The sequence below is a fragment of the Malaclemys terrapin genome, chromosome 13 (assembly GCF_027887155.1).
Source record: "Malaclemys terrapin pileata isolate rMalTer1 chromosome 13, rMalTer1.hap1, whole genome shotgun sequence".
Taxonomy (NCBI): Eukaryota; Metazoa; Chordata; order Testudines; family Emydidae; genus Malaclemys; species Malaclemys terrapin.
The window spans coordinates 43,778,446-43,908,398 of NC_071517.1; the positions used below are offsets into that span (position 1 = coordinate 43,778,446).

At 52.7% G+C, this 129,953-nt stretch overlaps 5 protein-coding genes and 1 long non-coding RNA gene across 11 annotated transcripts; 3 read left to right on the forward strand and 3 right to left on the reverse strand.

Moving 5' to 3' along the window:
- Positions 1 to 6,220: 6,220 nt before the first annotated feature.
- Positions 6,221 to 18,591, forward strand: LOC128848456 (killer cell lectin-like receptor subfamily F member 1). Of its 2 annotated transcripts, XM_054048465.1 has the most exons (6): positions 6,221 to 6,316; positions 9,385 to 9,483; positions 11,283 to 11,375; positions 12,838 to 12,992; positions 14,590 to 14,702; positions 17,603 to 18,591. In XM_054048465.1, exons 1-6 carry the CDS (start codon positions 6,232 to 6,234, stop codon positions 17,724 to 17,726), a joined length of 669 nt encoding a protein of 222 aa, XP_053904440.1. In that variant the 5' UTR covers positions 6,221 to 6,231; the 3' UTR covers positions 17,727 to 18,591. The 2 variants fall into 2 exon arrangements, with proteins under 2 accessions (XP_053904440.1, XP_053904441.1); XM_054048466.1 differs by lacking the exon at positions 9,385 to 9,483.
- A 1,950-nt stretch (positions 18,592 to 20,541) lies between these two features.
- On the reverse strand, positions 20,542 to 42,379 carry LOC128848458 (C-type lectin domain family 2 member B-like). 5 transcript variants are annotated; one of them, XM_054048473.1, is made up of 7 exons: positions 42,292 to 42,377; positions 29,980 to 30,709; positions 28,632 to 28,841; positions 26,282 to 26,392; positions 23,814 to 24,025; positions 22,270 to 22,373; positions 20,542 to 21,446 (listed from the first exon to the last, which is right to left on the reverse strand). In XM_054048473.1, exons 3-7 carry the CDS (start codon positions 28,684 to 28,686, stop codon positions 21,308 to 21,310), a joined length of 621 nt encoding a protein of 206 aa, XP_053904448.1. In that variant the 5' UTR covers positions 28,687 to 28,841; positions 29,980 to 30,709; positions 42,292 to 42,377; the 3' UTR covers positions 20,542 to 21,307. The 5 variants fall into 5 exon arrangements, with proteins under 5 accessions (XP_053904448.1, XP_053904446.1, XP_053904450.1 ...); XM_054048471.1 differs by lacking the exon at positions 29,980 to 30,709 and having other exon boundaries at positions 42,292 to 42,379; XM_054048475.1 differs by lacking the exons at positions 29,980 to 30,709; positions 42,292 to 42,377 and adding an exon at positions 37,545 to 37,869.
- Positions 42,380 to 51,324: 8,945 nt separating this feature from the next.
- Positions 51,325 to 55,812, forward strand: LOC128848473 (uncharacterized). Its single transcript, XR_008447038.1, has 3 exons — positions 51,325 to 52,092; positions 53,526 to 53,639; positions 54,962 to 55,812. It is a non-coding gene; the product is annotated as an uncharacterized LOC128848473 (long non-coding RNA).
- A 4,515-nt stretch (positions 55,813 to 60,327) lies between these two features.
- Positions 60,328 to 67,924, reverse strand: LOC128848466 (C-type lectin domain family 2 member B-like). Its single transcript, XM_054048484.1, has 5 exons — positions 67,786 to 67,924; positions 66,168 to 66,284; positions 65,073 to 65,284; positions 63,893 to 63,996; positions 60,328 to 62,347 (listed from the first exon to the last, which is right to left on the reverse strand). Exons 1-5 carry the CDS (start codon positions 67,817 to 67,819, stop codon positions 62,209 to 62,211), a joined length of 606 nt encoding a protein of 201 aa, XP_053904459.1. The 5' UTR covers positions 67,820 to 67,924; the 3' UTR covers positions 60,328 to 62,208.
- Positions 67,925 to 86,127: 18,203 nt separating this feature from the next.
- LOC128848462 (killer cell lectin-like receptor subfamily F member 1) lies at positions 86,128 to 94,183 on the forward strand. The gene is made up of 6 exons (XM_054048479.1): positions 86,128 to 86,209; positions 87,824 to 87,922; positions 88,880 to 88,990; positions 90,205 to 90,359; positions 90,979 to 91,091; positions 94,033 to 94,183. The coding sequence occupies exons 1-6, from the start codon at positions 86,128 to 86,130 to the stop codon at positions 94,154 to 94,156; spliced, it is 684 nt and encodes a 227-aa protein (XP_053904454.1). The 3' UTR covers positions 94,157 to 94,183.
- A 1,883-nt stretch (positions 94,184 to 96,066) lies between these two features.
- LOC128848465 (early activation antigen CD69-like) lies at positions 96,067 to 102,984 on the reverse strand. Its single transcript, XM_054048483.1, has 4 exons — positions 102,972 to 102,984; positions 98,622 to 98,806; positions 97,726 to 97,835; positions 96,067 to 96,312 (listed from the first exon to the last, which is right to left on the reverse strand). Exons 1-4 carry the CDS (start codon positions 102,982 to 102,984, stop codon positions 96,162 to 96,164), a joined length of 459 nt encoding a protein of 152 aa, XP_053904458.1. The 3' UTR covers positions 96,067 to 96,161.
- Between the last annotated feature and the right edge of the window lie 26,969 nt (positions 102,985 to 129,953).

The window sequence follows — 129,953 nt, forward strand, 5'->3', positions numbered from 1 at the left end:
CATTAGAAGCGGTCCTGGAGCCAGCGGAGAGGGACTTGGAGCCCAGATCTGCATGCGGGGCAGAGCTGGCACAAGGGCAGATGGGGTGGGACTGTGTCCACTGGAAGAGCCGGGGGAGGAGGCTTGAAGGGAGCTGGTCCCCCTGGGGCACATAAGCACTCAGTGGCTAATGTCCCGGGCTCAGCCAGTTGCCAGAGGCTGGGGGCGGTTACAGAATCCAGGAGACTTTCAAGCTGGTTAATTGCAGGAGTTCCAGGGTGAGGCCCATCTCTGCAGGTAACAGGCCTGTCAATTAATAGGGCACATGCTCCCCACCCGTGAGCGCCTGCCCTGGTACCATGCCTTTCGTTTAAGGGACACATACATGTGCCCTTTCTCCCCTTCCTATACTGGGGCCTGTTCGCCTTGGGAGAGCGGAGCAACAGATTGGACCCCGGGAGCTGCTCAGCGCTGTGAAATGTGAGGTAAAGGTGATGGGGTCACTGGCCAGGCAGGGGTTAACGTCGCCTTTCCAGGGGGAAACACAGGCTGGGAAACCCCTGATGCACCAAGAGCCCTGGTGGGAGCAGGACCCTGGCCAGATCAAGTGCATGGGGATTTCCCCAGCGCGTAAAAGAAACAGAAACTCTACAGCGTTGCTGCCTCCAGTATCAGCAGCTGGCTGGGCCCTGCAACAGGCCGAATTCTGCTTTCCATTAGACTGGGGTAAATCCAGAGTAATCGCCTCATCGCCTTCAATGAGCCGAATGCTGGTCTCACAATGGGGTGTATTCAGAATCCAGCCCCACTGACTTCACTGGAGTCACTCTGGGTTTACACTGGAGTCGCTGAGATCAGAATCCAGCCCCACTGACATCATTGGAGTCACTCTGGGTTTACACTGGGGTCGCTGAGATCAGAATCCAGCCCCACTGACGTCACTGGAGTCACTCTGGGTTTACACTGGGGTCGCTGAGATCAGAATCCAGCCCCACTGACGTTACTGGAGTGACTCTGGGTTTACACTGGGGTCACTGAGATCAGAATCCAGCCCCACTGACTTCACTGGAGTCACTCTGGGTTTACGCTGGGGTCGCTGAGATCAGAATCCAGCCCCACTGACGTTACTGGAGTGACTCTGGGTTTACACTGGGGTCACTGAGATCAGAATCCAGCCCCACTGACTTCACTGGAGTCACTCTGGGTTTACACTGGGGTCGTTGAGATCAGAATCCAGCCCCACTGACGTCACTGGAGTGACTCTGGGTTTATACTGGGGTCGCTGAGATCAGAATCCAGCCCCACTGACGTCACTGGCATCACTCTGGGTTTACACTGGGGTCGTTGAGATCAGACTCCAGCCCCACTGACTTCACTGGCATCACTCTGGGTTTACAGTGGGGTCACTGAGATCAGAATCCAGATCGGACTCCACTGATTGCAGTGGGACCACTCCGAATTTATACCCAGATCACTGAGATCAGAGTGGGTGTCCCCTCTCCTGCACGATGTGAGCTGTCTGCTGGTAACCAACCCGTAATTCGCATGAGATCAGGTCTCCCCCGTCCCTCCCAACAACACCACAAAGGTTTTAATCGACCAGAAGGACAGTAGGAATTCCCAGACTGGATCAGACCTGAGATCCCTCTAGTCCAGCATGTTCTCTCCAACCAGGGGCGCCGGAACGGGGGGGTGGAGGGAGAGGAGGCCATGGCCCCATCACTTTTAAAAGTGGAAGGGTTATGCCCTCTCACTTCTTACTGGCCATAGGGGCGAGCGATGGGAGTGAGAGGGGGCAGAGAGGAGCGAGCAGGGGCGGGGCCTTGGGGAAAGGGGTGGGGCAGGGGCGGGGCTTTAGGGCAAAGGGCCAGTGTGGGGGCGGGGCCTCAGGGAGAAGGGGTGGCATGGGGGCGGGGCCAAGGTTTGGGTGCTGGCAAGGGACCTTCTGTTGCTCCTGTCTCCAACAGTGGCTAGTGCCACCTGCTTCAGAAACTGCAAATATTGGCAAACTGCTTGGCCCAAAAGAAGCAACGTTATATTGCGTGGTCTGAAAAGAAAGTTAAATCATAGATGATTGCGATCGTGTAAGGAAACCAGCCCCCCTCCCCCACCACCCCGCCCAGCCTTACCTCTCTCTTGGATGGGCATATCCTAGGATTCCTTCGGCCTTAGCTGCTTCCTGCAGGTTGTGTTTAAATGCGGTTTTATTCAGATATGCAGCGGGTGTGGGTCACTTTCCGGGATTATCTGGGTGTGTCTCACTTCATTGTTTCCCTGCCACTGGGGCCTTGGGCACCGGGACACCTGGGTCCCTCCTGTTCTCTGCCTGTGGCACACAACAGTCTAGTCTCCTGGCGGGGCTGGAATGCGTTGGTCTCATTTCGGTTGCTGGGTTCGGTGTGCAGGGTGATGGGTGCTGTCGGTGGCCTGTGATACACAGGCGGTCAGAGCACACGGGCTGGTGGTCCCTTCTGGCTTTAAAGTCTATGACTGTGATCACTGCCACTGCCCCGTATATCCTAGCGCTCTCCTAGCGGCTACTGCTTCCCAAGCGGCATCGGAAAGCAGCGCCCATTTCGAAAGCAGCAAACACACCGTTGGGTTTGCACTGCACAGGAAAAGAGGCATAAAGTCAGGCCTGGCGTGAGGCGGGATTTGATCACCGTGTTGAAGCTTTTGAGGGTGCGATTTCCTGTTGAGCTGCCCAATAAACACCAGCACAGAAACAGGCCAAGTAGCAGAGTCCGGGCGGCCACTCTAATAATAATCTCTCTGGCCTCAGCGCTGCTAGCTAAGGAAATCGCCGTCACTGCGGCAGGCCACGGGCTCATTTTTGGCTGAGGGTCAGAAGCCAGGGACTGGGGCCCAGCTCTTCAAAGTCTAAGTTCCATGGGTCTGGCCCGGAGGGTCCTACCCACCCCTGAAATACTTGGGAAAACAAACCGTTTTGCCAGCGAGGGGAAATGAACCGGAGGAAGACATGAAGGAGTTTAGGGCAGGCTTCTGAATGCCAGTGAGATTTGGGTGGCTTAAGGCAGGGATGAGCAAACTTTTTGGCCCGAGGGCCACATCAGGGATGCGAAACTGTATGGAGGGCTGGGTAGGGAAGGCTGTGCCTCCCCAAACAGCCTGGCCCCCGCCTCTTATCCGCCCCCTTCCACTTCCTGCCCCCGACTGCCCCCCCGGGATCCCACCCCCTATCCAACCCCCGCCCCTCCCGCTCCTTGTCCCCAGACTGCCCCGACCCCTATCCACAATCCCGCCCCCTGACAGGCCCCCTGAGACTCCCACACCTATCCAACCGCCCCCTGCTCCCTGTCCCCTGACTGCCCCCTGGTTCCCCCAGCCCCTTATCCAACCCCCCTGCACCCCGCCCCCTTACCATGCTGCTCAGAACAGCAGGACTGGCTTATTGGAAAGCCTGGGAGATGGGTAGGCATAAGCTGCCTGCATGGCGGCGTGGCTGTGGGGGAGGGAGGACAGCAGGGGAGGGGCCGGGGGCTAACCTCTCCAGCCGGGAGCTCAAGGGCCGGGCAGGATGGTCCCGTGGGCCGGACGTGGCCCACGGGCCATAATTTGCCCACCTCTGGCTTAAGGGCTTGTCTATGCACAAAACGCTTCAGCAGCACTGCTGCAGAGCTTCAGTGAAGACACTGCCTACGCTGACAGGAGGGGGTCAGGTCGCTTTAACTGTGTGGCTCATGGGTGTGGATTTTTCACTCTCCTGAGCGAGGTCATTACACCGATCTAATTTCCTGGTGTAGACCAGGCCTCATTTTTCTAGATGTCCTTTAAAAAACGCAGGCTCAATGCCCAAGGGAATGGAACGCTGTTTAGGCTTGCCCAGTACATACAGATTAGCTGCTGCACGTCAGCCCTGACCCACAGCCCTTTGCTATCCCAACCCTGGACTTCCCCCTTCTCCCCCCAGCTCTGTGGAGGCCCCTCTATCCCAAACCACAGCCCTCTCCTATCCCAGCTCTGGCCAACCCTCTCACAGCTCTGCTGGTGCTCTCAATCCTGGCTTTCAGCCCCCACCACGGGCACCGGAACAGGATGAGAGGGGCAGGGAGCCATGGGCCTCCCCACACACACTTTTTACTGGCTGAAAGGGCAAGTGATGGGGGGGGGTGGAGAGGAGCGAGCAGGGGGAGGGGTCATGGGGGAAGAGGTGGCGCCTTGGAGAAAGGGGCAGTGTGAGGGTGTGACCTAGGGAGGAATGGGTGGTGTGAGGGCAGGGGTTTGGGGAGACAGGGCGGTGCAGGGGCAGGGCCTTGACAGGGGTGGGGCTTGGGGGCTGGGCCACAGTTTGGAGGCCTGTGGCCCTCCTACCCCTTTTTAGGCGCTTCCGCCACTCCTGGCCCCCACTGCTGTTCCAACTCTCTCTAGGTATGTCTACACTACAGCCGCTACAAAGCCACATCTACAGTGCTGCCGTTGTGCCACTGCAGTGTAGACGCTTCCCACACCAATAGAAGGTTACACACCATAGAGACAGTAGCTAGGTTGATGGAAGAATTTTTCTATCCACTTAGCTACATCCACACCGGCAGTTAGGTCAACCTAACTATGGTGCCCAAGGCCTTCAGTTTTTCACATCCATGAACAACGTCGCTAGGTCGCTCTAGTTTTGGAGCCTAGACCAGGCCTCAGTCGTCGTGTTGCTGACCAAGAGTCCCACCTCGTTTTGGAAGGCAGCCGGTTCTGGCCAGTGGGAGGACAAAGGGCTGAGGTGAGAAGACCCTGGGTGACCTGACCAGCCAGTTCCAGACAGTGGGGAACAGAGGATGGAAGAGATAGGGCCCCGGAAGAGAGAGGACCCAGGTGACCTGTTTGCCTGGGACCAAAGACAAAGGATGGAGGAGGCGCTGTTGGGGAAGGTGATATAGGATGATCGGCTGGAAAGAGGGGGCTTCTGGACTGGGCTTCCCTTAGCAGTTTAAGGGCTCCCAAGGAGTTTGGGGGTAATTGTCTCCTTGCAGCTTCTTAAAGGTTTGAAAGAAACTGGATTTTTCTTCAGCCCCATTTTCAGCTTCCCCCAAACTTTCACGGCCTTTGAAGGTGCTCATTGACCGAGGCAGGGCTCGGGAGGAACGCCTTCCTCATTGAAGGCATGCTGTGCTGCCCAGAGGGGCTTTCCTCCCTGGAAACTCCCCCAGTCTGCTCACCTAGCAGCCTGCTTAAAGGAGACGAACCCACATCTCCACAGCCTCCTGCCGAGTAGCCTTTGCTAGAGACCACAAAGGGGAACTCAGCCATGATCACCGCAGACATCAATCCAAGCGTATGTCGCTCTTACCGCTGTGGCGAACAGGGCTGGAGGTGCCTAGATTCAAGATGGCTGCAGCCAACTGACACCTTGTGAATGCCAGGCACAGCATGATTGTCAAACCGTTTCCCAGCTTTGCCCGCTGTGTGGCTCATCCCTTGAGTGCTCACAGCTGCTGCTTCCCACACAAAAGGCAGCAGCTTCTTTCTAGTGCAGGAAAAGCCACAATATGTGCAGTATCAAAAACTGCAAAAAATTATATGCTGTTGTAACACTGACATACCCCGGTGGTCGGCGGGCGGGATCGAACCTGGGACCTTTGGAGCTTAGTGCTTGAGCTAAAAGTCAACTGGCTGTTAAGCAGACTTATTTTAACTCTCTGTTTAAGTGGTCTCAGTGCCACTAGATGGGACAGAATACCACACACAGAAGGTGTGTGGGTTACACTATTACTTAAAATTTTCAGGGGGGGTTCCTAGTCCTGCTGGCAGGCTAAGGTGCTGTGTAGGGAAGCCTGCAATATGGGTCTCAGCAGTCAGTCTGCAAAGCGCTGACCTTGAACAAGGTAGGGTTGAGTTGTGCCTCTCTGCCTTAGGGAGCAGCCTGTTTTGTCTCTCACTGTTTGGGGGTTCTTATGTGTCATCATTTTAAATTTTAAGCATTAAAGTCCTGCTACGTTGCAGTCTTCCCTCAAGAATATTTTATGTTTTTCATCTAATTTGTCTCTGGATAGGCCATGAACATAATACGCTTTCACCCCAAAAATTCTGGCTCTGCAACATAATCACCCTAGAGCAGAATATGGAGTCGGTGTCTTCATTAGCCTTCAGTAAGGGGAAAAAAAACCCACTGAGCAGCCTCTGCCTGATACCACTTCCTGATGTTGGCTGAGTCACCTGCCTCAGTTCACATATAAAGAAGCAGCTGCCCCTTTCTCAGATCCCCAGCCCCGGGGCGTGCGTTCGCCTCCAGTTGAACCAGCCATGGCTGGGGAAATAGTCTATGCTGATTTAAACATCCGTGGAGATTCGTCCCTCACCAGCCGACCCCAACCTCCTCACCACCTCAGTAAGTGGATTTTACCACCTATGTTCTCACGATGTATTTCTAATGCATGCTGCAGCATGGGGAGTTTTAAGGGAGATTGGACGGCATCTTGCGGCTCCTCAGTGTCATGTGAAGCACTGGCCCATGGGTCTGTATTGGGATCTGTAATCCTTTAACACAACAGAGCACGCTCTGAGAACCCCCTGACTAGTGATGTGGCTCAGAACCCTTCATGGCCGCTTCTGGTCTTACACGCTGATCTGAATAGAGGCGAGTTGTGTGATAGGACCTCTACGGATTCTTGGTTAAAGAAGGGAATTGTACAGGTTTCGCTCTGGGATTTGTGGAACAGATGGGGGCAAATCAAGGAGCAGAGAGAGAGCTGCAATGGGCACGTCTGGGGAAGGATGAGCGGTAATTAGCAGGAAGAATCTGGGAGGACCAGGATCTCGGTGTTTTATTGATTCAGCTCTCGGTTACTCTAGCGGGAGCCTTGAGTGGTCTTGTTGATTCATTCCCCTGTAACATCTTCTCTTAAACTAGATTGCAAAATCTTAGGTGCTCTGCTTTTACTGTGTGCATACAGCGGCGCTCAGTGCAAGGGGGCCCCTGGGAACGACTATAACACAAATACTGAATAATTAACAGAAGTAGAATTAAGGCCAGGTTCTGACCTCAGATCGGTGCAAATCCGGAGTGAGCTCTCAGTGCCGGATTCTGACCTCGGTGACACTTGTGTAAATCTGGAGCGACCCCACTGACATCAATAGATTCAGGGCTGGAGTCTGGTCTTCATTGACCTGGAGCGATCCCCACTGCAGGCAGTGGAGTGAGTCAGGGATGGATTTTGGTCTCAGTGACTCCACTGTAAATGTGGAGTGACTCTCCTCAGTTAACTGCTTTACTCTGTATTTGCCCGAGGGTAGCTGGGATCAGATTCCGTCAGGAAGCCACAGAAGATCTGCTGAGGGTTGGGGGCAAGAGGAGATGAGGGGTAATAAGTCCAGTGGCTCCTGCTGGAGGAGTTCAATTCTGCATAGGATAGAGAGAAATCACTCTCCTGCTCTCTTGTGTGTGACCAACGCTCAAAGTGCATCGTCACATAAACACTGGGTCAACCCCACAAACCTCCTGCAGTGCAGTGCAGTGCATTATGACACAGCTCTGCCTGTAGCAGCTAAACCCCCTGCTGTAAGGGGGGGGGGAATTCCCATCCCCCTCTGGGGTGGCAAAATCGACCCCACCTTATTGCCTTTTCTCCCCACCTGAAGGCTGCAAGGGGGCAAACTGATTTCACACCAGGGCTCTACCAGAGGTGACATTGAATCATCCGCTCCTGTTCAGCCACTGTCCCTCACTTTGGGGGCACATGGCTCTTTAAAGCTCTCATTCTCCCCCTCTCCCCCGCCCCCAGGTGCAGTAGCGTTCACTTTGCACGGCCTTAACTCTGCCCTACGGCCGACGGTGTCATCCTGGCCCCACTGAAGTCAATAGCAGAACTCCCACTGACTTCAGACTTTCATAGAACTGTAGGCCAGGAAGGGGCCGCGAGAGGTCGTCTAGTCCAGCCCCTTGCACTGAGGCAGAACTAAGTATTTTCTAGACCATCCCTGACAGGTGTTTGTCTGACCTGTCCTCAAAAACCTCCAATGATGGAGATTCCACAAGCTCACCTCCCTAGGTTCTTGGTGCTTAACCACCCTGACAGCTAGGAAGTTTTTCCTGATGTCTAACCTGAACCTCCCTTGCTGCAGTTTAAGGCCATTGCTTCTTGTCCTATCCTCAGTGGTTAAAGAGGACAATTTATCACCCTCCTCTTTACAACAACCTTTTATGTACGTGAAATCTGTCATGTCCCCACTTAGTCTTCTCTTCTCCAGACTGAAAAAAAATTGGGCTTGTTTAATCTTTCCTCGTAGGTCATGTTTTCTTTACTCATTTTTGTTGCTCTCCATTGGACCTTTCTCCAAGTTGTCCACATCTTTCCCGAAGCGTGACGCCCCAAACTGGACACGATACTCCTGCTGAGGTCTTATCAGTGCTGAGTAGAGCAGAACCATCACTTCTCGCATCTTGCTTACAATGCTCCAGCTAATACAGCCGAGAGTAACGGTTGCTTTTTTTTTGGTAACAGTATTCACCCAGCGTTCCCATCAGGGCTGACACCAAACTAAACTGACACAATAAACCAGCAACAAATTGAGCTCAGTGACGGCTGGCCATTCATCTCCGTAACCTTTCCCCACAGAGATCTCACTTCACGCCCCAGGCATTGTGATGAGCCTCATGTAGGTCACAGGCTGAGATAGCACAAAGAGGATGAAGACCACAATGAGGCCAACCGGTGCCTGTGTGTTTCTTCCTTTCTTCCACCTGCGACTGGACTGCTACCAGTCCGGGCTGCAAGCTGGGGCCTGCGTCACAAGCTTTAGCACATTCTTGTATATATGATAAGAAAATACACTGGCCTAGTAATGCAGGGAAAAATGTGGGTGGTAGATACTGAGGCATGAATCATAGCAGGAGTACAAACAAATCCATTATTTAGATGGATGGTGAGACCATCCACAGTCATATTAGACAATGAAGGCGTAAGAGGCATAAGCCCGTGTGCTACTAATTCACAGGGAGGACTGCTTGACATTTTTCTGTGGAATCAATTTGCAATGGAAAATTGGGCTTTCGGCTAGACAATTCGTTGTTTGCTAACAGCATTTGCTGTCTGCAGAAAATGTGTGTCGGTTCGTTGGTTAAAAAACCAGAATGGCTGAAAATAAAACTCTTTGCAACTCCCATGTGGCACCAGGGCAGTTTAGTTTCTCCGTGTCCCCAGTCTCTTCGATGGGCTGGGCTCGCCAGCTGGGCTACATCTCCTATGATGCACCAGGGGGCTCCTAAGAATGGTATATTTCTGTCTAACAAACTGGTCTCTGTTATCACAATACGGAGAGACCTGCCCCAATTGGGAGGGTTTTTTAAGACCGACTGAACCAGCAGGCGCTAACTAAGCCCCAGCCCCTTTTATAATTATTATTAGCTCACGTAACCGTAGCAGAGAGTGCTTCGTCAGCATGCCATCACTCTTACAGAATGCCATCTCTTTCCCCGCTGGCATCAGATGGCTCTGAGGGTCAGCTGGGCTGCAAACGTCGTCCTGCTGGGAGCTATGATGGCCCTGAGCATCTGGGGTGAGTAGCTCAAGGCCACCCAGCCATGTGTTTGGGGGTACAGCGAGGTATCCACCATTCTCGTGTCCCTCCACAGTGCCGCTCTACCTCAGGCCCGCATTACCCGAATACCTGAGCACCACGCAATCTTTGGCAAATTAATCCTCTGTGAGGCAGAGCTATTGTCCCCTTCTACAGATGGGGAAACTGAGGCCTATGGAGACAAAATGACTTGACCAAGGTCACATAGGAATCCTGTGGCAGAGCAGGGAAGTCTCCCAGATCCCAGGCTAATCCTCTAACCATGGGGCAGGAACTCGACTTAGGATTTTGTTCCAGTTGCTAAGAAATGACTTGATACTTCACCCAGGCTGGACATGTCACATGAACAAGATAACATTGACGTATGCCACTCAAGTGACCCATTCAGAATAACTTTCCCTTTGCTAATGTGGAATGGATCTGAATGTTTGTAATGAATGATCTAGCCATCTATTAATCCCCACACAGACTGCCTTATCTGTCCCCCCCCACCTTATCTGACTATCTATCCCCCCCACTGCCTTCTCTATCTATCCAATGCCCTAGATGCTGCCTTATCTAACAATCTATCCCCCCCACACCACCTTGTCTATCTGTCCCTCCACCATTATCTATCAATCTATCACCACCCTATCACCCCACACGCTGCCTTACCTTATCTATCCATCCACCCCCCACCACCACCTTACCTATCTATCCATCCTCCCCCCGCACCTTATCTATCTATCCATCCCCATACACAGCCATCAATTTATCCAACCCCACTGCCTTACCTATCTATCCATCCCCATACACAGCCATCTATCTATTCATCCACCCTCCCACACCTCCTTATCTATCCATCCCCCTACACAGCCATCTATCTATCCATCCACCCCTCCACGCCTCCTTATCTATCCATCCCCCTACACAGCCATCTATCTATCCATCCACCCCTCCCACACCTCCTTATCTATCTATCCATCCCCGTACACAGCCATCTATCTACCCCCTATCTGCCCCCTCACTCCCTACCAGTCAATAGACCCTCGCAAATAGTCTATTACAGGGGTCTCAAATACGCAGCCCATGGAGTTATTTCCAGCAGCCCGCCATAGGTACCGACTCCACCGGCAGCCAATCTCCCCTCCGCCCCTGAGCAAGCCGCGTCCCCGCTGCTCCTCCTACCTCCCAGCGCTTCCCACCGCCAAACAGTTGTTTGGTGGTGCTTAGGACTTTCCAGGCGGGAAAGGGGACGAGCAGGGACATGGCGCGCTCAGGGGAGGAGCCGGAGAAGAGGCGGGGTCAGGGCCGGGGCCGGGATTTGGGGAAGGGGTTGGAATAGGGACAGGGAGGGGGCGAAGTTCGGGCAGGGACTTTGGGGAAGGGGTCGGAATGGGGGCGGGGAAGGGGTGGGAAGAGGCAGGGCCTCATGGACTAGACGAGCAGTCTGAAGTATGAAGTTCAGCATGTCTGATTCTTTGCCGTGAGTAGTTGGGAAGAATGTTTGTTAAAAGTGGCAACGTATTTTGTATGAATAATTACTTTAAAAAGTTCCTTCACTGCCGCTATGTTGATAGACTGTTAGTGTAGATCATCATCAGTGTTACTGACCACAGCAGGAATAGTTACAGGTGTTTTTTTATTAAAATCCCTCTTCGCTTGATGCGGCCCTCGGGCCAATATACTAGTCCTCATGTGGCCCGCCTGGTAATTTGCGTTTGAGATCCCTGGTCTGTTACAACCCCGCGTTCTCACCATTCCAACCCTAAGTCATTCACACCGATGCTGCTCTGAAGTTTTTCAGGGCCCCTGCAGTAAAGCAGAGACCGGCACATTGGCATCGCACCTAAGACGGCGTCTGTGCGACTCCCCCCAGAACAGCTCAGCAGGTAAATGCAACTCCCCTCCGCCTGTCCGGTTCCGTCCGTGGAAGAGCTCCCTGCGACCCAAATCACGGGTCCTGCTCGCAGATCTGGGGGTTGGGTCAAGCCGAGAGCAGCCTCGCGTGGTCCCACAACATCAAGGTTTCTGCGGGAGAGCTCCCCTTAATGCTGGTGCGACTGATCTGGGCCATTCTGAGCTCCTTCGCTGCAGACCTGCACACCTGAACCTCGTCTGAAAAATGAGCAGCCCCACCCCGTGCTGCAGCTCAAGCAGATGTTATGGGTCTGGGGAAGGTCTCCAACCTGCCTTGCACAGGAGATCAGGCTACCTGACCACAATCATCTCTAAGGCCAGCAGAACCTCCCACGCAGGCTGCTGGCTTCCCCTTATCTCTGCCTGCGATGGAGGAGGAAAGGGAACTGGTTAGAGAAGCAGGGTAGGTCAGGGTGGGTGTGGTTCCCCTTCCCCAATTCCTGTAGCGGTTGAGATGTCCAGGCAGCTGAGGATGGGGGAGGGAAGGCTGAGAGACTGTTTCCCCTCCCCCAACTCCAGGAGAAGGCCGTTTGGGGGCATTTGACCCACTGTTCTGAGCAGGGTTTACTGAGCGAAGGATTCTGGTGGGGGGAGTTCACACAGCTGGGAGGTGTCGGGGTGGGGCAGGGCCCTGCAGTGGTGGATTACCGCACAGGCCCAGGGGACCCATGCCTAGGGGCTCCAGCCAATTTGGGGGCCACAGAAAAATCTCCCCCACCCCTCCCGCCGTGGCCCTAGGGCTGGAGGAATTGGGGTACAGAGCTTCTCTGGTCACAGCCCCGCAGTGGGGGGGAAGGGGCAAAAGGGAGCAACAGGGGCAGGACAGAATGGGGTGGGGCCACAGGGAACGGGAGGAACAAGTCGGGGCCAGGCATGGAATGGGGGCAGGGGCGTGGAGGAAGGGGTGAGGCTGTGGGTGGAGCTGCAGGCAGAAGGGGCGGGATGAGGGCAGGACAGGGGTGGGACTGCAAACGGAAGGGGTGGGACAGGGCCACAGTTCTGGCGCCAGGGCCTCCCCACTTGCTCTGGCCAAGGGCCCCAGGAGATCTTAATTCGCATCTGGGTCCCTGTCACCCTTTCCCCCCCCCCCCCCAAGATCTGCCGGTGCCCCTCAGTCCCGACCCATAGCCTCCTGCTGTCCCAGCCCTGGGCTCTCCTCACCCCACGGCTCAGCCAGCGCCCTTCACTCCTGACTCACAGCCTCTGCGAGCCCAACCCTGGGGTTCCCCCATCCCACAGCTCCGCTGGTGCCCCTCTATCTGGACCCGCAACCCCCCAGCTCTTCCAATTCTGGCTTTTCTCTCAGCAGATGAAATTCTACGTGAGAGAAAAGTCCCTGGTTACCATATTTAGCCAGGAGGCTTCAAAACCATTTGCACAGTTTCCTGAGGCTTTAGTCTCAGTAAATTTCTCTCTTTCCATTTCCCCTTCCAGGGCCCCCCGGCTGCAGACTCTGTCCCTTGAACTGGCTGCTGCATGGGGACAAGTGCTACTGGCTTTCCAAAGAGAGCAAAACCTGGAACGAGAGTCGCGAGGACTGCTCAGCGAAGAGCTCTCGAATGCTCGTGATCCAGGACCAGCGTGCGATGGTAAAGTCACTAGCAGGGCATGGGAACTTCAGCTGGAGAGATGTCGAGCCTGACCTATCAAAACGCAGTGCTCTTCTAACCCCCACCCCTCCCACTGCTGTAGTGTCTGACCACCTCCCACTCTTTAATCTCAACACCCCGTGAGATGGGGCAGTATCAGCCCTGATAGACAGAAGGGCAATTCCCTTTGTGCCTCGCTTTCCCCATTGTACATCTAGGGAAACTGAGGCACCAAGGGACTTGCCCCCAAATCACTCAGTGAGTCTGTGGGAGAACAGGGAATAGAACCCAGGTGTCCTGAGTCATAGTGAGTGTCCTAACCCCTGGACTGGATAGGCGATCACCTCACTTGAGTCACTCACGTTATGGTCATCGGTTATTCTGGAGTCACGTTGGCAGCTCCATCAGCCCAAGGCCTGGGCTGTAACGTTAGACTCGCTGGTTCCCCCCAGTGGGAGAAGAGTTCTCTGGAGGATGGAAACACCCACAGGAGACCCTAGAATCATTCCATTGCAGAAGATAAGGGCGGAGGAGGGACTGTAAAAACAATCGCCACGGGAAACCAGCGGTGGGCTTAAGATACCGTACGGCGCACTTGAAAACAGTGAAATCCCACTGCCCGTTTTCTGATAATCCTGAGCGTAAACGAAGGCCCACATCCACAAAGGTGCATGCAGAGATGTAAATCCCTTTGTTCATGTACTGTTTACAAAAGTCCCACTCCAAATGTCACAGGGGTGTAGTTGGAAGAGTTTAACAGCTAAAATTCAGTGCCCCAACTGTGTCTATTCACTCATTACAAAATATATCTACATAGCTCCAGAATCTAGGGTCCTGCACGTCACATACTCTGCTTTCTTTTGGGCACAGAACTTCAAAACTTCAGGTTTGACTCTGTATATCGGGGTGGGCAAACTAAGGCCCAAGGGCCGCATTCGGTCTTCCAGCTGTTTTAATCCGGCCCTCGAGCTCCTGCCAGGGAGCAGGGTCGGGGGGCTTGCCTTGCTCCATGTGGCTCCTGGAAGCAGCGTGTCCCCTCTCTGGCTCCTAGGCATAGGGGCAGCCAGGGGGCTCTGCACACTGCCCCCACCCCAAGCGCAGTCCCCGCAGCTCCCATTGGCCAGGAACCAGAGAGCTGCCTGGCCGCGCCTCAGCATAGGAGCCGGAGGAGGGGACATGCCGCTGCTTCTGGGTGCTGCTTGAGGTAAGCGCCGCCCGGAGCCTGAACCCCTGACCCCCTCTCGCGCCCCAACGCCCCTGCCCCAGCCCTGATCCCCCTCCCGTCCTCCGAACCCCTCGGTCCCAGCCCGGAGCATCCTCCTGCACCCCAAACTCCTCATCCTCAACCCCACCCCAGAGCCCGCACCCCCAGCCAGAGTCCCCACACACACCCCAACCCCCAATTTTGTGAGCATTCATGCCCCACCATATAATTTCCATACCTAGATGTGGCCCTCGGGCCAAAAAGTTTGCCCACCCCTGCCCCATATCCATTTATTTCAAATCAACTGAAGGAGCCTAAATTCTTTCAAGGCTCTGGACCATAGTGAATTACGGGCAGTTACATTTATTGGTATGCCTGGCCTACACTTTACAGGAATTCATAAAAACCATCACAGAGGGGAAATACCCAGTTTGGATTGGACTGCACCTGACAACCTCCAAGGGAAACTGGACGTGGGTGGATGGTTCCCTGTTAAATCAAACAGGGTGAGTATTTCCTGTTTTGAATTTAAGTCTGCAATCACCTTGTAACTTGATCATTCTGGCTGATTGTGGGGCCAAATGCAAAGCTCTGCTGGGCTGGCACTCGAAGGTCACTTTCACCCCAGGCTTCACATATTAAGGGCCGTATTTTCAAGGTGAGCCACGAACAGAGTGATCGCAGCATCTCCAGCTATAACCGTGGTCTTACTCCATGCACCCTGCAATGTCATCCAATGACCCTCATCTCATTGTTCACTTGTACTCCCCAGTCTGTCTCCATCTGTTCTTATACTTAGCCCTTCCCCAAAGAGCTTCCAACCTATCTTTTTATTCTGTGTTTGTACAGCTCCTAGCACATCAAGGTCTTGCTCCCAGACTGGAGCTCATAGATATAGGCGCCAACTCCATGGGTGCTCCAGAACTGGGAGCATCCACAGGGAAAAATTGGTGGGTGCTCTGCACCTACCAGCAGCTAGGCTCCCCCACCCCCGGCCCCAGCTCACTTCCGCCTCCGCCCCTGAGTGCCGTCCCCACTTCTCCTCCCAGCGCTTGCCGCTGCGAAACAGCTGTTTCGTGGTGTAACAAGCTGTGGGAGGGAAGAGTGGGAACACAGCTCGCTCAGGGGAAGAAGCGGGACCGGGGCGGGGATTTGGGGAAGGAGTCCAATAGGGGCAGTGAGGGGGCAGAGTTGGGGTGGGGACTTTGGAGAAGGGGTTGGAATGGGGGCGGAGCAGTGCAGGAGGGTGAGTGGCAGGGATGGAGTCAGGGCAGGGCTCGGGAGGGCGCGAGCACCCACTGGCGCCAGGAGAAGTTGGCGCCAATGCTCATAGGTGCTCCTGTAATACACCTAGTAACTAACATATAGCGCTCGTACAATGGGATCCTGGCTCCCAGGCACTACAGTGATAGTAAATTCTCCCTCACGCTCCCTGCTTAAAGAGCGAAAAACTCTTGCAATCTACCAAAAAAAAAAAAAAAAAAAAAAAGGACAGAGAAAGTTTGAGGCTCTGTTAAGCGAGGCACAGTTTGGCTGATGGGAGACACTATACAGAAGCCAAGTACACAGTTTATAATTCATCTGGTGGACTCAGGGAGCCGATGACAGCTAGAGGGAACAAAGCTGTGGAGGAGAGATTAACTCTGGGTGTGTGTGTTTCACCTGAGCCCAGCAGAGTGGGGGGTGGGGCGGGGTAAGTAATTCAGTAGCCATGGCCGCCTTCTCCCACCCTCCTGGCAGTTTTGCAGAGATCCCCGTCCACCGAGATTCTAGTCTGATGAGGCTCCTGCGTAACGGTGACAGAGCCTGGTCATTGGCGGGCGGGATCGAACCTGGGATCGCTGAAGCTTAGGGCGTGAGAATCTACTGCAGGGCGAGGCTATGGGCGGACTGCGGGCCAAAGCTAGACCTCCAGGTGCTTTTGAATAGACCGCAAAATCTTTTTATTTACTCATTGTTGTTATTGGGGTGTGAAAAATTTGGACCTTGGCAAAAAATAACTGACTAGCCCCCTGCTCTGCTGCATGAGCTAAAAGCGAGGCTGTAGCAGACCCATTAACCTCTAGGCCACTAGAGGGGGACAGAACACAACCCCCAGCAGGCCTGGGTTACGCTTGCAGCCACCCTTTTCCCCACAGTGTCTCTGCACGTTCCTGCCGTGCATGAAGCAACACTAGGGTTACCATATTTTAATTTTTAAAAAGGAGGACACTCCATGCAGCCCTGGCCCCGCCCCCAGCCCCGCCCCAACTCTGCCCCCTCCCCTGAACGCTCCGCCCCCTGATCCTCCCCCTCCCCTGCTTCCTGCGAATCAAATGTTCGCGGGAAGCCTGAAACAGGGAGGCAGCAGGTAAGCTGGGGCTGGGGCGGGGTGCAGCGCGGCCCAGTCCGGCCCCCCCGGCCGAGCGGCTCCCTCCGGCGGCCGGCCAGCCCAGGCCAAGAGGCTCTGGCCCCAGCGTCTCCCGCTCGGCTCGGGCCCTGGGGCGCTGGCCCCCGCCCAAGTGCCCGCACCAAGTGCGAGCACCGCGCCGGCCCCCAGCCAAGTGCCCGCGCCCCCGGCCGAGCACCGCGACCCCGGCCCTGGCCAAGTGCCTGCGCCGCCGGCCCCAGCCGAGCACCGCAACCCTGGCCAAGTGCGCGCACCGCCGGCCCCGGCTCCGGCCAAGCACCGCGCCGGCCCCCGGCCCTGCACCGCCAGGCCCTCCCTCCCTATTTTCCAGGACATGTCCGGCTTTTTGGGATTTCCCCCCGGACGGGGATTTGAGGCCCCAAAATCCAGACATGTCCGGGAAAATCCGGACGTATGGTACCCTAAGCAACACGACTAATCCCCATCACAGGTGGTTTGTTTCTCTCTCATTCTCCTACCAGCTCCTTTCACGCTCAGTGAGGTATCTGAACCCTGCAGGGGGAAAAAACATCAAGTGCTAATAAACAACAAACAAGTGCTGCTCTAGGAGCTAGGTCAGGGGTGGCCAACCTGTGGCTCTGGAGCTACATACGGCTCTTCAGAAGTTAATATGTGGCTCCTTGTATAGGCACCGACTCACTGCTCAACCCCTGGCTCTGCCACAGGCCCTGCCCCCACTCCATCCCTTCCCACCCCCTCCCCTGAGCCTGCCATGCTCTCACTTCTCCCCCCCCTCCCCGAGCCTCCTGCACACCACGAAACAGCTGATCGGGAGGTGCAGGGGAGGGAGGGGGAGATGCTGATTGGTGGGGCTGCCGGTGGGTGGGAGGCGCTGGGAGAGAGGCAGGGGAGCTGATGGGGGGCTGCTGACGTATTACTGTGGCTCTTTGGCAATGTACATTGGTAAATTTTGGCTGTTTCTCAGGCTCAGGTTGGCCCCCCCGAGCTAGGTGATAGATCTAGACTCCACTGGTGACTTTCTTTGTTTTTCTGCAGGGTCTCACTATCGGCCCCTGACACTGGAAACAGCTGTGGGGTGTGGAAGGAGAATCAGATTCGTGGTGAAATCTGCAGTGGTACCTTTAAATGGATTTGCCAGAGAGAAGCTGTCCTGATATAAATGGCATTAACGGATCCCCTATTTGATTAAGGGACACACAGGACTAAGGTTCAGGCCTCAAAGGTGGAGGGCCGTTGCTGGGCCTGGGAAAACGCCACCCTCCACTCTGTCAGTGCTGGGACGCTTTCGAAATACACAAGAGAAAGAGCGCCCCCCAGGGGCACGTTTAAGCACAGAATGAACTTGTCTGCATGCAAACGCACATAGGAAGGGAACACACACAGAGCTGCACTTCGCAGGCCACGGCTGTAAGAGGACAGAGCTTCACGAACACAGCCTCAGAGTATTGATTAATACTTTTAATTACAAGTGCAAGTAATCAGAGTTAGATACATTAAATCTATACAATAATCCCTGTATTGAGTTTGTACCACTGATTAGTATATTAGCTCCTCCCCCTTTTAATCTTTGCAGTGGCTGTTTCCCACTGGGATAGTGTGGAGGAGTCACCCAGCTAGTCTCAAATACAATTTGCTTCTGACTCACCTTTCTCCCAGCGCTGGTCTCCGCTCTAACTACACAGCATAAGATTAGGATGCTCTGCAGCAAACCTAGACATTGCAATGTCTACTCTGGCCCATCAGATGGCGCTGGGCCAGGGAAAAAAATAAAAATAAACCAATACATAAAAGGAAAATCAACAACAACACCACAGACTAGAACTAGCTGGAAAAGCAGCATTTTGTCCTGCAAAAGTTTCAACAGGAAAAAAAAATCCCAAACATTTTTAAACATTCTAATGAAACAATTTAAGGGCAAAACTTCTTTCCCCGCTCACATGTTTTTACTTGTTCCCAATTTCTTCCACTTTGGAGACAGTGAGTGAGAAAGGATTTGTAGGAGGGTCGGGTTTTTTTAAAGAACACTTACCTTGTGTTAAATGAACATTTAAAAGTGAATTACTTTCAGAAATGCTCTTACTGTTTTCCACCTGGCAAAAATTGGAAGGCAGCCAGAAAGTGGAGAGATGAAACAAAAAACCAGCACAATTTCAAAAGATTTACAAAATTCTGAAAACCGCTGGGGTTTCCCCCCTGAAATTATATTGGAAAAAAAACCTTCAGAAAACTAAAATATGAAGTAATTGAAAATGAAATTTCTGGAAAAAAAAAAGTTAATGTTCAACTAAATCCTGTTTTCTGACAAACTTTTCATTAGAAAATTTCCAGTTGTCTCCAAGTTAGAATGAGGGAAGAAACTGATAAAACAAGAGGTTCCTTCTAGCCTTAAACTCTATGATTATGAGCAAATTAAAACAGAAGGAAAAAAATACAAGGTTGTGGTTTTTTTACTGTTAGCTTATAGGACTGACAAAGTCATAGCAAACTTTATAAAACAAAAGAAGTAAACAACAAATAATTAAATAGGTGAACAGTGAACACTCCTTGGCATCACACGATTAATTTTTTGTTAGTTGTGAGACTTTATACATTTCAATTATTTAGATTCAGCCGCCATGGTTTGGACAGATGATTCAGCTAGAAAATACCCAGCCATATCAAACAAGGGGAAAATACGTATCTTGTCCTCCACAAAAGTACTTGTAAACTTAGCTGGCAAGTGAGTCCCAGGGGAATTAAACCCTTAACCAAATTTGCAAATGAACCTTAAAGCATCTAAAGACTCTTAAGTCTTAGAGAGTTTTACACACACATTGATCTTTGTCCTTATCTAAGCTTCTATAGCAAAGTCAGGAAACCAACTCGCTTACCCTGAATCAGATTTTGCGGTTTGTTTTGCTCACTGATTAAAAACTTGATCACGGGGAAAGTCAAGTGCAATTGAAAGGGTTCTACGTACCTCAGCTTCTCTGCCTCGAACTCGCCTTGAAAGATAACTCAGTGAGATTAAAAGGCATCCGCTCTGCCTAGGAGTTTGTAAGCAAATTCTTGTGGGTGGGATGTAATGGTGACAGCAACTCACAATTCCCCATTGCTAGTACAGAGTACACAACCCGATGCCGTCTCACAAAGTAAACCCCTCTCCTGGGCAGCTCCACAGCTTCTTCACAGGGCGCCAGCGCCTCTGTAACTTTTCTGCTAGCACACCTAGCTAGTTATCAACTTCTGGCTTTCACGCATGCTTGGCCTTCCCTTTCCAGTCTCAATAAGCCCAGCAAGGCCTTAACACTCTCAAACATGCAGACATTTCGATTTCCATTTGAACCTGCGCCTCATTTCTGGCCATCCTTAATTACCTTCTTGGCTCCACAACGGAGACTCTCCGTCAAAGATGCAGCTACCACATTTTGATCTGGGAGACAACACAACACAGTCCATGCAGGAGGCATCGCTAGAAGCCTCAACAAAGGGCCCATTGGGGAGTTCGGATCCCAGTCCCATTTAGCCTTAACTCACAACTTTGTTGCTCAGGGTTGGGAGACAGCATGAGCGAACACAGCCTGGTTCTGCAACAGTTGAAGAAAACCCACAGCCTGGCTGCTTGTCTCTTGCCGCAGCTTCCTTCCTTCGGGAGGATGTTGTGTGAGGCTGCCTCTGTGGATTTTCTTAGCCTATTGCTGTTTAAGATTGTCTGAATCATAGGTGCCGACTTCCCCTCTGCCCGGTGGGTGCTCGACCCTCCCTGTCCCCGCCCCTGCCCCGCCCTCGCCCCACCCCCATTCCACTCCTCCCCCAAAGTTCCCGCCCCTGCCTCTTCGCCTCCTCCCCTGAGTGCGCCGCGTCCCCGCTCCTCCCCCTCCCTCCCGGAAAGCACTAAGTGCCACCAAACAGCTGTTAGGCGGCGGGTGGGAAGTGCTGGGAGAGAGGGGGAGGAGGGGGGACGCAGCACGCTTGGGGGGGGGGGGGGGGGAACTTGGCTGCCGGTGGGTGCGGAGCACCCGCTAATTTTTCCCCGTGGGTGCTCCAGCCCCCGAGCACCCACAGAGTCGGCGCCTGTGGTCTCAATCCGTCTTCAAGCCGTGCTGCCTTCCTGCTCAGCCGGCATAGCAGAGCTGAGGGTATGTCCACATTGCAATCACAGGGTTTGGTGGCCATTCATGCAGATATACAACATACACATGCTAATTTTAATCTAGCTAGTACTGGAGCAATGATGCTGCAGCAGCACAGGCTGGAACCTGGGCGACTAGCCCAGTGCTACTGCACCTTCATTGCTGTAATCACGTACCCCCATTGCAGTGTAGACGCACCCTGACAGACAACAGCAGGGGAAGCTGGGAAGGGGTTTTAATCCATGTCTATAGTAAGGGGACATGGCAGCAGACTACGTTGGCATAACCCCAGAGCAGACACATCCTACAGTGGGGGGAAGGGGGTTTCCCCCATCACTGTAGGAACACCGCCTTCCCAGTGACGGTAGCTAGGTCAACTTAGCTGCGTCTACACTGGGGGTTACATCGGTCTAACTACAGCATTCAGGAATGAGTTTAACTAAGACCTGGTCTATACTTAAAACAACCAGGACAAAGAGGGCTATCCAGGGCCCACAATAAAGAGCAGGTTAGAAAAGAGACTTATTTACAACAACAAAAATCTGTCAAACTCTAGTGAGGATCTTATCGAGCGATGTTTGGAGCGTCAGGCAGCTGGGCCCTGAGGCGTTTCCGCAGCCTTCCCCCTTCAGTCCCCCGGCATCGCGTCCTCCCGCCGCATCCCGTCGGGTGTGCTGCAGAGCCAGTAGCGCTTCGTGGAGCACCACGACGAAGTGGCAAAGTCATCGCTCAGGTACGCACAGTCGCCTTCTCCCCGTACCGTAAACCTGCGACAGAGACACCCTGGCGATAAGAGTCGGGCCGGGGCCGGGCATGTGCCCCGTCACACGGGCCCATCCAGTGAAACCCCTCGGGGTCGCCTGCTTCCTGCACCAATAATTCCACTCAAACTCTTCCTGGCAAGAGGGGTGGGGAAGAAGAGACTAAAAGGTTGATCTCCTGTAGGATTAAGGAACGGTCTTCTGTCCACACTGGCAATGCAAGACACCTAACTCTCTTAACATAGCTGGGTTACAAGCATGGTTATTTCTGCAGCACCACTGCAACCTCAGTGATTGTCCTGCCAGATTCTTCACCAGCAGCCATTCTGCACTTGGCATTGACTCAGCACGGGCACTGGAGCCTCTCTTCCTACCTTTTTTTCTCTAGAGAGGAGGAGAAAGGGCTAAGGTCCAGATTGTGAAAGGTATTTAGGCACTGCTCCTCTGCTCAGCAGTGCAAGGCCTAAGTGACTTAGGTGTCTAAGGCACTTTTGAAACGGAGACTTCTCTTCTTAAGTTATTTCGGCTTTGAAAGGCTGAGTAACGCTTAAGTACCTTTAAAATCTGGGCTTAAATCCTTACTGAACTTTTCAGGAAGTACCATGAGTCTTTAAAGCGTTTTCACCTAAGCTGCCCATTAGAGGGTTGGAGGGGAAGGCAGCAGCCCACTGATCTGCTAGGTCAGCAATGGGGAGGAACCCCAAAGACTGGGGGGGAAATGTCACAAAGGAGAAAAGTCATCAACGTTATTTTGAGAATAACACATTTTTTTTAATCTGCCTGAATTCAGCCCTTTTCCCATTTGGAACCTAGCTAGAAACGGACTCACAGGTTGTTGAAGTGTTCGCCATTCACCCATTGCCAGGTCTGCGCCGATACTCGCTTCAGGCCAATCCAGAACTCAGAGAGGCCTTTATATCGCAATATGAACATCTTTAAAAACAAAACAAACCCAACACATTATAGTCTGTAATGCTGTTGAAGCAGTTAAGCTATTTTCAGTCACTGCTTCAAGGGGACCTGCTGCCTAAAACAAATCTCTTTCCTAGTGTCGATGGTCCCTGAATTTGCAGAGAGCCTCACATATTAGCTATGAACTGCACAGTTCAGTTCCACTTGTGTTAACTCTGAAACCTAATGGTGTCCAACTCTATGTTAACTATTTTGCTGTTAATTGTTTTAATAGCAACATTCAGCTAACACACTTACTCACTGCTGTTGGGCACAGTGGCCGGTATTTGGTGGGGGACTGGTGAGGATATCTGATGGGGGAGTGGGGCAGATATCACTTGTCTGCAAGACTCAGTCTTTAAGGCCAGAAGGGACCATCATGATCTTCTAGACCTCCAGCACATCACAGAACCTCACCCACCCACTCCTGTAAGAGACCCCTAACCGCTGGCTGAGTCACTGAAGTCCTCAAATCATGAGTTAAAGACTTCAAGTTATTGAGAATCCACAATTTTCTCTAGTTTAAAGCTGCAAGTGACCCATGCTCCATGCTGCAGAGCAAGGTGAACTCCCCAGGTCTCTGCCAATCAGACCAGGGGGGAATTCCTTCCTGATCCCAAATATGGCAACTAGTTAGACCCGGAGCGTGTGGGCAAGACCCATCAGCCAGACACTGGGAAAGAATTCTCTGTAGTAACTCAGAGCCCTCCCCATCCAGTGTCCGCTCCAAACGTTGGAGACATTTGCTGCTGGCCGTCGCAGATGGGCCACACACCATTGTAGGCAGCCCCATCATCCCATCCATCAACTTATCAAGCTCAGTCTTGAAGCCAGTTAGGTTTTTTGCCTCCACTGCTCCCCTTGGAAAGCTGTTCCAGAACTTCACTCCTCTGATGGTTAGAAACCTTCATCCAGTTTCAAGCCTAAACTTGTTGATGGCCAGTTTATATCCATTTGTTCTTGTGTCTATATTGACGCTTCACTTAACTCCTCTCCCTCCCTGGTATTTATCCCTCTGATGTATTTATAGAGGGAAATCCTATCTCCCCTCAGCCTTTGTTTGGTTAGGCTAAACAGGCCAAGGTCGTTGATTCTCCTCTGGTAAGGCAGACAAACGGCTGTGCCACCGTACCATGGACTGTGGAAACGACTGCTTAAAAAAGAAACTTTAAAGTCTCTTTCCTCCCATCCTTTTCTGCACCTGTTCTGTTTCCAAAGTTCCTTCCCACCCTCTGAAGTGCTGGGTGAGATCTGGGCACAGATCTTCCCGTCATTAACTTATGGGACTGTGAGGCCATGGGCAGCGCCTGATTCCTGCATTTGGGGAGCCCTGCCCCGTCCTCCGCCCAGAGGGCCTGGGACAAGATCATGCCAACACGCTGCTTGGTGCCTATACCTGTTTTATTTTTTGTTTTTCCTTACCAGGTCTTTCTCGGTGTCGATCCAAGCCAGGGAGGCATTGAGTGAAGAGCAGAAGCTCTGACTGGAGTCCCAGGTCCCCTCGGCCTCAGAGAAATAGTAGCACTTCCCTCTGTACCCGACCCAGCCATCCAGGCAGCAGGGCACATGGAATTTTGCATTTAGATGGACTGGGGTGGAGACAGGAGGCAACTTGGATTCCAGAGGAGACTTCACTGAAGTTAAGAGAATAGCAGCGATAAGAGACGTGTCCCTTTGCTTTCTCTAAATTCAAGGGAGGAATCTATAGAAAGCTGATAAACGTGTATCGTGGGTAGCACCTTTCTGTGCCAATGAATCAACTGACCCTGAGATCGGTCACGTACCAGGTGCAAGCCCAGATCTGCCTGTTTAAAGGGGTTTTTGTTGTTTGCTTGGGGCTGATTTGTCCTCTGGTCTAACGCACCGTTTCCAGCCTTCCTCATTGCGCAGCCCCGTCTGCCCAGCTGCCAGATTTCCGAAAGCTCTCAGCTTCCCACTGAGACAGCAAAATAAGCCGCTGGATTTTCAAAAAGGGCTCGGCACGCGCTGGCCCTGAGCATTTTAAAATCTCATCCCATGAGTCTCCTCAGCCATTCCATGGAGGGACTGTCCCCACTAACTGGGAAAACACTTTCAGCCAGACAGGCTGTGTCATAAATATAGGGGGATGGGTAGCAACCTTTATGTATGCCAGCCCATTCGGTAGCATAAAATCCCTCCTTGGCAGCTGTACTGGATTGTCTTACCCGTAAAGGGTTAAACAGTTCAAATAACCTAGTTGGCACCTGACCAGAAGGACCATTGAGGAAAGAAAATCAGGGGGTGGTGTGGGGAAGGAAAGGATTTGTTTTGTTGTTGTCTCTCACGGACGGAGAGAGAGAAGCCAAGCAGGTACAATATCTCCTGAAAAATATACCTGAAATAATCCACCTAAACCCACAAAAATGGTGAGTAGGGCAAGGAAATGCGTTAGGTTCTCTCTTGTTTTGGCTTGTGAATTTCCCTGTGCTACAGAGGTTGTTTCATTCCTGTTTTTGTAACTGTGAAGCTGAGCCCAGAGAGGAATTCTCTGGGTTTTAAATCTTTTTATTACCCTGTAAAAGTTACCTTCCATCCTGATTTTGCAGGGGTGATGCTTTGACTTTTTTCTTTATAATAAAAGTTCTTCTTTTAAGAACCTGATTGGTTTCAGTGTCCTGAAGACAAAGGGTCTGGTCTGTGCTCACATTGCTAACGCAACTGGATGGTATGTTATTCTCAAGCCTCCCCAGGAAAGGGGGTGAAGAGGTTTGGGGGGATATTTTGGGGGAATAGGGATTCCAAGTGACCCTTCCCTGAATTTTTGTGTAGATCACTTGGTGGTGGCAGCAATACCGTCCAAGGACAAGGGAAGGAATCTGTACCTTGGGGAAGTTTTTAACCTAAGCTGGTAGAATATAAGCGTGGGGGTCTTTCATGCGGGTCCCCACATCTGTACCCCAGAGTTCAGAGTGTGGGGGGGAGGGAAGAGACCCTGACAGGCTGTTTTAAGCTAGCTTCTCTGTTAAAGGGCCAGTGCTGTCATAATATTAGAGGGGGCAACAAAAGGGACCAGCACAGGCAGTGGGTGGAAGCATCCCACGTGTGTAATTTGTGACCCTGACTATTGAAGCCAAACAGAGGCAACTGGTAATTACCACAATGGCAGGTCCCCCCTTTGCCACCAGTGCCACGGTCACCTTCCTGATGACTGCCCCAGGCACCCTCCAGCAACACCCTCTTGACCAAGGCACCCCCTGACCTCAGCAACCTGGGCAGTCACCCATGTCGCCCAGCGTTTAGGCCAGCCCTGCCAGGGTTGGCCTTAGGGAAAATGGCACACTGGATGAACTTGTATTTTGATGCCCTGGCCCCCACTGCCTCCCCCAACCCCCCACCCAATGCTCCTGGCCTGATGCCTCCCCCACATCCCTTCCGGTCGCCCCGGCCCCCACTGATCCCCCAATCGGCCTTGGCCCCCACTGCCTCCCCTGATCCCCCAATTGCCCCTGACTCCCCCCCCACTATCAACCCCAGCCCCCCATCCATCGCCCTGCCCCCCTGGGCTCCCCACTGCACCCCCAGGCTCCACTACCTTCCCCCCATTACCCCAACGGATTCCCTTAGCGCTAGGCAGGCCAGGCCAGACATGTGCTCTAACAGCAGCTGCTGGCTGGCGAGGAAGGGATGCGAGTCCCCACGCAGCGCCCCCTCTGGCAGAGAGCTGGGCTACCGGCCCCGTTTAGCTTCCCTGCTCTGGGGCGCCAACTAGTGGGACTCAGGCAGGAGCACTTGCTGCTGGTGCCTTCCCAGGCATGTCACCCTCAGCTACGCTCATCCCAACTCCCACCCCAGCAGAAATCTTGGGGGGGGGGGGGCATGTGACCCACATGCCTCCCCCCAACGCGGGGCAGCGAAGGCCGATAACTCACCGTGCAGAAGTATCACAGCAACAGCAACAATCACGACTATGACTACCAGGCCGACGGCTAGCGGGGCTTTCCACCCAACAGCTCTCTGGAGTTTGTTGTTAGGCAGTTCAACTGAAAGAGAACAAACCCTGTTCACGTCCCGTGGGTCGTCCCAGGCGGTGGCACCAGAGGGATTCAGCACCACCAGCATTATGTCGCCCTTAGCCAGCCCATCACCATGACAACTAGCTTCCCCGGTGGAGAACAGATGGTAAAGTATCAATGCTGCCGGGGAGCTGAGGACGTGTTCCCGGTACGTAGCCCCTCGCAGTCTGACGCACAAAGGTCTGTACATCTGCATTTAATACAAGGAACCAGGTTTACATACGGCAGCAGGAAAACTCTGGCGAATCCCTAGGTATCACTGACTTTGCGCTTCCACAGCCCCTTCCCCTCCAATGCTCGCGGCCCTCCGCCATCACAGACGTTATCTGCACAGCCGCTAGGCGGTATCGTCGTCACCATTTCACAGATGGGGAAACTGAGGCAGAGAGCGAGGCGCCTTGCCCTGGATCACAGTGAGGCAGAGGCATGAATACATAACCACGAACTCATGACTCTGAGTCCAGTGCGTTAGCCACAAGACTTTCCTTCTACCGCGTTTCCTTTTAGCTTCCCTAAGGCTCCTCATCTGACTATTTCTCAAGTTAGTTCCATCCAGCCAAAATAACAAAGGCACCAAAAGGTCAGCAAAATAAAGATCATTTTCCTTCCCTTCTCCTACACCCATAGGACCCTCAGTGTGGGTGGTTGGGATTATTTCTGGCTGTTTGGAAGGGGTGTGCAGACCCCTGGATGGTGGGTGCCGTTGTACTGTTTGAATAAACGACTGTGTCCGTTCAGTGAAAACTGTTTTGGGCAGAAGTTAACGGTTTCTTTGAAATCCCTTCAGTCATGGAACGGAATGCTCGACCAACGTCAAAATATTCCAGACAGAAGGATTTCCGAGGGCCCACTGATGAAGCCACAGGAGCAGGTGTGCATTTACTGTATGTCTGCAGAAACCTGTGTTTGCATAAACAAGCTATCCAGTTCCCCTCCCCCCGTGCACAGCTGGTCTCGGCAATGCCCACTGTGGGATTCTGGGTGAAACAGGTGCAGCGATGGCAAACTTGACTCACTTGTCCTTAGCATAAAGCAGAGAGAGAAAGAACAAACCCAGTCAGTCACTTGGTCTGTCGGCTGGTGGGATAGAACCTGGGACCACTGACCATGAGCGTCTACTGCATGAGCTAAAAGCCACCTGCCTCTTAGCTAAGGCTGAAGCAGACTCATTAATCTCTAGGTCAGGGGTCGGCAACCTTTCAGAAGTAGTGTGCCGAGTCTTCATTTATTCACTCTAATTTAAGGTTTTGCGTGCCAGTAATACATTTTAATGTTTTTAGAAGGTCTCTTTGTCTAAGTCTATAATATATAACTAAACTATTGTTGTATGTAAAGTAAATAAGTTTTTTAAAATGTTTAAGAAGCTTCATTTAAAATTCAATTAAAATGCAGAGCCCCCCCGGAGTGGTGGCCAGGACCCGGGCAGTGTGAGTGCCACTGAAAATGAGCTCGCGTGCTGCCTTCGGCACGCGTGCCATAGGTTGCCTACCCCTGCTCTAGGTGGTCTAGGTGCCTCTAGAGGGCGACAGAGCGCCACACCCAGCAGGCCTGGGTTACACCAGCCCACAGAATGCGAGCGCTCCCGCCACACAACCATCATCTCATGTCTGTGCTTGGAAAACAGCAGCTGCACACACGAACTGCGGGGCCTGCATGTAGGAGCTTGTGACCTGGGACTCCTGATGCCACCCAGCAGACAGCAGTATAGGTAGGGTTGCCAACTTTGTAATACTTAAAAAATGGACACTCCAGCAGGAGTGCCGGAACCTCCCCCGCCCCATCTCTTCCCCCTGAGGCCCCCTCCTCCACCCCGCCCTGCCTCTTCTCCCAAAGCCCCACCCCTGCCCCGCCTCTTCCCCCTGAGGCCCCACCCCCCATTTGCTCTTCTTTCCCCCCTCTCGCCATTGTTCACTGCTATTCCCCTATCTCCCCTGCCTGGGTTGGGAGGAACTCGCCTGCAGAGCCGGGGCTGGAAGCTGCAGCTGCCCGATGCAGATAGGAGGCGACCCCAGCTGAGTAGGAGCTGGCGCGGGTGACGACCCAGCACCTCCTCCACCAGCAGTAACCGGACTTTGCGTGGCCAGTCAGTAGATCTGACTGGACACTGTTAGGTCCCCTTTTTGACTGGACTTTCCGGTCAAAAACCAGGCACCTGGACACCCTAAGTAGCCTCCAGACTGTTCCTACTCAGTAAAGCGTCAGTTACCTTCTCTTTCATTGGGTGACTGCTCTGAATCCATGGGACCCTCGCCTTTTGTCATCTCTCCTCTCTCACCGAGACAGATGAAGGCTGGGGTGCGGGCACTGGCCTCTGATCAGTTCCTCTCTAGCTGCAATTGGGTCCAATTTGGAGGCAGCAATCAACTTCAGAGATCCCAGCACTGGATCCTCTCCCCTTGGCAGCTACTGGACTAAACTGAAATCAAGAGACAGAAACAGTCCTAATTTTCAAGGGTTGGCTGGGTTTCTCTGCACCCCTAGTTCCTTCCCCAGCCCTGCCCGCACATCCAGAGGCGTTAGCAGTGTAACGAACAACCGCACATTGCCTCAGAATCCTGGATCTCCTCCCCGCCACCGAACTCCAAAGGGATTTAGAAACTAAAATGGATAGGCAGAGATTACACACGGGGATTTATTCACACATCACAAGAGAACTAAAGGGGGATTTCAAGGAAGCCAGTTGCCATGCGTGGAACCAGGGTAGACGGAATACCCTCTCCTCTTCAGGAAGGTGACACAGAAAAGGAAACCACACGCAGCCAGAGATTCCAGTTACAGTAGATGCTGCTTAATAACAACCCTCACTGCAACTTCCAGTTAATAGAAACATTTTACCTGGAACCAAAACCGCCCAGTTGACTATAAAGATAACTGGTCTGGCTATTGGCAAGAGGCTTGCATTATTGAGAACTTAAAACCAACCCTGCGCCCCACAGACTCCCAGCACCGCCATTTGTGGGGCTGGAGGCAGGGAAATCACGACCTACCGATTCCTTTCCTGGCTACAGCACCGCAACCCTGACTTCTGCTTCTCAGCCAGCATCAGATAATGGCAACTCTCAATCGTCAACCAGGGGCTTCCTAATAAGCAGAATGTGCTGTATTGCTAATCTATGGGCTTGTCAATATTTGAAAAGTCGTAGCAGCGTAACTAAATCCATTTTAACATTGATCTTCTAATTATACTAGTGGAAATCCCTAATGTAAATGCTCTTCAACCGGTTTAATCTGGAATTCAAACTAAACCCATTGAAGGGAAACAAACCATTTTAGGGCCTCTACCAGGAGCAACAGAAGCACCTTAAAAATGCCCTCCCCCCCCCGCCCCCGGCACCTGAACAGTGGCCCTGCCCCCTGTGCGAGGCTCCACCCCCACATCACCCCATCTCCCTGAGCCCCTGTCCTCACACTGTCCATTACCCCAAGACCCCACCCCTTCCCTCAAGGCCCCACCCTTGCACCACCCCTTCCCCCAAGACCCCATCCTCACACCACCCCTTCCCCTGAGACCCCACCCCCACTCGCTCCTCTCTGCCCCTCCCCCTGTCACTCACCCTTACAGCCGGTAAAAAGTGTGGGGGGGGGAAATGGCCCTCTGGCTCCCCCGTCACCTATATTAGATATTTGTCTCAGCGTAACTAGATCAAGTTTTAAAGTCAATTTAATGCAGCTGTGGTGTCTTTGTGGCCAAGATGGAGTCTGCTCTGCAGGCAGCTCTGGCCAAGAAAAGGCGCACACCGGAACGCAGCAAGGAAAGTCCCTTCCACCCCACGGGCACCTGTTCCACACCCACGGTAGTAAACACATCACACACCCTAGCACCGCACTGGAGCGCTGCGTCACGGGGAGAGCGCCCACTAGTGCTGCATTGGGGCCAGCACTGCCAGGGCAGAGCACCCCCTGCAGAGCCCTCCACCCCGCTCCCTGCAGCGCAGCGCCCCCTAGCGCCGCACTAGGGAATTGGGGCCAGCACTGACTGTCAGAGGAGAGCGCCCCCTGCTGAACCTCCCGCCCTGCTCCCTGCAGCACAGTGCCCCCTAGCACCATGCTGACCCTGACTGCAAGGGGAGAGCGCCCCCTCCCCAGCTGCCAGTAGAGGGGAGAGGCAAGGGAGAAAGCAGTGAAGTGAGCCCAGGAGTTACTTGCTTGGGAGTGGGGTGGGGGGAGAAAGGGCTTGCCTTCCCTTGAAAGTTGATTCTTGAATGTGAAGGCCAAGCGTTCACACACGGAGCCGCTAATCCGAAGCCGTCGTTCCAGAGTAGATATTCCACGTGGAGATAATTCCTAGAGGGAAACAATCTTCTGGGCAGTGACAAGCAGTTTTCCACCATAACAAGTGTAGTAGGATCATATAACGCTTATATGGACCTGAGAGGGGCCTTAGAAGTGACAGTGGTGGGGGTGAGTGTGCTGCCGGGGTGGGGGGGAGAGGGGGACCCCTCCCCCAGAGCTCACTGCTGCCGGCAGGGAGAGGGCTGGGGGGAGTCCTCCTCTCTGGCCCCAGCCCTGCCTGTACCCCAAACTCATCCCCAGCCCTGCCCCACCCCAGAGCCCGCACCCCCAACCCAACCCTCTGCTCTAGCCCTGAGCTCCCTCCTGCATCATGAACCGCTCATCACCAGCCACACCCCAAACCCCTTCCAGAGCCTGTACCCCTCACCCCCTCCTACACCCCCACCCCAGAGCCTGCACCCAAACTCCATCCCAGAGTCTGCACCCCTCATCCCCTTCTGCACTCCCACCCCCTGCCCCAGCCTGGAGCCTGCACCCAAACTCCATCCCAGAGCCTGCACACCCAGCCCCTGCCCCGAGCCTTCCTCCCCACCCACCCTCTCCTGCCCCCAAACACCCTCCCAGAGCCTGCACCCTTCACCCTCTCGTGCACTCCAACTCCCTGCCCCAGCCCGGAGCCTGCACCCCAGACCTCCCTCCCCCACCCAAACTCCCTCCAAGAGCCCAACCTCTCACCCCTTCTGCACCCAAACTCCCTCCCAGACTCTGCACCCCTCCTGCACCCCAATCCCCTGCACCCCAGACCTCCTTCCCCCACCCAAACTACAAACCTGCCACCCCTGTTAATGGATTGTAAGAAACTGCTATTGTAAAAAAACCCTGCTACCGGATGTAGCAAATTCCTACAGGTAGCAGTTTGTCCCCTGTACTCTTTTGTTGTCCCCTGAACTCATGGCAGGACAAAGTATTATCTGGACCCTATGGTGTGAGAAACTGCTCTCTGTAGGAATTTGCTACCTTTACCAGGGACAGGTCCTACTTTGCTAGAAACTGCTATCCGATGTAGCTAATTGCTACAGATAGCAGTTTCTTACACCACAGGAGGTGTGAAACTTATCTGTAGGAATGTGCTACCTGTAGCAGGGAGAGGTAGTGGTGGAGCGCAGGTCCGCTGCTCTATCTCAGCTTTTACCTTTCTGCCACGCATCCGTCTCCGCCGGAGAACTGGCACGGTTTAGAGGGCAGGGTGACAGAGCGGCTCCGGAAATGGACAGGACTACTCGGGTGCCTCTCCCTCCGAGGGAGGGCACTGGCACTCAATCAACTAGTCCTGTCCATGCTCTGGTACCGGCTCAACACCCTGGTCCCAGCCCCGGGTTTCCTGGCTCACCTCCGGACAGCGATTCTGGAGTTCTTTTGGCCAGGACTGCACTGGGTCTCTGCAGGGGTTCTCCACCTGCCCCTGGAGGAGGGAGGGCAGGGCCTGACGTGCCTGCGCACTCAGGTCCACGTCTTCTGCCTCCAGGCCCTGCAGAGGCTCCTTTATGGTGCAGGTAGTCCGGCATGGAGAGTACTGGCACACGCCTTCCTGCGCCGGTTCCGAGGGCTCCGATATGACTGGCAGCTCCTTTATCTCGATCCGAGAGGTCTTCCGCGAGACCTCTTCGGGCTGCCGGTCTTCTACCAGGACCTCCTCTGGACCTGGAAACTGTTCTCAGTGACCAGGTCTGTGGCGGCCACTGTGGGGGCAGATCTCCTCGCGGAGCCCCTGCTACACAACCCCCAGCTCCATGTGCAGGTGGCGGAGTCCCCCTCGGTGCGCCAGAGGTTGGTCCTGGCAGAAGTCACCAGAGTCGGACACCTCCTGGACTACGACCGGGGAGACTGGCTGGATCCCCTGATGCTCGCTCTGCGCATGGGGCTCTCCAGGCCTCGCACTCCCCAGTGCATACTTCAGGAGGTGAGGGCCGCTTTACCGCCCGCTGCTCGGGCCTACCTCGACTGGGTCCTGCGAGAGGGCACGCCCCGCCCATCCTCCACCCTGGACCCTCCGGACCTTTTCATCAGGCCCCTGCCCCGTGGACCCAACCGGCCTCCCCCTCGCCCCTTCACCGTGAGCCAGCTGCACGATTTGCAGCCGTTTCGGTTCCAGACTGCGCCGAGGAAACATCTATACATGCTCGTGCTCCACACCCTTCACTTCCTCACCCTTGCGTCCCGCCCCGACACACAGTGGCGGGACCTCCTGCCACCTCTAGAGGGTGAGGAGCCCCGGTGGGCCGGCCTATATTCCACCCTGCTCCCGAGGCCTGCCGGGGATATCAGTTGACGGCTCCTTCACGGGGCCGTGAGCATGGGCATGTACTTGGCACGGTTCACCCCCGTCCCGGACACCTGCCCCTTCCGTGGCGTGAGGAAGACCTTGGCGCACGTTTGCCTGGAGTGTGCTAGGTTGCAGCCCCGATTCCGGCTCCTCCTGGATATCCGGTTACATTTTTAGTTGCACTTTTCCCCTCACCTTCTTCTCTACGCACTCCCTACCCATGGCCCCACAAAGTCACGGGACCTCCTGGTCAACCTCCTCCTAGCCCTGGCTAAAACGGCCATCTATAAAACCAGGGAGAGGAGGTTGGCTGATGGGGTCTCCTGGGACCATGGGGCCTGTTTCCAATCCTCCATCCGCTCACGCATCCGGGCAGAGTTCCTCTGGACGGCGTCTGCTGGCTCCCTTGACGCCTTTGAGGAGCAGTGGGTGCTGTCCAGGGTTCTCTGCTTGGTGTCCCCGTCAGGTTCCCTTAGTTTGACCCTTTGACCGCACTCCCGTGCCTGTTATTTTATTAGTTGTCCTCCAGAATTATTTGGCTTCCAGGTCTTGTGGATCCTCCCTTTAGGCTGGGGGGAGATCCTTTAGTAGTGGGCGGGCTAAATAGGACCATTAGCAGTTGCTGATACATACGGTTGTTCTTATGTGCTGACTTGTCCTAATTTGCTCAAACTTGACAGTGGTGTGGGCTGGAAACGTAAAGTGTTCGGCTTCCAAACGACCCTGCCTGGACTCATGTTGGTGGGATGCAGGACACTCTTAATTTCATTAGGGTTCGCCTTCAATATACTTCTATGCTGGTGTGATCTCTGACAGCTCATCCACTCAGCAGGCAGGTACAGGCAGCAATGCGCTTGTCCTGTTGCCTTGACTGAGAAAGGAAGTGTAGATTCCAGCCAGTTCCCAGGGTAATATCTCACTGAAGAGGAAAGGGCTTGTTCAGAAAGATTCTGAAATCTGTAGGGTAAAGGTGAGCCAGATGGGTTTGTCTCCATGCAGCTATACTTTATTCTCTGGGGGCTGGGTAGAAAGGAGAGAGAAGTATTTTGGATTTCCTATTGCCCTTACTGCGGGCCATCTATGCTCACCTGACATTTGTCCTGGCAGAAGCAGTTTCTCTCTATTTATTACAGGGTCCAAATATGGCTGCCATCACACAGAGGCATTAGTGGTGGTAGAGGTGAGAAGAAGGCCAAGAATTCCTTTCCCTCCCCCAAACGCTCCTATGCACGTGGAAGCCGTAATGTTGCTGCTGCCTAAATACCCCGATGGAAAATGGGTAGGGGCAGAAGGCCCTGCCAGCTGTCCTGAGCACCCCCGAGCAGCCAGGCACTGTGTGGAGCGTTTGCTGCTACACCTGTTCTGTACCGGTGAGGGCAACCCTCACTCCCCAGTGCTCCTGGTGGCCCCAGGGCTTCCCCGGCTTCCACCAGCACAAACACCGCTCCTACCACCACTGCTTGAAGATGTACCATCTTCTCGTCCTTCACACTATTGCTTAAGCTTTAGAGACATAACTAAGCCTGCACATGATCTCTACAAAACATGACACAGGTTGATTATAACTGTTGCTACCGAGGATCTCGAACTCAGACAAACCTTAGTGGGGAGGCAAAGAGTTCTATTGAAAAGCTGACGTAGTGGTTTTGGTGAGGTGAATGGCTCTTTAGAGATTCAGGCTTCTGCCACGAACAAATGAGCCAGTGAAGAAGCCTAGCAAAATAAACAAACCTACCCTGCTATTTACATTGGGAGGATAATTGATGCTGAATCCTGCAGCTGACAGAATGGGATATAAACAAGTATTGCACAGAACAAATATATTTCACTGCAGTGGAGAGAGAAAGAGAGAGAGAGAGAGAGAGAGAGTGAGTGTGTGTGCGCAAAAATACAGGGGGAGGACCAATGAGGGGTGAGACTGTCAGGGCGAAAATGGGCTGTATGGCACCATAGAAAAACACTGAAAAATGTTTCACGACTATTTTATTAGATTTAACTCATGTTTTTAAAATCATCACACAAATTAAAGTTGGCTATACAAGCCTACTGTGAAGCACTATGTCCACATCCTTCTTGGTGTCTTGTTGTAATTTTGCACAACTCGGTTAATGAACTTCTCAAATGCAGTGCATTGATTTTTGGTGGCTTCTCATGTGTCAGATACTTCCAGTCCTTCATGACTTCTTTCAGAACACAAAATTCTATTCAATGAAGGAAACGAACACTCAACTGGAGCTGTTGTGACTGGCGGTAGAAAGATGAATTCCTACTTCTTTCATCCCAGGAAACAGAGCACAAAAATTGGGTCGAACCATTAGTGTTGATAAAGAAGAAGTTGAAATCAAATCTACATTCGTTCAGCGTATGACATTCCACTCTGTGTTAAAATTTTCTATTCTGTCCTGATCACATGGCAGCCCCATTGTTGGTAGTGCCTCGCTCCACTCAACTGTTTGTGTTTTATAAAAGACTGGCATCTGTAAAAGCTACGTAGAGGTTGATGGAATCCAAAAGCTGTTGTAGAGATGTAAGAATCAAGTCCATGTACTTCACTTTTTCAGCTGTCTTAACAAACACTTCTTGTCTTCTTCATTTAAGGAGTTAATATAAGTGCCCTAATTAGTCAACTTCTGAACTGAAGTCTTTGCTTCTTCCAGAATGTTTTCAATGGCTAGCTCTCGGATTGATCCAAGTGTAGCTTCCATTGCTGGACAAAGATCTACTACTGTTATAGCAGATGCCTGGATGACATTGTTTAATGATCCAAGTGGTTTCAACAGTAGACTTACAAGAGAGAGAATGGCAATAGTCTTCTCTGAACTTAGTAGCAAAAGTAGTTCACCAGCCTCACTACTTAGATCTGTCCCATCTCCGTAGATACTTTCCAAAGTCAATAATAATGGTTGCAATAATTTGAAGACAACAGCCAAGGATTGCTCATGAGAAAGCCAGAGGGTTTTCCCAGGTTGGACTAATTTGAATGTCTGTCCCAATGTATCTATGTTTTCCGAGACGTTCAGTCCTTTTGGACTCTTGCTGAAAAAGAGTATAAATGAAGACATTACATTTATAGCTTTTTAAATGCCTTTTGAAGATTCTGCAGCTTTTACTAGTTGGAGTAGATGGCCTCTGCAGTGTGTATAGGAGAGATTAGGGTTACACTCTTCTCTGAGCAAAGCTTGTACTCCACCATGTCTTCCAGAGAAGTTTGCAGCTCCATCAAATGCACAAGCAGCCATCTGTTTGGGGTTCAACTGAAAAACATTTAACTCTTCTAAGATGTGGATTTTAGCGATGCAGCCGACGTGTCTTCTATACCCTGAACATCTAGAAATTCATCTACTGGCCTACCACTGATATCAAGATAACATAGGCAGTGACTTAATAACTTGACACCCATTAGCATCAGTGCATTCATCAGCCGCATATGCACATTTTCTGAATGCGGTGAGCGTTCTTCACTTTTTCAACTACGGAGTCTTTCACTGTTGCACCGCATGCTTCTAATCAGTCAGTTGAGTTTCTTGCAGAAAGACAGTGAACACTTGCTGGTCTTGGTCAGAACAAGTGTCCAGCTTCCAGATTAACAAATGACAGTGCACTTAACATTGGCTTCCAGTTTGTAGTGTAAGGTATCTCTTGCTTAAAGAGAAAGTATGATGTGACAGCCATGTTTGTTCACACAAACTATGTTGTGTCTCCAGCATTCTGAACAGCCTTATTAAGTACTTCTAAAATTAGCTTTGACAATGACTGGCTTATAAGGCTTTCTGCATGTTGATGCAGTCCAGAGGATTGATGTTTTGCAGCCTTTTCAAATAGTTTGTCAGCATTGGCTTTGCTGATCAGTCTGGCAAACCAAGCTCCTGCACTTTTACAAGATAAATCCATGGTATGCGCACATCTTGAATACTGCATGCAGTTCTGGTCACCCCATCTCAAAAAAGATATATTGGAGTTGGAAAAGGTACAGAGAAGGGCAACTAAAATGATTAGGCTATCAAGGCCGATTCCCCACTCTGGCACTTCGAGTGCAGAAGGTGGGGGCCCGCAAGGATTCTAAAAATTAATACTGGCCACTCCAGGCTTGTATTAAACTCCCAAGGTTACAGCTTCTCTCTGACCTTGGATGAGTAGATGCTGCCACCACCCAAGTGCAAAACTTGGAACCCAGGAAGGCGCACTTGGGAATTCCTTCCTGTGGGGTACCCTCAAGCCCTTTCACCCCCTTCCGGGGAAGAGCTGAGAAAGAAAACAAAGGAAATCAGCTGTTGCCCCCATCTAATTAAACAACATGCACAAACAACCCCAATCCTGTTCTTAAAAAAGGCAATTTTATTAAAAACAAAAAGAAAGAAAATACATCTGGACCTTAGGCTCTTGCTAGATTTAAAAACCCACTTACGAAAATCAAACATCAAGAATAACCTTCTTGAGGTCCAGCTTAAAGGTTACAAGCAAAACAAAAGCACCTGGGGTTAGCAGAGAGGAGTTCACAAGCCTTACAGAAATAAAGGAAATAACCCGAATCGCGTCTTTCTAGACATCCCCTGATCTACTTACCCAAAAGAGGGTTCAAATAAGTAGTTCTAGGTATGATCTGATGATTTCCATACCTGGCAAAAAGCTTCTCGTAGCATTGCTGCTCTGGAGAACAACCACAGACCAAAGGGGAAGTCCCCCTCCCCCCATTTTAAAAAGTTCTAGCCTTCCCATTGGGTAGGGTTACCACTCGTCCGGATTTACCCAGACATGTCCTCCTTTTTGTGTTAAAAATAGCGTCCGGGGGGGAATTTGTAAATCACTAAAAATGTCCGGGATTTCCCCCCCATGCAGAGCGAGGCGCGGCTGGGAGGGCTGCAGGAAAGTCAGCCACTCGCATGGGGCTCTGGCAGCCAGAGCCCTTCCCCTGCAGCTTGCCGGGCTGGACTCCGGAGCAGCTGTAGAGCTCCTCCCCCCATTCTGAGCCGGCCGGCCTGCCGGGCCCTTTGCATCAGGCCTCGGCCGCTCCTCCTCCCCTGCAGCCCAGCGCCCCGCTCCGGCAGCACTGTGCAGGGCCAGGGACCGGGTTTTGTTGTGCTGGGGAGCGCAGCCACGTGTCCAGCTCTGCACAGAGCCCAACACCATGTTCTGAGCGGCAGGGTAAGGGGGCCAGGGGGCAGGAGAAGGGGCAGGGAGATTTTGGAGGGGGCAGTCAAGAGACGGGGGGGGGGGTCGGGAGTTCGGGGGGAGGCTTTTTGGGGGGGTGGAGAAGGCTTTGGGCAGTCAGGGTACAGGTAGGGGGTAGGGTCCTGGGGGGCAGTTTGGGGGAGGTCTTAGGAGGGGGCAGTTAGGGGACAAGGAACAGGGAGGCTTAGGTAGGGGGTGGGGTTCTGGAGGGCAGTTAAGAGCAGGGGTCCCAGGAGGGGGCAGTCAGGGGACAAGGAGCGGGGGGGGGTGTTTGGGAGTTCGGGGGGGGGGCTGTCAGGGGGCAGGGGTGGGGAGAGGGATCAGAGCAGTCAGGGGACAGGGAGCAGAGGGGTTTAGATGGGTCGGGAGTTCTGGGGGGGGGCTGTCAGGGGGTGGGGAGTGGTTGGATGGGGCGTCGGAGTCCCAGGGGTCTGTCTGGGGGTGGGGGGATGGATAAGGGTTGGGGCAATCAGGGTACAGGTAGGGGGTAGGGTCCTAGGGGGCCAGTTAGGATGTGGGGAAGGTCTCAGGAGGGGGCAGTCAGGGGACAAGAGGCAGGGAGGCTTAGGTAGGGGGTGGAGTCCTGGGGGGCAGTTGGGGCAGGGGTCCCAGGAGGGGGCAGTCAGAGGACAAGGAACGGGGGGAGGGTTGGGGGTTCTGAGGGGAGCAGGAAGTGGGAGGGGCAGGGGCGGGGCTAGGGCAGGACGGGGGCAGAGCTCCTCCCGTCCTCTTTTTTGCTTGCTGAAATATGGTAACCCTACCATTGGCTCTGTTGGTCAGGTGCCCACTCCCTTTCTTTTACCTAGGCAGGGAGACTTTTTAACCCTTTACAGGTAAATCAAGCAGAGAATAGCCACCAAGAGGGACTTTATAGCTAACTGGCTGGCTGGGTGTTCATAAAAGGATAAAAGGGAGCTACCCTCTCCCCCCCCGCCAGCTTCATTTAGCACATAGGCGTATGGAACAGCTTCCATATCAGGAGAGTTTAAAAAGATTGGGGGACTTTCCGGCTTAGACAAGAGACTACTAATGGGGGGGGGTATGATAGATCTTTATTAATGATCTGGATGATGGGATGGATTGCACCCTCAGCATGTTCGCAGATGACACTAAGCTGGGGGGGAGAGGTAGATACACTGGAGGGTAGGGATACGGGCCAGAGTGACCTAAACAAATTGGAGGATTGGGCCAAAGGAAATCTGATGAGGTTTAACAAGGACAAATGCAGAGACCTGCACTTAGGACGGAAGAATCCCATGCACTGCTACAGGCTGGAGACCAACTGGCTAAGCAGCAGTTCTGCAGAAAAGGACCTTGGGATTACAGTGGACGGGAGAAGCTGGATATGAGTCGCAGTGTGCCCTCATTGCCAAGAAGGCTAATGGCATATTGGCCTGCATTAGTAGGAGCATCGCCACCAGATCGAGGGAAGTGATTATTCCCCTCTGTTCGGCACTGGTGAGACCAAGGCCTTGGCTACACTTACCCGCTAGTTCGGCGGCTGGCAATCGAACTTCTGGGTTCGACTTATCGCGTCTAGTCTGGACGCGATAAATCGAACTCAGAAGTGCTCCCCGTCGACTCCGGTAATCCTGCTTGCCGAGAGGAGTACGCGGAGTCGACGGGGGAGCCTGCCTGCCGGGTCTGGACGGCGGTAAGTTCGAACTAAGGTACGTCGACTTCAGCTACGTTATTCACGTAGCTGAAGTTGCATACCTTAGTTCGATTTGGGGGTTTAGTGTAGACCAAGCCCAAATCTGCGTCCAGTTTTGGACCCCCCACTACAGAAAGGATGTGAACAAATTGGAGAGAGTCCAGCGGAGGGCAACAAAAATGATTTGGGGGCTGGGGCAGGGGCAGATTTACCATGAAACACACAGGGGGCCCCAGAGCCAGGCACTCGGGCAGCTTAGCACTGGCACACCCCCTGCGGGGGATGGAGGGGGCTGCTCCACGGGAGTGGGGCTGTGGGGGGTAGAAGCTGTGGAGAGCAGGGAAGGAGGCTCACCCGCAGGGGAGCAGGTGGGAGGTGCGGGTGGCGAGAGCGCTGTGAACGCGGCCGGAGGACTCAGGAGGACACAGGGCAGACAGCCAGAGAGAAGTGGTGCTTTGAAGGGGAAACTGCCGCTTCTCTCCGGCTGCATGGCTGCCCTGTGTCCTCCAGCCCCTGCTCCCAAGGCTGGATTCAGAAAGGGGGCGGGGCTTTAGGGGCTGCAGCCCAGGTCTCTGGGGCCCACTTAGCCCTGGGCTGCAGCCCCTAAAGCCCTTGCATTCCGGCCCTGCCTGGCAGCGGGAAGGGGGGTAGGGGAGGCGGCTCTGAGAATTGCGACCAATGGGAGCTGCGGGGGTGGTGCCTGCAGGGCAAGCACAGGGCCATGAGGGGCCACCTGAACTCCCCGCACCTGCATCCCCCGCACCAAACGGGAGCTGCTCCAGGTAAGCGCTCCGCACCCCAACCCCCTGCCCCAGCCCTGAGCCCTGTCCCGCACCCTAACTCCTGGTCAGACCCTCCCCATCCCTAGCCTGTTCCTGTACCTTAACTCCCTCCAAGACCCTGCACCCCCAGCCCTGAGCCCCAGGAGGAGAATGCAGGAAAAAAATGAAAAACAGGGGGGAGGGAGATGAGAGAATGCTCCCCCCGTCGGGGGGGGGGCGCAAAATGAAGCTGAGCACAGGGCCCCACTAACTCTAAATCCACTACTGGGCTGGGGCACATGACTTATGAGGAGAGGCTGAAGGAATTGGGTTTATTTAGTCGGCAGAAGAGTGAGGGGGGATTTGATAGCTGCCTTCAACTACCTGAAGGGGGGTTCCAAAGAGGATGGAGCTCGGCTGTTCTCAGTGGTGGCAGATGACAGAACAAGGAGCAATGGTCTCAAGTTGCAGTGGGGGAGGTCTAGGTTGGATATTAGGAAACACTATTTCACTAGGAGGGTGGTGAAGCACTGGAATGCGTTACCTAGGGAGGTGGTGGAGTCTCCTTCCTTGGAGGTTTTTAAGGCCTGGCTTGACAAAGCCCTGGCTGGGATGGTTTAATGGGTGTTGGTCCTGCTCCAAGCAGAGGGTTGGACTAGAACCTCCTGAGGTCTCTTCCTACCCTAATCTTCTTTGAACACTGTTGTAACTAGTTGACCACTGGGGGGGGGGGGGTGTGTAGGGAAGACCCAGATTCACTGAATTAAGTCTCCTGCTGCAGCACCTCAGTAGGTTACATCGAAGAGGAGCTGCAGTGACTACGCATTCGGATGCCTGTGCCTTTAAGAGCCCAGCCCTGGGAAGCCCGGTGTGTAGGAGGGGAAATAAAAAAGCCCCTCTGCTCCCCCACCCTATTTTTTGCAAACACGGGTGTTTCAGTCCACTGGGGTAACTGCTACCCCCTCTGCCCCTGCCAGGTTCTGTCCTCTGGCACCCTCTGCCAGCACCTCACCCCTGGGCTTAACTCCACCTCCTCCCCCCCCATCCCTGATTTTCCCTTTAGCCCCTCTCCTAACCCTGCCTCCAGCGGTTTGACCTCCCCCCCCCCATCAGTCAATTTCCACCCCCTGCTCAGACCCTGGCCACCCCCGTCCTCCGATTTGCCCTCTTTTAACCCCTGTAAAAAGCAGTCCACAGAACCTTACTGCTAATTAGGGCAGGGTGAAGGGCAGTGGCTTCAGTAGATGTTACTGAGCATGCTCAGTACATCCTAAATCGCATATTCCCACCTAGAGCAGGTTTCAGAGGGGTAGCCATGTTAGTCTGTATCAGCAAAAACAAGGAGGAGTCCTTGAGGCACCTTAGAGACTAACACATTTATTTGGGCAGAAGCTTTCCTGGGCTAAAACCCACTTCCTCAGATGCATGCAGTGGAAAATACTACCTGGAGCAGTTTCCTGTACCACATCCAATTCCCTGCAAAACACACCAGTCATGGCTGCAGACACCCCCGCACTGCTCCACAGTTCAATGCAACTGCAGCAGCCCCTGCAGTGTGGGTCGCTGAGCACCCCCCCCTCCCCAGCAGGCAGGCTCAGCGCCTGAGCTCAGCGGGAGAGATGCAACCCCCTCCCCCCAAGGCAGCAGAGGGAAAGCAGCCCCCCTAATCTCAGTGCAGCAAAACGGGGTGTCTCCCCCCTCCAAGAACCTACTGCAACAAACTCACCAGCTCTGGTGGGAAAGGAGCCTTTGCAGGAGAAGCGAGGCAAATACACCATCTGCAGGTCCGCTGAGCCAGGAGCCGAAGAAAAGCAACTCCTACTCCTTTATCCTACGATGCAAACAACTCCCCTCCCCATCTCCCTCCCCCAGCCCCGCCTCCCCCTCTCCCGCCCCCTCTCCTTTGCTAAGCCCCAGTCAGCTCCCTCCAGCCCGACTGAGGTCCACACAACAAATCTCCGTGCATCCTCCATTCCCCTGCCCCCAGCATCCCTCTTGCCAGACCCCCCACCCTCTGCAACTGCCCCCTCCCTCCCTCATGCCAGGGGCTCTGTGTGCCCCCCAGATCCTTCATGTCCCCTAGATCAGGGTCTCCCATTCTCCCCCCAGCCCAGGGGCGTTGTCTGCCACCCTCACAATCCCCCTGAATTGCAGGTTTCAGAGGGGTAGCCATGTTAGTCCGTGTCAGCAAAAGCAAGGCGGAGTCCTTGAGGCACCTCTTAAAGACTAACACATTTATTTGGTCATAAGCTTTCGTGGGCTAAACCCCACTTCATCATGCTCTAAGGTGCCACAAGGACTCCTTGTTTTTGCTGTATTGCAGGGACTCTATGACCCCTCCCCACTCCAACGATAGCAGCTCTATGTCACCCCCACTCCCATTGCCAGGGTCTCTGTTCACCCCCATTCCTACCCCCATCTGTGTGCCTGTCCATGCCAGGGGCTCTGTGTGTCCCCCATGTCCCCCTCCTCCATACCACTCTCTCCCCTTCTTACTATCATGGCAGGTGCCCTGGGTGCAGTCCATTCCTCCTTCCCCTATAGGGCAGGTTCTCTGTGCATCCCCCGCCCCCAGCTTCCCCCTCACGGTTGCAAAGATCAGCTTCCAAAAAGCCCCCCAGCAGACACAGTGAGGGCTGCCTGAGTTTGCAGAAAGCCTGCTCCAGAAGGCCGCTGGCGGCTCATAAGGGCAGGCACCTGAGCACCGCTGTTAGGAGTACGATGTTCTGGGGAAGCCCCTCAAAACAATCCAGCACAGGGCTCTTCTGGGATGCTAGCAGCTGGTCCCCCGTCCTTATACAGAGCCCTCTGCAGGGGTTTAAAAAAAACCCCTCCTCCCTCTTGATGGTGTGATGCATGTGGAAGACCAATTGTAGGAGGGGTGGGGGTGGGCAGGGTTCCCACTGCCCCTGGTCTTCGCTCTGATCAGGGTCTCCCTGCCCACTGCACCCTGTTTTTGAGCGGGCTGGGTCTGGTGCAGAAGGTGAGGAACACTATTCCAGCAGGCAGCTCTGTGATGGGGAATGACCCACCATGCCAACAGGGGCCCATAGAAAACTCACTGGAGGGGACACAGTTCATCGCTGATGTAGGTTGAGCTGTACTCCAAGTGAGAGAGTGCGGCATGATAAGTGTCTGCCTGTGATATGTATAGGCAGCAGCCTGTCGCACCGAAAAGGGCCCTCTGTGGGCCTCAGTTTCCTCCGACTTACACCAGTAGAAATCAGGTTTTTCTGGTTTCCCCCTCAGATCAGTAGGGTTCTATCTATAGGGTTCCCCTTATCGGACTATCTGAACACCTCGCAATCTTAATAATAATAATAATACCTAGCTTGTACCTGGCGCTTTTCATAAAATAGATCTCCTAGCACATTACAAAGGAGGGCAGAATCATTAGTGCCATTTCACAGATGGGGAAACTGAGGAACGGGGAAAGCAATTTACCCACGCTCACCCAGCAGCAGAGTTTGGAATAGAACTCAGCTCTTTGGAGTCCTAATCTCGTGCCTCGCCCACACTGCTTTGCCTCACAATACCCCTCTGGGCAGTAAGGCAGGACTATTTATCCTTGTTTTATAGATGGAGAACTGGGCTAGTCCCTGAAGCTGTCTGGCTGAGGCACTGGGATGCAGGCACAAGAACAATGATTTCTGTGTTACCTCTTCGTGTTTTACAAGCTTTCGAGGCACATGGAGCTCTCCTTCGGGGCTGGGTAAGGTGCTCCTGGTGTCACAGAGATCTCAGAGCCCTGCATTTTGCTGTGACACTGGGAGAACCCTCACCCCCAACTAAAACCTCTCAAGCGCATCATCAAGGATCTACAACCTATCCTAAAGGACGATCCCTCTCTCTCACAGACCTTGGGAGACAGGCCAGGCCTCGCTTACAGACAACCCCCCAACCTGAAGCAAATACTCACCAGCATCTACACACCACACAACAAAAACACTAACCCAGGAACCTATCCTTGTAACAAACCCCGATGCCAACTCTGTCCACATATCTATTCAAGTGACACCATCATAGGACCTAATCACATCAGCCACGCCATCAGGGGCTCGTTCACCTGCACATCTACCAATGTGATATATGCCATCATGTGCCAGCAATGCCCCTCTGCCATGTACATTGGCCAAACTGGACAGTCTCTATGCAAAAGAATAAATGGACACAAATCAGACGTCAAGAATTATAACATTAAAAAACCAGTCGGAGAACACTTCAACCTCCCTGGACACTCAATTACAGATCTCAAAGTCGCAATACTCCAACAAAAAAACTTCAAAACCAGACTCCAACGAGAAACTGCAGAATTGGAATTAATTTGCAAACTGGACACCGTTAAATTAGGCTTGAATAAAGACTGGGAGTGGATAGCTCATTATACAAAGTAAAAACTGTTTCCCCATGCTATTTTCCCCCCTACTGTTACTCACACCTTCTGTCAACTGTTGGAAGTGGGCCATCCTGATTATCACTACAAACGTTTTTTTTTTTCCTCCTGCTGAAAATAGCCCACTGTAATTAATTACCCTTGTTACAGTTGGTATGGCAACACCCATTTTTCATGTCCTCTGTGTATATATATCTTCCTACTGTATTTTCCACTGCATGCATCCGATGAAGTGGGTTTTAGCCCACGAAAGCTTATGCTCAAATACATTTATTAGTCTCTAAGGTGCCACAAGTACTCCTGTTCTTTTTGCTGATACAGTAATGTTATAGTAAGGTTATAGGTTATAATTTCATGTATATAGTTATGAGGCTGAACACGTAGCCTCATGGCTTAAAGCAAGCCCATGCAAAAACTCTCCAAGAACAGAGAGGCAGTTCTAGGAGGTTCCTAGGGTTGTTTCTGGGACTGGAGATATTGGCTAGTGTCATTTGCTTGCAAGTAGCTGGGAACAGCTGACATGCCAGAGGCTGTGTGTGAACAGCCCAGGAGTGGGGGTTCTCACAGCAGAGCAGGGTAAGGCTTGGAGTGGCCTAGCAGATCACCGTCTAGACAACACCAGAAGGGAATGTCATACTGTGGTATAAGAATTTACAGACTAGACTAGAGGGGGGGATTATTGGGGTCCCAGGGAAGTACAGATAGACACACAGCAATAACCCGAAAGCACCTCCACTGTAAGGAGAGAAAACAGATGCAGCAGCCCATGCTCCCCTCCTCAAGAAGCAGATGAGATCAAGCAAAACCAGGGCTGTGCTCCTCCTTCAAGTGGGTGGAGCTGGGCACCACAGGGCGGCTTGGTTTTTATTTTATTACAGCTGGGAGAGGGGAATTCTAGGCCCCTCTCTCGTGCCCAGTGGCCTTGAAATGTGACCAGGGCAGATCTGCTCTAGGAATTATTTGTGGGTGGTTCTCTGACCTGCGTCATTCGGGCAGGCAGACTAGATGACCACAAACGGTCTAGTTATTATGGAGTCCTGCCTTGAATGACACACGCCCATTGGCAGCGCGTTACACAAACTAGTTCCTAGACAGCAGCATGCGGTTGAGCAATTACTGGCTGGCGGGTCCATTCTTGGCTTTGAGCAGAGCAGCAGGGAGTGTGGTCTAATGGTTAGAGAAGTGGTTTCACCCCAGGGATCTGGCCTACTGCCTCCCATAGAGCTACGGCCCCTTTACACCATCTGTTTGGGAGGGAATACACAGCAGCTGTCTAAATACATAAGAGACCAGCTGGGGCCCCTCCCAGCCCTGTGATTTCCCCCCGCAGATCACTGTTAGTTTGCTACACTCTGTCTGTTCTCTGATACTCATACACCAGCGCTACCCCGAGTCCAATCAGGGGACAGTATGCTAATGACAGCCAATCACCACGCAGCTGTCTAGGGGCTGGTGTTGCCTTGCTTGGAATATGGGGAGTTCAGAGCACTCCTGGCTGCTCGTGCTCAGAGAGGGGGAGATGGCTGAGGGGGGTCATCTGCAGGGGCTGCTGCACAGAAAGGGGGGTCTTCAAGCATGTACGCTGTGAACTTCCTTTGTAGCAGTGCCTTGAGAGGGTCTTGCTCCCCCGAATGGCTGGTCTGTGTTCAGAGAGGAGAAGCAAACAGCTCTGGGAGGGCTAGGAGGGAAATGAGTCTCAGAGCTCCGAGGGGGTGCGGGCGCTGCTGTCTATGACCTTCCAGCTTTCCAAGAGCAGCCTTTAACAGTGCATCCTGCACCCAGGCTTTTCCCGGCCTCTAAGCCTCGGCGAAAGGCGATCTCTAAACGCAGGGTTTCTCATGCAGTTCCACCTGCTTGCAGGGGTGCTTCCCTGCTGGCCAGCAAGGCAGCTTCTCAGCGAGGACTGGAACTAGAAGAAAACCCCTGCTTTTGGACAGGGCCACCCAGAGGATTCAGGGGGCCTGGGGTCTTCGGTAGCGGGCGGATCCCGGGGTGGAAGGACCCCCCACCGCCGAATTGCTGCCGAAGACCCGGAGCGGAAGACGCTCCAGGGGCCCGGGCCCCGCAAGAGTTTTCTGGGGCCCCCGAAGCGAGTGAAGGACACCGAAAAACTCTCGTGGGGGCCCCTGCTTGCCCCACTTGCCCCCCCCCAGGCGGCCCTGATTTTGGATGAGATTGGCATCTAGTGCAGTGATTAGAGCTGCAGGGGGCACTGGGAATCAGGACTCCTGGGTTCTGTCCCTGGCTCTGGGCATGGGGTGGGTTAGAACAAGAGGGGGAGACACACAGATGACCCGGAAAACCATCTTGGTCTGAAAAACGCTGCCCCAGCGGTGGGTTGGATTCAGGAAGCCCCTGTGGTGTGGAACTACCCACAGAGTGCAGCCAGATCGGTGTTTAGGGACACTGGTGCCTGCTGGGGGTACAGCTCTGCACAACCAATCAGATCGGGACCCAAGTGAGCAAAGTTACTTATGTGACCCGGTCAGGGCTGGCTCCAGGCACCAGCCTAGCAAGCAGGTGCCTGGGGCGGCCAATGAAGAGGGGGCGGCACACCTGGCCCTTCGGTGGCAATTCGGCGGCAGGGACATCACTCCCTCTGGAAGCGAAGGACCTGCCGCTGAATTGCCACCATAGAATGAAGCGGCGGTAGAGCTGCCCCCGACTGTGATCACGGCTTTTTTTTTTTTTTTTTTTTTGCTGCTTGGGGCGGCAAAAATGCTAGAGCGGGCCCTGGACCTGGTGTTTACAGGGGGAGCTCGTACAGATGCCAATCACCCTCAAAATGGGTAAAACTGAAAGGTAGCTGCTCTCTAGCCTCATGATTTCTTGGACTCATTTTGCTGTTTCCTTTGTACACGTGTGTCAACTTCACCTGTCCCTGGCCACTGTTGGAGAGGGAAGTTTTAGAGAAGCTAGTGTGTGATGATCTGTGAGCCCTGCAAATCCACGGATAATCCGCTTTATATCTGCAGATGTCTACATCCTCCGATGTGGTTGTGTTGTTTACGATCTTTGTGGACCAGATGTGGATCCGAATTTTTGTATCCGTGCAGATCTCTAGCAACCTCCTGGTCTCCAAAACCAGGTTCTCTTCCAGCCTGCGTGTGGGGGGATCCGTCTGGGTTTGTTTTACAATCCAGCCTATTGCAATTTAAAAGAATGAGGAGTACTGGTGGCAACTTAAAGGCTAACAAATGTATTTGGGCATAAGCTTGCCAATGCTTACCACTCTGAAACCTATTTCAATTGTCCCTCTTCTTTTCTTTCTCCCAACTCGGATGTAGCCGGTCCTTTAACCAGGCCCCTCGCTCCAGCCAATGGAGTTGGATTAAAGGTCATGACGTGTGTCTGTACAGTTTCCCGGGAAATACAAGCCTCTAAGAAAATTCCAGCCAGATCTTTCTTGGGTCCCTCTGGATGACTGCAGGGTGCGGACAGGTGGCAGGTGAGCGTAGGGTGACCAGATCGCAAGAGTGAAATATCAGGACACATTGGGTGAGCGGGGCAGGGGGAGGGGAGGGGACGACAATGACAGACACAGGTGCACAGAGCCATGAGAGGGGGCCCTAGGAAGCTGTGAGAGGGGTTGTACGGCCCCTGCTGCAGCCCGCACCACAAGCCACAGGGCAAGGATACAGAGATAAAATAACCTCTCTACTCCTGCTTGAGATTCCCCTATTTAGGCATCTGGTCACCCTATTTCTGTAGACATTTCCCCAGGTTTTTTTGTAAAAATCAAAACTGAACTGCCCCAGAAATTCTGTCGTGTGGAATCATCATGAAACTCGCATGGCTCCAACCCTGCCGATGAACCTTTAGATCCACTGCAAGGACTTCTGCCACTTGAGCTAATGGAGTAAGTGATGGCAGAGGCAGTAGGTCGTCATCCTATATGTGATAGATCAGCTCTATAGGGCGATGAGACACTATTTTTGCCATTGGGTTTCACAGCTATCTGCTGACAGAAGAGGAACTGTGAAACTCAGGAATCCTGGGTCTATTCCAGGCTCCTGAACGTAGAGGTCTCTAGTAGTCAAAGATCCTTCTTCCCCGTCCCCTCCAGTCTATGTCTATCCTATTGCTGTCTAACCCGCCTCAGCTCCTCATCTGATTTCAACTGCTCCCCACTACCGCTCTGGATTCCTTGTCCCAGTTTCCTGGTCCTGTCTCACTCTCCTCTCTCCCCGCCCCCATCCCTCAGATGGGATGTTCATTCCAGACTGGCAAAATTATAAGGCTTCCCAACATTTCAACACTTCCCATTCTAAATTATTGGTTGCTTAACTATAGGCTATCTCCGCCTACAACAAAGCATATTCAGAACCTCTGATTAAAGGGATTATAAGTGTAGCAACCTCCATCATAGCTAGTCACCAAAGATTGAACCCGAGCCATCCAGACTTAAAAGCATGAGTTTCTATTACTTGAGTTCAAGCTATAACTCTCTTAGCTGGTAGCTATACAGTTATCCTCTAAAAATCCACCAGAGGAGGGCACAAAACACAGGTTGGACAGTGAATTACAAAAGTGCCAAATATTATTATTAGACCTGCAATACTTTTCACAATGAACATCAGCGCGGGATAAACTGGGAGTTTAAGAATATTTGGAAAACAATTTTAGAATAACATTCAGTGCTGTGGTTTAAAAGAAAAAAAACCTGTTAAAACTCATAACTTAGCAGCATTCAGTGTTTGAAAAAAAAAAAATAACTGCTAGGAGCTCTGGGATACAAGTTAAGAATGTTGAAGCAGGAAGATGTTCTGCTTAGTTACCACTTGGGCAAGGCGACGTGCTATGGAATATTTGCAAGATTTCACTGGAATGTTTTACAATATATAGCAGCGCAATGCTGATTCCATTGATATTGTTGAGCAATTCAGGCTGATTTTATTTCAGCCACATCTTAATAGTTTTGAATACTGTAGATCACAATTTTCAGCTCAGTTGGTCTGAACAGGCAGAGCTTTAAAATTGCTCTGCTCTAAACTGTATATTAACTACAATTTTATAAACCTGCATGTCAGAGAACTGTGTGCCACTACTACTAGACAGTGGCACAAGGCAATTCAGTGTGAATCACAGCAATGTAGGAGTGGAAGGGACATCAATAGGTCATCTAGTCAAACCCCTGCACTGAGGCAGGACTGAGTAATAACAACTAGAGTCTAGACCATCCTTGACAGGTGTTTGTCTAACCTCTTAAAAAACTCCAGTGACTGCTATTCCATAACCTCTCTAGGTAATTTGTCCAGTGCTTAACTTTACAGTTAGGAAGTTTTTCCTAATCTCTAACCTAAATCTCCCTTGCTACAATTTAAGCCCATTGCTTCTTTTTCCTGCATGTCCTGAGTGGGACGGGGGTGGGTCCAGGCAGTGGGATTGAGGGGAGGGAGGTCGAGGGAGTCGGTGGGTGTGTGGGGATGGACCAGGGGAAGCAGGGTGGAGGAACTGAGGGGGACAGGACTGGGACTGGGGGAGTCGGAGGGGACTGGGGGGGGAGTAGGGTAGGAGCTGAGGGGAGCATGAATGGGACAGGGTAGAGAGAGCTGTGTAGAGTGGGGTGGGGGAGACCATGGGCCTGGGCTGGGGAGGGTTGGGGAGAGGGACAGGGTCTGGAGGGGATGAAACAGAGGGGAGCAGGACTGGAATGGGGGGAAGTTGAGGGGGTGGGATGATGGGGGAGGCTGAAGAAGAGATTTGGGGTAGGGCAAGGCTGAGGGCAGTGAGTTGGGGGGAGCAGGGGGACTGTGGGGGAGGCTGTTGGAGCGGGGGCAGGGACTGAGGGCAGTGGGTTCGGGATGGGAGGTACAGGGGGGACTGCGGGGGAGGCTGAGGGAACAGGGTCAGGTGGGGGCTGAGGGCAGTGGGTGGGGTGAGATGATCGGGGGAGGGGAGGGACTATGGGGGAGGCAGAGGGCACAGGGTCAGGGGGCTGAGGGCAGTGGATTGAGGGTGGGGGGCACAGGGGGGACTGCGGGGGAGGCAGAGGGCACAGGGTCAGGGGGCTGAGGGCAGTGGATTGAGGGTGGGGGGCACAGGGGGGACTGCAGGAGAGGCAGAGGGAACAGGGTCAGGGTGGGGGCTCAGGGCAGTGGGTCTGAGGGGAGCCCCCCCCAGAGGGACCTGCCAGGGGGCCAGGTGAGCCCAGCAGTGCTTACCTGGAGCGGCTCCCAGGAGACATCCACAGGCAGGTCCCTCCCAGTCCCTCTGGCCCCTTCCTAGGGTCGGGTGGAGGGAGGGGGAGAGGGCGGGGCTCGCTGCCGGAGTCTACAAGCCCCGCCCCAGCACGCAGCGGAGCGAGGTCTCCTCGCTGCCTGTCTGGGGGCCGGGGCCGGGCCGGGGCTGCGCTGCGCTCTGTGTACTCGATGTGGCTTTTAGGGAGGTGATTACATGAGACAGGAATCCAGGCCTCCAAATCCTGGCCCTTAATTCTCAGTGGGTGGAGCTGAATTGGGATTGCAGCCTCAGATCTCTATCAATAACAGGGTGCATCTCACAGCAGATCTGCCCTTCCCTTCCGCAGCTCCCAGGGGTGCTGGGCTGAGGGATGAGTCTGTGGGGGAACCCAGGGCTAGAGTGGCAGGAGCAGTTTGTCGCCCTTTCCATGGAGCGTATTGCACCCATCCCATTCACAATATGGCAGTCCTGGGTCCACTATACCCAGCTCTGCTGGTGCCCTATAGTTCTTGTAGCTCTGGGCTCCCCTCCTCACCCAGTGGCCCTCAATCCCAATCAGAGCTCCGCCAATTCCCCTTAATCCTGACCCATGTTCCCTCTGCTATTCCAGACCCAGGCTCTGCCCCCCACCTGCTCCGCGGATGCCCCTGTGTCCTGACTTTCAGTCCCCACTTCTTACTTCAAGCCCTGGGCTTCCCCGAACTTTGCTTATGCCCCTCAACCCTGACCCACAGTCCCCACAGCTGTTCCAGCCCAGCTCTGCCAGTGGCCCTCAGTCCTGACCTGCAGCCCTCTGCCATCCATGCCCTGAGCTCTTCTGGTGCCCCTCCATCCCCACCTGCAGCCTTCTGCTGTCCCAGCCCTGAGCTACCCCGCCCGCAGCCAGCTTTGGCGCTGCTCCTGCTTCCAGACCTGCAACACACCTGCTGACTTCCACTGCTTCCTTTCCAGGTGAAATCACCAGCTTCCACAAGAGCAGTTTAGGATCCACTTGTCACTAATACACCTTTTCCCTCTAGGGCTCAGAGACTGTCCCCTCTATAACCTGTCTGTGCCTGAAGGCTCCTCTGGGCATGTTGAAATTACCATACCTAAGGATATATCTACTTTGTGTAAGATGCAAACCACCACCGCTGCCTCCTCTGACTGCTCATAACTACATCATGGCTTTAAATAAAGGAACCCCGAAGTACTACAACAGCACATACTGGGGACGGATCGCTCTATCAGACCAACTCCTCTTTACTGTGACGAATGCACGTGAATGGATGGCCGGAGAATACCAAGTCGTTAGTGTCCTTTATGAAACCTGCATGGCTCATATCAATCCGACGGTGCCTAAGTTTCCCAGGTGCCTCGAGGTTTATGGCCAGTTGGACTCCGGTTCAGTCTCATTCACAGCCTCTCCCCCCTCCATCCGATGTGCGGAAGTGGTGTGTAATTCCTGGGGATGTCGTTCAGAGCCGCATAGTTCTCCTGCCTAGGCGTCCCTCGGGATGCTTTCTTGGGGGTAGATGAGTCGAGTGGATAAGGCGCTGGATTGGGACTTTGAAGACCTGGCTTGAATTCAAAGCTCTTCCTGATTTGCTGGGTGACCTTGGGCAAGTCGCTGCCCCTGTGCCTCGGTTTCCCCATCTGTACAATGGGGAGGATGATACTGATCTCCTCTGTAAAGTGCTTGGAGGTCTATGGGTGAGAAGTGCTGTAGAAGTACTCAGTGTTGTTTATGACTCCTGCTGGGCCTCTGTTTCTCCTCCCATGTTAGGGAGGAAGGAGGGCCTTATGCTTGGTCTGCTGGCTCGGAACTCAGGAGACACAGGGCCAATTCCCAGCTCTGCCACAGACTGTCTGAGTGACCTTGGGCAAGTCACTTAGCCCCAGATTTGTAAAGGTATTTAGGCATTGCTACACACAGTGTCACAGTACCTAACTGATTTAGGAGCCTAACTCTTTCAAAAGGCATTTGGGCACATGGGAGCTGAAATTCCACAGTCTGTCAATGGGATCTTTTTTCCTAAGTGCCTCAATCCCTTGTGAAAAGTGATGTAGGCTCCTAACTCAGTTAGGCGTTGTGACCCTGTGCGCAGCAATGCCTAAATACCTTTACAGAATGCAGCAGTCCCAAAACACACGCCAAGTATTGCATCCGTTCCAGCTCAACAAGTCTCCTGAATCCTGGGTTTCTCTAGCTTATTGTCAGGCTCAACTTTCTCTCATGCCTTTAAAAAAAAAAAAAAAAAAATCTCTAGCCCAGCCAGCAGATATGGGCTGGATGCAGGAATCACTGGGTGATGTTCTCTGGCCTGAGTTATACAGAAGTTCAAATCAGCTGATCTAATGGTGCCGTCTTGCCTTAGATTCTACGCCCTACTGTTTGCCTGCAGGTCCCGTCTCGTTACCGCCTGTATCGGAGACCTCCTCTGCCAGAGAGGAGACTGCCAATGCAGCTGGAGAGGGAAGTAGCCGAGGGACACTTTCCAACAGCTCTCCGGAGGGGGGTAAGTATTAAAGACCTGAATCTTTTTATGGGAGCCTTTCCCAGCGGGATCGTGCAGCACTGGGTTAGCGCCTGATCATTTTTATGCAGAACTTGGGGTCTTTGTGTCTTGATCCCAGTGACCACGTGCAGCCAGGGGCTGCCAGATAATTAGAGCCCATTAATTATTTTTTTTTAATAATATTTTGTCTTTTTTGGGGGGAATCGTGTGGGGTTTTATTTTATCCACATGGTGGTAAGGGAGTCAGGTCCTGCCCCAGGGAGAGGTGTAGGGGGGAGGGCCCAGGCCAGGCTGGGCAAGAGAAGGATTGGAGAGTCAACCCATCCGGCACTCACCCTGCTGTAGCAGCTCCTGTCCTACAGGGCTGGGCCCGCCCCCACCTGGTTTGGCCCATCTGCCCCAGTACCTGAGCGGCACTGTGACCCCATGCACCAGTTCACGACACTGGGAGCTGCGGAATAAGAGGTGGGGGGTTTTTTTGTACCATGGTGATAAACCTGCAGCCCTAATAACTTTTTCCATTTTATACATTGGTGTCTTGGTTTGTATTTCATGGTGGCTCATATCTGTGAATTTCTCAGGGCTCTCCAGATAATTATTTATGCCCAGTGGAACAACAACTTCAGCAGGAGGGACTGAGGGACCCCCGCATCAGACTGTCCCCTCGCTCAGTGGGTAGAGCATGTTCCTGAGAGGTGGGAAACTTGGGTTCAAGTCTTTGATGGTTTGAGCCTTGGTCGCCAATGCCCTGGGAGGATGCTCTAACCACTAGGTGCTGCCATCTTGTTCTCAAAAAAGGACTGACTCCTCACTCAACGGTGTAGTTCTGTTCCTGAAAAATGCGACTTTAAGCAAAATGATGTTAAGTGAATCCAGTTTCCGCATAAGAATTAATGTAAATGGGGGGGTTTAGGTTCCAGGGAAATTTTTTTCATCAGACAGAAGACATATATATACACACACACAGTATAAGTTTTAAACAAACAAGTTAGTACTGCACACAGTTGTGATGATTGTGAAGCTTGGTTAAGATGGTGATGTCAGAGGCTGGGATATTTCCCAGGGAATGCCTTGCTGCTAAATGATGAGCTAGCACTCGTCTGAGCTCTCAAGGGTTAACACAGTGTTGTTAATGTAGCCTCACACTCTATAAGGCAGCACGAATGGAGGGAAGAGACACAGCGTGGCAGAGAGAGACAGAGACCCACACCGTGTGTGTGTGTGTGTGTGTGTGTGCGCGCACGTGTGCGTGTGAGAGAGAGATGTGCATTGCCCCTTTAAGTACGCTGACCCCACTCTAAGTACGTTGCCTTTTTAAGTAGATCAGCAAGCTGAGATGGGAGCTTCCTGGCAGCAGCTGCCTCCATCCCCCACCCCCACTCTGTGGAGATGGGGCACAGGGGGAGGGGGACATCCCCACATCAGCACCTCTCTCCCTCCATCCCCCCTCTGCACAGCAAGCAGGAGTCTCTGGGAGCAGCTCCAAGGCAGAGGGCAGGAGCAGCACATGGCAGTGGAGGGAGGGACAGCTGAACTGCCCAGCAATTGATACCCTGCTGGGTGGCTGCTGCACAGGGAACTTAGGGGAGCTGATGGGGGGGCTGCCGGTCCACCCTGGTTCCAAGCCCCCACCCTTAGCTCCAACGGGCTGCTCTTTCTGCAAGCAGTGGACAAAGCAGGCGGCTGGCCAAAGGAGGTTAGAACGGAGCATTGCGCAACTTTAAATGAGCATGTTCTCGAATTGATCAGCAACGAAACAACGTTAACTGGGACTATGTTAAGTGAGGCGTTACTGTACTTTATGTCCGCTGGAAATGTGGGGGAGAAGGACCAGGAACCCGTCGCGGTTGTGAAGAGGAAGGGATCTCGGACTCAGCGGAGTCACCGTTTGCGTGCCGGCTCGTGTCTCGCAGCAGCAGGAGGCTGGAAGCCAATGGAGAGGCTGGCGAAGAGATCTCACTGGAGGGCCATTTGGCCTGGGCCTCAAGCTCAAAGGGGGCCTCCGCTTTAGACACTTGTTCATTTTTTGGCATTTGATAAGTTTCACAACTTGTTTGTGAGCATCCCTATCGGACCAAAATGTGACACACAGGCTCAGCTTAGAGCTGCAAATTTAAGCAAAGAAGAGATGTGATTTGGTAAAAGACAGAATTTTTTTGCTAACTGATACAGATTGTCATATTAAAGAGTTAAAATGTTCATAAATATTAATAAAAATATATTGATTCTGATGGCACAAGATTAGACCATCTGTTGTCATTTTTTATTTTTATTATGGCGAGGGGCCTCAAAAGCTGGAAGGGCCTGGGCCTCTCTGGACCTCTGAGAGGGCCTGGGTGGCTACGATCATCCCACTAGCTGGTGGTTTGAGTCTGGATGTGACTTCTCCCAATGTGAGGCCATGGATGCCCTTGTGTTTAATGCTCTGGGCTGAGACTTGGGAGACCTGGCTTTAAGTCCTGGCTCTTCCATCGACTCCCTGTCTGACTTTGGGTGAGTCACTCAGGGCTGATTATTCAGGAACTCAGACTGTCCAAAGGCTCATGGAGCTACTGAACTGGGAGCTGAGCTCGTCTAAAAAATCCGGCCTTCCACCATCCCGTGCCTTAGTTTCCCCATCTTTAAAATGAGCTGTTCCTCTGTGTAGATTACAAGCACTCTGTGGCAGGGACTGTGAGTGGGTGTGCGTGTCCCCTATCACTATGGGGCCCTGACTGGACCTGTATGCTCCCTTGTAATATTTGCCATCATAAGTAAGGCTATGAATGTGTCATGGAGGTTACAGATGCTGTGATGATTTTTTTTTACAAGCCCTCCATGACTTGTACATTTCACAAAAAGAAGAACAGGAGTACTTGTGGCACTGTTCTTCTTTTTGCGGATACAGACTAACACGGCTGCTACTCTGAAGCTTGTACATTTCAGTAATTCAACCCCAGGCAGCAGGGTTTGGACATCCATGATTTATTGTTTCTTGCCCACGTCCTGTCTGTGACTTTTAATAAAAATATCCATGCCACAATTGTAGCCTTCATCATAAGTAAATGTGATTTTAATTGTTTTAAGTCGGTTTTATTATTGTATTTATCTCTGTGCCTCTCTCCCCTGTCCCTCTTGTCTGTGGAAAAAGTTTCTATTTAGATTGTAAGCTATACAGCAGAGGAAGTGGGTCTCATTTATCTTTGCACAGGGGGGCACTGATCTCTGCTGAAGACTTGGTGCGACTGCAATACACACAATAATAAAATCACAGCTGTCTGAATATTTTTTAACCCATTGTGAACCTTCCTGGATTCTTCAGAAGCTCCAACTCAACGTGGAGCGAGCATTGGCTTCAGCTCTCCGGGGTCTCAAATGCAAACCTCTCCCTTAGGGGGTGTGTGGGGCAGACCGAACCTTTCTCTTTTTTTTTTTTTTTTTTTTTGGTTCAGGGCAGAATATTGGATGAGCCTGGCTGGGCTAGTGTCTTAACGCCAAATAGCTAAAATCACGCTTGAGCAGAGGGAGAGCAAATGTCTCCTGGCCACTAGGTGTCGGTATTACCCGCTTTCAGTCTGTTATGCCAGGGTACAGCAGAGTCTCCTCTGGCTGGTATTGGAAAGCAAGTCCTAACACCGGGGTGTAAAGTGACAAACTTAATTCACACCCCCCATCCCCAGCGCTAGACACCCAGGGCTGCTCCGCACGAGTCTGCCCCGCTGCTGATCCCTCTATGGGGAGTCTCACTCGCTCCCACCAGGCCCAAATGCAGTTTGAGTTATAGCACGTCCTTACCAGAGCGCCCCCTTGTGAGCCCCTCAGCGTCCCAGCTGGGCTTCTCCCCCCCATCCGCCATCACTGTCAGGGTTGCAGAGACTTCGCTCTCCAGCTGGGCCACTTACCGAAATTCTCCCCCTTCTGGGGCACTCCACGCCCAAAGCCAGCACGAAGCAACAGAAACTCTTCTCCGGGAGATCGAGTTCAGCCTCAGATCTGCTCTCTCTGCCTGCAGGTGAGCAGGGATCATCCTTTTAAGTGCCTCCCTCTAGCTGTTTCTCTTTGGACTGATTGGGCCTTCATTAGTCCTTTCCTACCTCTTGTGCCCCAGTGCAGGACCCAGAGGCCAGGAAATCAGCATCAAACTTGTCACACTGCAGGGATTCAAATAACCCCTGGTCTAAGTCTATCAACCAGTTAATTAGTCCAGTTGACGTATTAATCCTTTGTGCCACGCTGTTGTCCTCAGTGGGGTCACTCCAGGGATGGAGATGGTCCCAAATTGGTCTTGTGTTTCTATTACACCCCTGTCCATTGGAGCTGGGCTGCGAGGAAGCTGGTGGGGAGAGGAGAGACAGACAGCCCTGGGACTGGTGGATTGTGGTATCCGGCTTCTGTGCATGGCTGCCAGATGATCGACCGACATTGGCACATCTCTCTGTGGATCCCAGTGTTCGAGCCCCCCAAGCAAGGGAGCAAACCCCACTGCAGACAGATGAGCTGGGCCCGACTCCAGGCAGGAAACCGCAGCACTGTCTTCCCTCACCAGCTGTTCTTTACACTGGAAGGATGGGCTGTGCCCAGAGTTAACCAGCCGGAGAACACCAGCCACTCAGCGCTGGCTTGAGGTGAGTGATGGAAAACGGGCTTCACACACATCAGCAAAGGCTGACCCACAGGAAGCTGGCTTCATCTCAGCTGCTGTGCATAGGCGCCGACTTCTGCTCCCACCGGTGAGTGCTCAACCCCCCTCTGCCCCAGACCCCACCCCTTCCCCCAAATCCCCACCCCACCTCCTCCCTTGAGTGCAGTGTGTCCCCACTCCTCCCCCTCCCTCTGGAAGCAGAACTGCTGGGAGGGATGGGGAGGAGCAGGAACACAGCATGCTCAAGGGAAGAGCCAGGGGAGCTTGGCTGCCTGCGGGTGCAGAGCACACACTAATTTTTCCCCGTGGGAGCTCCAGCACCAGAGCACCCACACAGTCGGCGCCTATGCTGCCGTGTGACATTCTCAGTGTGGTTATCAGCAGTGGGTGTTAATGTAGATATGATCAATCTGATGAAGGGTGTGAAACAGCTGCCAGATGAGCAGAGGGTAAAAAGCCTGGGACCGTTCAGCTTCAAAAAGAGACGATAGAGGTCTATAAAATCACATAACATAAGAACCAGAGGTCTCCCACTGACATTAATAGGCAGCAGATTTAAAAACAAAATTAAGTATTTTTTCACACAGCACACAGTCAACCTGTGGAACTCCTTGCCCGGGGATGTTGTGAAGGCCAAAAGTATAACTGGGTTCAAAAAGAACTAGGTAAGTTCATGGAGGATAGGTCCACCCAGGGCTATTAGCCAGGATGGTCAGGATGCAACTCCATGCTCGGGGGTGTGGAAGGAGAATCAGATTCGTAGTGAAATGTGCAGTGGATTTGCCAGAGAGAAGCTGTACTGATATAAATGGCATTAACGGATCCCCTATTTGATTAAGGGACATACAGGACTAAGGTTCGAGCTTCGGGTGAAGCTCTCAAAGGTGGAGGGCCGTCGCTGGGCCTAGGAAAACCCCACTTTCCGCTCTGTCAGTGCTGGGACGCTTTAGAAATACACAAGAGAAACAGTGCCCCCAAAGGGGCACGTGTAAGCACAGAATGAACTGGTCTGCATGCGAACGCACCTTCGAATGGAACACATGCAGAGCTGCACTTCACAGCCACAGATCTGAAAATACAACTGTAAGAGGACAGATCTTCTTGAACAGAGGCCTCTGAGTGTTGATTAATTATTTGAATTACAAGTGCAAGTAGTCCCAGAGCTAGGCACATTAAAACTGTACAATAATCCCTGTATTGAGTTTGTATCGCTGATTAGTATATTAGCTCCCACCCACATTTTAATACTTGCAGTGGGTATTTCCATACTGATGTCCTGGAAGAGCCGCCCAGCTAGGCTCAACTCCATCTTGCTCCTCCCAGCCCTGGTCTCCACTCTATTTACACAGCAGATCAGGGTGCTCTGAAATAAACCTAGACAACATTGCAGCATCTTCTCCAGCCCATCAGATGGCGCTAGGTCAGGGGAAAAAATAAAAATAAACCAATACATAAAAGGAGAAAAACAACAATACAGACTAGAGCGAAGTGGAAAAGCAGCATTTTGTCCTGCAAAAGTTTTCACAGAAAAAAAAAATCCCCTTTCAAACATTTTAAAACATCCTAATGGAACAATTTTGCAAGTGCAAAACTTCTTTCCCCACTTACATGGTTTTATTTGTTCCCAATTTCTTCCACTTTGGAGACAGTGAGTGAGAAAGGGTTTGTATGCGTCTGTGAAGGGCGGGGGGGGGAGTTTAAGGAACACTTTCACTTTGAAATGTGAATTGAACACAACACATTACTTTCAGAAACGCTCTTAATGTTTTCCACCTGGCAAAAGTTGGAAGGCAGCCAGAAAGTGGAGAGAAGAATGAAAAACACTCCACAGGTCACATTTACAAAATTCTGAAAAACATTGGGCTTCCCCCTGAAATTGTTTTGATAATAAATTAAGAAAAAAAAAAACTTCAGAAAACTTTAAAATATGAAATCACTGAAATGACGTTTCTTCAAAAAAAATGTTTATGTTCAACTAAGTCCTATTTTCTGACAAACTTTTCATTAGAAAATGTTCAGTTGTCTCTAAGTTAGAAGGAGGGAAGACAGATTAAATAAAACAAGAGGTACCTTCTAGCCTTAAACTTTATGGGCAATGAATATGAGCAAATTACAACAGAAGAAATAATAAGGTGCTTTTTTTACAGTTAGCTTATAGGACTGACAAAGTCATAACAAACTTTATAAAACAGAAGGCGTGAACAGCAAATCATTAAATAGGTGAACAGTGAACACTCCATGGCATCGCACGATTAATTGTCATTAGTTGTGAGACTTTATACATTTCAATTATTTAGATTCAGCCTCCCGTGGTCTGAACAGATGATGCAGCTACAAAATACCCGAACTAGGGGAAAATATGCATCTTGTCCTCAACAAGAGTACTTGTAACTTGGCTTGCAAAGGAGTCCAAGGGGAATTAAACTCTTAAGCAACATTTGCAAATGACCCTTGCAGCATCTAAAGACACTATGTCGTAGGGTTTGACCATGTTGCCCTTTGTACTTATCTAAGGCCATGTCTACAGTGGCAATTTAAAGCACTCTAACTTGCTGGCTCAGGGGTGTGAAAACACACGCACCCCCTCGAGCGCAGCAAGTTTGAGTGCTTTAAAGCACTAGTGTGGACAGGCTCAGTGCGCCGCGCTCTGAGCTATTCCCCTCGTGGAGGTAGATTAGCAAGAGCGCTGGGAGAGCTCTCAGCCAGCGCACGCGCGTGACCGCACTCACACATCAAAGCGCTGCTGCGGGAGTGCTCCCGCGGCAGCGCTTAGGGAGGCTAAGTCTACACTAGAAAGTTCAAAGTTTCTTTAGCAAAGTCAGGAAACCCACCCGCCGACCCTGAATCGGATTTTGTGGTTTGTTTTGCTCACTATCTAAAAACTTGATCACGGTGAGAGTCGAGCGCAATCGAAAGGGTTCTACGTACCTCAGCTTCTCTGCCTGGAACTCATAAAGAGGCCTCAATTAAAGTAAAAGGCATCTGCTCCGCCTATGAGTTTGTAGGCAAATTCCTGTCGGTGGAATGCAATGGTGATGCATTGCTACTACAGAGTACACAACCGGATGCCTTCTCACAAGGGCAAACACCGCTCCTAGGCATCTCCACAGCCTCTTCACAGGCGCCTCTAACTTTTCTGCTAGCACACCTAGCTAGTTATCAACTTATGCCACGCTTGGCCTTCCTTTTCCAGTCTCACTAAGCACAGCAAGGCCCTAACACTCTCAAACATACAGACATTTCAATTTCCATTTCAACCTGCCTCTCATTTCTGGCCCTCCTTAATTATCTTCTTGGTTCTACAAAGCAGACTCTCCAGCAAAGATGTAGCAACTACGTTTTGATCCGGGAGACAACACAACACAGTCAACCCTATGCAGGACGCAGCTACGAATGAGCGTCAACAAAGGGCCCACTGGGGAGTTTGGATCCCAGTCCCATTTAGCTTTAACTCACAACTTTGTTGCTCAGGGTTGGGAGACAGCATGAGCGAACAGAGTCTGGTTCTGCAACAGTCGAAGAAAACCCACAGCCTGACTGCTTGTCTCTTGCCGCGGCTTCCTTCCTTCGGGAGGATGTTGTGTGCGGCTGCCTCACATCCCTGCTTGCGGTGGGTTTTCTTAGCCTGTTGCTGTTTAAGATTGTCTCAATCCGTCTTCAAGCAGTGCTGCCTTCCTGCTCAGCTAGGTCAACTTAGCTGCGTCTACACTGGGGGTTACACCGGCCTAACTACAGCATTCAGGAGTGAGTTTTAAGCTTTGTGTGTAGATCAGGTCTTCGTTACACAACCAGGAAGGGGAGGGCTATACAGGGGCCACAACACAGAGAAAATTAGAAGAGAGGCTTATTAAAAAAAAAGAATCTGTCAAGCTCTATTGAGGATCTTATTGAGCGATGTTTGGAGCGTCAGGCAGCTGGGCCTAGAGGCGTTTCCCCAGCCTTTGCCCTTCAGTCCCCCGGCATCGCGTCCTCCCGTCGCATCCCGTCGGGTGTGCTGCAGATCCAGTAGCGCTTCGTGGAGCACCACGACGAAGTGGCAAAGTCATCGCTCAGGTACGCGCAGTCGCCTTCTCCCCTTACCGTAAACCTGCGACAGACACACCCTGGCGATAAGAGTCAGGCAGGGGCTGGGCATTTGCCCGGCCAGTTGGTCCCATCCAGTGAAACCCCTCGGGATCGCCCCCTTCCTGCATCACTCATTCCACTCAATTACAGATCTCAAAGTCACAATACTCCAACAAAAAAAACTTCAAAACCAGACTCCAACAAGAAACTCCAGAATTGGAATTAATTTGCAAACTGGACACCATTAAATTAGGCTTGAATAAAGCCTGGGAGTGGATGGGTCATTACACAAAGTAAAACTGTTTCCCCTGCTAATGTTTTCCCCCCTCTGCTACTCACACCTTCTTGTCAATGGTTGGAAATGGGCCATCTTGATTATCACTACAAACATTTTTTTCTTCTGCTGATAATAGCTCACCTTAATTAATTACCCTCGTTACAGTTGGTATGGCAACACCCATTTTTTTCATATTCTCTGTGTATATATATTTTCCTACTGTATTTTCCACTGCATGCATCTGATGAAGTGGGTTTTAGCCCAAGAAACCTTATGCTCTAATAAATTTGTTAGTCTCTAAGGTGCCACAAGTACTCCTGTTCCTTTTGCTGATACAGACTAACACAGCTACCCCTCTGAAAAAAGACTAAAACGCTCATCTCCAGTAGGGTTCAGCAACGGGCCTTTGTCCACACTGGCAATGCAAGACACCTTTTAACATAGCTGGGTCACAAGCCTGGTTATTTCTGCAGCACCCCTGCAACCTCAGGGATTGTCCTGCCAGATTCCTCACCAGCCGCCATTGGTATTAACTCAGCGTGGGCACTGGAGCCTCTCTTCCTACAGGCGGAGGAAGGGCTAAGGTCCAGATTTTGAAAGTTATTTAGGTGTTGCTCCTCTGCTCAGCATTGCAAGGCCCAAGTGACTTAGGAGCCTATGCAGTGGCAGATTAGCCACTGGGCCAATGAGGCCCTTGCAAATTGGGGGCACCCCTGTGCCCTGCCCCACCCGCCCAGCATTCCAGCTGGGGAGGCGGGGTCAGGGTGTGGGGGCTTCCCCCCCACTTCCTAGCAGATGCGCCAGGCGGGTGGAGCGAGGCAAGTCCCTGCGCCCTGACCCCATTTCCCCAGCAAGAGCACTGGCGGGGCCAGGCGGGACTGCAGGCGGAAGGGGTGGGGAGAGGCCCCCAAATGCTCTGGCCCAGGGCCCCACAAAACCTTAATCCGCCTCTGAGCCTAAGTCACTTCTGAAAGTGACTCATGTTCCTAAGTTATTTCGGCTTTGCAATGCTGGGCAATGCTGAAGTACCTTTAAAATCTGGGCTTAAATCCCCACTGAACTTTTCAGAAAAATACCTGGGTCTTTCATTTCCACCTAAGGGTGGGAGCCTGGGGAAGGGCATGCAGCCCGCTGATCTTCTAGGTCAGCAATGGGGGATGAGCCCCAAAGATCGGGGGAAATGTCACAAAGTAATTAGTGTTTTGGGAATAACTAAACTTTTTATCTGCCTGAATTCAGCCCTTTTCCCATTTGGAACCCAACAAAGCGACTAGCTAGAAAAGGACTCACAGGTTGTTGAAGTGTTTGCCATTCACCCATTGCCAGGTCTGCGCCGATGCTCGCTTCAGGCCAATCCAGAACTCAGAGAGGCCTTTATATCGCATAACGAACTCCTTAAAAAAAAAAAAAAAGCACATTATTCATTATAGTCTGTAATGCTGTTGAAACGGTTAAGCTATTTTCAGTCACCACTTCAAGGGGGCCTGTTGCCTGAAACAAATCCATTTCCTAGTGTAGATGGTCCCTGAATCTGCAGAGAGTCTCAAACATTAGCTATGAACTGCACACTTCAGCTCCACCCGCGTTAACTCTGAAACCTAGTGATGTCTAACTCAATGTTAACTATTTTGCTGCTAAATGTTTTAATAGTGACATCCAGCTAACACGCTTACACTGTTGGGCACAGTGGCAAGTATCTGGTGGGGAGGACTGGAGCGGATATCTGGTGGGGGAACTGGGGGGGGGGGGGAGAGGCGGGATATCACTTGTCTGCAAGACTCACACTTTAAGGCCAGAAGAAACCCTCATGATTATCTAGTCTGACCTCTAGCACATCACAGGCCACTGAAGCTCGTCCAGGCACTCCTGTAACAGACCCATAACCTCTGGCTGACTTACTGAAGTTCTCAAATCATAATTTAAAGACTTCACGTTACAGAGAATCATTTACTCTAGTTTAAACATGCAAATGTCCCATGCCCCACGCTGCAGAGGAAGGCAAGACGACCTGCAGGGTCTCTGCCAATCTGACCCACAAGGAAAATTCCTTCCCAACCCAATAGATGGTGATTATTTAGACCCTGAACAAGTGGGCAAGACCCACCAGCCAGACACCTGAGAACGAATTCTCGGTAGTAACTCTCAGCCTTCCCCATCTAGTGTTCTCAGAGACGGATTAAGATTTATTGGGGCCCCAAGTCCAATTTTATTTAAAATCCCTTTGTAGATCACCATTAAGAACGAGATAAGTCTCAACAATGGCTATTAGCCAAGATGGGCTATTAGCCCCGATGGGCTATTAGCCCCAGGCTTGCGACCCTAAACCTCTGACTGCCAGAAGCTGGAAGTGGAAAACAGAGGTGGGTCACTCCATAGTTGCCCTGTTCCATACCCTACCCCTGAAGCTCTGGCAAGGGCCACCATCTGCTCCTTGGTGCCTATATCAGTTTTACTTTTTGTTTTTCCTTACCAGGTCTTTCTGGGTGTCGATCTCAGCCAGGGAGGCATTGAGTGAAGAGCAGAGGCTCTGGCTGGAGTCCCAGGTCCCCTCGGCATCAGAGAAATAATAGCATTTCCCTCCAAACCCGACCCAGCCATCCAGGCAGCAGGCAGCGGGGTGTTTTGTACTTAGCTGGGCTGGGGCGTAGAATTGAGGCAGCTTGGACTCAGGTGGAGATTTCCCTGAAGTTAAAAGAGTAACAGTGATAAGAGACGTGTCCCTTTGCTTTTCCTAAATTCAAGGGAGGAAGCTGATAAACGTGCCACCTTGTGTATCGTGGGTAGCACCTTTCTGTGCCAACAAATCAACTGACATTGAAATGGGTCATGTACCAGGTACGAGCCCAGATTTGCCTGTTTAAAGGTGCTTTGGTTGTTCGCTCAGGGCTAACTTGTCCTCTGGTCTAGCACAGTTGCCAGCCGTCCTCTTCCGGCAGCCCTTCTGCGTGGCTGCCGGACGTTTCAGAAGTTTTCAGGGCCAGATTTGCACAAGCTCTCAGCTCCCACTGACACACCAAAAGAAGCCGCTGGATTTTCAAAAGGGCCCGGCCCGTTGGGTCCTGAACATCTGGCCCGGAGCATTTTAAAATCCGATCCCAGGAGTCTCCTAAGCCTTCCTGTGGAGGGACCGTCCCCACGAACAAGGGAAACACTTTCAGGCAGATGGGCTGTTTTAAGCTAGCTTCTCTAGGAAAGTATGAGAGGGGGTAACCAAAGGGACCAGCAAACATGGTTGTAGGAAGCAACGCATACATGTAATTTCAAGCCAAACAGAGGCGACTGGTAACTGCAGCTGCTGGCTGGTGAGGAAGGGATGCGAGTCACCTGGCTTCCCCGCGCCCTGGGCTACCAACCCTGTCTCGCTTCCCTGCTCTGGGTGCCACCCAATGGGGCTCGGTGGGAGCGCTCGCTGCTGGTGCCTTTCGCAGGCATGTCCCTCTCACCTGTGCACCCTGGCAGAAATCTGAGGGGGGGCATCTGACCCCACATGCCTCCACCCTCACATCGCCTAGGAGAGAACCTATGGCTAGGGAATGGGAATGGGCAGTGATGGCCGACAACTCACCGGGCAAAAGTATCATGGGAACCACAACAATCACAACAACAGCTGTGAGTACAACACCGGTGATCAGCGGGACTTTCCACCCAACAGCTGTCCTGTGTTTGAGGCGAGGCAGGTCGCCTGAAAGAGAACAAAACCCGTTCATGGCACCAGATGGATTCAGCACCATCAGCATTTATGTTGCCAGGGACCAGGCAGCATTCCATTAGCCGGCCCATCGCCAGGGCAACTCGCTTCCCAGGTGGAGAACAGATGGTAAAGTATTAATGCTGCTGAGAAAGTGCTCCTGGTATGGAGCCCCTCACAGTCTGATGCACAGTTGGCTTCCACATTTAACACAAGGAACCAGGTTCACGTAGGGTTGCCAACCCTCCAGGATTGGCCTGGAGTTTCCTGGATTCAGCATCAATCTCCTTGTGACTATTGAAAGCAATCAGGGAGATTTTAATAGGATCTTTGAAAAAAAAATGGCATTACATCATGTTGGGGGGGGGGGGGGGGGAAGAGGGAACTCCCGGAATAGCTTCAGTCAGAGTTGGCAACCCTAGGTTCATGGAAGGCAGCGGGAAAACTCTGAAGAAATCCCAAGGGGTCACCAGCTTTGCACTTCCACAGCCCCTTCCTTCCAATGCTTGCAGCCCTCTGCCATCACGGAGCTTATCTGCACACCCGCTAGGCGGTATCATCGCCACCACTTCACAGCTGGGGAAACTGAGGCAGAGAGAGAGGCGGCTTGCCCCTGGATCACAATGATCCAGCAGCAGATACATGACGCCGACTCTTGTGCGTTAGCCACAAGGCTCTCCTTCTGCCCAGTTTCCTTTTAGCTTCCCTAAGGCACCTCATCTGACTGTTTCTCAAGTTAGTTCCATCCAGCCAAAATAACGAAGCCACCAAAATTTCAGCAAAAAAAGAGTATTTTCCTTCCCTTCTCCCACACCCACAGGATCCTCAGAAAGCAGATGAGCCAGCTCCCAGTTTCGGGACTGCACTGGTCACTCTTTACCAATCTAGAACGGGTCAAAGTAGGACTGAGAGTCAGGGCCCGACTCCGCCACAGACTCCGTATCACCTTTGACAAATCACTTACATGCCTTTGAAACACTTTGTAATATTTACGCAACAGACGCTCCAGCAGGAGTGCCGGAACCTTCCCCGCCCCACCTCTTCCCCTGAGGCCCTGTCCCTGCCCCGCCCCTTCCACCAAAGCCACACCTCTTCCCAAGGCCCCACCCCCACCCCACCTCTTCCCTGAGGCCCTGTCCCTGACCCGCCCCTTCCACCAAAGCCACACCTCTTCCCAAGGCCCCGCCCCACCTCTTCCCCTGAGGCCCTGCTCCCATTTGCTCCTCTTTCCCTCCTCCCCACCCTTGCTTGCTGCTTATTTCCCTCCCTCCCCTTCCCCGGGTTGGGAGGAACTCACCTGCAGAGCCGGGCTGGGAGCTGCAGCTGCCTGACGCAGGAGGAGGCGACCCCGGCTGAGTAGGGGCTGGCACGGGTGATGACCCAGCCCCTCCCCCACCAGCAGTAACCGGACTTTGCGGTTGAAAGCCAGGCACCTGAATACCCTAAGTATAGATGTAGCTTCCAGACTGTTCCTACTCAGACAGGCATCAGTTACCTTGTCTTCCACTAAGCCGCTGCTTTGAATCCATGGGACCCTCGCCTTTTGTCACCTCTCCTCTCTCACCGAGACAGATGAAGGCTGGGGTGCGGGCACTAGCCTCTGACCAGTTCCTCTCTAGCTGCAGTTGGGTCCAATTTGGAGGCAGCAATCAACTTCAGAGATCCCAGCACTGGATCCTCTCCCCTTGGCAGCTACTGGACTGAACTGAAATCAAGAGACAGAAACAGTCCTGATTTTCAAGGGTTGTCTGGATTTCTCTGCATCCCTAGTTCCTTCCCCAGCCCTGCCCGCACATCCAGAGGCGTTAGCAGTGTAACGAACAACCGCACATTGCCTCAGAATCCTGCATCTCCTCCCCGCCACCGAACTCCAAAGGGATTTAGAAACTAAAATAGATAGGCAGAGATTACACACGGGGATTTATTCACCCACCACACCTGGAAAAGAACTGCCCCGTCCAAAGTGCAACTAAAGGGGGATTTTCCAGGAAGCCAGTTCCCATATAGAAATGTAACTGGAATGCCCCTCTCCTCTTCAGGAAAGTGACAGAAAAAGCAACCACACGCAGCCAGAGATGTATTTCCAGTAGATGCTGCTTAATAACAACCCTCACTAAATTTTGCCTGGAACCAATACTCCAGCTGACTATAAAGGTAACTGGTCTGGCTATTGGCAACCGGCTTGACAGCTTAAAAAAAAAAAAAAGCCCGGCATCCCCCAGACCCCCAGCAGCTCCACTCTCCGGGGAAAACCCCGGCTTGCAGGCAGGTTTGCGGGGCTGGAGCCACAGAAATCACGTCCTACGGATTCCTTTCCTGGCTACAGCACCACAACCCTGACTTCTGCTTCTCAGGCAGCGTCGGATAATGGCAACTGTCAGGCATCAACCAGCAGCTTGCTACCAAGCGGAATGTGCTGTACTGCTAATCTATGGGCCTGTCTAGATTAGACAAGTCGGAGCAGTGTAACTAACTCAGTTTTAACATTGATCTTAAATTATACTAGTGTAAATTTCTAATGTAGATTTAAACCAGCTGAAGGAAGACACAGTTTAACACCCTAACACGTGTGGGGTCCATATAACGCCTGCAGCACCGCCCCCCTCTGGTGCCAGCCCCGCCTGCCCAATGCCAAGCTAAGGGCCTCCAATCCCTTGTCCCAACTCCGTGCAAAACACACCAGTCACGGCTGCAGACAACCCCCCCCGGCTCCACAGTTCAATGCAACTCCAGCAGCCTGCGGCCCCACCCCCATGCAAGTTAGCTCAGCGCCTGAGCTAAGACAGCGGGAGAAATGCAACCCCCTCTCCCCCCCCCCACACACACACACGGCAGCAGAGGGGAAGCAGGCCCCCCCCCCATTATTTCTCCCCTCCCCCGGCCCTTCCCCACATACACTCCCGACACACACCCAGGTGAGTGCAGCGAAGCACTGAGACAGCAACATGTGGGGTTGCAGTAGGAACCTAATGCAATAAACTCACCCGCCAGGGCGCTGTGGTGGGGAGGCAACCTTTGCAGGAGCAACACAAACACAAACACACACACCCCCCCCCTTCGATGGCAGAGACGAAAGCGAAAGCAGCCCCAGCTACGCACTTTATCCAGCGGCGTGTAAACAGCCCCGCCCCCCCTTTGCCGAGACCGCAGTTCACTCCCTCCAGTGCAAGGCTTGAAGCGACTCCCCGGGTCTCAGACTAGACTCTTTTCTAGCCAAGCACCCCCCCCCCCCCCCCCCCCCCCGCTTTTGCAGAAGTCTCCGCTTTTATTTGCTCCTAAGGGGATCAGCTGCCTAGCTTGTGTCCAGCTCCTTGCACACAACAAAGCCCATTGCATCCGACATTCCCCCAGCACCCCCCTCTGTTGCACGGACCCCCCTCCGCAACTGCCCCCTCCCTCCCTCCTTCAAGCCAGGGGCTCTGTGTGCCCCCCACAGCCCCATGACCCCTAGACCAGGGGGTTCCCCTTTCTCCCCCAAGCCCAAAGGCTCTGTGTGCCACCCTCCAATGTCGCCCCTTCCCATTGCCAGGGACTCTGTTCACCCCCATCTGTGTGCCCCTCCATGCCAGGGGCTCTGTGTCCGTCCCCCCCATGCCTCCTCCCCTGTACCACTCTCTCTCCCTCTTACCGCTATGGCAGGTGTGCTGGGGGTGCTCCATTCCTCCTCCCCTCACCCCATGACAGGTTCTTTGTGCATCACTCCCCCCTCCCCAGTTCCTCCCTCAGGATTGCAAAGATCAGTGTCCAAAAAGCTGACACAGTGAGGTCTGCCAGAGTTTGCAGAGAGCCTGCTCCAGAAAGCCACAGGCACCTTGTAACAGCGGGCACCAAAGCACTGCTGTGAAGAGCAGGGTGTCCAGGGGAAACCCCTAAAACAATCCAGCACAGAGCTCTGCTGGGATGCTAGCAACTGGCTCTTCCTTCTTCACACAGAGGTCTCTGCAGGGGTTTAAAAAAAATCCCCCTCCTCCCCCTTGATGGCATGGTGCACATGGAAGACCAATTGTAGGAGGGGCGAGGGGAAGCAGGTTCCCACTGCCTTGGGTCTTCACTCTGATCAGTGTCTCCCTGCCCACTGCAACCTGTTTTTGAGAGGGCTGGGTCCAGTGAAGAAGGTGGGGAACACAACTCCAGCAGGGGGCTGTGTGTGGGGAGGGACCCACCATGCCAACAGGGGGCCCACAGAGAAATCACTAGAGGGTGGCACAGTTCATTGCTGACGGAGGCCGAGCTGTGCGCCAAGAGAGCATGGCACGTTAAAGGGGCCACCTGCAATATATGTAGGCAGCAGCCTGTTGCATAGAAAATGGCCCTGTGTGGGCCTCAGTTTCCCCTTACTTACACCAATGGACATGAGATTTTTCTGGTTTCCCCCCAGATCAGAAGGGCTCTAGCCATAGGGTTCCCCTTATCAGAGTAGCTGAACTCCTCACAATCTTTAATAATACCTAGCTTGTATCTGGCGCTTTTCATAAAGTAGATCTAGCACTTTACAAAAATCATTAGTGCCATTTCACAGATGGGGAAACTGAGGCACGGGGGAGGGGAAAGCAATTTACACCCCCCCACACACACACACTCACCCAACAGCAGGGCTTGGAATAGACAGGCTCGAAAGCTCGTTTCTCTCCCCAGCAGAAGTTGGTCCAGTAAAAGATCTCTCACCCACCTTGTAGATCCTTGGACTGACACGGCTACAACACCACTGCTCAAATTCTGCACAGTCACATATGGGTGGCTCATGCTTTTTTGTGACTGGCTGTTCCCACCCCTGATAAGTCATAGGGCTGACTTAGTGGTGATGACTCAGGAAGGTCGTAGGATCAGCCCAGGATAAATATTCAGACAGACAGGCCATGTGGTGCCAGAACCAGCGTAGTGCCTGCATGAAACTCAGGGCATGTCTACACAGCAACTAGACATCCACAGTTGGCCTGTGCCACCTGACTTGGGCTTGCAGGGCTATGTCATTGCTGTGGAGACATCTGGGCTAAGCCTGGAGTTCAGGCTCTGGGACCCTACCAGGTGGGAGGGTCCCAGAACCAGAGCCCAGAAGTCTACACAAAAATGAAACCGCCCCACAGCCCAAGCCACGAAAGCCCGAGTCAGCTGGCATGGGCCAGCCACGGGTTTTCCTTTGCAGTGTAGACGTATACTTACTGGCTTCTTGACCAGCGGCTCTCAGCCTTCCCAGATGACCGTACCCCTTTCAGGAGGCTGATCTGTCTTGCGTGCGTCCCCCCAAGTTTCACCTCACTTAAAAATTACTCGCTTACAAAATCAGACATAACAATGCAAAGGTGTCAAAGCCACTGTTACTGAAAATTTGCTTCCTTTCTCATTTTTATCATATAATTATAAATCAATTGGAATATAAATATTGTACTTACCTGTCTGTGTGTAGTCTATAGAGCAGTGTAAACACGTCATCGTCTGTCTGAAATTTCAGTTTGCACTGACTTCGCTGGTGCTTTTTCTGTAGCCTGTTATAAAACAAGGCAAAGATCTAGATGAGCTGATGTGCCCCCTGGAAGACCTCTGCGTATCCCCAGGGTACATACACGTACCCCTGGTTGAGAACCACGGCTCTAGGCAAGCATCAATAAAGGATGTGGTAAAGGAATTTACATAGCCTAGACTAGAAGAAGGAATTACTGGGGTCCAGCACAGCACAGACAGACACACAGCAATGCAGTCACACAGCTTCTCTTTCTGAATGCACCGATTTCCTTTATCCTTTTGCTCCCAGCTCGGTTCTCCTGCCATCTGACACCCACCCAGACTTCCAGCTGCCCAATTTATGCCTTAACGACAATGCTCCAAATTCTGCACTCAGTCCTAACTGTATTAGCTCCACTAAACTGACTCGGGCATTTTGGCTCAGTCTCCTGCTGCCTCATGTTATGCTTTGACTAGATGCGGTTTGCAAGCATTGTTCTGTGTTCCCACTTGCCCGGATACCTGCAGATCTGCCCTACCTCACGTGAAACTAGCTTGCAAATTAAAATAACCAGAAAGCACCTCCCTCCATTATAAGGAGAGAAAGCAGAGGCAGCAGCCCTGCTGCTGTGCCTTTCCTCAAGAAGCAGAAGAGATCAGGAGGACCCAGGGCTGATCCCCCTAATGGGCAAAGCTGGGTCCCATCTGGCTGCTGGATTTTTATTTATTACAGCTGGGGAAGAGGCTGAATTCCGGGTCCCTCCCTCCTGCCCAGTAGCCTGGAAACGTGAGCAGGGCAGATCTGCTTTGGGAAGCATTTGGGGCAGTTCTCTGGCCTGTGCCCTTCAGGTGGGCAGACTAGATGCCATGATGGTCTCTAGTTATTAAGGAGTCCTGCCTTGAGTGGCACAAGCACAGTGGCAGTGGGTTACACAAGCTATTTCCTAGACAGCAGCGTGCAGGCTGCTCCAGTCTTGGCTTTGAGAGGGGAGCGTGGTCTAATGGTTAGAGAAGTGGTTTCACTCGGGGATCTGGCCCATTGACTCCAATAGAGCTACGGCCCCTTTACACCAACCTCTGGGAGGGAATCCAGATCAGCTGGGGCTCCTCCCAGCCCTGCAGCTTCCCGCGCGTTATGTTGATCACTCTTCATTCGCTACACGCTGTTCTCCGCTGCTGGCTACGCCTGCCCTACCCTGTGTCCAATCAGAGGAGAGTATGCTAATAACAGCCAATCACCAGGCTTGCAGACGGGCATGGCTAAATCCCGCGGTTTTGATCATGCCTAGGTGCTGTAGGGCCTGGCTTGGAATATGGGGTTTGTAGAGCACGCCTGGCTGTTGGTGCCCCGGGAGGGGGAGATGGCTCAAAGGCTCAGCTGCAGGGGATGCGGCACAGAAAGGGGCTGCCAGCAGGTAAGCTGTGAACTTCCTTTGTAACAGTGCCCTGAGAGGGCTGCTTCCCCCCAAGGGCCAACAGCTCTGGGAGGGCTAGGAGGGAAGTGAGGGTCAGAGCTCCCAGGGGTGTGGGTGCTGCCTAAAACCTTCCATCGTCCCAGGAACAGCTCTGGACTATGCCTCTCTCACTCCCAGGCTTTTCCCGGCCTCTAAGTCTCAGTGAAAGGCGATCTCTAAACTCAGGATTTCTCATTCAACCCCACCAGTTTGCACGGGTGCTTCCCTGCTGGCCAGCACAGCGGCTTCTCAGTAGGGACTGGAACTAGAACAGAAAACCTCTGCTCTTGGAAGATAGTGGTTAGATTTTGGAGCTGGGCGCCTAGTGGTTAGAGGGGGGGGGGGGACCACTGGGAATCAGGATTCCTGGGTTCTATCCCTAGCTCTGGCCGTGGGGTGGGTTAGGGCAGGAGGAAGGGACAAAGATGACTTGGAAAACCATCTTGGTCTGAAAAATGCTGTCCCAGCGTGAGTTGGATCCTGCAAACGTGCGATGTGGGACTTCCCACAGAGTAGTTAGATCCGTGTTTAGTTTAAGTTTAGGGACATTGTGGGGTGGCCTGCTGGGGGCACAGCTCTGCGCAACTGCTCAGAGGATCGGGACCCAAGTGAGCAAAGTTACTTATGTGGCCTGGTGTTTGCTGGGCTGGGAGTTTGTACTGCTACAAATCACCCTGAAGGTGGGTAAAACTGAAAGGTTGCTGCGCTCTCGCTCTCTTTCACCCCCACCCATCCCCTCCTCCCCAAACACGCTTCCTCTGTCTCGTCTTGCGCTTTCCTTTGCGCATGTGTGTCCGTTTCACCCGTCCTTCGCCCCTTTTGGAGCTGGGCGTTTTAGAGAAGCTAATGTGTCGAGCCCCGCAAATCCACGGCCAGTCCGCTGTATATCCGCAGATGTGGTTGTGGTGTTTACGATCTTTGCGGATCCGATGTGGATCCGGATTTGTGCATCAGCGCGGGTCTCTACCAGTGAGCGAGGGCGCTGCTGCGGATACCTATAAGAAGTGGAGCGCGGGTCGGCCACCAGTTAATTATCCAAATGTCTGTATCCGCTCAGGGCTCCAATGATCCGTCTCTATTTCGAGCTAGTCCAGCGTCCCTCTGAACAACCTCCTGGCCTCCAAAACCAGGTTCTCTTCCAGCCTGTGTGTGTGTGTGTGGGGGGGGGGGGGGAATCTTCCCGGGTTTGCCTTGCAATCCAGCATATTTCAATGGTCCCGCCTCTTTTCACGTGGGAGGAGAACCTGTCAGCTGGCACCCACTCCAGCCAATCGGGTTGGATTACGCAAGGTCGTGATGTCTGTCCAAATTCCCGGGAAATATAAGCCTCCAAGAAAATATCCGGCAGTGCCGCGAAGGGGACGGACGCACTTAGCAGCTGCTACGGGGACCAATGTCGGGACTAAAGACGCGGTTCTTTCTTGGGTCCCTCTGCCTGGCTGCAGGGTGGTGGCAGGTGGCAGGTGAGCGGGGGATGGGTAATGGGGGGGGGGCGCAGCTGGGCACTGCTGACCGTGGGGGGTGGGGCACAAGCAGTCGCTTCCCCGCCTTTCCAAAAGCGGCCGGAAGAGCGGGGGGGCCAGTCTGGTGGATCGCCAGCCGCGGCCGGGCCCGAGGAGCGAGGCGGGGGGGGGGGGGCAGGCTCGGGCCCGAGGAGCGAGGCGGGGGGGGGGGGGGCAGGCTCGGGCCCGAGGAGCGAGGCGGGGGGGGGGGGGGCAGGCTCGGGCCCGAGGAGCGAGGCGGGGGGGGGGGGGGGCAGGCTCGGGCCCGAGGAGCGAGGCGGGGGGGGGGGGGGCAGGCTCGGGCCCGAGGAGCGGGGGGGGGGGGGGGGGCAGGCTCGGGCCCGAGGAGCGAGGCGCGGGGGGCACGGGGGTGGCACGGCAGGGCCGGAGGAGCCATGGAGGGGGAGGGTCGGTGTAGCGGTGGAGGAGCCAAGGGGGGGCGCCTTTTTTATCATTGCTCCCCTCCTCTTAAAAGCTGGCTACGCCAGGAACAGCTGGAGTCACGACCCCTCCCCCCGCAGTCCCCAGCTGTTCCCCTGCTCCTGCCTCTGCTCCCCAGGGAGTGGGCCCAGCTGCAGTGTGTGTGTGTGAATGTGACCTAGGGACAGCACCCAGGGGGACCTGAATGAGGAAGGAGATGGGGCAAAGTGCTGGGTTCGTAGGGCACAGGGATGGGGGCAGGGGGGGGGTCCTTATTTCAGGTAGCCTCAGAATAGGGAATTCTCCTCCTGCTGGGGATGCGGGTAGCAGGCTGCTAGGGATGGGTGAAGGAGAGTGGTCCTTCCTCCTGCTGCAGGGTAGCAGCTAGGGTGTAGATGGGGGGGGGGGGTCTCCCTCTTGCTGGTAGTAAGTAGAGAGGGGTGTGTGTGGAGGTGCATGGCTGCGGGGGGTTGTAACAGGGAGTTAAAGGTCTGGGAGATTGTGGCTTTCCCCCCTTTGCTATGGGGAGAAGGCAGGGCTGGAAAATAAGGAGCTGGGTCTGTACATGGGGGAAACTACAGGAAATGATCTGTATTGGCAGGCTGGGCTAGCTTATTGCTGATGGTGGGGGTGCGTGTGGATCCGAGGCACCGATTGATTTTCATGGGCCAACTTGGGGTAGCAGGGCAGGAGATGGGGGGAGGGGTGCCTCTTAACCATATATTCACCCTTGCCTTTTTGCCCCACCCCCCAATCTGGACACTTAAAGCCAGATTTTTGTTCAGAGCCGAGTTGCTTTGGGGATCTCTGAAGTGTGCTGGGTGCTGATGTGGTTCTTAGCTGGGTGATGAAATGAGACAAGAATCCAGCCCTGCAAACTCTAGCCCAGTAGTTCTCAAACTGGGGGTCGGGACCCCTCAGGGGGTCGCGGGGTTATTTCATGGGAGGTCGTGAGCTGTCAGCCTCCACCCCAAACCCTGCTTTGCCTCCAGCCTTTATAATGGTGTTAAATATATTTACAAGTGTTTTTAGTTTATAAGGGGGGGTCACATTCAGAGGTTTGCTGTGTGAAAGGGGACACCTGTACAAAGGTTTGAGAGCCACTGCACTAGCCCTTAATTACCATTGGGATTGCAGCCTCAGATCTCTAGCGGTAGCAGGGCGCATCTCACAGCAGACCCGTCCTCCCCTTCTACGGCCCCCAGAGGCTCCGGCTGAGGGATGACCCATCTTCGCTCTGCTGTTCCAGCCCCAGGCTCCGCCCCCTCCTGCTCTGCAGCCGCTGTCCCTCTGTCCTGACCTTCTGCCCCCACTTCTTCATTCAAGCTCTGGGCTCCCCCCCCCTCCCCTGAGCTCTGCTGATGCCCCTCAATCCTGACCCACAGCTCTGCCAGTGCCCCTCAGTCCCAACCTGCAGCCCTCTGCCCTCCACGCCATGGGCTGCCCTTGCATCCCCAGCTCTTCTGGTGTCTCTCCATCCCCACCTGCAATCTTCTGCTATCCCAGCCCTGAGTTACCCCGCCCATACCCAGCTTTGGCGCTGCTCCTGACTCCGGAGCTGCAGCCTGACTGCTGCTGCTTCCTCTCCAGATGAAATCATCGTCTTCCCCAGGAGCAATATAGGATCCACTTGTTGCTAATACACAGAGGTGTGCCCAGGCACACCCTAATGCCCTCTCAGAAGCGGCCGGGGCACCCCACCACGTCCCTTGGGCCCTGGGGGTGGGGTTGCTCCAGGCACCGCCCTCCGCAGCTCCCATTGGCCGGGAATGGGGAACCGCGGCCAATTGGAGCTTCGAGGGAGGTACCTGGAGGCGTGGCAAGGGCAGCGTGCAGAGCCCTGTGCAGACCCCCCCCTCCACCCCCGGGGCTGCGCAGGGACATGGTGAGCGGTGCCCTGAGCCCCCTGCCTGAGCCCCCTGCCCCCCAAACCCGTGCCTGAGCCCCCTGCCCCCCAAACCCGTGCCTGAGCCCCCTGCCCCCCAAACCCGTGCCTGAGCCCCCTGCCTGCACCTTGCACCCCAAACCCCCTGCCCTGAGCCCCCTGCTGCACCCTGCACCCCAACCCCCTTCCCTGAGCCCCCTCATACACCCCTTCTCTGCCTCAATCCCTTGCCCTGAGCCCCTTCCTGCACACCGCACTCCCTCCCACACCCCAACTTTTATGATGTTCGCCTTTTAAAAAAAAAAAAAAAAAAATTCCCTGGGTGCACGCCCTAATGAAGTATGCTGCGCACGCCTATGCTAATACACCTTTCTCTTCTAGGACCTGGAGCCTGGCCCCCCTATAACCTGTCTGTGCCCGAAGGCTCCTCTGGGTGTATTAAAATTAACATATCTGAGAATTCATCTCTTTTGTGTAAGATGCAAACCGCCATCGCAGCCACCTCCGATCACTCTGCTTGTGACCCCATCCTGGCGTTAATTAATAAAGAAATCCGGAACTACAACAGCACATTCAAGGGACGGATCTCTCTATCAGACCAGCTTGTTACTGTGAAGAACGCAAGTAAATGGATGGCCGCGGAATACCAAGTTCTTAGTTTCCTTCATGGAACCTGCATGGCTCGTATCAATCTGACAGTTCCTGGTAAGTTTCCCAGGTGACTTGCCTCGAGGTGTATGGCCTGTGGGACTCCGGTTCAGCCTCTCTCACAGCCTCTGCCCCCTCCATCAGATGTGCAGTCGTGGTGTATAATAGGGCTGTCAATTAATCACAGTTAACTCATGTGATTAACTCAATTTAATCGCACTGTTAAACAATAGAATACCAATTGAAATGTATTAAATATGTCTGGATGTTTTTCTACATTTTCAATAACACAGAATACAAAGTGTACAGTACTCACTGTATCTCTTATTACAAATATCTGAACTGTAAAATGCTAAAAGAAATAATACGTTTTCAGTTTACCTCATGCAAACTAATGCGATTTCTTTATCGTGAAAGTGCAACTTACAAATGTAGATGGTTACACTGCACTTAAAAACAAAACAAGATAAAAGGTTAGAGCCTACAAGTCCATTCAGTCCTACTTCTCGTTCAGCCAGTCGCGGAAAGAAACAAGTTTGTTTACATTTACGGGAGGTAATGCTGCCTTCTTCTTATTTACAATGTCACCTGACAGTGAGAACAGGTGTTTGCATGGCACTGTGGTAGCTGGCATGGCAAGGTATTTACGTGCCACATATGATAAATATTTTATATGCCCCTTCATGCTTTGGCCACCATTCTTTTTTCCTAAGTGCCTAAATCCCCTTTGAAAATCACATAGGCTCCTAAACCAGTTAGGCATGGTGCAGTAATGCCTAAATACCTCTACGAATCTGGGGCTAAGTCTGTGTGTCTCTGTCCGGGGTTTAGTACGTGACCACCAACCTACCTCTGTTTCCCCTTGATCAGGACCCCTTTTAAGAACTCAGGCAGGTTCCAATCACTTTCTCTGTCCACAATTGTTAATCCACTCTTCACCAGGCTGGCACTGGAGTTTGTCCAAACGCAGAATGTAGCAGTCCCACAACACACGCACAGTATTACATCCATTCCAGCTCGACAAGCCTCCTGATTTCTAGGCTTCCCTAGCTCACTAGCAGGGTCAGCTTTCTCTCAACCACAACCTCCTGCTGACTTTGAATCACTAGATTCCCTTGGGGTGGGACTTGGCCTGTGATCAGGGCTGGCTTAGCCCTCAGCCCTCCAGCTCAAGGGCAAACTACCCTGGTACAGGGGATAACAGTGCTTCCCTCCCCTGGGGGAGGGGGGGAGGATGTTGTGAGGATAAATACTCTAAAAGGCTTCTGAAGTGCCCAATACGTTGAGGGGGAGGGGGGCTAGATAAGAACCTAGATATTGCATTACCAGTTCCTGCAAGATGCTGTGTATTGCACCCTCATCTCTTTAAATCAAGACTAGATGACTTTAAAAAATTTTTCTCTAGCTCAACCACCAGATATGGGCTGGATCATAGGTGCCGAGTTTCTAATCTGCCGGGGAATGCTCTGCCCAAACCCTGCTCCCACTCCACCCCTTCCCACAAGGTCCCACCCCTGTACTGCTTCTTCCTAACCCCACTCCACCCCTGTCCTGCCTTTTCCCGCTCCACCCCTTCCCCACCCAGTTCTGCCCCCGCTCATGAGCATGCTGTGTCCTTGCTCCTCCCCAGTCCCTCCCAGCACTTCCTGACGCTGCAAAACAGCTGATCCATGGCGGGGCAGGAGGTGCTGTGAGGGGGTGGTGCTGATTGGCAGGGCTGCCAGCAGTGGGGGAAGGGGGAGGTTCTGGTAGGGGGGCTGCCAATGGGTGCTCAGCACCCACCATTCTTCTCCTCCCCCCATGGGTGCTCCCAGCCCTGGAGCACCCACAGCTTCGGCACCTATGGGCTGGATACAGGAATCACTGGGTGATGTTCTCTGGCCTGGGTTATACAGGTGGTCAGACCAGCTGATCTAATGGTGCTCTCTTGCAGGCACAGAATCTAAGGCAGGTCCCGTATCGGAGACCTCGTCTGCCAGAGAGGGGGCTGCCAATCTGACTGGAGAGGGAAGTAGCCGAGGGACACTTTCCAACGGCTCTCCGGAGCGGGGTAAGTATTAAAGACCTGAATCTCTTTACAGGAGCCCTCCCCAGTGGGGTGTGGAGTGCTGGGTTAGTGCCTGATCACCATGTTTTTTAACCAGAACTTGGGGTGTTTATGTCTTGATCCAAGCGATCACCCACAGCTGGAGGCTGTCAGATAATTAGAACCCCATGAAATTCTTTTTTATTTTTTTAATATTTTTGTCTTATTTGCGGGCAATCGTGTGGGGTTTTGTTTTATCCACAAGGTGGGGGGGGGGGGGGGGTGTCAAGTCCTGCCCCTGCGGGAGGTGTGAGGCCCAGGTCAGGCTGGGCAAGAGAAGGATTGGAGAGTGAGCCTCCCCTTCACCTTCACTCACCGGCAACAGCAGCGCCTGTCCTACAGGGCTGGGCCCGCCCCCCAGCCTGGTTTGTGCCAGCCACCCCAATAGCTGAGCAGTGCTGTGACCCCTGTGCACCAGATCACAACACCAGGAGCTGTGTGGCGAGAGTGGTTTTTGTTTTTTGTTTTTGTTTTTTTTGTTTTTTTACCCTGGTGACAAACTTGCAAATTTTATACATTGATGTTTCCTTGTTTCTCATGCTGGCTCATATCTGCAAATTTCTTGGGGCTCTCCAGGTAAATAATTATCCCCAGTGGAACAACTTCACTAGGAGGGACCCCCACTCAGTGGGTAAAGCACATTCCGGAGAATTGGGAGACTGGGGCTCAAGTCTCTGCTTCTCTCCATGGGTTCGAATCTCCGTCTCCAAAGTCCTGGGCGGATGCTCTAACCACTAGGGACCACCATCTTTTTTTCTTCTAAAAAACGGACTGACCCTGCTTAAGCACTTAACTCCAGGAGAAGATGCACGGCTGTGAATTGCAAGTGGAGGGAGGTGCCTATTCACAGCCTTCTCCTCGGCATTTCATACTGGCTACCTTAAGCAGCCCCCTGCCTCGCACGCTGGCTTCTGTGAATCCCTTTTCTAGGGACCCCCCCATGAGTCATAGAGAGAGTCAGGGTGCCACGCTCTGGGGTGGCAGGGGGATTGCAATGATCAGCCTCTGCCCCATTTTGCACCTACATCTAGGGGCTGTTTTTTCAAACTTTACCCATAGCCATGAAGGCTAGAAACCTTCACTGAGAAAACCCAAATGAAAGTGGGGAGTCTCCTCTAATCACAGGACTCCGGGAGCTGCGCCTTTAAGGAAAGCACCAAATATCATGAGAGATGGCAACACAGGGTTACCTTTGCTGTAGTCTGAATGACTCTAATTAACATGTATTATTTGCCTTGTACGAATGGCCTGGACCCCATGGTGTCAGGTGCTGTACAAACACAGATCTTGCCAGCTTGTTGTTCTCGGTAGGCTCACTCTAAAGTTCTTTATCTGGCCCTCGTCATGTTAATATTGGAGCACCTCACATCATCCCCTGCGATAGTGCAGTGCTATTCACACTACAGAGGGGGAATTGAAGCCCAGAGAGGGACTTAAGGGGAGTGTAGGGAATTGAATCCTTGTCTCCCAAGTCCTAGTCGAGGGCTCTAACCACTGGGCCACCCTTCTTCTCTTAATCCAGTTGTGTCTAAACTGACTCTTCTCCTGGGTTTTCTTTCCAGAGCCAGGAGGCCTCTATGGTGTGTGGATATCGTTGGAGTTCATTGCTGCTTTGTTCGCTGTTGCTGCACTTCATGTCTGCTGGAAACGTGTGAGAGAAGGACCAGGAACCCGTCGTGGTGGTGAAGAGGAAGGGATCTCCGACTCGGCAGACTCCCCCGTTTGCGTGCCGGCTCGTGCCTCACATCTGCACGAGGCTGGAACCCGAGACAGAGAGGCTGGTGAGGAGATCCCACTGAATGGAGAGATGGTACAGCCCCGGGAACTGAGCTGACGGCCCCAACGCAGCCGAGAGGCAGCACTTTAATAGCGTTGAATGGCCGAGGTGCGGGCGCCTCCTGTGTGGGTTGAACAGCTGCGATCATTGCACTAGCCTGGATGTGACTTCTCCCCATGTGAGGCTCTGGGTTGGGACACCTGGGTCTTCCACCAACCCCCTGTCTATGGGTGAGTCACTCAGGGCCGAAGATTCAAGAGCTCAGACTGAGAGTGGGGTGTTAATCCGAAGGCTCATGCAGCTGCCTAACTGGGAACTGAGCTACTCTGAAAATCTGGCCTTCTTTCCCGTGCCTTAATTTCCCATCTTTAAAGTGAGACACTCCTCTGTGTAGATTGTAAGCACTTTGGGGCAGGGACTGTGTGTGTGTGTGTGTGTGTGTGTGTGTGTGTGTGATCACTATGGGGCCCTGACTGGAGCTGTAGGCTCCCTTGTAATATTAATAATCATAAGTAAGGCTACGAATCTGACATGGAGCTTACAGACGCTGTGATTCTTTCTTTTATGAGCCCTCCACAACTTCTGGTCGATCCCAATAATTCAACCCCGGGCAGCAGGGTTTGGGCATCCATGAATTATTATTTATTGCCCGTGTCCTGTCCAGGAGTTTTCATAAAAATACCTGTGCCAAAATTGTAGCCTTGATCATAAGAAAATGTGATTGTTTTTTTTAATCTGTTTTTACTATTGTATTTATCTCTGTGCCTGTCCCTTTTGTCTGTGACAAGATTTCTGTTTAGACTATAAGCTATACAGCAGAGGAAGTGGGTCTCATTTATCTTTGCACAGGGGGGGCACTGATCTCTGCTGAAGACTTGGTGCAACTGCAATACACACAATACAATCACAACTGTCTGAGCATTTTTATTTTTATTTTTTAATTTATTTTTTAACCTATCGTGAATCTTCCTGACTTCTTCAGAAGCTCCAATGCTCTGTGGAGTGAGCATTGGCTCTAGCTCTCTGGGGTCTCCAATGCAAACCTCTCCCCTATGTTCAGTCAGCCCCCTGCCCCCTTTCTTTTATTTAGCAAGTGGACACTGGCCCATCAAGGCTAGTCCAATGTTGAACTAGCCTTGATGGGCCAGTGTCCTATAGCCACGTAGCTTTCATGGCTGTTGAGCAGCATGTGATCAAATGTCTCCTGGCCACTAGGTGTCAGTATTACGCGCTTTTAGTTGGTTAAGTGAGGGTGAAGCCCCAAGTACTCGGGCTGCTGTTATAAAGCAAGTCCTACCACCAGGGTGTAAAGTGACTTACATTTAATTCATGCCCCCGTCCCCAGCGCTAGAAGCTCAAGTCTGTCCTAGCATGAGCCTGCTCCGCTGGCATTCCCGCCATAGGGAGTCTCACTCGCTCACACCAGGACCAAATTCGGTTTGCAGGGGTCGGCAACGTTCGGCACGCGGCTCGCCAGGGTAAGCACCCTGGGGGGCCGGGCCAGTTTATTTACCTGCCGAAGGGGCAGGTTCGGCCGAGCGTGGCCCCCACTGGCTGCGGTTCGCTGTCCCGCGCCAATGGGGGCGGTGGGAAGCCACGGCCAGCACATCCCTCGCCCACGTCGCTTCCCGCCGCCCCCATTGGCCCAGGACGGCGAACCCCGGCGAGGGGGGGCCGCGATCGGCCGAACCTGCCGCGTCAGCAGGTAAATAAAGTGGCGCGGCCCCCTAGGGTGCTTACCCTGGCACAAGTCTATCAACCAATTAAAGATCAGTTGATGCGTTAATCCTTTGCACCACGCTGTTGTCCTCAGTGGGGTCACAGCGGGGATGGAGATGGTCCCAGATCAGTCGTGTGTTTCTATTACACCCCTTTCTGGGGGAGCTGGGCTGCCAGGAAGCTGGTGGGGAGAGGAGAGACAGACCACCCTGGGACTGGTGGATTGGGGTATCTAGGTTCTGTGCATGGCTGCCCAATGATCGGCCAACATCAGCACATCTCTCTGTGGACCCCAGTGTTCGAGCCCCCCAAGCAAGGGAGCAAACCCCACTGCAGACAGATGGGGTGGGCCCCACGCCAGGCAGGAAGCTGCAGTGTTGTCCTCTCCCATGGGTTGTTATTTACACAGGAAGGATGGGCTGTGCCCAGCGTGAAGCGCCAGGAGAACGTTGACCAATCAGCGCTGGCTCGAAGGTGAGCAGATGGAAAACAGGCTTCCCACACCTCAGCAAAGGCTGACCCGCAGGAAGTTGGCTTCATCTCAGCTGCCCTGTGGCCCCTCACTGTGGTTTAGAGCAGTGGGTGGTAATGCAGATAGGATCAAACTGATCAAGAGTGTGAATCACCTGCCGTGTGAGCAGAGGGTAAAAGATGTGGGGCGGTTCAGCTTGGGGGGGAAAAAAAGATGACGTGGGGGGGGGGGGGGGAGTATGATAGAGGTCTATAAAATCATGACTGGTGTGGATAACTGACTGAGGAAGCGTTATTTACCCCTTTCCATAATACAAGAACTAGGAGTCACCTGGTGAAGTGAATAGGCAGCAGATTTAAAACAAAAGGAAGTATTTCTTCACACAATGCACAGTCAACCTGTGCAACCCATTGCCAGGGATGTGGTGGAGACCGGAAGTACAACAGGGTTCAAAATGAAATAGAGCAGAAGTGAAAGTAGGCACCAAGACTTACCACTGATTGGGTGGGGGGGGGAAAGCAGAGAGACCCAGACCCAGCCCCCTCTGCTCTGCCGGCTCCCACCTGCGACATTCTACTGCCTGCCACTGGCGGTGCGTGCCGGGGGCGGGAAGCGACTGGGGCTGGGTTGCTCCTCTTCCTACCGCCGCTAGTCAGTGCAGGGGTGGGTTCAACCCCTGCTCCCAGCTCCATAGGGGCCCCCAAAGCTGGGGTCTGGGGCAGCTGCCCCTTTTTCTCCCCCTCATCGGCACTCTGCCGGTTGGGTCTGATAGTGCTGCCGACAGCGGGGAGCCAAAAGTCGGCTGTGTGCTGCACCGGCCCACTTTCACCTCTGGCTCCATCAATGGCTATTAGCCAAGATAGTCAAGGACGTAAGCCCATGGTCTGGGTGTCCCTAGCCTCTGATTGCCAGAAGCAGGGACAGGATGATAGATGGATCGCTCGATAAATTGCCCTGTTCTGTTCATTCCCTCTGAAGCATCTGACAGTGACCACTGTCAGAGATGGGTACTAGGCTAGATGGACCATTGGGTTGAACCAGTATGGCCATTCATATGTTCTTATCAGCTAGTGCTTATCAACGTCTCCTCCCCACAAACTGCTCTGAACCTGATCCCCACCTGGTATAAATCACCCATAACTCTGCTGGCATCAATCGGCTGTCACTCAATTGGTGTCAGTAGGCCCAGATCCCAGGCAGGTGTCAATCGGCCATAGCTCCACTGGAGTCCATGTGGCAAGATTCTTGGCTGGGCTGAATCGTCTGTAGCTCCGTTGGAGTCAATGGGGCAGACCCCCAGCGCGTGTCAATTGGTATACAGCTCTACTGAATTCAGCAGAGCTACGCTGCCTATTCCCAAAGAGAAGAGGAGTACTTGTGGCAGCTTAGAGACTAACAAATTTATTTCAGCATAAGCTTTCGTGGGCTACAGCTCACTTCTTCGGATGCATAGAGTGAAACACACAGACAGAAGATATTTATACATACAGAGAACATGAAAAGGTGGAAGTACACATACCAACTGTAAGAGGCCAATCAATTGAGATGAGCTATCAGTAGCAGCAGAAGAAAAACTTTGAAGTGATAATCGAGATGACCCATAGAAGGTGTGAGGAGAACTTAACATGGGGGGAAAACATTCAATTAGTGTAATGACCCAACCATTCCCAGTCTCTGTTTAGGCCTAAGTTAATTGTGTCTAATTTGCATATTAATTCGAGTTCAGCAGCCTCTCTTTGGAGTCTGTTTTTGAAGTTTTTTTGTTGCAAAACTGACACCTTCAAGACTGTCACTGTGTGGTTAGAGAGGTTGAAGTGTTCTCCCACTGGTTTTTGAATGTTATGATTCCTGATGTCAGATTTGTGTCCATTTATTCTTTTGCGTAGAGACTGTCCAGTTTGGCCAATGTACATGGCAGAGGGGCATTGCTGGCACATGATGGCATATATCACGTTGGTAGATGTGCAGGTGAACGAGCCCCTGATGGTGTGGCTGATGTGGTTAGGTCCTATGATGGTGTCACTTGAATAGATATGTGGACAGAGCTGGCATTGGGCTTTGTTGCAAGGATAGGTTCCTGGGTTAGTGTTTTTGTTGTATGGTGTGCGGTTGCTGGTGAGTATTTGCTTAAGGTTGGGAGGCTGTCTGTAAGCGAGGACTGGTCTGTCTCCCAAGATTCCCAAAGAACATCTGACCCCTGAGGTCGGGTATATGGCCATGTGACACCTGCACATACCTCCTTAGCATCGGGCTCCACTGTCATGCCTGGGTCCATCAGACACCAGCATTTCTGCATGTTGTGGTTTCACACCTGATTCTTGGGGAGGAGCCAGTACTTCCTCTATAGGCTTGTGGAGACCAGCCGGAATCCACAGGCTTCTCTTCTTATTCTCCAATCCTCTGTTAGAAACCAAACCCGACACAGGCATCAGAAGATGGAGGATGATGATGGTTACGCTATCATGACCCGGACGAAGAGGATAAACTCAACCCAGCCATCTCAGCTCAGGAGCCAAGGTACTGCTCTATAAACCAACCTACACTGTCCACTCAGTAATGGCGTCTGCCCTTTAGGTTTCAGTGAGGGCACAACCAAAGGAAACTGCCCCAGCAAAAACAGGTTTTCCTTGGGAAAAAAGGGCCTTTTTGCACCTCTTCAAACATGGAATTTTTTGCAAAAATATTTTGATTTTTTTTTCAAACTCCTGCAGTTTAAAAAAAGTGATCAGAAACGTGAAGAGAAAAAAATGTTTTTTGCCTATTAGTTATTCTGCAAAATTTCTTTCTTTCAGTCCTGATTTCAGTAGGTCAGCAGAGTCGGACGGAGGGCTTTGGTTCAAAACAGAAAAATGCCATTTTTTTTTTTTAAAAAGGGGGTTAACATTCTCAACCACAGCTGAGTGATTTTTATGACATTTTTAAAATGATCAATTTCCTCTTCTTGTTTCTCAGCCTCTGATGGGAACTCAACTTTATTATCAGCAAAGAGCAGAGCTAGAATAGGAATTCACTCCCACACCCTTTTGTTGTGAAGATTGATGCAAACAAAGATATTTAGCTTCTCAGAAATGTCCTTATCATCCTTAAAATCATGGTTATCCAGCAGACTAACTTATTCTTGCAGAGATTGTTTCTGCTTCTGTTCTATTTAAACAATCTTGTTGATTTGACACCAGTAGCTCTTTGCTTTTCAAACTCCAGTTTGGCCCTTTTTAAGTCCATTTCATAAACACTCATGGAAAAACTCATCCAAATTTTCTGACATGGCTGCAACATTTTTTCAACAGCTCCAGGAGGGAGTGAACAAGTGTTTTTCTGACAGCGCTTTCGATGGTATAAATTATTGTGGCATCTGTTCAGAATAGCGCTACAGAGACCAGTAAAGGAGACTGGTCAGGGAGCGGGGTAAGCTCAGAGCTCTCGGCATCCAGACTGGTGGCTATAGCTCTGGGGTTCTTATACCACCTTCGACTGCATCTGGCACTGGTCCCTATCAGAGACAGGAGACTGTACAAGATGGACCCATGCTCTGATCCAGTGTGACAACACCTACGCTCCTACCCAGAGAGACTAGGAGGGATTAAACAGTGGGCTGCTTAATTGTATTGTCTGCTGGTTCTGGTGACAGTAATTGGAAAAAAACTTAAGAACTGTGTTGGCTGGCCAGGCCTGAAATAGCAATATATCTCTCTGGCATGCCATGGGGTACTGGGTAGGGTAAAGGCCAGGGAACCTGGGTTAGGTCCCTGCTTGTGAGGTAGGGCAAGTCTCTGTGCCTCTTTTTCCCCTTTGTTTGTCTAGTCTAATTATAGTAGGTGATCCTCTGGGCAGGGCCTGTCTCTCGCTGTGTGCCTGTGCAGTGCCCGGCACAACGGGGCCCTGATCTCAGCTGGGCCTTCTAGGCTACTGTATTACTTCTATTAATTGTGCAACTCAGCTCCTACCCCAAAGATCTTACACTGAGGTGGTCGCACTAACCCTGCAAGTGAGGCCAACAAAACTAGATGTGGAAATTGCAGGGAATGCACCAGGATTAGTACAACAATTGGGTTGGTAGGTTTAGCAGGAAATCCCTCCGTGGCTACTTTTATCCTTCACTGAAAGGGTTTCCCCATGTTTGAATTTTTACAGGTTCTCCTCCCGGTCTCGACAGTTATAAAGTTGCTGTGGGAATCTTAGGGGCTGTGTGTGTCCTTCTGGTGTCGGCTGTGATTGCTCAGAGTGTCTGGGGTAAGTATCTAGCACAGGCGCTGGCTTCCTCCAGACCCTGGGGGTGTTTAACCCACAGCTCTACCTTTCACACTTCCTCTGGGACCCCACCTGTCCTCCACTGTCAGAGACAGGATACTGGGCTAGATGGGTCATTGGTCTGACTCAATAAGGCAGCTCTTATGTCTGTAACCCTTTTACCTCAGTGCCTATTGCAAGTGCAGGAACAGGGTAAATGAGAATTGTCTGCAGTGGCAATTTTCTTCGACTCTCCCACCAACTATGGTTCATCTTCTCCAGTGGGGGAATGAATGGGGCCCAGTTTCCACCATGTTCTCCAGACCAGCTCACCTCCATGAGTCTGACTCCACACATCTGATGAAGTGGGGTTTAGCCCACTGAAATGTGTCTCCATGGGTCTGGTTCCCTGCTGCCTATCAGCCATTCACCCCAGTGGAAAAACAAGTGCAAAATGTTACTAAATGCACCAGCTTGCTTTTTTTTTTTTTGTCCAATTTTTTTTTTAATTGAACATTTTTTTGTTTTGCAAAGGCTTTCGCTAAACATTTTAAAAATTTACTGGGGTTTTTAACTAACATTTGAAATTATTTTCCCCATTCCTTCCCCTTTTTTCCTTCCATCAGCCCTTTTTAATGGGAAAACGGAGGAGGGGGAAAAAGAAGGGGAAAGGGAAACAGAAGTGAAAAACTGGGGGGGTTTGGTATTTAATTGAAAAGAATAATTTAAAAAAAGGCACAGACAATAGGATTGTATTTACTACCTCTGCTACCAGAGCAGATGGTGGCATTCTGCACTAGTATAAATGACACCACAAGGTGCAGGACAATGGGGAACCGGGTCCAAATTCACTCCCCTTCTCTCTTCCCTGCCCTCTGTGCTACGGAACGTGACCTAGCTCCTTAGAGCTTCCTTACGCGCCGTGTCCTAACCTCCCTCTGCACTGATGCTTTTTGGAAGGTTTCCAGGCCGGACAGGCCAGTTGCAGCGCACAATTTGACGTTTGGCAGGCGGCCTTCGTGTCTCGTCTCAAGCAGAGTCTGTGTGACCCAGCCGGGAACGGCCCAGCAGGTAACCTCAGCTCAGGCTGTCTTTGAACTGATTTCCATGTCGGGCTCAGAGTCTGGGAAACACCCGAGCTGGGGAATCTTGGGAACCAGCGGGAGGTGGAATGACTATGGACATTCAACATCTGCTGGAAAAGCTCACTGCTCACATGCCAGAATGGGACACAAGAGACCTGGGTAAAACACCTGGCTCTGTCCTAGACTCCCTGTCCGAGCCTGGGCAAATCACTGCATCTCTCGGGTCTCAGTTTCCCCATCTGTACAATAGGGATAATGATCCTTCCTTTGGATGTTTTCTCTATTTAGACTGAGCTTTTGGGATAGAGACTGTCTGTCACTATGTCCATTAGAGTAGCACATGGAGGCCCAAACAATCCCTGGCCCTGCTGAGATCAGGCCCTGTTTTGCCGGGCACTGCACAGACACACAATGAGAGACACTCCCTGCCTGGCAGAGTTTGCAACCTAAACAAAGGGCAGGAGAGGAACCAGAAGTGACTTGCCCAAGGTCACCAAGCAGCTCAGTGGCAGAACTGGGAAAGACCCCAGATCTCTTGAGTAGAAGTCAAGTTCCCCGAAGTAAAGGCAGCGTGGCCTTTAGGTGTTACTAAAATGCAGATAACAAAAATACCCTTTGGGGGTGGGGACTTTCTTCTTGTGCCGTGTTTGTTTAGTGCCCAGCATGGGCTCCTGCAATACAACTAACCAATTCAATAACAATCCTATATTCAGCAGAGACCTGCGACATACCCAGACCCCCCAGTACTCACCGGTGTTAATGGCAGCAGTGACCTCTAGTGGTCACATGGGGTAGTTCTCACTCTACAGAGCACCCAGCACCGTAATTAGAGCCAGCAAATGCTCTGAGATTCAACTTCCAGGGTCAAACTTCCTTTGCTTGGTCTGTGACAAACATTTATTATATCATATGCGGGGGGGGGGGAGTTTGAGTGAAATCCCTTGAGCTCTTTCTGAGTCATGAGAAAAGAGGGGAAAATAAATCCATCCCCTCCACTATGACAAAATCGGATGGATATTTTTGACTAGGGTTGCTCTAGGGCCAGATCCTGAGCTGGTGTAAATTGATGTGCTCCATGCTGACCTACACCAGCTGGGAATCTGGCCCCTAGTGCCCACTGAGGGCTAGGGCTTTTGAATAGCTTGAAAAAAAAATATTGGCTTTATGTGAGTTCACGAACGTCTCTGTTTCTTTTTCCAGGGGGCACCGGGTGCAAACTCTGCCCCAAGGACTGGCAGACGCACAACGGAAAGTGCTACTGGGATTCTAAAAGGAGTCCGATGTGGAACGAGAGCCAGAAAGACTGTGAATCGAGGAATTCACAAATGCTTGTGATCCGGGACCAAGAGGACATGGTAAAGTGAAATACACAAGGCCAGTTCTCCAGCTGGTGTGAATCACTGTAGCTCTACCAGTTTTTTACTCCTTTACCACTCAGCAACTCTGAGGCTACGTCTACACTACGGGGGGGAGGGGGGAAGGGATCAATTTCAGATACGCAAATTCAGCTACGGGAATAGCGTAGCTGAATTCGACGTATCTGATCCGACTTACCCCGCTGTGAGGACAGCGGCAAATCGACTGCCACGGCTCCCCGGTCGACGGCGCTTACTCCTATCTGGGCTGGTGGAGTACGCGCGTCGATTCGGGGATCGATTATCGCATCCCGACAAGACGCAATAAATCGATCCCCGAGAGATCGATTTCTACCCGCCAGTCTGGGCGGGTAGTGAAGACAAGCCCTCAGGGAAACGGGTCTATTCTTCAATACCACTGAAGCTCTCCAGTGAGAGGGTATCATGCAGTGTGCTGGCCCCATTGGGTCAGAATCCATTTTCCTTGCATGTTTTGGGTCTCTGATAGATCTCCTGGTGAGATGGGAGTGGCGGCGGCGGGGGGGGGGGGGGTCACTGTATATGCAGGGGGTGTAAGACTGTGTGAGAGTCACCCAGCTGCTTGCTTTACACTCCCCAGGATTTCATAAACATGATCACAGAAGGCACAAGCCACGTCTGGATCGGCCTGAACATCACGTCCCACACTGGGAACTGGACCTGGGTGGACGGCTCCCCTTTAAATCAAACGCTGTGAGTGTTGCCTGCAGATTCACTGTTATATTTTTCCTCCATATTTGTAGATTTGTTAGGAAGGAACGATCAGTTGCACACATACAAAATGGGAAATGACTGCCTAGGAAGAAGTGCTGCGGAAAGGGATGTTGGGGGTCATAGTCGATCACAAGCTAAATATGAGTCAACAGTGTAACGCTGTTGCAAAAAAAGAGAACATCCTTCTGGGATGTATTAGCAGGATTGTTGTAAGTTAGTCATGAGAAGTCATTCTTCCGCTCTACTCCGTGCCAATTAGACCTCAACTGGAGTATTGTGTCCAGTTCTGGGTGCCACATTTCAGGAAAGATGTGGACAAATTGGAGAAAGTCCAGAGAAGAGCATCATGAAAGGTCTAGAAAACATGATCTATGAGGGAGGATTGAAAATATTGGGTTTGTTTAGTCTGGAGAATAGAAGACTGAGAAAGGACATGATAATCTTTTATATACTTGAAAACAGTTGTTACAAGGAGGACGGAGAACAATTGTTCTCCTTTACCTCTGAGGACAGGACAAGAAGCAGTGGGCTTAAATTGCAGCAAGGGACGTTTAGGTTGGACATTAGGAAAAACTTCCTAACTGTCAGGGTGGTTAAGCACTGGAATAAATTGCCTAGGGAGGTTGCGGAGACTTTGTCATTGAAGGTTTTTAAGAGTAGGTCAGACAAACACCTGTCAGGGATGGTCTAGATAATACTTAGTCCTGCCATGAGTGCAGGGGACTGGACTAGATGACCTCTCGAGGTCCCTTCCAGTCCTATGGTTCTATGATTTGCTCATTCTGAAGTTTTGCACATTTGGGCTCAGATTCCAAAGAGCTGAAGTGCAGGGCTGTGCGTGTTTGGACAGGAATCCCTCCTAGCATCCCAGCAGGGGCTCAGGTTTCATGGGTGACTTGGACATCGCTGCGATTCAAATGTTCTTAATGCAACCATCTGCTCTGCAACTAGGCTATAAATCAGGGCTTTGTTTCTCCTTTGGCTCCTTCTGATTCCAGGGCCTTGGATTAGACCATCTGGGTTCTAGTCCCAGCATGTTCTGATAATAAAACAAGGAGAGGATTAGGAATCGTCATCCCATTGGGCCTCAGTTTCCCCATCTTCATAGATTCCAAGGCCAGAAGGGACCAGTGTGATCATATAATCTGACCTGCTATATAAACACAGGCCACAGAACTGCCCCCAAAATAAACCCCAGAGCAGATATTTTAGAAACACATCCACTCAATTTAAAAATGGTCAGAGATGGAGAATCCACCAAGAACCTTGGGTTATTCTACCAGTGGTTAATTACTCTCACTGTTAACAAATTTATGCCTTATTTCCAGTTTAAATTTGTCTCTCTTCAATTTCAAGCCACTGGGTTGTGTTAGACCTTCCTCTGCTAGATTGAAGAGCCCGTTATTAAACATTTGTTCCCTCTTCACCTTTTCTTTGCTTAGCTAAAGAGATCAAATAAAAGGCTACACCGCTATTTCAAGTGAGTTTTGTAATGTGGTGTTACACCACTGTGCGTTCCGATGTGGTCTCTACAGTTTCAACGGCGTGAAAGTCACCTCTGCTACTTGCTACAGATTTAGAGTCTCTAGGAATGAACAAAGACTAAGGGTAGTGACCACACAGACATTTACCAGTACAAAGTCTATCTGTTTTACAAGTTTTATTAAGGTTATGAATACCCCTGCATATAGAAATCCTACACAGACATATGCACAAGTTACAAATATACTCACAACCTTAACAGTAGTGTTAGGGTCTGATGGGTCTCGCATGGATTGCCCATGAATAGAGCGATGGTTCCTGCTGGAGTTTCCCATAGGGAGCTCAATTTTCCCGCTCCTCCTTATTCAATCTATACCTACATTCTGCGCATGTCCATGCATATAGTGTCAGCCCTCTTTTTCCTTATTGGTCTGATGTCCCCTAGAAACTTACAGTACCCTGATTTCTATAGGTCGTGTAGGTTCTCTTTATTCTCATTAGCATTAATACACAACCTGTGTCCTGTGATGAAGGCACATGTTGGAAACAGATGCGCCTTTACAGCATTTTTATGATTTAAAATTAATCTTCTGGCTAGATTTTCACAATATCACCACTTGGTACCTCTTTTCCCATAATCTTAGGGCATCGGGTTATTCTTCGGTCACTTGTTTATGTCAGTATTTCTTAGCTCTAACAGTTAAGCTAAAATCTTGCAGGCCTCAGCCTGCAGCCTTGTGTTTCAGACCTCGTTACTTAGATATCGAATACATAATTAACTCTTCCGGCTACTAATCATTCTTATACTTCTATTATCCTACCACTTAACTCTATTGAGCATACAATGATTATATACGACGTAACCTGCTAGTTGATAATAACCATATAAGAAATGAGCAATAAACTAATACTATGGGCTAGAGAAGCTTTATAATGATCAACGAAAGGAGCTCAAACTTTCATTGAATTCAATGGGAGTTAGGAGCTGAAATACCTTTGTGGATCTGGGCGTTGGTGGTGTTAAATCGGCAGTGAGCGAGAGAGGAATCGGCCACAAGAAGAGAGCAGAGGTGTAATGATCCTGGCAAAGCTCCCAGTGACTTCAAGGGGGGCCAGGATCTCCCCGGAGACTTGTGGGGCCTGAATAATGGGGAGTGGTTATCAGAATGGGGGAAGACGGATGCCGAGACACCCTAGCTCAGTTCATGTCCTGGGAGGTTTTGCTGTGATGGCTGACAGCCTGGGGACTGAACTGGGGACCTCCGGAGCTAAAAGCAAGAGCTGCTACCGCTTGAGCTAAGGAGCCATCCCATGCGATTAGTAGAGGCACTCAGCCCTGGGTTACACTGTCATCAAGGCCCCCATCCCAGCATCCCATCACTGCAAGAGGAGGGTCTCTCTAATCCATCTATCACCACCTTTCTCCTTCACTCTGCAGGTTCCTGGTCTCGGGCCCTGTTGCCTCCAACAGCTGTGGGGTGGTAAAGGGGAACCGAATCAACTCGGAAACCTGCAGCGCCGAATTCAAGTGGATTTGCCAGAAAGACGCTGTCGTGGTGTGAGGCAAATGAGAACGTCAGTGCCCAGGAGAGCGCTCCTGCCCCATGAGGATGAATTCGAAGGGCTTTATATAGAGACGCTGCCCTCTTTCTCTAAGCTGATGCGGAGCAACAGTTGGCAAAATAAGGGAATTTGAGTCCTTGATCTAGTCCCTTTGTTCCTTAGCACTGCTGGGAGCAGAGTACAAGAGGGGTGGGGGGGATTAATGTTAGCCCACTGGGTAGAGAGGAAAACAGGAAAGTTGTATTCTATTCCTGACTTGGCCACATGTGACCTGGAGCAAATCCCTTTCTTGTGCAGTGCCTCAGTTTCCCCACCTATAAAATGGGGTAATGACATTGAATTCTGTGACGTGCTTTGAGAGGTACGGGGGCAAAATGATTAGATGAGAGTCCCAAGCTCATACGCCTTAGGACGAGCAAGTCACGGCGGACGTACTGGGTGTGTCTACACGGCATCTGGGAGCAAGCGGCCCAGAAGAGGGTCCACGGACTCGTGCTAAAAATAGCTCTGTAGATGTTGCGGCTGGGGCTGGCGCTGCAGCAAAGATACGGCTGTTTTTAGCATGTTTGTCTGCGCACCCGGGCTGGGAGGCTCGCTCGCCGCTGCACTGTGGACATACACTCAGGAAGCCCCCGCACCCTGACCCCACTCCCTGGCAGGAGCGCTGAGGGGAGTGAAGGGCACTGCAGGCAGAAGGGGTGGGGAGGGGCCCCAACAGCCCCACTAATCCCTAATTTGCCTCTAAAAACAACAAGGAGTCTGGTGGCACCTTAAAGACTAACAGATTTATTTGGGCATAAGCTTTCGTGGGTAAAAACCTCACTTCTTCAGATGCATAGAGTGAAAGTTACAGATGCAGGCATTATATACTGACACATGGAGAGCAGGGAGTTACTTCGCAAGTCAGGAGCCGAAGTAACTCCCTGCTCTCCATGTGTCAGTATATAATGCCTGCATCTGTAACTTTCACTCTATGCATCTGAAGAAGTGAGGTTTTTACCCACGAAAGCTTATGCCCAAATAAATCTGTTAGTCTTTAAGGTGCCACCAGACTCCTTGTTGTTTTTGTAGATACAGACTAACACAGCTACCCCCTGATACTTAATTTGCCTCTGTTTGTGGGGACTGGAGGAATGCAAGGTGTCGCTGGGGCCCAACCTACACAAGCTGTGAAGGGCATGATGGCTGCAATAGCCGTATAACCTTATAGATCAAAAGAGTCTCACTCCTTAACCCAGTAGCTATAGCAAAGCTTGGCCGCATTCAATGGTTGTAATTTCCATGCATAACGTCGGTTTAGTTTTAAGCTTTTTTTCTATTTGTGTCCATTTAAATGTCATATTTCTGGGAAGTTGGGGGGCGGGGGAGGGCTCAGCCAATGAGGGGGCCTGACAATCATTAGTGACAGTAGACGTTAAGATTCAAGAAGTTAAATCTTTCTCTGACTGTTAAACACAAATTGTAAATTTTACGTATGGGATGCTGACAGAATAAACAGCCTGCATACGTTCTCGAGCCGCATTTGTCTTACTTAGCCTATCCGCAAAGCTCGATGGAAATATTTTTTCCATCCATGTGTGTGTGTATATACGGTGGGATCGACTTTTACCGACATTTACTGATAAAAATCGAACGTTTGTGAGCCTAATTAGACCTGTACGAAATCTGCGTGGAGCAGGCCTTAGCCAGCTTGGAAGCAGTTTGAGGCAGGGACTGTCTCTTTGTGGTGTACGTGTAGCTCCCAGTGGGCCCTGAACTTGGCAGTGGGCTCTGAGCAAGGGTTTAATTAAACTCATAGACTTTTAGGCCAGAAGGGCCCATTATGACCATCCAGTCTGACCTCCTGCTCATTGCAGGCCACAGAACCTCGCCCCCCCCCCACTCCTGGGATAGAGCCCTGCTTCTGGAGTTGCTCTCCTAGCTCCAGAGTATGGCATTTAAAGCAGCTAGTCAATATCTGTTCTATAGGAAGCAGCAGCGGCAGCTGAAGAGAGGGGATTTGCTTCACTCCAGTAAAGCTTGCAGGGCCCCATTTTGTTTCCTCTTTGCCAGTTCATCCGGCTGGCTGCAGATCCATTTCATGGTGGTGTGGCCCACTGAGCTGATGGGGCGGTTGTTGAGATATACACATAGTCCATCTCCGTTCACTGTGAACCTACAATGGAGGGAGTCACTCATCAGCTGAATCACACAGGAAGCATCCAAACACCGGACCCCCTGTGTAATTGCTGCACTCGCAGGTCCGATCTACAAGGGCAGGGCCCATTTCTTTGTTCTAGGTTTGTACAGCACCTAGCGCAATGGGGTCCTGCTCCATGAATGAGGCTCCCACAATACAATTAATCGGTAAAAACTAATCAAGTTACGGTTCTCTCATCAGAGCTGGTTATAACTGACCCGGTTAAATGGTGTTCACAGACCATGTGTCACCACATTTGCATGGACACTCCCACAGCGCAGCCTGAGCTGTAGCGGTGCATTCTGGGAAAATCTAAGCAGCTGTGCTGGAGAGAATGGCCTTCTGGGTAAGGCACTAGGCTGGGACTCAGGGAACCTCTGTTCAAAGATCTCAGCCTTAACCATTCCTAGAGCACCTGATGCACGCTGAACAGATTTTCCCATGGGAGACTGTCACAGAAGCCTTTTCTATGCTAGGGATATTTATCATAGCAAGAACCATTCTAACCCATTAAGGGGGTAAATGAACAGATTTTCTGGTACTTTGGCAATTTCATAAAACAAAACAAAAAAACTCATTTTGGGTCAAACAAAATGTTTCGTTTTGACAAAAATTGAAATGTTTTATGTGGCTGTCAGCTAGTTTTTAAAGTTTTGAATAAAAAAAAATTATATAAAGGACATTTTGCAATGAAAATTTGTTTGAAACCAAAACATTTTGATTTTTTTTTTTAAATGAGCAATCTAGTGAACCTGACAGGAAATCGCCAAACATTGCTGCGTTCCCAAATGGTTTGAGCCAAAAAGTTTCCCCCCGCTCTATCTGTAATATGCTTCAGGCCAATTCTATATGGCCTGTCCCTTGCATGGTCATTTTCACCACTGGAAAGTGGCTGAATCAGCAAGGAAGCATTTCACAATCGTTTTGCACTGGTATGAAATCACTGCAGAAAGTGCAGGGGGAAATGTGACTAGCCCAGTGCAGCTTTTTATCCCTCGCTAGTGGCGGGACCCAGTGAAAGGTTTATAGGTCTGCTCCTGCCTGTTAACAAACGTGGGTCTTTAGCTCGAGCAGTAGAGACTCATGTTTTACATCCAGAGATCCGCAGCTCAATCCCAGCCAGGGTGTTGTTACACAGGGCAATATCTTCCCACAAAAGGTGCTGCAGTTGTCGTACAAGTGTCCAGAGAATGAGATTGCTACATGTATACCCCACTGACTGTACTCAGAGAAGGGATCTGACCCTCTGCACAAAATGAGGGGGACACCCCTGGAGTAAAGGGTTGTTGTAGCACCTGTAATACCTGAAAGATCGTCAGCTCTGACTATCAGATGAGAGCCCTAACTTCTGGCCCAACTGTGAATAGGCTGTTAGCATAAAGCACTCACAGGCGGTTGTTGAATTCTGTACCATCCGCCCATCTCCAGGGCTGGGCCGGGTCCCTCCTCCAGAGGCCGATCCAGTGTGCAGGGGAGCCTTTATGTTGCCACAGGAAATTCTTTAAAAACAACAAAGGGAGAAAAGTCCGTGATGACGCTCACAGGGTACTGGGGACAGCAAACTCGTCATTCACCTAAGGTGAGAAAGAAAGTCCTCCTGCGACCTGATTGTCAGTTACACTCAGGCCACACTGGGCAGCACAAGGTTGCCTTAAAGCAGGCAGGGACAGCCCGGTCAGAATCTCCCTGCAAGGTGGAGCTGGTGTGGAGGTTCTGCACTCGGCCCCAAGATGGTAATGGGAAATCAGGCCTCCAATCTTTACCTACAAAGCCCTTACTGGGATGGGACCCTGGAGACAGCTTGACAGACACAGATTGGGGCCAGTGCCATGACCTCAGCTGTAGAATTCCTTGCTGGGAGAGATCAGAACTGACCCAGATCTGAACTGTGCTCAGATCAACGTGTCAGGTGCACTTAAGGAGACGATTCATAATAATCTTGAACATAAACTATGTGAATCTATTATGTGTATAGTGGTAGCCCCAACTGATATCTGGGCCCCACAGGGTGCTGCACAGACACACAGTGACAGTCCCTGCCCCTGCTGAGATCAGGGGCCCGTCACAGATACACAGTGAGAGACAGTAGCTGCCCTGAGGAGCTCAAAGTCTAAACAGACAAAGGGAGGACTGTTATGTGATCCAGGAAATCATTTAACCCTCAACTTTCATTGTCTGAGCTCCCAGCGCTGGCATCTCAGAGCATGACAGACCTCATTCCATCACTGTCTGCTCTGCCACATCGCCTAATTGCATCTCACAGAGAACCTGTATCTCTGCCTTACCAGGTGTTTCTGGGTGTCAATCACAGCCAGGGAGGCACTGAGTGACAAGCAGGTGCTCTGGCCTTTGTTCCAGGTCCCGTCTGCCTTTGAGAAGAGATAGCATTTCTCTTGGTAGCCAATCCAGTCATCTGGGCATGCGGCAGCGGGAAGGTCCAGAGGAGAGGAATGACGTTTGGAGGCTACCACTGAAAGTTAGCAAGCAGCAGAGTGGTTAGGCATTCTCCCCTCCCCACTGCCTGTTTTAATTCCCCCCCCCCCCCCCCCCACACACACATACAGACATATGTTTCTAGGAATAATCCTAGCTCTTATCCAGTACTTCATCTGTAGATCTCAAGGCTCCTTATAAAGAAATTCAGTGTCATTATTCCCATTTTACAGATGGGAAAACCGAATCACAAGGCAGGGAAGTGACTGGTCCAAGGTCACCCAGCAGACTGACAGAGTGGAGAATAGACCCCACTTCTTTGGAGTCCAAGCCCATTTTGTAAACTGCACTTGTTGCTCTCAGTTACAGGCAGGAAAGTTGGCATTTGAAATGAAAGTGATCAATACTGCAGATAAAACTGATCCCAAAGCAGACTCAATTACCCATATTTATATAGGAAATCAGGGCCTGGGTTACTGTCCCAGCAGCAGGGCATCGGCGCCTGTAGTTCACAGAATCACCACTATGTGCCACTCAAGATACAAGAAAGAAGCTACAGGAACTGCTAGTCTAATTGATGGAGTCAGGACTGGATGGTGATCTCAGTGACTCTGATGTAAATGTAGAGTGATCCCACCGAAGTCAATGATGCCTGGGACAGATTCTGATCTGTTATCCTGGTGTAAATGCAGCGTCACTCCGCGGAACTCCATGGAGTTATTCTGGATTGTAGCTCACAGCAGAATCTGTCAGAAGATCACAACCACACCATTCTCCACTCCAGAGGCTGACACAGCAGATTCACAGGCCCTGGTCATAGCCCAGCCATTTATCACATCACCCCTGCATGCTAATGCTGTGAGGTTAAGCATGGATTCGTCTACCAGCCCCTCTTGACTGCCCTCTCTGGCAGAGAAGAGGCGCAAGAGGTCTGGGTAAGGCAGCAGGAATTTTCCTGCCTTATGGCCTGTGCATGCCACTGATTGGAAGTAGTCCCATGTTCCCCTTATACCCTGATGTGGAACCGCCAGATCACAGGTGTCTGATGACAGGGGCAGTTTATGGTAGAACTAGGGCAGTTGGGAGGGAAAGGGCACACACTGGTACTTAGAAGTGCATGAGGTTATAGCAGAGCTGGGACAGTTGGAGGAAGGGGTCCCGGTGGTTAGGATACTCACTTGGGATGTGGGAGGAGATCCTAGTTCAATTCCTCCATCTACCTCATAAGAAGGAATTGGAACAGGGGTTACCCTACCTCTCACATTGAGTGTCCTGCCCACTGGATTATAGTCATGCTATAGTTGAGCCAATGCATATTTGGTGATTTATACAAAGTGGAACAGCTGCAACAGGAGAGATTAGGATATTCTGAGGTGGCTACTCATAGTCCAGTGGTTAGGTCACTCACATGAGCTATGGGAAACCCCTGTTCAGATCCCTTCTCCTCATGAGGCAGAGGGGGGAATTGATCTGGGTTTTCCTATAGCCTGAGTGAGTGCTCTAACCACTGGCTTAGGAGGGACTTGCTTGGAGCTGCTACTGCTCTCCTTCCACCCCTCTGGCCAAAAGGTGGGTAACACCTGTCTGCACCTGGGCTGAGCATTGTACTGGGGCTTAGTCAGGAGACAGGCAGCAGTGCACATACCCAGAGGCAGAAATTTAGACATTTAAGGGATTTTTACACTGAAAATTTAAGTGCCTACAGGATCAGGTGGCAGCTAAGCAGGGGGGTTGTGGATTGCAATAGAGAATAAATTTGGGCTTTAAGCAGCTGACTCACTTTATGGATTTGGGCAGTTGTGTGTAGCAGGATCTGGGAAGGTCCCCCCGGCTGTCTGCCATCAGTGCAGAGATTGCAGCAGGGGAATGAGACTTCAGCTAGAAGTGGTTACTCATCAAGAGGCTAAAGGTGGCAGACAAAAAGGTCCTCCCTCTTTTGGGAGAAAAGTCAGGGAGAGAGTGCTGGGCTCTGAAACAGGAGAGGTACCTAACCTGGAGGTAACAGGGAAGGCTCATTGTTTCCCCCTTTTTCTGAGTCTCATTTTGAAAAGCTGAGGAGAAGGAGGAGTTTTGCTGAGGAAACACGCCCTGTTTAATCCATCAAGATTTATTGGGAACTTTTTAGTTGATGAAAAATTGACTTTAATGCTTAGGTCTGGAGGCAGACAGCCCTTACCTGGGCATGCCATCCTTGGGATTTCCATGCTTTTAAAGGCTCTGAATGACCTAGGGCTAAGAGGAATACAGTCCCTAAAACTAATCATATGGGGCTTTTGGGGGGGGGGGGAAGAGGTGGTTTTTGTGTCTCTTGGACATTTAGTGAAGGGGTGGGGGACAGACAGGCTGCTATTTAGAGGTATGGCAGGGAAATGGAGGGTTCTGGAAAAGCCAGGGTCTTTAGTGGGGGCTGGGAGATGTACTGAGTGGGAAACCAACTGGTGAGAGAAGGGGAGAGGAAGGATTTGGAGGGGAAAGGCAGTTATTGGTGGAACAGCAGGTAGGCCGTTAGTAAGAGGTATGGCAGGGACTTGGAGTAGGGGAAGGGCCTTGGCAGAGCAGGGGAAGAGAGGGGCGATTGGCAGTTGCTGGGGGGAGACTGGACGGTTCTGACAGAGCTGTGGCAGTTAGTGGGGGGAGGGGATAACAGACGGCAGTTGGGGATGACAGGAATGGAAGGTTCTGGAAGAGTCGGTTGAAGTAAGCAGGAGGAGGGCGACACAGTGGCGGTTCAGGGCTCTGAGAGGCGTGGAGTGGGAGGGCTGGAAGGTGTGACGGACTAACCATATCCTGAACAAACCTCATGGAAGGAAGATAAACTTTACTGAATTAAGTTAAAACGGACAATTAGGATTAACACCTTTTGGGGTTCATTGGATTGCAAATGCAAATGTTTAGGTACAATTGTGAGATTAGGCGAAAGACGAGATTAATGCCATCTCTGGAAGGGCAGAGGGAGTTGGAAGGTCTTTCTGGAACGATATGTGTGAAGTGGGTTTCCTTAGGAAATAACACGAGAAAGCAAATTCTCCCCCTCTGAAGCCAACCTTTTGGAGAAACGCTCTCAGGAGCGAGAGACCCTCTGTAAACTAACTACTTGCTTCTGGAAATGCCACTTCAAAGACCCCCCTGAACTGTACAAAAAGGGAACGGAGCCTGTGGTGCGTGTGCTTGCTCTGAGCTGAAGCTCTGATGAACTTGTAACCACCAGGATGGGGTATTAAAAGGCTGCGCTTGCCAGAGCCCACGTGAGAGCGGGGATGAACTTGGGTAAGTTTGTTAGCGTTCATGTAGGTTCTTTGGTGAGTTTTCTCTGTAACATTTTTCACCTGAAGAATAAAGTAGGCTCGCTTAGAGTGGTGGGGTAACTTACATCTAAGTGATTGGGCAACAAAATGGCAAATGAAATTTAATGTGGATAAATGTAAAGTAATGCACATTGGGAAAAAATAACCCCAACTATACATACAATATGATGGGGGGCCAATTTAGCTACAATGAATCAGGGAAAAGATCTTGGAGTTATTATGGATAGTTCTCTAAAGACATCTACGCAGTGTGCGGCGGCAGTCAAAAAAGCGAACAGGATGTTAGGAATCATTAAAAAAGGGATTGCGAATAAGACAGAGAATATCTTATTGCCCTTATATAAATCCATGGTGTGCCCACATCTTGAATACTGTGTACAGATGTGGTCTCCTCACCTTAAAAAGGATATACTGGCATTAGAAAAGGTTCAGAGAAGGGCAACTAAAATGATTAGGGGTTTGGAACGGGTCCCATATGAGGAGAGATTAAAGAGGCTAGGACTTTTCAGCTTGGAAAAGAGGAGACTTGGAAAAAAGGGGGGATATGATAGAAGTATATAAAATTATGAGTGGTGTAGAGAAAGTGAATAAGGAAAAGTTATTTACTTGTTCCCATAATACAAGAACTAGGGGCCACCAAATGAAATTAATGGGCAGCAGGTTTAAAACTAATAAAAGGAAGTTCTTCACATAGCGCACGGTCAACCTGTGGAACTCCATGCCTGAGGAGGTTGTGAAGACTAGGACTATAACAGCGTTTAAAAGAGAACTGGATAAATTCATGGTGGTTAAGTCCATTAATGGCTGTTAGCCAGGATGGGTAAGGAATGGTGTCCCTAGCCTCTGTCTGTCAGAGGGTGGAGCTGGATGGCAGGAGAGAGATCACTTGATCATTACCTGTTCTGTTCATTCCCTCTGGCCACCTGGCATTGGCTGCTGTCGGTAGACAGGATACTGGACTGGATTGTCCTTTGGTCTGACCCAGTATGGCCGTTCTTGTGTTCTGATGTTCTTATACGTAGCAATGACACTGTTGTCTGTCTCTGAAAAGAGAGCAATCAGGTGCCCGAGGGCTGGGCATACCCAGGGAAGGCAGGGAACTGTTCAGCCATGGAATACCCTGCTCAGAAGGGAGAGAGACCTAGGTCTGGAAGCTGGATGGCGGGTGCCCTGGCTGAACCGCTGAGGGGAAACACAGGGGCAGTTGCCTTGAGCTGTGACAGAAGGTTCTGGAAAAGCCGTTTCAGTTAGCGGAAGCGAGGTGGGGGGACAGACTGGTAGTTAGGGGTGTCGCAGGGACTGGGATGTGACAGACGAGTGGGTGGTCGCAAAGTGTTGCCAACTCTTGTGAATGTTTTCACGAGTGACGGGATTTTGGCGGGAGCCAGTCTCCCAATGATGTCAGAAGCCTGAGTGCTCTGGTTGGTTGCCTGCCTCAGTCAGAACTGCTGCAGGAACAGCTCCCTCTCCCTGCTTCCCTGCATGAAGAGCCCCTGGCGCCGTCCCCACCCTGGAAGGGGGAGATAGGACCCTGTTGCAGCCCCCCCACCCCAAGCCTGGCAGAGGGCGGAGAAGAGGCCGGAGAAGAGCAGAGGTGGGGTTGGGGAGCTGGGCTGCATGGATGAGGGGCTGAGCTGAAGGGGAACTGGGTGGGGGACAGGATTAAGGGAGGGTGCCATTATGGGGAGATGGAGGCAGAGTGACAGCAGGGCCGTCCCTAGGGGGGTGCAGGAGACATAGCTGCTGAGTTTCTAATTTGTTGGGGGGTGCTTCTTCCCCAGCCAGCTCTGCCCAGGCCCTGCTCCCACTCCACCCCTTCCCCAAGCCCCCCCCCCCACTCAGTCTCTTCCCCGACCAGTTCTGCCCCCTCCACCAAGTGCACTGTGCCCTGGCTCCTCTTCCCCCCCCCCAGCACCTCCTGATGCTGCAAAACAGCTGATCCACAGCAGGTGGGAGGTGCTGATTGGTGAGGCCTGCCAGTGGACAGGAGGGGCTGAGGGGAGGGGGAGATTCTGGTAGGGGGGCTCCTCTCCACCCCTCCTGCCTGCTGCTCGCCTCCCCATTCGCCTCCTCACCCCACTCGCCTGCCTGCCTCACCTTCCTGCCCACCTCCTCACGATTTTTATTGAAGCGTGGGGTCCCCCCCAAAGCGTGGGGCCCAGGGCAGTCACCGCGATTCGCTGTACCTAAGGGACAGCTCTGAGTGGCAGATAGTCTGGGGCTCACAGGAGCCTGGGGGGGGGGGGAGATTCTCACAGAACAGGGGCAGTTAGCGAGGGGAGGAGGGTAACAGACTGATAGGTGTATTATGGGATGGGGGGAGAGTTCTGATAGAACCAGAGCAGTTGGGGAGGGGAGGCACAGAGTAAGGGGAGACCCCTGGCTAATGCCCGAGTGTGTCGGTTCTGGATGGACTTCTGAATTAATGAAGTGGTAACAGTGGCAATTAGGCATGTGACAGCTGGAGACTCAAGACAAGGGGAGAGATGGAATATTCTGGAAGAGCCTGTTCAGTTAGTGAGGGGAAAACAACTGGGGGGACAGGAGAGAAGTCTCCCCATCTGCCTGCTGTCATTGCCATAACTGCAGGGCAGGGGTGTAGACAACTTTTTTTTTTTAATTTTGAAAGGCTAGAGTTAAAAAAAAGAAGCTGTTGGTGTCACTTTAATGAGTAGTTTTATACTGTGACTAAAATTGTCCATTTCTAATAAAGCGAGATAAATGAGTTTTTGTTCCACGTCCAGTATTTATTTACTTAATACAACCCCTCCTCCCTCCCCCCTACCGCCAGTGCAGGGAGAGCATGAGACAATCTCCTTTTGGGGATGGCAACTCATTAAGATGCTAAAAGCAGTCAGGTGTGGAGAAAACTTATTCTCCGTCTGACTGAGAGCTGTAGATCATGGAGCAAAAATCAAATTAAAGGTAGATGGATATGTTTGCTTTCCCTATTGCTAAGGTAGGGTGGGGGGTTTAGAGGCTGAAAGGCAGGTTTTGTCAGTGAATAGGAGACAGACTGGCAGTTAGGAATATGGGGATGTTGGGTGTGTTTTGTTATAAAGTTATAGTCTGTTAAAATATGTATATATTAAATTCAATATGTAGTTTGTAAAGATATAGCAGCAATCCAAGATGGAGGCTGAACTGCCATTTTGTGACCGCCATCTTGTTGTTTACTGTTATCAGAGCCCAGTCATAACTGGATCCAACTGGTTTTTCCTGCCACTGACAACTCCAAGAACAATTTTACCTCAGACTGTTTCCCGCCTTTGCTGGGACTGTACCATATTTTCCCTCCACTAAATGCATAAAGGGACTGAACTCACTGACAAGTGGCGCAGTCCATCCCAGTGACTGTGTGTGCACCATTCAGGTCTTCACAGCAGCAGTGCTTTGTTGAAGGGCACCACCATTCCTGAAGTGAAGAGAAAGGGAAGAAAACTTTCCATCTTACCTGCTCCTGTTCCTGGGTGCAACATCACCAGAGGGTTTCGGTCGCTTCTGCCGCCCTGAGACATCGAGGGACTCTCCAGTGCTCCTCCTCTGAGGGTTTCAATTACCCAACGAGTTGTAGGTCCTGGACTTCGCCGCCGCCACAGACGTGCTGACAACAGAGCGAGATAAATAGGGTTTTCTCGGTTGGGGATTTATGTGCTGTTGCCAGTGTGATTTGTATTTTGGGCCTGAGCTTCATGCTCCTGTTTTAAAGCTGCTATTTCGCTCTCTGTATTGTTTATCTAGTTACTGTTTATTCACAATTACCGCTTCCCTGATTTGTAAATGTATCCCCCCCACACACACACTTACCTGTTGTTTTTACCTTCACCTATTGCCAGTTTTTATTATTTGCACAACACATAGGGAAGGAGGAGGGAGACCCGTATACCAGTCCACCGGTGATAGACACGGCAGAGGGCGGTCTGCTCTTCTGAGCAAAAGGGGCTTGTTTTACATCTCGATACCTACATCATTATACATTTAGAAGTAGGGGCTTGCCTATATGAACAGTTAGTTTGTGGCAAGCTGGGTTGTGACTCTACCACGTGCTCTATGGTCCCTACTGCTGTGAACTAATGGTTCCTTAGTGCACTTTGATCTTCTTCTGTTTCAAAGTGCAATAGCTTGGTGTGAAGTAAATGTTCATGTAGACAAGTCCTAAGATGCAGGAACCTCAGGAGAAGATTCTGAAACGGTTGGGTGGTTGGTGATGGCTAAAACCTGGCCATTTTGTAGGGAGCCTCATCAGTTTCCTTCTATAACTATTGTGTTCTTCCCTCCTCCAATACCAGCAACATATACGTTCTGTCTGCAGTACCTCCTGCATACTTACAGCCCCTCCAACTGCAATGTTGTCAACTCCTGACTATTTTATTGCAAGTCTTGCAATCATTTGGTGTGTGGTTTTTTTCCTTCAAACTCCAGCTCTTGGAATTGTGTAATTGTCAACCTGAATTTTCATTTTAAAACATTTCTAGCCCTTGTGGTTGCAAAGAAAAACTTGAAGCATTAACCCAAAAGGCTCAAATACCAGAAGGTAGCTAAAAAGAGCCCTGTATTATTTTATTTAAAAATATCATGACATTTAAGCTAGTCTCATAACTTTTGGTATTTGATTTATTTCTGAATGTTGGAGAATGGCAATACTGCAACTATAAGTCTGTTTCTGACCTTGCAGTATGTATGGTGATTTACATACATGGATTGAAGCCAGGAGATGGATCTGAAATACAGCTCTTCAAATGGTGAATGGGGAAGGCAGGGAATTAATTTTTGGCTGTGTTCTGCTTGCAATGAAATCAGATAAGTCTGGGGCTCTAGGATGATACTGATACTGATTGGTGTGTGGTGCAGAGTCCTATGCCGCTGTATACAGTATGTCATGACTGGTGGAGTTAGGGAAGGTTCTGCAAGAGTGGCTATTTGTGATATCCCAGGTACTGGGAAGGTGGTTCAGATTCAGACACCATACTAATATTCACCTTATAAAATTGTAAATTGGATAAACTGGTGGTTTAACTAGTCATTCCCTGATATTATGCAATAAATCATTCACGTGTGTTAAGTTGTATAATAAAACACAACGCTTGCTATGCCCCACAACACAAAATACAGTTTTCCTTATTTCGCTTAAGGCAGTCTGATGGCAAGCTGATTCTGATTAAGTTAAATTGTATTTGTGTAGACTTAATCAGTGGTGCCACAGCATTTTTTAAAAAGTTGTGGAAGAGAGAGTGAAAATGAGCTAGTCTTCCAGCTGCACAACAGACACCAACACAATCGTAAAAAAATGTGATTGGAGATGGGGCCAGGAGGAGATGTCCTTCTCAACCTCCCATTGGTGGTTGCACCTATGTTACAAGTAAAATAACAGTGATATTATTCCTTACACAAGGTAATAAAGCATTACCAAAAATACCTCTCAGTAACTTATCATTGGATAAAGATGCATGAAATATCATCCAAGGCAAATGAAACCTAATGATGACAATTTAAATGCCAGTTTTAACTATTTCACTGCTACCACCTTTGTGAGACAAATGCAGCTATCTATATGTCAGAATGTTGTATCTATCAACTTAGTAAGACATTACTTCACTGGTTATATCTGTGAGGTTTCTTTTGCAAGCAGAAGTGTTAGAATTATTTTTTTTAAATCTCAGTACAGAAACTCTTAGTGCATTAATAGGATTCATTTATACACATGAAGATTTATATTCTGAAAATTATAGTAAAACAACCAATATTAGCATAATAAGATCTTCTGAGATCTTCAAAGGAAGACAAGTCAGGTGTAATAGTATAATTAGGGAGGCCAAAAAAGAATTTGAAGAGCAACTAACTAGACACAAAAACAGATTAGAATATGCAAATATTTTTTTTAGATAGAATAGAGTTTGCTTTGTCTTTTCTGCATTCGTTTTGTATCTCACAAGGCTGCATCTGCAAACACAATACAGCAGAAGCAGGAAGCCTGCCAAACAATCAATGGGGCCACTAGACGATCGAGGTGCTAAAGGAGCACTCAGGAAAGACAAAGTTGTTGTGGAGAACCTAAATGAATTCTCTGCATTGGTCTTCACTGTAGGTGATCGTGGCATTCTTTTTAGATGACATATCTGAGGAACTGTTCCAGATTGTGGTGGCGGTAGAGGTGGTTTTGGAGACAGGTTAAAGTCTGGTCATTCAATGACAGACCTGCAGGTGGCTATTTTACAACAGAAAAACATCAAAAACAGACTCCAACGAGAGACTGCTGAGCTGGAATTGATATGCAAACTAGATACAATCAATTTAGGATTGAATAAGGACTGGGAATGGCTGAGCCATTACAAACATTGAATCTATCTCCCCTTGTAAGTACTCTCACACTTCTTATCAAACTGTCTGTACTGGGCTATCTTGATTATCACTTCAAAAGTTTTTTTTCTCTTACTTAATTGGCCTCTCAGCGTTGGTAAGACAACTCCCATCTGTTCATGCTCTTTGTATGTGTGTGTATATATATCTCCTCAATATATGTTCCATTCTATATGCATCCGAAGAAGTGGGCTGTAGCCCACGAAAGCTTATGCTCTAATAAATTTGTTAGTCTCTAAGGTGCCACAAGTACTCCTGTTCTTTTTGCGGATACAGACTAACACGGCTGCTACTCTGAAACCTTTCTAACTCTAAGGATGGTTAAGCACTGGAACAGGTTATTTAGGAAGGTTGTGGAATGCTCATCATTGGAGGTTTTTAAGAACAGGCTGGACAAACACCTGCCAGGGATGGTCCAGATATACATGGTCCTTCCTCAGCACAGGGGGATGGAGTAGATGACCTCTTGAGATCCCTTCCAGCCTGACATTTTTATGAAAATGTGGAATGTTCTCTGTTCCCCTGAAAACCGTGGTTTATAAATTAAGTGTTTGGATTTTTTTTTTTTTTGGTGGTATATGTGTGGCACCCACAGCCACTGTTCCTGGTACAGTGCCTTCTCAAAGAGTGTTTCTTGCACTTCAAAACAAATGATCCGATTTCCTATGGTAAGGACTAGGAGGAGTTCCATAGCTGAAGTTCAACTCCTGCTCCTTGTGGCTCCAAGTCTAAATCTGTAATAGCTGCCTTGGAGGTTTAGAATGTGAGTCAGGCACTGAAGTAGCCAAATCTTTTTCTGTTAAGTGTTTTATAGTTTATTCAAAGTTTAGGTTATTGTGTTTGAGCATACACACAGAGATGTTGTATAAAATCACAAAATACTCTTGCTGGGAGGTTGCACTGTAATGTTATTTATTCTTAAAATCCAGAATAACTCACAGTAACCAAGAACAGACACAAAGCAGGCTTCTCTGTAACATAGGGACGTACGAGTCACCCATCATGTTCTAGACTGACTGTGATCCATGCTTCCCTATAGAGCTCTCTAGCCAACAAGCAGTACTGGGGAGCTCTCTCCCCACCACTAAAGTAATAGCCTGAAATTCCAACACAGTCCTCAATATACCACATAGGTCTTCTGTTCTGAAGATGAATCAGGAGCCAGCTGAGTTACGAAGCAAAGGTGTGATGCCTTTTTTTTTTTTTTTAAACTGCCATTATTTCAGAGCTGCAATGGAGGGTGGCAGTAGAGAGCCGTGAATGGGAGAGAAGGAGGGTGGCAGTTAGGGTGACCAGATGTCTCGATTTTATAGGGACAGTCCCGATATTTGGGGCTTTTTTTTATATAGGCTCCTATTACCCCCCACCCTCGTCCCGATTTTTCACACTTGCTGTCTGGTCACCCTAGTGGCAGTTGTAAAGTACAGCATGTGTTCAGTTTGGGCTGCTTTCTTGGCATTGTGGGGAAGGGGGTCTTGCTATTTGAATAGGTGTATATGGTGAGGTTATGCTTTTAATTCCACCTTGGCTGCTATTTTGGTCTTGCAGAGTCACTTCCTAGGTGAGGCCTTTCCCTGCTCACTTTCTTTGGAGTGGAGTCACACCCTACTCTTTCTCTCTGAGACAGAGACCACTGTACAGTCCTTTTTAAGGGTACGTCTACATAGCAGCTGGGATAGTGCTTTCCAGTGTAGGTAGACGGACCTGTGCTAGCATGGCTGCTGTGGCATGGGCAGCAGTTTGGGCTAGCTGCCTGAGTACAAGCCTGCCTGACCTCCTGGCCATGTATGTGGGTGGCTAGCCAAAGCCGCTGCCCATGCTGATGCAGCCACACTGCTATTTTTAGCATGCTAGTTTGAGCAGAGCTAGTGCATGTCTTTCGACTTGCGCTGGAGAGCATGTTGCAGAAGCATCCTTAATTCTGGGATTTCCTAACTTTTTAGTGCTTGACTTTACAACCTTAATATTTTTAACATAGTTATGTGTGTAATTTAGTAGAGTAAAAGCACAGACCAAACAGAATGGATAAAACTGATTATTTAAAAAGAAATTTAAATCAGATTTTCTAATTGCAATTAAAAACAGTTTTTAAAAAATCTTATTTAAAATTGAAATTGGCAACCTGTGTTAAGGCCATTTATTTATTATTCTCTATTAAAATTATTTACATTAAAATAGTATTAAACAGTATATATTTTCTGCCAAACTTTAAACAAATTCAAACCACTGGACTGGTGGAAGTCACTGGCTAAGCATTTGAATCTAGACTTTGCTGAAGTACTAAACCAGCTTTTGTTAGCGGTAGCCTCTTCTGCAGGTGCACAGAGAAGAATTTTTTTATTTCAGTTTGGACTGAAGTAGTTGAATAATGACTAGTTCATTTAAATAAGCAACCAATTGGGAGTTGAAAAATCAGGAAAGCTTGTTTTCTTCTCCCAATCTTTGAATAAAAACTCATCATGAAAGGATGAAATCTATTTGTCCTAAATTGTTGAAAGATCTAGTGACCAGAAATATTCCCTTCAATTTACTAGCTGCAGGTATATCCTTTGTTTAATAAATTCATTTTAAATGTAAAATACGTTTTGATAAACTTCTTTCTTATATATCCAACACATTTAAGATAATTTTATTGAATTAAAGCTATTTTTGTGCATTTTAATTGAATTTGAATTTCTATTGAAATTGAGTTTGACGCAAATCAGAAATAAAAAATCAATCTTCTAGTAAATAAGAAATGCATTCACATTTTCTAACATAATAATGGAAAAATTAAGAATCTGAATAAATGTAAATTAAGCTATGTAATTATTGAAATAAATGTGTGTAGATGCAATGTCCTCCTGGTAAGCAAACAGAAGCACCAAATTTAATCTAATTACACCTCTCTCCATGTCCCTTTTTCTCACTAATGTCAACTTCTTCTAGTCTGTCTCCTATACCTGGAATCTCCTCTCTGATCCTTTAGAGAGGACGCACTTTCCTTCTATTCCTCTTTCATATCCCTCCTCAAAACCCAATTTCCCCCACAAACTCACACAATGACCTTCTTGCCTATAAATGATTAACAAAATTAATCATGTTAAAAAAAAGTCAAGCACTCCCAATAACTCATTCTTGTGCAATCCTGCTTGCTCCACCTCGATTCCCTTGCTTACTATTTTCTTCCTTCCTCTTCTCCTTTGCCTGCATTATCCATTTGGGGCCCAATCTTGTACCAATGAAATCGATGGGTGTTTTACCAATTGCTTTCAAAGGGAGTATGATTGGATAGTATGTAAGCTCTAGGGAGCAGGGAAGTGTCTTATACTATGTTTGGATGCTTTGAGGATAATAAGTAAGGAGTGAGATTTTCAAAGGACAAATGGGAATTAGGCAATTAATTGCCATTTGTGCCTTTGAAAATCATTCCCAATCATTAATAGTCTAGCACTGACCTCCTCTCTGCCCTCTTCCTACAATCTCACTTCAGTTCCAGGAAGTTTTCTCCCAGGATGCTTTTTCAATGAAATTGATAGAAGTTCATATCTTAATTCCTTTTTAAAAAAAAGTAGATATTTTTGTTACAACAGTGGTTTTCAACCTGTGGTCCACAGACCCCTGGGAGTCCACAGACTATGTCTAAGATTTCCAAAGGAGTCTGCAGCTCCATTTGCAATTTTGTAGGGGTCCACAAATGCAAAAAAGGTTGAAAATCACTGTTTTACAATAACCATTGAGGCCAAGATTTTGCAAAAATAGGAGTCTAAAAATAGGCTCTTAAACCCACTTTTAGGCCCCTGTCTGCTTTTCAAAAGTACCCAACAAATCCCAATGACCTACGTCTGTTCTATGTTACAACTGACTTGTCTCTTGTCAGACAGTTGCTATATTCTAATGTTGGGCAGCACAGTATATGAAAGAGGCACCATCTATGCTTTATAAAGAAATAAGAAAGGAGGATTTTCAAAGGAGCCTGAGTTACATTCCTAAATCCTATTGAATTTCAGTGGTATTTGAGGCCTTCACCCTCGAAAGGAAGGTCTTGTAGAGTTTGTTGCAGCTCCAGTAGTAAGCCGGAAGCCTGCAGCCAAGATATACGCTGCATAGCTATTCCCGATGAGTGTCCGAACAGCGGAGTCCGCAGCATCCAGTGAGGCGTGCAAGGAGGTCCTTACCACCTTTTTGCCTCCTCTACCAGGGCCCCAAACTCTTCTCTGGACTCCGGAGGCACCAGCTCCTTGAATTTTAGCATGGAGTTCCAGGAGTTATAGTTATAGTGGCTCAGGAGTGCCTGCTGATTTGCAATTCTGAGCTGTAGCCCGCCTGCTGAATAGACCATGCACTCGAACAAATTGAGACGTTTGGCCTCTTTCAACTTGGGCGCCAGCGCTTGCTGGCCATGCCACTCCTTCTCGTTCACTGAGGCCACTAGCAGCGAACAGGGCTGTGGATGGGTGTACAAGTAATCTTAACCCTTGGAGGGGACAAAGTATTTACGCTACACCCCTTTAGCCGTTGGAGGAATGGATGCAGGTGTAGGGATATTACTTTTATCTTTTGCTTTATCATTATATTTACAATAAATGTGGCATCTTTGCCTTATCCCTCTTAATAAGATCCTGCTGGTTTTTATTCTATTGGTATAACACAGGCGTTTGCCAGATTGTTCTGGCTGTGGTCTGTATAGTGCGGATGAGTGGTAAAGCCACTCGAGACGGGGCCTCAGCCTACAAAATATCCACCACTGGGTCCTGCATCTCTACAACCTCCTCCGCTTGGAGGTTCATGATAGGGGCCCCCTATGCAGGATGTCCTGGTGGGCACAGAGGTCTATTGGAGGGGGACCTGAGACGTTTGCTCCCGCCACCGCCTCGTCTGGTGAGGATGAGGAGGAAGCCACAGGACCAAGAGGGTCGAGTGGGGCCTCCTGTTGGGCCGGGTCTCCCTGGTCAGGGTCTGCTACCTCGGAGACTGGACCCTGGGCTGGAGATGAGGAAGCATGGGGAGCTACAGTTTCCATGCCCCCAGGAGAAGGGTGGCTGATGGTGGCCTCTGGCACTCGAGGCTCTGAGAACTGAGCGGGAAGCCCCGGATGGGGCACTCTGGGCCTGGTGGTATGCCCACGGTGTCCAAAAGGGTCACTGGGTGGACCCCTGGACAGGACCGTGGCCCCCCTGCTGCCAGTGAGCAGCTCCACTGTTAGACTAGGCTGTGACATGGCCCGAGTGGCGTGATCTCACGTTGGACTCCAACAAACACGATGCAGACCGCGAAGGCCATGGTGGCGCCAAGCGAGTCTGTGCCGAGTCACCCCGATGTGATGGAGACGGGTACCGAGCAGCTGTGGGTCGGTGCCACGAATGCAGGAAGCATTGCCTCAAAGCTGGGGAACGTTGCTGGGACCTAGACTGGTGCCTAGATCTGGACCTCGACTGCGACGATGACCGTCTCCCAGAGCGGCACCGAGATCTGCTCCTGGTCGGTGACCGGTGTATGGAGGGGTGCCGGGAGTCGGATCGACGCCATGAGCCGGATCGGTGCTGCGAGTATGACCGGCACTGTGAGAGAGAGCGATGTCGGGACTGCGAGCAGCATCAAGAGCGGGAACAGATCCGGGAATGTGACCAGTGCCACAGTTCCCCCAGTGGAGTTGATGGTTGGATCAGGGATGGCTTGCCCCGGGATGGTTCCCCACAAACAGGAACTGGTGCCGCGGTCTGCTGCGGGGATGTCGACTCCGTCATTGCGATAAGATCCCTTGCAGCCGCAAATGTATCCGGAGTCTATGGCAACTGGGGCTCGACCACGCTATGAGGCGGGGAGCCCACATGCACCGGACTCAACGGCTCTCCCCTCACTGCCGGAGTCACCAGTGCCAACGTCAGCACTCGCACCCTTGGTCGCTCCACTACTGGACGCGGCTCTGAGGGCAGATCCTGAGCTGCCTGCCTTAATTGGTTCCAGAAACTTCCTGATTGTTCTGGAACAGCCCATTATCTTACTCAGAGAAAAGGGACCGGCTTAATCTGGGGCTAATGTATTTACCTTCTATCACTCTCCTGTAGCCAATGGGGTCTCCTGTGACTGTGGGGCCTATTTCCGATCCTCTGTCCGTTCACACATCTGGGCAGAGTTCTCCTGGCGGCGTCCGCTGGCTCCTTTGACGCCTTCGAGGAGGAGGAGCTGTCGGGGGTTTTCTGCTCGGTGTCCCCATCAGGTTCCCTTCGTTTGACCCTTTGACCTCACTTCTGTCCCTGTTGTTTAATTAGTTGTCCCCCGGAATCATTTGGCTTCCAGGTCCTGTGGATCCTCACCTTAGGCGGGGGAGGGGGCTTCCGCCTGCTCACTTCCTGGATCCCAGTAGGATCACTCTCCTGTAGCCATCTGGCCTGACCATGTCACAGCAGTTTATTTTGGTTTGCATCAGACTTATTTCAGTTTAGCTTAAGAAAATTTTAAAGCTAAATTGAAATAAGCGTCCACACACTCTTTTGCCCTGGTTTAAGTAAGTCAGGATAAAATCTGCCTTAAGTTAAACGGCTGTAACTCTGCATGTAGACATGCCTGTAGCCTCTTTCGGTATGTGAAGACTGTAGAGTGTACCCATGCTGTACAAGCCTGCCTGCTAGCACCCACACTGCAGAGCCAAGCATGCACCATAGTAGTGTTCAGCGCTAGAGTTTATGGGGGTACATCTCAGGGTTCCTAGCACCTCTGCCTGGAGCCATTCTACGACACACTGAAGGCCAGAAAGGACATTTCAGAATGTTGTGAAATTCTTTCTTCAGTTTTACCATCAGCTCTATTTGTATCCAGTTTGAACTTCAACATTTAATAAGCTTAATCTTGTTAAATGTTGCAGTTCAAAATTGTGCACAAAAGAGATGGTCAGCTAAGCAACACAGACTGCTCAGCAGGGTAGAGCTTAGCCATGTGACATCGCTTTCCTCTACTTTGACTTGTCATTAACATAGCTGAAAATGATCAATTTTTCTCCAATGCTGGAAACCTTTTCAGATTTTCCACAATAACACCTTCTTTCTCGTCTCTAAAAATAATCAGCTGCCAAGTGTGCTCGAAAATTTCCAAAGGATTAAAAAGCCTCCTTAGATTATACTCCTCTATTCCTACCCCCAAGATACCCAGTCACTGGGGACAGTTCAAGGCTGATGCACTTTTGTACGGGGAGTTGGAATACAGATGCTTTCACAGTTCAGAGCAATTGCTCCTGTATTTCCCCTCTGTGGTCCAACAAGGGCACCCACTGTAGGATCCCGGCTCCTCAGCAGACACCTCTCTTAGGCAGAGACTAGCGTCTTCCATGGTGGGGTTTTCCAGGCTGTAAATCCCACCTCGCTCCACGAGAGGTTTAATACAATGGACTCCAAAGATACTTAAACGCAAATCAGTAAGATTTTTTTCAAGGATACTGCAGGAAATTCCCCATCTGTCACAGATGCTATAACTATTTTATAACTAAGGGACACAATCTGACCCATGCTCCTGCAGACCACAGCCAAAAGATTTTCTCTGTGAAGGTGATACAGTAAGTGAAGGGAGGAGCCATGATATCAGATCTGTAAAATGTCACCATCCCCCTTTCATATTCCAGACAAACTCTGATCTTTATGGCTGTCTTGCTCTGGGATGTGGGTACCAGTATCTCAGTCGGCATTACAGCTGGATCCCCCATCGTGGCTGGTATTGTGTCCTCTGGGGCCGGGATCGCAGCCGCCAGGGCCCAATAGGATGGCTGAGCCTTGTTCTCCTTCATCCACACACTCCAGAGTCCATGGTGAGACTGAAAGGCCAATGTTCCCTTCTTTTGCACAGACTCTGTGGCGATCCTCACAGCCCAGTCTTCCCCCAGCCCCACCTCTGTCTCCCAGCAATGCTAGCCTGAGTCGAATCCCTCAGAGCCCAGCACAGCTAAAAGAGTCTCAAATCTCTTGGGACTGTCGGGCACAGCCTGAGTGGAGATTTTCTTGCACTTCTCCCATCCTCAGATACCGCTATTGTAGGATGAGCTGTTTCTGGATCCAGAGTCACATCCGCTGGGTGGGGAGAGAGAGAGAGAGAGAGAGAGCGAGAAGTCAGTGCTCATTGCTGAGGGGGAGTCAGAACATCATAGCAAATGGAAAATCGTATCTGTTAAGGCTGTAAGTCTCTAAGGGTATGTCTACACTACGGGATTAATCCGAATTTAGATAATTCGGATTTGAGAAACAGGTTGTATAAAGTCGAAATGAGTGCGGCCACACTAGCACATTAATTCGGTGGTGTGCGTCCAAGTACCGGGGCTAGCGTCGATTTCTGCACCGTTGCACTGTGGGTAGCAATTCCATAGCTATCCCATAGTTCCCGCAGTCTCCCGCGCCCATTGGGATTGTGGGTTAAGATCCCAGTGCCTGATGGGACAAAAAACATCGTCGCAGGTGGTTCTGGGTACAGCCTCACCTCCTCCCTCCCTCCCTCCCTGCATGAAAGCAACGGACGGCAGACAACCATTTTCGCGCCTTTTTTCCTGGGTGGGTGAACACTGCAGACTCCATACCACGGCAAGCATGGAGCCCGCTGAGGTCAAGACAGCACTCATGAATATTGTAAACACCTCGCGCGTTCTCGTGGAGTTTATGCTCAGCCAAGACCAGAAAAACGAGGAGAGGAGGCAGCGGCGGCGGCAGCGCAGCGACAAGCATGATGAGGACATGGACACGGACACGGACACAGAATTCTGTGAAACCACGGGCCCCGGTGCTTTGGAGATCATGTTGTTAATGGGGCAGATTCTATCCATGGAACGCCGATTCTGGGCAAGGGAAACAAGCACAGACTGGTGGGACCGCATAGTGTTGCAGGTCTGGGACGATTCCCAGTGGCTGCGGAACTTTCGCATGCGTAAGGGCACTTTCATGGAACTTTGTGACTTGCTGTCCCCTGCCCTGAAACGCCAGAATACCAAGATGAGAGCAGCCCTCACAGTTGAGAAGCGCGTGGCGATAGCCCTGTGGAAGCTTGCAACGCCAGACAGCTACCGGTCAGTCGGGAATCAATTTGGAGTGGGCAAATCTACTGTGGGGGCTGCTGTGATGCAAGTAGCCAAAGCAATCACTCAGGTGCTGCTACGAAAGTTAGTGACTCTGGGAAATGTGCAGGCTATAGTGGATGGTTTTGCTGCAATGGGATTCCCTAACTGTGGTGGGGCAATAGACGGAACCCATATCCCTATCTTGGCACCGGAGCACCAAGCCACCGAGTACATAAACCGCAAGGGGTACTTTTCCATGGTGCTGCAAGCACTTGTGGATCACAAGGGACGTTTCACCAACATCAACGCGGGCTGGGCGGGAAGGGTTCATGACGCTCGCGTCTTCAGGAACACTACTCTGTTTAAAGGGCTGCAGCAAGGGACTTACTTTCCGGACCAGAAAATAACCGTTGGGGATGTTGAAATGCTCATAGTTATTCTTGGGGACCCAGCCTACCCCTTAATGCCATGGCTCACGAAGCCATACACAGGCAGCCTGGACAGGAGTCAGGAGCTGTTTAACTACAGGCTAAGCAAGTGCAGAATGGTGGTAGAAGGTGCATTTGGCCGTTTAAAAGGCCGCTGGAGATCATTATTGACTCGCTCTGACCTCAGCCAAAGAAATCTCCCCATTGTTATTTCTGCTTGCTGTGTGCTCCACAATCTCTGTGAAAGTAAGGGGGAGACCTTTATGGCGGGGTGGGAGGCTGAGGCAAATCGCCTGGCTGCTGATTACGCGCAGCCAGACACCAGGGCGATTAGAAGATCACACCAGGAAGCGGTGTGCATCAGAGAAGCTTTAAAAACCAGTTTCATGACTGGCCAGGCTACAGTGTGAAATATCTGTTTGTTTCTCCTTCATGAAAACCCACCCCCTTTATTGACTGATTTTCTGTAAGGAACCCACCCTGCCCCTTCCCCCAGCTTTCTTTCAAACCAAATAAAGTCACTATCATTTAAAAATCATTTATTCTTTATTAATAGATTAGAAAAAGAGGGAGGGAACCCGGGTGGTATTTGGGAGGAGGATTGCTGGGAAGGAAAAAGCCACAAAGAAAAGGTTAAAAAAATGACAGCCTTTTGCTTGGGCTGTCTACTGGGGTGGAATGGGAAGGTGTACGGAGCCTCCCCCCCGCATTCTTACACGTCTGGGTGAGGAGGATACGGAACATGGGGAGGGTGGAACAGGGGCTGAAGCGGCAGTCTGTTTTCCAGCAGCCGTTCCTGAACCTCCACCAGACGCCGGAGCAGCCCCAGCGTTGCATCCTTCATCCTCTGGTCTTCCTGCCGCCATCTCTCATCTCGATCGTCTCTCCTCTCCTCACGTTGGTCCCTCCTGTCCTCACGTTCACTGACTTCTTTCCTATACTTTGAAACTGTTTCCTTCCACTCATTCAGATGAGCTCTGTCACTCCTGCTGGATTGCATAATTTCCGAAAACATCTCGTCTCGCGTCTTCTTCTTACGACGCCTTATCTGTGATAACCTTCGGGATGGAGGAGGGAGGCTTGAGGAATTTGCAGCTGCTGTAGGGAGGGGAAAAAAGAGAATTGTTTTAAAAGCTACATTTTGCAGAACAATGCTTATACTCTTTCACGGTGACCAACACTGTTCACATTACATAGCACATGTGATTTCTGTGCAAGGTTGCATTTTGCCTCTTAATGCTGAGTGCCTGTGGCTTTGCTGCTAGAGATCACAGGTCTGGGCAACAGAGTTCGGCTTGCATGCGGCCATGGTAAGCTTCTGCGCCGTCCTTTCCCACATACCAAGCATAGCTTGTAGAGTGCTGCAGAAGCCTGGCCAATCTCAGCCAGTTGGGGGGGGGGCAGTGTGGTGGGGCTTGTCTGGGCCCCTTCAGGCAAGTAGAGTGCTGCGGTTTTTCTGTTAACATTCAGCAGCACCAGAAAACAAACTAACCCCCCCCCCCCCTCGCCATGAATTCTCTGGGATGATCGCTGTACCCCTCCCCCCCACCGCGTGGCTGGTATCAGGGAAGATCCCTGCAGGCACCAAACTAACCCCCCCCGCCGCCGCCCCCCCCCTCACCATGAATTCTCTGGGATGATCACGGTACCCCTCCCCCCACCGCGTGGCTGGTAACAGGGAAGATCCCTGCTAGCCAAACGCGAAAAACTCAGGGCCAATTTCCCATCTGCGCTTGGCTAACTGCAGGGAAGGATTTATTTTCCGCCACAGGCAAACAGCCCAGTAGGAACGGCCACCTCTGTCCCCTTAATTAAGTTCCCGTATTTCAACCAGGTTACCAGGAGTGATATCACTCTCCTGAGGATTACACAACAAGATAAAGAACGGATGTTGCTTGAATGCCAGCAAACACCGGGACCATACGCTGCCAGGCTTTGTCAGGCAATGATACCAGATTACTTGCTGCAAGCATGGCGTGGTCAAGTGTCCTACCATGGAGGAGGGAATAAAGATGCACTGCCCAGAAACCTTCTGGCAAGGCTTTCGGAGTACCTCCAGGAGAGCTTCATTGAGATGTCCCTGGAGGATTTCCGCTCCATCCCCAGACACGTTAACAGACTTTTCCAGTAGCTACAGACTTTTCCAGTAGCTGAACTGACCGCGAATGCAAAGTCAGGCAAAGTAATCATTAAAAACCGTTTGCTTTTAAAACAAGTTTTATATTTTAAAAGGTAAACTCACCTGAGGTCCCTTCCATGGGGTCAGAGTCTTGGGTACTGGCTTGGGAGGCTTGGGAGGGTACTTCAGTCGGGGTGATAAAAAGATCCTGGCTGTTGGGGAGAAGGGAGTGCTGTGTGCTCTCTGCAAGCTCATCCTCCTCCTCCTCCTCCTCCTCTACCCCATCGGCAGAATCCTCAGGCGTCGAGACTATCCCCGACCCAGAATCCACGAACAAAGGTGGGGTAGTGGTGGCAGCCCCCCCTAGAATTGCATGCAGCTCGGCATAGTAGCAGCATGTCCGCGGCTCTGACCCGGAGCGACCGTTTGCCTCCTTTGTTTTTTGATAGGCTTGTCTGAGCTCCTTGACCTTCACGCGGCACTGCTCAGAGTCCCTATTGTGGCCTCTCTCCATCATGCCCTTGGAAATTTTTTCAAAAGTTTTTGCATTTCGTCTTTTAGAACGAAGTTCTGCAAGCACTGAATCCTCTCCCCATACAGCGATCAGATCCAGTACCTCCCTCACGGTCCATGCTGGTGCTCTTTTTCGATTATCAGCCTGCATGGTTACCTGTGCTGATGAGGTATCTGTGGTCACCTGTGCTCTCCACGCTGGGCAAACAGGAAATGAAATTCAAATGTTCGCGGGGCTTTTCCTGTCTACCTGGCCAGTGCATCCGAGTTCAGATTGCTGTCCAGAGCGGTCACAATGATGCACTGTGGGATAGCTCCCGGAGGCCAATACCATCGAATTGCGGCCACACTAACCCTAATTCGAATTGCTAAAATCGATTTTGGCGCTACTCCGCTCGTTGGAGTGGAGTACAGAAATCGATTTAAAGGGCCCTTTACATCGAATTAAATAGCGTCGTTGTGTGGACGGTTACAGGGTTAATTCAAATTAAAGCTGATAAATGCGAATTAAAGTCGTAGTGTAGACCAGACCTAAATCAGAAGACTGTGCAAGTGCTGCAATAACTTCATCTGCATATCTGTATATGTATCACCTCCTTTAAATGAATGCTTTAGGCAAATCCATCAATTCCCTACACTACCTCCCTCTCAAATATGGTCCCCCAAAGGGACTGGGGCGTCTAGCTTTTGGCTGTGTTCCCCCTTTCCTCACCCCGAAAGGGACTGGGGCGTTCGGCTTTTGGCCGTGTTCCCCCTTTCCTCACCCCCTAAGTGACTGGGGCGTCCGGCTTTCGGCCGTGTTCCCCCTTTCCTCACCCCCTAAGGGACTGGGGCGTCCGGCTCTCGGCCGTGTTCCCCCTTTCCTCACCCCCAAAGGGACTGGGGCGTCCGGCTCTCGGCCATGTTCCCCCTTTCCTCACCCGAAAACGGACTTGGGCGTCCGACTCTCACCCATGTTCCCCCTTTCCTCACCCCCTAAGGGACTGGGGTGTCCGTCTCTTGGCCGTGTTCCCCCTTTCCTCACCCCAAAAGGCACTGGGGCATTCGGCTCTCAGCCGTGTTCCCCCTTTTCCCTCCCCCTAAGGGACTGGGGTGTCCGGCTCTCGGCCGTGTTCCCCCTTTTCCCTCCCCCTAAGGGACTGGGGTGTCCGGCTCTCGGCCATGTTCCCCCTTTTCCCTCCCCCTAAGGGACTGGGGTGTCCGGCTCTCGGCTGTGTTCCCCGTTTCCCCTCCCCCGAAGAGACTCGGTCATCCAGCTCTTGGCTGTGTTCCCCCTTTCCTCACCCCAAAAGGGACTGGGGCGTCCGGCTCTTGGCCGTGTTCCCCCTTTCGTCACCCCCAAGGGGACTGGGGCGTCCGGCTGTCAGCCATGTTCCCCCTTTCTTCACCCCCTAAGGAACTGGGGTTTCCGGCAGTTGGCCGTGTTCCCCCTTTCCTCACCCAAAAATGGACTGGGGTGTCTGGCTCTCGGCCGTGTTCCCCCTTTCCTCACCCCAAAAGGGACTGCGGTGTCCGGCTCTCGGCCGTGTTCCCCCTTTCCTCACCCAAAAATGGACTGGGGTGTCCGACTCTTGGCCATGTTCCCCCTTTCCTCACCCCCTAAGGGACTGGGGTGTCCGGCACCCGGCTGTGTTCCCCCTTTCCTCACCCCTAAGGGGACTGGGGTGTCCGGCTCTCAGCCGCGTTCCCCCTTTCTTCACCCCCTAAGGGACTGGGGTGTCCGGCTCCCGGCTGTGTTCCCCCTTTCCTCACCCCCAAGGGGACTGGGGCGTCCGGCTCTGAGCCGTGTTCCCACTTTCCTCACCCCCTAAGGTACTGGGGCGTCCAGCTGTCGGCCGTGTTCCTCCATTCCGCACCACACAAGGGACTGGGGCATCCGGCTCTTGGCCGTGTTCCCCCATTCTGCACCACACAAGGGACTGGGGCGTCTGGCTCTTGGCCGTGTTGCCCCTTTCCTCACCTGAAAATGGACTGGGGCGTCCGGCTCTTGGCCATGTTCCCCCATTCTGCACCAGGCAAGGGACTGGGGTGTCGGGCTCTTGGCCGTGTTCCCCCTTTCCTCACCCACTAAGGGACTGGGGTATCCGGCTCAGTAAGATTTTTTTCAAGGATACTGCAGGAAATTCTGTCACAGATGCTATAACTATTTTATAACTAAGGGACACAATCTGACCCATGCTCCTGCAGACCACAGCCAAAAGAAAGGGAAGATTTTCTCTGTGAAGGTGATACAGTAAGTGACGGGAGGAGCCATGATATCAGATCTGTAAAATGTTACCAACCCCCTTTCATAATCGAGACGGTTGGGGGCCGGGCCGGTGGAGCGGTGCCGGGCCGGGGGTTCGGGGCTCGGGGGCCGGCGGAGTGGTGCCGGGCCGGGGGCTCGGGGGCCGGCGGAGCGGTGCCGGGCCGGGGGCCCGGGGGCCGGCGGTGCCGGGCCGGGGGCTCGGGGGCCGGCGGAGCGGTGCCGGGCCGGGGGCCCGGGGGCCGGCGGTGCCGGGCCGGGGGCTTTGGGGTCGGCGGAGCGGTGCCGGGCCGGGGGCCCGGGGGCCGGCGGAGCGGTGCCGGGCCGGGGGGCCGGGGGCCGGCGGTGCCGGGCCGGGGGCTCTGGGGTCGGCGGTGCGCTGCCGGGCCGGGGGCTCCGGGGCCGGGGACCGGCGGTGCGGTGCCGGGGGCCGGCAGTGCTGGGCGGGCCGGGCGTGCTCGACCGGGCCCGGGCCCGGCACCCCAGGGCCCGAGCCGACCCAGGCTGGAGACGGCGGGGGGGCCAGACTGGGCCGCGCCTCCTCCCCCCACACCCCCCTTACCTGCTTCAGGCTTCCCGCGAATCAAATGTTCGCGGGAAGCAGGGGAGGGGGCGGAGACTTTGGGGAAGGGGCGGAGGTGGGGCGTGGGCGGGGCTGGGGCGGGGTCTCCGGGGCCAGGCCGGCGGTGCGGTGCCGGGCCGGGGGCTCTGGGGCCGGGCCGGCGGTGCCGGGGCGGGCCGGCGGTGCGGGGCCGGGGGTGCTCGGCCAGGGGCCCGGGGGCCGGCAGTGCTGGGCGGGTGCAGGATCGGCAGAAATTATGCCCACAGTCCAGAGTCACTGGATCTTTAAAAATATGCTGGCCCGGGGGCTCCGGGGCCGGGCCGGCGGTGCGGTGCCGGGCCGGGGGCTCTGGGGCCGGGCCGGCGGTGCCGGGGCGGGCCGGCGATGCGGTGCCGGAGGTGCTCGGCCAGGGGCCCGGGGGCCGGCAGTGCTGGGCGGGCCGGGGGTGCTCCGCCGGGCCCGGGGCCGGCGGAGCGGTGCCGGGCCGGGGGTGCTCGGCCGGGCCCGGGGCCGGCGGAGCGGTGCTGGGCCGGGGGCTCCGGGGCCAGGCCGGCGGTGCGGTGCCGGGCCGGCGGTGCCGGGGCGGTCCGGCGGTGCGGTGCCGGGGGCCGGGGGTGCTCGGCCAGGGACCCGGGGGCCGGCAGTGCTGGGCGGGCCGGGGGTGCTTGGCCAGAGGCCCGGGGGCCGGCAGTGCTGGGCGGGCCGGGGGTGCTCCGCCGGGCCCGGGGCCGGCGGAGCGGTGCCGGGCCGGGGGTGCTCGGCCGGGCCCGGGGCCGGCAGAGCGGTGCCGGGCCGGGGGCTCCGGGGGCCGGGCTGGGACGGTGGTGCGGTGCCGGGCCGGGGGCTCCGGGGGCCGGGACGGGCCGACAGAGCGGTGCCGGGCCGGGGGCTCCGGGGCCGGGACGGCGGTGCCGGGCCGGGGGGGCCGGGCCGGGATGGCGGTGCGGTGCCGGGCCGGGGGCGGAGTTGGGGCGTGGGCGGGGCTGGGGGCGGGGCCGGGGCCCCGTGGAGTGTCCTCCTTTTGGAGGCACAAAATATGGTAACCCTAGGCTGGGACTGTGTCCTCTGGGGCCGGGATCGCAGCCGCCAGGGCCCAATAGGATGGCTGAGCCTTGCAGACTGAGCAATTTACTGTGTCTCGCGCCGGGCCAGGACGGCGGTGCGGTGCCGGGCCGGGGGCTCCGGGGGCCGGGCCGGGACGGCGGTGCGGTGCCGGGCCGGGGGCTCCGGGGGCCGGGCCGGGCCGGCGGTGCGGTGCCGGGCCGGGGGCTCCGGGGGCCGGGCCGGGCCGGCGGTGCGGTGCTGGGCTGGGGGCTCCGGGGCCGGGCCGGCGGTGCGGTGCCGGGCCGGGGGCTCTGGCGCCGGGCCGGCGGTGCCGGGGCGGGCCGGCGGTGCCGGGGGCCGGGGGTGCTCGGCCAGGGGCCCGGGGGCCGGCAGTGCTGGGCGGGTGCAGGATCGGCAGAAATTATGCCCACAGTCCAGAGTCACTGGATCTTTAAAAATATGCTGGCCCGGGGGCTCCGGGGCGGGGCTGGGCCGGCGGCGCGGTGCCGGGCCGGGGGCTCTGGGGCCGGGCTGGCGGTGCCGGGGCGGGCCGGCGATGCGGTGCCGGGGGCCGGGGGTGCTCGGCCAGGGGCCCGGGGGCCGGCAGTGCTGGGCGGGCCGGGGGTGCTCCGCCGGGCCTGGGGCCGGCGGAGCGGTGCCGGGCCGGGGGTGCTCGGCTGGGCCCGGGGCCGGCGGAGCGGTGCCGGGCCGGGGGCTCCGGGGGCCGGGCCCGGGGCCGGCGGAGTGGTGCCGGGCCGGGGGCTCCGGGGGCCGGGCCGGGCCGACAGAGCGGTGCCGGGCCGGGGGCTCGGGGGCCGGCGGAGCGGTGCCGGGCCGGGGGCCCGGGGGCCGGCGGTGCCGGGCCGGGGGCTCTGGGGTCGGCGGTGCCGGGCCGGGGGCTCCGGGGGCCGGGCCGGGCCGGCGGTGCGGTGCCGGGCCGGGGGCTCCGGGGGCCGGGCCGGCGGTGCGGTGCTGGGCCGGGGGCTCCGGGGGCCGGCCTGGGACGGCGGTGCGGTGCCGGGCCGGGGGCTCCGGGGGCCGGGACGGGCCGACAGAGCGGTGCCGGGCCGGGGGCTCCGGGGGCCGGGCCGGGCCGGGCTGACAGAGCGGTGCCGGGCCGGGGGCTCCGGGGGACGGGACGGGCCGACAGAGCGGTGCCGGGCCGGGGGCTCCGGGGGCCGGGCCGGGACAGCAGTGCGGTGCCGGGCCGGGGGCTCCGGGGGCCGGGGGCTCCGGGGGCCGGGCCGGGCCGGCGGTGCGGTGCTGGGCCGGGGGCTCCGGGGGCCGGCCTGGGACGGCGGTGCGGTGCCGGGCCGGGGGCTCCGGGGGCCGGGACGGGCCGACAGAGCGGTGCCGGGCCGGGGGCTCCGGGGGCCGGGCCGGGCCGGGCTGACAGAGCGGTGCTGGGCCGGCGGCTCCGGGGGCCGGGACGGGCCGACAGAGCGGTGCCGGGCCGGGGGCTCCGGTGCCGGGACGGCGGTGCCGGGACGGGGGGGCCGGGCCGGGACGGCGGTGCGGTGCCGGGCCAGGGGCTCCGGGGGCCGGGCCAGGACGGCGGTGCGGTGCTGGGCCGGGGGCTCCGGGGCCAGGCCGGCGGTGCGGTGCCGGGCCGGGGGCTCCGGGGGCCGGGCCGGGCCGGCGGTGCGGTGCCGGGCCGGGGGCTCCGGGGGCCGGGCCGGGCCGGCGGTGCGGTGCTGGGCTGGGGGCTCCGGGGCCGGGCCGGCGGTGCGGTGCCGGGCCGGGGGCTCTGGCGCCGGGCCGGCGGTGCCGGGGCGGGCCGGCGGTGCCGGGGGCCGGGGGTGCTCGGCCAGGGGCCCGGGGGCCGGCAGTGCTGGGCGGGTGCAGGATCGGCAGAAATTATGCCCACAGTCCAGAGTCACTGGATCTTTAAAAATATGCTGGCCCGGGGGCTCCGGGGCGGGGCTGGGCCGGCGGCGCGGTGCCGGGCCGGGGGCTCTGGGGCCGGGCCGGCGGTGCCGGGGCGGGCCGGCGATGCGGTGCCGGGGGCCGAGGGTGCTCGGCCAGGGGCCCGGGGGCCGGCAGTGCTGGGCGGGCCGGGGGTGCTCCGCCGGGCCTGGGGCCGGCGGAGCGGTGCCGGGCCGGGGGTGCTCGGCTGGGCCCGGGGCCGGCGGAGCGGTGCCGGGCCGGGGGCTCCGGGGGCCGGGCCCGGGGCCGGCGGAGTGGTGCCGGGCCGGGGGCTCCGGGGGCCGGGCCGGGCCGACAGAGCGGTGCCGGGCCGGGGGCTCGGGGGCCGGCGGAGCGGTGCCGGGCCGGGGGCCCGGGGGCCGGCGGTGCCGGGCCGGGGGCTCTGGGGTCGGCGGTGCCGGGCCGGGGGCTCCGGGGGCCGGGCCGGGCCGGCGGTGCGGTGCCGGGCCGGGGGCTCCGGGGGCCGGGCCGGCGGTGCGGTGCTGGGCCGGGGGCTCCGGGGGCCGGCCTGGGACGGCGGTGCGGTGCCGGGCCGGGGGCTCCGGGGGCCGGGACGGGCCGACAGAGCGGTGCCGGGCCGGGGGCTCCGGGGGCCGGGCCGGGACAGCAGTGCGGTGCCGGGCCGGGGGCTCTGGGGCCGGGCCGGCGGTGCCGGGGCGGGCCGGCGATGCGGTGCCGGGGGCCGAGGGTGCTCGGCCAGGGGCCCGGGGGCCGGCAGTGCTGGGCGGGCCGGGGGTGCTCCGCCGGGCCTGGGGCCGGCGGAGCGGTGCCGGGCCGGGGGTGCTCGGCTGGGCCCGGGGCCGGCGGAGCGGTGCCGGGCCGGGGGCTCCGGGGGCCGGGCCCGGGGCCGGCGGAGTGGTGCCGGGCCGGGGGCTCCGGGGGCCGGGCCGGGCCGACAGAGCGGTGCCGGGCCGGGGGCTCGGGGGCCGGCGGAGCGGTGCCGGGCCGGGGGCCCGGGGGCCGGCGGTGCCGGGCCGGGGGCTCTGGGGTCGGCGGTGCCGGGCCGGGGGCTCCGGGGGCCGGGCCGGGCCGGCGGTGCGGTGCCGGGCCGGGGGCTCCGGGGGCCGGGCCGGCGGTGCGGTGCTGGGCCGGGGGCTCCGGGGGCCGGCCTGGGACGGCGGTGCGGTGCCGGGCCGGGGGCTCCGGGGGCCGGGACGGGCCGACAGAGCGGTGCCGGGCCGGGGGCTCCGGGGGCTGGGCTGACAGAGCGGTGCCGGGCCGGGGGCTCCGGGGGACGGGACGGGCCGACAGAGCGGTGCCGGGCCGGGGGCTCCGGGGGCCGGGCCGGGACAGCAGTGCGGTGCCGGGCCGGGGGCTCCGGGGGCCGGGCCGGGCCGGCGGTGCGGTGCCGGGCCGGGGGCTCCGGGGGCCGGGCCGGGCCGGCGGTGCGGTGCTGGGCCGGGGGCTCCGGGGGCCGGCCTGGGACGGCGGTGCGGTGCCGGGCCGGGGGCTCCGGGGGCCGGGACGGGCCGACAGAGCGGTGCCGGGCCGGGGGCTCCGGGGGCCGGGCCGGGCCGGGCTGACAGAGCGGTGCTGGGCCGGCGGCTCCGGGGGCCGGGACGGGCCGACAGAGCGGTGCCGGGCCGGGGGCTCCGGGGCCGGGACGGCGGTGCCGGGACGGGGGGGCCGGGCCGGGACGGCGGTGCGGTGCCGGGCCAGGGGCTCCGGGGGCCGGGCCAGGACGGCGGTGCGGTGCTGGGCCGGGGGCTCCGGGGCCAGGCCGGCGGTGCGGTGCCGGGCCGGGGGCTCCGGGGGCCGGGCCGGGACGGCGGTGCGGTGCCGGGCCGGGGGCTCCGGGGGCCGGGCTGGGACGGCGGTGCGGTGCCGGGCTGGGGGCTCCGGGGGCCGGGACGGGCCGACAGAGCGGTGCCGGGCCGGGGGCTCCGGGGGCCGGGCCGGGCTGACAGAGCGGTGCCGGGCCGGGGGCTCCGGGGGCCGGGACGGGCCGACAGAGCGGTGCCGGGCCGGGGGCTCCGGGGCCGGGCCGGCGGTGCGGTGCCGGGCCGGGGGCTCCGGGGGCCGGGCCAGGACGGCGGTGCGGTGCCGGGCCGGGGGCGGAGTTGGGGCGTGGGCGGGGCTGAGGGCGGGGCCGGGGCCCCATGGAGTATCCTCCTTTTGGAGGCACAAAATATGGTAACCCTAGGCTGGGACTGTGTCCTCTGGGGCCGGGATCGCAGCCGCCAGGGCCCAATAGGATGGCTGAGCCTTGTTCTCCTTCATCCACACACTCCAGAGTCCATGGTGAGACTGAAAGGCCAATGTTCCCTTCCTTTGCACAGACTCTGTGGCGATCCTCACAGCCCAGTCTTCCCCCAGCCCCACCTCTGTCTCCCAGCAATGCTAGCCTGAGTCGAATCCCTCCGAGTCCAGCACAGCTAAAAGATTATCAGATCTCTTGGGACTATCGGGCACAGACTGAATGGAGACTTTTCTTGTACTTCTCCCATCCGCAGTCCTATGAGGATAACAATAAAAACACACCACGTCCACGGGTCCTGGTATCCGATGATCATCGAGATGATGTTGGGTGTCTGGAACATAATGGTTACAAATTTAGTCTTATGCAAATAATTTAATCTGCGAAACATGCACCCATTTTAGTTTGCCATCTTTATTTATGCGGTAAATGAGCGGGCTGAGGCGATCAACTATGGAGTATGGACCCGTCCATCTCGACTCCAATGTGTGATCCCTTTTGCCAAGTTTTAAGTACATTACCTGGTCCCCTGTCTCCCGGAGTCGGGGGTCTCCAGCCTTTTGCTGGTCCATCCGCTTGTTCATGAGCTCGATAGCTTGATTCACCCTGTATTGCAGGGTAGCTTTGTCCTCCTGTAACGGCTTCAGCCACTGCCAGTGTTCATACGTCCCGAGCGGGCTGTCTTCAGCGGTCTCTGTTATCTGCTTGGGGTTGATAGCCAGCCTCATGGCTTGTCCAAAGAGGATTTGATATGGCTGGATCTTAGATCTTAATCTGTTGCTGCTGCGGGTGGCAGCTAGGATAAGCGGCAATTTCTCAGGCCAATTTTTCCCAGTGTTATCCACAACTTTTCTGAGTGCCTCCTTGATAGTTCGATTCATTCTTTTTACCTGTCCTGAGGATTGGGGCCGGTAGGGAATGTGGAATTTATGTGATTTCCAAGGCCCTGACCATGGAAGTGTAAATATCTCTCCTGCAAAAGACCCTTCATTGTCTGAGTCGATAATTTCAGGCGTTCCGTACCTACAGACCACCTCCGAAAACAACTTCTTTGCAGCAGTTCAGGTGCTATTGTTCTTGGTAAGAACAGCCTCGACCCATCCTGAGAATGCATCTATAATCTCGAGCAAGTATCGGAATCCCTCCTTGCTCCTAGGCAATTTGTCAATGAAATCAATTTGGATTTTATGCCAGGGGCCCAGTCTCCGCTGGTGTAGCATCTGAGGTTGGTGTGGGGGTCAGGCCTTGTTTCTGGCACATTATATGCAATTTTTAACTCACGTGTCTACATCATTTCTATTTTATTTTTTTATTTTGCTACTTGCTTTAGCCTTCCCAGCGTCCCTTCTACTCCTTCATGCATAAACTGGTGTGCTATGTTTACCAGCTCTTGTCTCTCGATTCTCCCGGGGATGTGAACAGTTTCCTGTGCCTTTTATTCCTGTCTTTGGGTTACCGCTGCTATTCCCTTGTAGTCT

Bases quoted from the DNA above. Each gene is read 5' to 3' on its own strand.
- LOC128848456 (XM_054048465.1), top strand. From the start codon at position 6,232: ATGGCTGGGGAAATAGTCTATGCTGATTTAAACATCCGTGGAGATTCG. The intron at 9,484-11,282 runs GTGAGTAGCTCA...GCTGCTCTGAAG, and splicing joins GATGGCCCTGAGCATCTGGG to TTTTTCAGGGCCCCTGCAGT. The intron at 12,993-14,589 runs GTAAAGTCACTA...TACACTTTACAG, and splicing joins TCCAGGACCAGCGTGCGATG to GAATTCATAAAAACCATCAC.
- LOC128848465 (XM_054048483.1), bottom strand. The intron at 97,836-98,621 runs GTAAGGCAGAGA...TTGTTTTTAAAG, and splicing joins TTGACACCCAGAAACACCTG to AATTTCCTGTGGCAACATAA. The intron at 96,313-97,725 runs GTGAGTGCTTTA...CCTCCATTGTAG, and splicing joins ACAGAATTCAACAACCGCCT to GTTCACAGTGAACGGAGATG.
- LOC128848462 (XM_054048479.1), top strand. From the start codon at position 86,128: ATGGAGGATGATGATGGTTACGCTATCATGACCCGGACGAAGAGGATA. The intron at 88,991-90,204 runs GTAACCTCAGCT...TTCTTTTTCCAG, and splicing joins AGCCGGGAACGGCCCAGCAG to GGGGCACCGGGTGCAAACTC. The intron at 91,092-94,032 runs GTGAGTGTTGCC...TTCACTCTGCAG, and splicing joins TCCCCTTTAAATCAAACGCT to GTTCCTGGTCTCGGGCCCTG.
- LOC128848458 (XM_054048471.1), bottom strand. From the start codon at position 28,686: ATGACAAAAGGCGAGGGTCCCATGGATTCAGAGCAGTCACCCAATGAA. The intron at 24,026-26,281 runs GTGAGTTATCGG...TCTTAACTTCAG, and splicing joins TGCTGTGATACTTCTGCACG to TGAAGTCTCCTCTGGAATCC. The intron at 22,374-23,813 runs GTAAGGAAAAAC...TTGTTTTTAAAG, and splicing joins TCGACACCGAGAAAGACCTG to ATGTTCATATTGCGATATAA.
- LOC128848466 (XM_054048484.1), bottom strand. From the start codon at position 67,819: ATGGATTCAAAGCAGCGGCTTAGTGGAAGACAAG. The intron at 63,997-65,072 runs GTAAGGAAAAAC...TTTTTTTTTAAG, and splicing joins TCGACACCCAGAAAGACCTG to GAGTTCGTTATGCGATATAA. The intron at 62,348-63,892 runs GTGAGTCCTTTT...TGTCTGTCGCAG, and splicing joins GGCAAACACTTCAACAACCT to GTTTACGGTAAGGGGAGAAG.